General features: G+C 37.9%; 2 protein-coding genes across 8 annotated transcripts; one reads left to right on the forward strand and one right to left on the reverse strand.

The window, feature by feature from the left end:
- The first annotated feature begins 3,961 nt into the window (after positions 1-3,961).
- Positions 3,962-75,688, forward strand: ACBD5 (acyl-CoA binding domain containing 5). 7 transcript variants are annotated; one of them, XM_030321158.1, is made up of 14 exons: positions 3,962-4,012; positions 5,355-5,526; positions 10,410-10,530; positions 12,416-12,488; positions 21,308-21,422; positions 21,520-21,552; positions 25,506-25,640; positions 26,861-27,064; positions 28,126-28,232; positions 31,664-31,931; positions 36,501-36,700; positions 44,383-44,427; positions 44,747-44,856; positions 73,866-75,688. In XM_030321158.1, the coding sequence occupies exons 2-14, from the start codon at positions 5,451-5,453 to the stop codon at positions 73,903-73,905; spliced, it is 1,527 nt and encodes a 508-aa protein (XP_030177018.1). In that variant the 5' UTR covers positions 3,962-4,012; positions 5,355-5,450; the 3' UTR covers positions 73,906-75,688. The 7 variants fall into 7 exon arrangements, with proteins under 7 accessions (XP_030177018.1, XP_032449737.1, XP_032449736.1 ...); XM_030321157.1 differs by lacking the exon at positions 3,962-4,012 and adding an exon at positions 5,024-5,170 and having other exon boundaries at positions 5,365-5,526; XM_030321153.1 differs by lacking the exon at positions 3,962-4,012 and adding an exon at positions 5,077-5,170.
- On the reverse strand, positions 66,509-102,456 carry MASTL (microtubule associated serine/threonine kinase like). The gene is made up of 12 exons (XM_030321149.1): positions 102,228-102,456; positions 99,363-99,500; positions 91,057-91,196; positions 90,241-90,329; positions 84,459-84,565; positions 83,862-84,012; positions 80,923-81,095; positions 77,287-78,435; positions 75,827-75,968; positions 70,416-70,529; positions 70,234-70,335; positions 66,509-67,576 (listed from the first exon to the last, which is right to left on the reverse strand). Exons 1-12 carry the CDS (start codon positions 102,411-102,413, stop codon positions 67,419-67,421), a joined length of 2,649 nt encoding a protein of 882 aa, XP_030177009.1. The 5' UTR covers positions 102,414-102,456; the 3' UTR covers positions 66,509-67,418.
- Between the last annotated feature and the right edge of the window lie 431 nt (positions 102,457-102,887).

The raw sequence follows: 102,887 nt of genomic DNA on the forward strand, positions 1-102,887 counted from the left end.
CCTGGAGTTGTGTAATGCAGCAGTCCTATTTCTCTTCTAATAACTTTAAAGATGAACTTTACACATTAAATCCTTAATCTGTGTGGAATTTATTATGTGTATATAATAAGGATCTATCTCATTTCTTTGGTTTCTATATAGAGTTTTTCCATTGCTACTTATTAAATAGTTCATACTTTCTCCAATAATTTTTAATTCCTATCTGAGTTCTATCTGAGTTCTGTCCCACTATAAACTAAATGGCTTTTCTTCCATCAATATCACACACTTATTTATTGCTACTGCTTCTTAAGTATGCCACTTGGCAGGATCAATCTTCTGTGGTAGAGACTGTTGTTTGTTTGCCAAGTTTTCTTTTTCTCTAGAAACTTACCTATACTAAAAATTTTCAGCCATTTTTTTAGAAGTTTATTTATTCATGTTGAGAGAGAGAGAGAGGGACAGAGAGGGAGACAGAGAGAGAAAATTCCAAGTAGGCTCTGCACCGTCAGCACAGGGCCTGACGTGGGGCTTGCTCTCACAAACTGTGAGATCATAATCTGAGCCAAAATCAAGAGCGGGTTGCTTAACCAACTGAGCCACGCAGGTGCCCCTAAAAATTTTTCAGTCATGATTGAAGTTAAATTAGACCAATGAAATGTTGATGGAAAGCAATATTTGCCACTTCCAGACCTGGCTCTTAAAAATCTCCCTTGAGATTCTCCATGCCCTCTCCCTATAACCTCTTCTTCTGGCTGGATGTAGGAGATCCAGTGGAGGACTCTGAGGTCCTATGGGATGATGGAGCCACTAGACAGAGGATCCTGCACTCCTGGAAGACTAAATGGAGCAGAATCATCCTCCCCCTTGCTCTTCTGCCACTATTATTGGACTGTGATATGCATGATGGATAAACATTATTGTGTTAAGCCTCTGAAATACTGCAGTACTTGATGGTAGCAGTTAGCCCACCCTGCCTAATGGAACATTCCATTACATTCTTTTCAGAATCATCTTACCTGTTCTGGGCTTTTCTGTAGGACTTTTAGTTAGTTTATAAAGTTCTTCAGAGTCCTATGGAGATTGTAAAAGGAGTTATGTTGTACTTATGGACAATTTGGGAAGAATTTTCATCTTTATAATTTTGGATATAACTACCATATGTCTATTTATTCTGGCCTTTCATGTCCAGATAAATTTTATAATTTTTCTCCAAAAAGATGTTAAACATCTTTTGTTTTTAGAACTTTGGAATGTATTGCTATTGTGAATATTTTTTTCTATTACATTTTGTAATATAACTGTTGTTGTAAAGCATCATTATTGATTGATCTTATGTTCAACAACTTTACTGAATCCTTTCTTAGTTGTAATAGTAGTAGCTTCCCTTAGATTTTCTATGTGAATAACGTATCACCTGATCACCTGCAAATAATGTAATATTTACTTTTTCTTTCCTGATTCTTATACCTCATTTATTTTACCTAATCTTGTTGCATTAGTTAAGACTGTCTTATTCTCTAAAAGTTTGTAGTTTTTCTTTTCATGTTTAAGTCTTTAATCCATCTGGACTTGATTTTTTTATTTAAAAAATATTTTTATTTGTTAAACAAAAAAATTGTTTTTTTAAATGTACATCCAAGTTAGTTAGCACATAGTGCAATAATGATTTCAAGAGTAGAAACCAGTGGTTCATTCCAACAAGTGTCTTCCTTAATGCTCCTTGCCCATTTAGCCCTCCCCCCACTCACAACCCCTCCAGCAACCCTCTGTTTTCTTTTTTTTTTTTTTTAATTTTTTTTTTTCAACGTTTATTTATTTTTCGGACAGAGAGAGACAGAGCATGAACGGGGGAGGGGCAGAGAGAGAGGGAGACACAGAATCGGAAACAGGCTCCAGGCTCTGAGCCATCAGCCCAGAGCCCGACGCGGGGCTCGAACTCCCGGACCGCGAGATCGTGACCTGGCTGAAGTCGGACGCTTAACCGACTGCGCCACCCAGGCGCCCCCCCTCTGTTTGTTTTCTATATTTAAGAGTCTCTTACGTTTTGTCCCCCTCTCTGTTTTTATATTAACTTTGTTTCCCTTCCTGTATGATCATGTTTTTTATCTTAAATTCCACATATGAATAAAGTCATATATTTGTCTTTCTCTGACTAATTTCTCTTAGCATAATACCCTCTAGTTCCATTCACATTATTGCAAATGGTCTGGACTTGATTTTTGTCTTCCAATATTCTAATAGGAAACTATAGATTTTGAATATTTATCTTATTCACCTTCTCAACTCTTACAGATTATTAAAACATGTAGTTTTCCTAGTTTGAGTAAACTACAACTCTTACAATTTCAATAGTATTTTAGTTTACTCAATGTTATTTTTCTAGACAGACAATTCCATCTAAAAATAATAATTTCTTTCTTATATTTATGCCTTATTTTTTTTTCCTGTTCTTTTGCATTGGCTATGACTTTCAGACATATGACTGGAATCTCTGTCTGCTTGGGCTGTCATACTAAAATACCATACACTTTGTGGCTTAACCAATGGAAGTTTATTTCTCATACTTCTAGAGGCTGGGGAGTCCAAGATCAAGTTGCTGGCCAATGTGGTTTCTGGTGAGAGTTCTCCTCCTGGCTTACAGGTGGCCACCTTTTGCTATGTCCTCATATAGTGGAGGGAAAGAGCTATGGTGTTTCTTCCTCTTCTTGTAAGGGCACTAGCCCTAGTAGATTAGATTTCCACCCTTATGATCTCATTTAACCTTTATCACAGGCCCTGTCTCGAAATAAAGTCACATCGAGGTTAGGGCCTCAACATACAAATTTTGGGGACACAAACATTCAATTCATAATAGATGGCATTTCCAAATCACTCTCAAGGGTATTTTTTTCTCATTTTGTCTTTTTATATGTTAGATTTTTAAATGTTTACCTTTTTATATATTTTAGGTAGAATTATAGGTTGTTCACATAAATGGAAGGCAGCTTAGGAACTAATTCATCATATTCATCATTGTGTTTCAGTAGGAGTTACCAAATCTGAACCAGCACAGCTACATGAATGAGCTACTTGTAAATACCTTCATCTGAATAATCTCAATTTTCTTTCTCCTTAAGCTATTCTTGATTGGAAATCCACACTACCTGCAAATGGAAATTGGACATAAATCACGGACAGAAAATTCTTATTCATCCTTACTAAAGACCAACATGTTGTAAATTTGCTTACTACATAAATTTCATGAAGAGTTGTCAAAATGAAGTCCTAGATTAGAAATAAACACCCAAGTCTGTTTATAAGTATGCATGACTAAATAGATTGGATTTGAAAAGAATAAAAAAAAAAAAAAAAGAGTAGGGGAAGCAGATTATTAAGACATGTAGTTTTCCTAGTTTGAGTAAACTACAAAAATTGCTAGTCACTTACACTTTTGGTGTCCTGGAAAAAGTCCAAGATCTAAAGCAAGAGTTTTTTGGACTGACTCCTGGCTCTGCTTACTTACTAAATTGTGGGTTCTTGGGCAGATCCGTTACCGTAGACCTCCATTTCCTCATTCGTAAACACCCTATAGCGTTTGGAATATGTGACACTGCCTTGGCAAACACCAGGCACTCAGCAAAGCGGTAGTCTTTATTACCTAAACGACATTTGCTTTCACATCCTCGACCTCAAAGTCAGTAAGCAACCAGGAGCAAAAAAATTACACCCCCGTGCTCCAAGTCACACCGGTCACGTTACCACACCTCTGAAAAGACTACTGAGGGTCCCTCTCGCGGGAAGCGGATGTGGCATTTTGAAACAGCTGAGGGCGACGCAGTGCGAAGGCAGGATTTCCGCCGCATCGGCTCGAGCGTCTGCGGGACGGAGAAACCGAACCGGAACAGGGAAGAACGCCAGCCTCCGAAGGGTATCCGGAAGCGCCAAAGAGAAGGGGGGCGGGCGGGGACTACATTTCCCACAAGTCCACGGGGCAGGGCGAGGGGCGGGCGTCGGGGACAATACCGGACGGGCCTTGCCGGGCAATGCCAAGGTAAATGCCGGCAGTGCGGCTCAGAGGGAAGAGTAATTTACCGTCTGCGCTTAGATTACTGCTAGTAACCCGCCTAACTCAACCCGAGCTCAGAAAGGCCCTGGCGATTTGAGGACTTCCGGGCCGCAAGACTCCATCTCCCAAATCCGTATTAGTCCTCCCCACGCTGGGCCTGGGGGCTATTCTAGGTGCCTGAGGTTGCAAGGCGTTATGGTAGACAGTTGAAGGCCCACGGTACCCGTTTTAGGGTTGACAATCCGTACTGGTTCCTCAATGCCCCCTCCCCCGACCCCTGCCTCCTATTAAATCGGGCTGAAGTTGGGCTATGCCCGGCTCCCAGGGACAAGATGTTAGTGGTGGTGCTGGGGAAGGTGCCCTCCCTTCCCCGGCCCAGGCTAGTGGCGGGCAATCTTCCCTACTCCTTTGGTTAGATTACTTTCGGACGTTCTTAGCTCCAGGCGGCTAAAGCTGTCAAAGTATTGCGGATCAAGTATTGCTAAACACTTTCATCCAAAATCTCTAATTCTTTCATCTACCCTTGAGGGTACTGTAAAATTGCCAACGGAGAGGCTAAGTAACTTGCTCTAGGTCACAGAACTCGAATGGCAGAACATAATGTTCGCACAGAGCCTATCCGGATCTAAAGCCCTTTGCTTATGTCCCATCACCTTCTTCAAACCTTAACCTAAGAGGGCAGGAGGAGCTGTGGACGGTAGGGTTTTTTTTTTTGCCCAGCGGTACCGACGCTTTGGGCCCAGGCGAAGGATCCAATCCTGCGTTCCCTGTGTGCTCCCACAGTCCCGCTGCACTGGCACAGACGCGGCGGTCCGGCCTGTTCAAAATAGCAAGGACCCGGCACATCTCACTTCTCTTCCTTGCCTTCTTCTCTGGCCCTACTCAGGGGACCGACTGCAGCGCGCGTCGTCTCCTCGGACGCGGCGAGTGGGTGGAGTCGGCTGCGCGGCAGCGGCGGCGGCAGCTAGTGGGTCCTTTAGTGGCTCTGGGGCGGGGCTCTGGGGAGGGCGCGGACGGACCCACGGACCCTGTCGGGATGGGGAGTGTGGCTGCTCCGCCAGGGTCCTGTGGGTGGGAGAGAGGCTCCGCGACCGCTGGTGGCCGGAGTCCCTCCGTGTTGTGCTAGAGATGCTTTTCCTCTCGGTGAGTTGTTTTTCTGTCTCCGCGGGGCCGGCTCCTCGGTCTAGGTCACGCCCCGGGGAGGAGGAAAGAGCTGGGCCACCTCGGTCTGTGTGGCCTGGATAGGGCAGGGCAACGGGGAATTGACCAGCTGCGTGGGCCTCCTCCCTTTGGGCATGTTGATCCGCGGCTGCGCTCCATGTTCCAGTTTCATGCAGGCTCTTGGGAAAGCTGGTGCTGCTGCTGCCTGATTCCAGCCGACAGATCTTGGGACCGGGACCGGGGCCGGCGCTGGCGGCTGGAGATGGCGGACACGAGATCCGTGCACGAAACCAGGTTTGAGGCGGCGGTGAAGGTGATCCAGAGTTTGCCGAAAAATGGTAAGTGCGCTGGGCCCCCGCTGAACAAGCCTCCTGCAGAGGCCCGAGGCCCCAGTTTCTTAACCTCGCCTCCTTTAACCTTATTTCTGCTTGTAGTCTTGCTTATTTAACCTACTTCGTTTCTGCGTTTAAAAGGAGTGTAGTTGAAGAAGTAAAGAATGTGAATTAATTACCTCCTCAATTTTCAAGAAAAAGACAAATACGTTATCCAGATTTTGAGTAGTTTTTGTTGAAAACAAAGTCTGCCACTTAATGACTGCGGATTTGGGTATGTTTAAAAACACACACACAAACACAAAAACTGGGATGGGTAGTATGCCTGGTGTGCATACTCTTAAACTGTACTATTTAAACCTTCCAAAAACTTTTGATGTGAAGGGAGAGAAAGGAAAGAACAGTAAATCATTTGTAAAATGATTTATTTTAATAAATACATATATACTTAGTACTTTTTTGTGTGTGCTATTTTCTTTACACTAGTGTTCTCTTTCTTATACTTATATTGGGCCTTCCTTGCAGTTTAGGAGAAAAGTCATTCAGTTGTTCTTGTGTCATTTCTCAGGCTGTTTTCAAGATTTTTCTCTTTATCCTTGGTTTTCAGCAGTTTGTGATGTGGCCAAGTGTGGTTTTCTTCAAATACACCGTGTTTAGAATTTACAGAGCTTTTTGAATTTGTAATTCTATGGGTTTGGACCAATATTAGGAAGTTTAAAGCCGTTATTCAAGTATTTTTTTCTGTGCAGAAGTTTGGGGAGGGGGACTTTTATCTTTTACTTCATGTCCTTCTGCATTATATGAATTATTTTTCACAATAAACTTGTATTTTTGTAATGTTGCATTTAAGCGCTGTTACTGTGCCAGAATGTAAAATTCATTGAATACTTCATTGATATATTATTATAGTATTTAATATATTCTACTTAATTGATTTTAATTAATCATCTGTTGGCTTTGAAATGAATATTCAACACCACTTAATAAAAATTCATAAAGTGCAGATTTAAAGGGTTTTGAAAGCAAATAGACAGAAAATAGTATTCCTTCTGTAATCTCAGACATCGAATTGGAGTTCATAGGAGGGGGTTGAAAGATAAGAATGAGTGAACAACATCTAAAAAAATAATATAGGAACTTATTTAGCTGTTGATTTTCTAACTGCCTGATTAAGAGAGTTTATAGAAAGGCATCACTGTAAGAGTTTTACATAAGTTGTATCTTTATCCTTTTTCTAAACCACACATGTTTATAATTTTTTGAGAATTGTTAAAGGTAGAACTTGATGTCTCTTGTCTACTATCTTTGTTGATATATATTTTGTATTAAACCCATGTAAGTATAAACTATTCACATAACATTTAAGAAGCTATCACAAGGTTAAGGTACCCTGGCAAATGGCCTGTGTTGGATGATATTCAGTGTACTGTTATCCCCTGAAATTAAATTGATATTAATTGAAGCTGGAAGTCTTATTATAATGAATTATTAAATCTTTTAATAATTGTACTCTTTAATTGGTATAGTCTGCCCTGGACTATTTTGCAAAGGGTGAGATCTGTTTTTTTGTTCCTTGTTGCTTAATCTTTATTTAAGGTCTGAGGTTATAATGAATCCTATAGCATCTATGTTTGGTTTGCCCTTGACCTTTACAAATTTAAATTCTTAGATAACATTTTAAATACACATGTCAAATATGTTATGCGTGAGCAAGCACCTTGAGGACAGATTATACTTTATCTAGTGTCTTACAGAGTATATTCAATACGTTAACAGTTTTTGCTGTAATCTATTCTAATGTATATTTCACTCACCTTAACAAATAGACTTTTTTTTACTTTTTAAAGATTTTTATTTTATTTTTTTTAGGGAGAGAGCGTGTAAGTGGGGGAGAGGGGCAGAGGGAGAGCGAGAGTGAGAATCTTAAGGAAAGTATTAAGCAGGCTTCACACTCAGCACGGAGCCTGACTCGGGGTTCAATCCCAGGACCCTGGGATAATGACCTGAACAAAATCAAGAGGCAGATGCTCAACCAACTGAGTCACCCAGACACCCCAACAAATAAACTTTTAAATCTTATTTTGACTTGGGGCGCCTGGGTGGCTCAGTTGGTTGGGCAGCCAACTCTTAATTTCGGCTCATGTGATGATCTCACAGTTCGTGGGATTGAGTTGTGTGTCAGGCTTTGCACTAACAGTACTGGAGCCTGCTTTGGGTTCTCTCTCTCTCTCTCTCTCTCCAAATAAATAAATAAATGTTAAAAACAAATTTTTAACATTTTAACATTATTATTTATTTATTTTAACATTTTAACATTTATTTATTTAACATTATTATTTAATATTTTAACATTATTGTGACTTACTGAAGATATTTTGAGATGAGTCTCTTGGTGTTTTAGATTTGTGTTATTTAAGTAGGCAACCGTTTAAAAAATTTTTTTTCAAATAAAACTATTTCAAAGCTTAAAAAAATATGTAACCTTTTTAACTGTAATTTTCCCATTTTTTTAACCTCTGGTATTTAAAGGAGGACAATATTATTGAAATAATGTCTAATAGGTACTCCTAAAGGAGCATATATTATGTAGATAATAGTTACTGTGATTTTGGAATTAATTATTCATTCCTGGTAAACCCGAAACACCAGCTCTCAGCTTATCTGTGTTGTAATTTTCACAATGTTTATAAACTACTAATTTTTGATTGCTACACATTGTGTGTTTATTATGCAATCTAGAAAGTTTATAAAATATCTTTTTATAGTTTTAATTTTATTATAATAATTTTGATATAAATGTAATATATAAACACATTGAATGTAAAAACAATTTTTATATATATATATATTTTTTCAATTCATATCCAAATTAGTTAGCATATAGTGCAACAATGATTTCAGGAGTAGATTCCTTAGTGCCCCTTACCCATTTAGCCCATCCCCCCCTCCCACAACCCCTCCTGTAACCCTCAGTCTGTTCTCCATATTTATGACTCTCTTCTGTTTTGTCCCCCTCCCTGTTTTTTATATTATTTTTGTTTCCCTTCCCTTATGTTCATCTGTTTCATCTCTTAAAGTCCTCATATGAGTGAAGTCATATGACATTTGTCTTTCTCTAATTTCACATAGCATAATACCCTCCAGTTCCATCCACATAGTTGCAAATGGCAGGATTTCATTCTTTTTGACTGCTGAGTAATACTCCATTGTATATATATACCACATCTTTATCCATTCATCCATCAATGGACATTTGGGCTCTTTCCATACTTTGGCTATTGTCGATAGTGCTGCTACAAACATAGGGGTGCGTGTGCCCCTTCGAAACAGCACACCTGTATCCCTTGGATATATACCTAGTAGTGCAATTGCTGGGTCTTAGGGCAGTTCTATTTTTAGTTTTTTGAGAAACCTCCATACTGTTTTCCAGAGTGGCTGCACCAGCTTGCATTGCCACCAACAATGCAAAAGAGATCCTCTTTCTCTGCATCCTCACAACATCTGTTGTTGCCTAAGTTGTTAATGTTAGCCATTCTGACAGGGGTGAGGTGGTATCTCAGTGTGGTTTTGTATTTCCCTGATGATGAGTGATGTTGAGCATTTCTTCATGTGTCTGTTAGCCATATAGATGTCTTCTTTGGAGAAGTGCCTATTCATGTCTTTTGCCCTTTTCTTCACTGGATTATTTGTTTTCTGGGTGTTGAGTTTGATAAGTTCTTTATAGATTATGGATACTAACCCTTTATCTGGTATGTTGTTTGCAAATATCTTCTCCCATTCTGTCGGTTGCCTTTTAGTTTTGCTGATTGTTTCCTTCGCTGTGCAGAAGCTTTTTATTTTGATGAGGTCCCAAATGTAAAAATTTTTAAAACACAAATTAAAAAAAAGGAAAATGATCTGTATACTTACTATCCAGAGATATCGTCTTTAAAATTTTGATGTGTTTCCTTTTATTCTGCTTTTTATGTGTATGAATACTTACTTTGCAAAAATGGATTGTACTGGATATGCTATTTTTAAACTACTGTTATTTTCTCACTTTATAGTAGATTGTGAAACTTTTCTCAGTCGTTTATATTTTCATACCATATAATTTTTAAGGGCTGTAGTTATAAATGATCCTGTTGTGTATATGTATAACAATTTAGTCAATTATTTATTATAAAACATTTGCATTCCAATTTTTTTCTATTATTAAGTATTGTAGCTTAGAGCACTCATTCATACATTTTGAAACTTTTAACAAAAAAAGATCACAGATACGCTAGAGACATATATAAAGACTGATTTGATTATCAAGAAATTGATGTGGTCAAAATTACAGAGGTAAGAAGTGAGAAATCTATTTTATCTTGGATTCTTTTTCTACCACAGCAGACATTGGTTCACTTTAGCCAGACTTCCTATTCACTGAGAAGTTGAAATTTGACCAAAAGGCCTTGAATTTCTTAATGTTGAGGTTTTATTAAGCAGAGTGTACATTTTTTTTTTTCAACGTTTTTTATTTATTTTTGGGACAGAGAGAGACAGAGCATGAACGGGGGAGGGGCAGAGAGAGAGGGAGACACAGAATCGGAAACAGGCTCCAGGCTCCGAGCCATCAGCCCAGAGCCCGACGCGGGGCTCGAACTCATGGACCGCGAGATCGTGACCTGGCTGAAGTCGGACGCTTAACCGACTGCGCCACCCAGGCGCCCCAGAGTGTACATTTTTTAAGTCAGAGGAGTAAAGCAACGGACAGCCATAACGTTTGTTTCTATAAGACAGAAGTAAATGACTGTACTGTTAATGAAATATTTAAATATCACTATTAGTATAGCTAAGCTGATTTACAGCCTTAGTATCAATTGAATTCTCCAGGTGATTTATGTTTAATATGTCTCCAATAGGTTCATTTCAGCCAACAAATGAAATGATGCTCAAATTCTATAGCTTCTATAAGCAGGCAACTGAAGGACCCTGTAAACTGTCGAGGCCTGGATTCTGGGATCCTATTGGAAGATATAAATGGTAATTTTATATAGAGAGCTCTGAAAGAAATTTTATTTTAATGACATAATTATCATATGACTTATTTATGTGGTTATGTGTTACTCTGTGCATAAGGTGTTCTAACATACTGGATCCAATTTTTATCCTCCATGTGCTTTTAACACAATTTCATACAAATAGAAAAGTCTCAGGGAAGAGAGGAAAACAATAAAACCCAAAGGGGTAGGTGCATCAAAAATCATTTTCAGTTAGTCTTTCCTTTTATGGAATTTTTTTCATTTTCTTATACCAAGAGCAACTCCCAAACTCAGTTAAGCAAACAAACAAATAAACTCTCCTGCCTGTTTTACCTGCGGGGAAAAGTAATGACTTTTACTTGTCAAATGACACTGTTTGCTCTGAACCTTTAGATGATTCCTAAGTAACTAGGAACATAACTCAGGTACTACTGTGCTAACTTTTTATCTAAGCTGTCACTCCTTCCCACTGTACTTGAATAGAAATTTGATTTTTTTTTGAAATTTGATTTTTAATATACTTTAAAAAGTTATATCCATAGCTACCTCTGTAACATAGAAAGTACGTTATGAACAGAGTATGCTAATTGGTGAAGTATGTCTTAAGAGCCACACATTTTGATGGCTGAATTTCTTTACCCTGAATTGAAAGTCCTTAAACTCCTTTGAGGATTTGTTAGCACTATACTTTCCTCTAAGTTCTTTATGAATGGTCATAGATAATAGGTTAAATGTAATAGCAATATGGTATTTAATCTGTTTTAAGAAAATTGATTTATTTACTTTATAATTTTTCCTCAGAATTGACCATTGGTAGATATCAACTGCTTCTGGAAAAAATACATAAAAAGAAAGGTTTTCATTTTAGGCAAAAATTTCAAAGGTCTACAGTAAAACCATGGTTTGCGAGCATGATTTGTCCTAGAAACATGCTTATAATCCAGAGCATTCGTATATCAAAGCAAATTTCAAGAACCATTGGCTTAGTTGCAATCATGTGACTTCGGCATCACGTGCTACTCATATTGCAAGACGTCGCCCGTTTATCAAGTTAAAATTTATTAGAAATGTTTGCTCATCGGGGCACCTGGGTGGCTCGGTTGGGTGTCCGACTTCAGCTGAGGTCATGACCTCATGGTTCACGGGTTTGAGCCCCGCGTTGGACTCTGTGCTGACAGCTCGGAGCCTGGAGTGTGCTTTGTGGATTCTGTCTCCCTCTCTTTCTGCCCCTGCCCACCTCATGCTCTGTCCCTCTCTCTCTCAAAAATAAATAAAACATTAAAAAAAAAAAAAAAGGTTGCTCATCTTGCGGATGAGCAAGTTACTCGCACTCCAAGTTTTACTGTATTCTCATTGTCTGTGGGTTTAAAAATTGCCTGTGCTTCACATTTTTGTTTTTTTAGAAGTAGGAAACCATTTCTATTTTTTGAGTGTATACATTAGATTCTTATTTAAAGTAATGGAAATTTTAAACTCAAACTCCTGTTCTTTTAAAACATGGCTGTGATAGTTCATTTCATATAGTCTTCTAAAATGTTCCTTTCTGTCATTGCTGTTTATAATATAAAACTTTTGAAGAGTTCTTAGCAAATATTTATCAATAGTCTATAGTATCTGCTCTATAGTGATATAGTTTATATAGTTTATAATCTATAGATGGGCTATTACTACTTTTAAATACTATTTAATTTGACAGTTTATTTCCTCTGATATTGTTCTTTAAGGTGGTACATTTAAAGAGATCCTTTGGAAACATATTATCTTTGCGTAGGCTTTAAGTAGAGAGCCTGTTTTAAATTAATAACCATATAGCATTGACTACAAATTGTATTCTGAGCAATTGGAAGACAGGTATTTTTTTGTTATTTGAATATTTCCATTTCTAGGGATGCTTGGAGTTCACTGGGTGATATGACCAAAGAGGAAGCCATGATTGCGTATGTTGAAGAAATGAAAAAGGTAGGGGAAATAATTCCCAGTAGAAAATATTCAGAGCAGGTCTAATTTAATTTTGTTATCAGGCAAATTAGCTGCTTTAAGGAACAAGGAGATTATAATATGTTAGAATACAAAACCTAAGTTATTGAATTTATTAGGGTTTTATCTGTCTTATCAAAGTTCATCTTTTTTTTTTTTTTAATGTTTATTTTTGAGAGAGAAAGACACAAAGTGCAAGTGGGGGAGGGGCAGAGAGAGGGAGACACAGAATCAGGCCCCAGGCTCTGAGCTGTCAGCACAGAGCCCAACATGGGGCTCGAACCTACAGACAGTGAGATCATGATCTGGGCTGAAGTCAGACGCTTAACTGACTGAGCCACCAAGGCTCCCCTCATCAAAGTTCATCTTAAGGTAAGTGTTTTTTCCTTAAGATCACATGGTGATGTGATTTTTTTTTTTTCATCTTCCCTGCCTTTCTCCATAGTCAGCTTCTTCAGAAAGTATAGAAATAGGAGTCTTTTAAAATACTGAAGTCCCTTCCTTAAGAATGTGGGAAGTACCTGGGCTGTCTTGAAAGCATTTCTGCTTTGGAACTTTTTATTTAGAAGAAGTAGTTAACAGCCCTGCCCATCAGTGTTCTCATCAAGTTTTGACTCACAAATTGAGATATTCCCAACCCTGGACTTCTTAGTAGCAAGCATTTTTTTCTGTGAATGCAGAGGTCCTTCAGAACCAGAATAAGATAAGGATGCTTTTAATTTTTCTGGTAATTAGTAAGGAGGGCATCCCTTGCTAACTTTAAAGTCTGTTTCAAGGGATTGTTTTGAGAAGTAAATTTATGAGGAAATCATGGATTTTAAAGGTAATCGTAGTGTCTTTATAAAGGATCATTTTTATGTTGAAACTGGATCAGAAGTTGTGAGATTTAGGTCTGTTTGATAATTTTATTTTTTATTTTTTTATTTTATTTATTTTATTTTTTTTAACGTTTATTTATTTTTGAGACAGAGAGAGACAGAGCATGAACGGGGGAGGGTCACAGAGAGGGAGACACAGAATCCGAAACAGGCTCTAAGCTCTGAGCTGTCAGCACAGAGCCGGACGCGGGGCTCGAACTCATGGACCGTGAGATCACGACCTGAGCCGAAGTCGGAACCTTAACCGACTGAGCCACCCAGGCGCCCCTGTTTGATAATTTTAAATAAATTGTCTTTAAGCATAAAGAAAATATTTAAAAAGGAATAGTTCTTTTGCAAGATGATTCAACAGTGTTAGTTCCTGTTTGGTCAATTCAGACTCATTTGTTTCATTTTGTTTTAATCTCTTTCATACTACTCAAAGCTGTGCACTTTGTTTCATTTTCATAATTTTTATTCAGTGGACTTGGTTTATCTATAACAGAAGGCAGAGTTTAGTCCTTTTGGCTGTTAACCTTATCAGTAATACAACAACGAAGCCTTTCAAAAGCAGAAAGACAAAAAAAATCTAAAGCCTTTTTGGTTTGGTAACCATTCCTTTTCTTTATTTTAAATATTACAATTTTAAGGACACGCTTCTATAATGTAAAGTTGAATTGACACATTAGGTAAAATTTACCCATTTTTCCTGTCCAGTTTGATTAATTAATGATGTAGCCACAGTTTAAAGTGGGAGGGAGATGGATTTAAACTATACTGCTGCCTTTTAACTGTCTTAAGATACTTCCACTGTGCCCGTAGATTTCTGTGACTACTTCTCTAATTAAGATAATATACCAGCTATTTCCTTTCAGACTTTTAAAATTTCATTTTTCATACTGTGAATATAATAAAGTTTATAGTAAACCTTTAGAGGTAAATCTGAAAATGTTAGGATACCCATTGGTTGAAAATTCGATTAGTCTTTTAAAGTATTTCCAGAGTTTTGCTTTGTGGACATCATTAGATAGAATTGCATCTTCTAAATAATGATGTGGGAAGGCGGGTGCCTGGCTGGTGCAGTCAGTAGAGCATCCAACTCTTGATCTGAAGGTTGTGAGTTCTATCTTCATGTTGGGTATAGAGATGACTTGAAATATAATAATGGTGTGGGATAGTACATTATCCCAAAAATTTGATTACTGAATTTGGCACTTTTTTTAATTGCAATAATTTTCTTTTTTTTTTTTTTAAATTTTTTTTTTTTTTTCAACGTTTATTTATTTTGGGACAGAGAGAGACAGAGCATGAACGGGGGAGGGGCAGAGAGAGAGGGAGACACAGAATCGGAAACAGGCTCCAGGCTCCGAGCCATCAGCCCAGAGCCCGACGCGGGGCTCGAACTCACAGACCGCGAGATCGTGACCTGGCTGAAGTCGGACGCTTAACCGGCTGCGCCACCCAGGCGCCCCTAATTGCAATAATTTTCTAACTGAAGCAGTTGTTAGATTGTATTTATAAATACAGTTCACTGTATTATTGCTCTTCAGAGCTATTCTCCTGTGCTGAGCTGTCAGCACAGAGCCTGAGGCAGGGCTCAAACCTGCGAACCATGAGATCGTAACTTGAGCCAAAGTCCGACGCTCAACCGACTGAGCCACCAGGCACCCCAAGAGAGAATGAATCTTAAGCAGGCTCTACGCTCAGTGTGGAGCCCGACATGGGGCTTGATCCCACAACACTGGGATCATAATCTGAGCCAAAATCAGGAGTCAGACACTTAACCTATCAGGCCACACAGGCACCCCTAGAATTATTCTTTTAGTATAAATCTCATTCCATGCCTTTGCATTCAAATGTTAAGGAACCTCATTAATTTAATTTATATCTTATAATAGATAATATTTTATGGAAAATTTTTGTAATTTATAAACTGGCCAGTGAAATATCATTGAAAAAGTTGCTGGAATCAAAAATTCTTTTTTTTTCTTAATTTTGTAAATGTTCATTTATTTTTGAGAGAGACAGAGAGACAGAGCATGAGCAAGGTAGGGGCAGAGAGAGAGAGAGAGAGAGAGACAGAATCCAAAGCAGGCTCCAGGCTCTGAGCTGTCAGTGCAGAGCCCGACCTTGGTCTCAAACTCACGAACTGTGAGATCACGACCTGAACTGAAGTACGATGCTTAACCAACTGAGCCATCCAGGTGCCCCTTTTTTCTTTTCTTTTTTTTTTTTTTTAATGTTCGTTTATTTTTGAGAGAGAGCGTGAGCTGGGGTGCCCCTGGAATAAAAAATTCTTTTAAAATTATTTAACAGGGGGATCCCTGGGTAATTCAGTCAGTTAAGCATCCTACTCTTGATTTTGGCTCAGGTCATGATCTCAGAATCTTGAGATAGAGCCCTGTGTTGAGCTCTGTGCTGAGCCTGGAGCCTGCTTAAGAATCTCTCTTTCCCTCTCTCACTGCCCCCACCCCCCCCCCACTCGTGTTCTCTCTCTCTTAAAAAAATTTTTTTTTTTAATTAATAAAATGATTTAATAGAATTTTAGCTTTGAGAGAAAGGAATAACTAAAGTGGTTTGTGGGAAATAACCCATATTTCTTTAAAGAAAGTTCTTTTGATTCATAATCAAAAGGAAATATAAAATTCTGTTTTCTGTACAAATTTTACAGTTTGTTTTTTTTTGGGTTTTTTTTTGTTTTGTTTTTTTGTTTTTGCTTTTGAGATTATATTTTTAAGTAATCTCTACATCCAACATAGGGCTTGAACTTACAACCCCCAAATCAAGAGTCACATGCTCTACCTACTGAGCCAGCCAGCAGCTCCCAAATTTTGCAGTCTATCTTATGAGGATTACTGGAGAATTCAGCCAGAACTTGAATAATATGCATTATGTCTGTTGGACTTAAGGAGAGATCAGTGTACTCAACACTGGCTGCATGTTGGAGTCACTGGGGAATCTTGTTTAAAAAATATATATCTATATTCCCCAGTATGACCCAAGACTAATTATTTCAGGATTTCTAAGAGGATGGGATAATTGCTGTACTAGAGGGAGGATTATTATAACATAGTCTCATAAAGGATGGAACCTGAAAGTTACCATGGTGAGGGTCTGGTCCATAGGTCTATAAGTCCAAAATATTGGCTTATTCTTTTCAAGGCTTGACTGACGATAACCATCTTTTGGAGATTTAGAGAAAAACTAGAATGCTAATTTCTTTCTTTTTTTCTTTTTTGTTCTTTCTTTCTTTCTTTCTTTCTTTCTCCTTCTATAATGCTAATTTCTTTCTTTCTCTCTTTCTTTCTTTCCTTTCTTTTCCTTCCTTCCTTCCAGAATGCTAATTTCTTTCTTTCTCTTTCTTTCCTTCTTCTTTCCTTACTTCTAGAATGCTAATTTTTTTTCTTTCTTTCTTTTTTTCTTTCTTTCTTTTCTTTTCTTCCTTCTTCCTTCCAGAATGCTAATCTCTTTCTCTCTCTTTCTTTCTTCCTTCCTTCCTTCCTTTCTTTCTTTCTTTCTTTCTTTCTTTCTTTCTTTCTTGATGCTAATTTCTTTACTTAGAATGGGTGATACACTCTTCTAGTGCTCAGCATACTCAGGATTGAGATATAAGACACTCCTCAAAATTGCAGAGGCACTTAGGAAATTGGATTAGTGATTACTAAGATTATTGAACGGAGAGTAGAACACTGAGATTTGGATGGCTTTAAAAGATATGTTCATCTGACAAAAAAAAAAAACAAAAAAAAAAAAACTGAGGAATTTAATCTTTGCTTTACAATACAGTATCTGTACCTTAACAGAATATTTTCATCATATAGAAATGGTGTTTCTGGGGCATCTGGTTGGCTCAGTCAGTTGGTCTGACTCTTGATTTTGGCTCAGGTCATGATTCCAGGGCTGTGGGTTTGAGCCACAAGTCGGAGCCTCAGCATGGAGCCTGCTTGAAATTCTGTCTCTTCCCCTCTCTGGCCCTCCCCACCCCTCAAAAAAAAAAAGAAAGGAATAATGTTTCTTACCAAGGAAAGTGCTAGAGAAACCTAGAAAAATTATTGTATTTAGATGTTGCTTTTCTTTCTTTCTTTTTTTTTAATGTTTATTTGAGAGAGCGCGCTACGTGCATGTGTGCGTAAGTGGGGTAGGGGCAGAGGGGGGGGTGGCAGAGGATTCAGAGCTGGATGCTGCTTGTCTGCAGTCCATCCAGCTCACCAAATATTCTTCATTCGGATAGGTTACAATCCAACTGAACTTAATTCACTTACACTGTAAATAAAATCTTCTCTGAGGTTAAGGAGTAGTTACTTAGACTGAGATTTGCCTGTGTCTGCTTGTCTTTCTGTGTCTCTGTCTCTGCCAGGATTTCATGCGTTTATTTGTATGTCTGAGCCATTTCTTTTATTCCAGCACTGGGATGAGGGAGAGAATTTTGCAGATGACTAAGATCATTCCTCTTGAGTTTTGTATTTTTAAAGTTTCTTCTTCAGAGAGTAACCTCTTAAATTCTGGGTGTATCTTGCTATGGCCACTTGTGTCCTAACTGTATTTACTACTAAAATGCTAGCTAATTGAAAACTCTGCTTATGTTTGCTTATCACTGGCACATTCTGCATTTATTTAGTTCTGACATTTGAAGTCCTTAATTCACTCTGTTACCTATAGAGTATGAGAAACCAAAACACAGATTTGAGTAGCCCTACTTAAGGACAAATTTGAGAAAGAGACTTTTTTTTTTTAACTTTATTTTATTTTCTTGTGTGAGAGAGAGCACAAGTGAGGAGGAACAGAGAGAGAGGAAGAGAGAAAATCCCAAGCAGGCTCCCGTGTGTTAGCACGGAGCCTGACACAGGGCTCAATTTCACGACTCTGGGATCATGACCTGAGCTGAAATCAAGTCAGAAGTTTAACCAACTGAGCCGCCCAGAGACCCCTGAGAAAAAGACTTTTTAAAGTAATCTTAAATCAGGAGATAACTAAAAAAGATCTTGTTTGAAAGAATATCAGAGGAGGTATTATGTGGGGGGAGGTCAAGATGGAATGTGTGGTTGGCTTACCAGATTCTGTTGACTCTACGTACATACACTGTTCCAGTATAGAGTAGTGTAAAGGGTACTGACTTGTGTTAAAATTTTATCTCTACCATTTATTTTCTGTGACTTTGGTCATGTCAAAGTAAACATTACCAAAAAAAGTAAACATTACCTGGTGGTTTCAACTTCTGGGTTGAATCGAATTCTCATGATTATTGTTATAATGCATACATATTATAGATCATTTATCTATAATAAGCTATAAAAATGCCCTCCCGAATGACCCCAGCCTTACAGTAACAAGCATTTCCTTTTACAAAAAAAAAAAAATTTATGGTTAAAGCCATTTTTTTCACTCTTATCCATTGAAAGGAACAGCAATTAGATAATTTACTATGAGCGCTAAAATTACATTATAATCACTAAGCATAGTTCATTCTGTATAATCTCCCAACACACCCCCACCTTGTTTATTAAATTCCTTGTCTGTGCTAGACACTGGAAATACAGGAGTGACCAAAAACAAATAAAGGCCCTTTTTCATTGAGCTTACATTGTGTTGTGAAAGATACACGATAAACAAACAATAAAGCAGGGAAAGGGACTGACAAGTCTGAGGTGGTTATTAGTTTCAAAGATCAAGTGGCGACTTTAAAACTGTACATAAGCTGAAAAGTATGCAAAAATGACACAAGATTTTGGTTGCTTAATAAATTTGTTAATCTTAATAATAAAAGTAATAGAAGATAAAACAATAAAAGTAATATGTGTAAATGAAAAAAAAATCCAAACATCAAAGAAGTATGAAATGAAGTGAATCTTCCCCATTCCCTCCATTTTAACTCCTTAAGTGGTAATTACTTTTAATTCTGTTTTGTAGAATTCAGAAAACACATGTATGTATATACAGATATGTCTGTATTATATGTATATGTATCCTATTGTTAAAAAGAAAAAAAACAATCATGGCATCATATTAAATATACTGTTCACCAACTACCTTTTGGCCTATAAAAAAAAATTCAGATGTTTTTCCCAATCAGTACACACAAAGCTAACCTTATTCTTTTTAAGTATCTGCCAATATTTCATATATGGAAATATTTTCTTTTATCAATTACCAGTTGATGGCTATTTATTTGAATGCCTTTTCAGTTAATTTACCTTGTTCTTCAAATCTAATGATTCTAAATTGGCCTGTAGGTATGAAGGTATCTGAAAGTGATTACTAGTTCCTACTCTACATTTCTCCTCTTTCAGAGACACTACCTTAGTGAAGGGTACCGGGGTGGCTTAGTTCGTTAAGCTTGGGAGTTTGAGCACTGTATTGGGCTCCATGCTGAGCATGGAACATGCTTAAGATTCTCACTCTCACTCTTGCCCTGCCCCTACCCTGCTTGTGTGCGCAAGCTGGTGCACGCTCTTTCTTTCAAAAAATAAAAAAAAGAGGGGCACCTGGGTGGCTCAGTCAGTTAGGCGTCAGACTCCTGGTTTCGGCTCCAGTCATGATCTCATCGTTTCGTGTGTTCGAGCCCCACATCAGGCTTTCTGCTGGTGGTACAGAGCCTGCCTGGGATTTTGTGTCTCCCTCTGTCTCTGCCCTTCCCACACTCATACTGTCTATCTCAAAAATAAGCTTAAAAAAATTTTTTTTAATAAAAATAGAATAAAAAAACACTAGTGTTAAAGAACAGATACAATAATTTAAATTTAACCCTACAGTTTTCTTTTTTTTTATTTTTTTTTTTTAATTTTTTTTTTTTTCAACGTTTATTTATTTTTGCGACAGAGAGAGACAGAGCATGAACGGGGGAGGGGCAGAGAGAGAGGGAGACACAGAATCAGAAACAGGCTCCAGGCTCTGAGCCATCAGCCCAGAGCCCGACGCGGGGCTCGAACTCACGGACCACGAGATCGTGACCTGGCTGAAGTCGGACGCTTAACCGACTGCGCCACCCAGGCGCCCCTAACCCTACAGTTTTCTAAGTGCCCTTAGTTTAATGCACAATTTATAGATCATTGTGTAAAATTTTAAAAGAAGCTTATGTAAAATAGTCTTCAAAATGAAGAGACTTTTTTTTTTAACTTGTTTTATTTTTTATTTTTTTAAATTTACATCCAAATTAGTTAGCATATAGTGCAACAATGATTTCAGGAGTAGATTCCTTAATGCCCCTTACCCATTTAGCCCATCCCCCCTCCCACAACTCCTCCCGTAACCCTCAGTCTGTTCTCCATATTTATGACTCTCTTCTGTTTTGTCCCCCTCCCTGTTTTTATATTATTTTTGTTTCCCTTCCCTTATGTTCATCTGTTTTGTCTCTTAAAGTCCTCATATGAGTGAAGTCATAAGATTTTTGTCTTTCTCTGACTAATTTCACTTAGCATAATACCCTCCAGTTCCATCCACGTAGTTGCAAATGGCAAGATTTCATTCTTTTTGATTGCCGAGTAATACTCCATTGTATATCTATACCATGTCTTCTTTATCCATTCATCCCTCGATGGACATTTGGGCTCTTTCCATACTTTGGCTATTGTTGATCCTGCTGTTGAGGTGCGTGTGCCCCTTCGAAACAGCACACCTGTATCCCTTGGATAAATGCCTAGTAGTGCAATTGCTTGGTTGTAGGGTAGTTCTATTTTTAGTTTTTTGAGGAACTTCCATACTGTTTTCCAGAGTGGCTGCACCAGCTTGCATTCCCAAAAATGAAGATACTTAATTCTTTGATTTCTTGAACCTTTTCTAGGAGAATGTGCACATTAAGTATGTAGTTAATACAGGTACTTTGGGGAATCTATACATGAACTCTGAATCACAAAATTATCACTAAATAAATTGTAAGTATTATGTTATTTGGTAGTAGGTCAGACTAATAGATTGTGATTTCACAACATGTGTTTCTTTTGATTACAGATTCTTGAAACTATGCCGATGACTGAGAAAGTTGAAGAGTTGCTACATGTCATAGGCCCATTTTATGAAATTGTAGAAGACAAAAAGAGTAGCAAAAGTTCTGACTTAACCTCAGGTTGGACTGTTTTACCTTGTTTTTAGTTCAGCAGATGACACATTATGCATGCATTAATATTTATATGTCTAATTTTTGTTTTACTTTCACATGCCAGTCCGACTGGAGAAAATCTCTAAATACTTAGAAGGTAGGAATAATGAAATCCACATAAAAATTTTGTTTGAAATCTACACCCTAAAGAATTCTGCACATATTTATAAAACTTACAAGCTTGTCACGCAAGTTTTCGTTCCAAGCAAATATATTGCATAAAGTTCAAAAATATTATTAATGATTAATTTTAACTCTGCAGTTATTAAAACATGACAAATGATTCACTAAGTGTATACAAAATTGTAGCAGAATTCATGGTTGTATTTTGATAGATTATACTTTCTGATTTGGTTTTTGAGTTACATTAACAGTGACAATGGCTGAAATTATTTTCTAGCTAATTTTAATGTGGCTATGTTTATAGTATGGTTTATTACAGTATAGCAACCTGACACAAGATGTCAGTGAATTCACTTAGCTAGGTCTTTTTTTTTTTTTTTTTTTTTTTTGAGAATTCTAATTTCATGTTCTCAGGAAAGAATTGAAAGGCTTATCTTTTACATAGTAAGAAGAGTTGAATAATAGGTAAATTTGCTGTTATTAACTATAAACATTTGATCTTTAATTTTTTTTTTTAGAAAGCAGACTGAAATGAGCCTGTAAGAATTATTTCAAATGAAAATTACCTGTGTTTTATTTTCCTGACATCCCTATTTACAAGATACCTTTCACTAATTGATGGGAATTAGGTATTTCAGAACAGTTATCTTCCTGTCTGTCATAAGACCTGCAGTTTGTATCTGCAATTGTAATTGCTAGACTGCTTGCTGGGCATAACACTCATATAACACATCCTCTATATCTGATTTACTTAAAGGAGTCAAATTTTAACAAATAATCTTCCTTATAATTTGTACTATTTAGTGCAGAAAAAATATTAAATATTTTCTCTGTGTGAAGCATGTTGTTAGGATTCAGAGGAGAGTAAATCTGGACCTGTTTTAGTAGTATGAGGCTAGAGGCAAATGTTAAAACAACTAATTATAAAGACAAGGTAGAATGAATAATGATAATAAAGGCTCAGATCCATAATCCCTAAGCTGTAATTTAAAAATTCAAAAAACTTAATAAACCAAACATTCTTTTATAATTCCTTTGAGAGGAAAGACTGTCCTGACATGAACTAATTGAGGAACAGACCTCTGAAATGACGAGGGGCTGTTTTAAGTCTTTATTTTATTTAGTGTGACTATTCATGTGTTTTGTTGTAAAAACTTTATTATTATTTTTTTAGTGGGAGCTGCCTTAAAATTCTGTTGAAGTGTTACATAATATATAGTACATACAGTGTATGACCTTTGCAAAATTAGAAAACTGGATTTTAAATCATATCTGGACCTAAGAGTTGTAAGGGATGTGGACCCATACCATAATTTATTTAACCTGTACCATTCTAATGGACATTTAGATGTTTCCTCTTTTTTTATGTTGTTTTTTATTTTTATTGCATTATACTTATTAGTTTCCTCTTCTGATCTTCAAAAATGCTGCTGAAAGTAACCCTGTATAAATGTCATTAAATATATGTGTAAGTATATCTGTAAGAAATTATTTCTTACAGATACAATATTAGAAGTCTAACTGCAGAGATCAAAGTATATGGGTGTTTCATAGTTTGCAATCTTGAAAAAAAAAATTTTTTTAAACAAAGAATCATATTAAAAGTAGCCACTTAAGCCCAGTAGAACAGATGTATCTGTTTTGCTTGGGCTTTTTCATAATATACATACATAGTTTTGAAATCAGGAAATATGAACTGTCCGACTTTGTTCTTTTTCAAGATTGTTTTAACCATTATGGATCCTTGGCATTTCCATATGAATTTTAGAATCAGCTTGTTAATTTTTGCAAAAAGGACCATCTAAGATTCTTAAAGGAATTGCAATGAATTAGAAGAGTTTTGTCATCTCAGCAATATTGTCTTCGAATCCATTTATTTAGTTCTTTAATTTCTTTCACCAGTGTTTTGTCATTTGCAGTATACAATTCTTTGACTCTCTTTTGTGTACTGCGAAGCATTTTATTCTTTTCGCTGCTATTATAGATTATTTTCTAATTTCATTTTTGGATTGTTCATTGTTAGCTTGTAGAAACTCACTTGATTTTGTTTATTGATCTTATATCCTGCAATCTCGCCAAACCATTTGTTAGTTCTAATAGTTTTTGGGTGGATTCCTTAGGATTTCATGTATACAGAACATGTCATGTGCTTACTTCTTCCTTTTCAATCTGGATGCATTTTATTTACGTTTCTTGCCTAATTGCCATGGCAAGAACTTCTAGTACGATATTAAACAGAGATGGCAAAAGCAGACATCCTTGTCTTGTTCCTTATTTTATTTTTTATTTTTTTATTTTTTTCTTCATTCTTTCTTGTTCCTTATTTTAGGAGCAAAAAACATTCAATCGTTTAACATTAATTGTTATATTAGTTGTACATTTTTATAGATGCCCTTTATCAGATTGAGGAAATTCTCTTACATTTTTAATCTCGTCAACATTACTGTCATGTCAAATGCTTTGTCAGCATCTATTGTGATAATCATGTGACTATTGTCATGAACTGAATTTTGGATGTTGAGTAGGGCTAGTGAGTAATTCTCTGTGCTTTCTACACCTCTCATCACAGAAATGCCATTTAATGGGGGTTTGGGAGATTTCCTGTTGCTTAGTTTTGTTGAAGATGTCCATGAGTGGTGGGTGTTTTTGTTTCTTGTTTTTTGTTGTTGTTATTCTTTTTCTTGGTTGTCAGGGAGAGAGCAAGATTTATAAACTGTGATGCTGCCATGGTTCTCTAAGAGAGAGTAGAACATAATGGCAATGATAGAGTTGAGTTTTTACTCTTCTGTACCTGTTTAAAATGTATGGAGATTTTGACATTTAATATGTTGTTTGAGATGCAGGGAAGCATTCAAAATGCATTTGTGGGGGCGCCTGGGTGGCTCAGTCGGTTAGGCATCCGGCTTTGGCTCAGGTCATGATCTCGCGGTCCGTGGGTTCAAGCCCCCCCGTCGGGCTCTGTGCTGACAGCTCAGAGCCTGGAGCCTGTTTCAGATTCTGTGTGTCTCCCTCTCTCTGACTCTCCCCCGTTCATGCTCTGTCTCTCCCTGTCTCAAAAATAAATAAAAACGTTAAAAAAAATTAAAAAAACAAAACAAAATGCATTTGTGTAAGTGAAAATGAAGCACAAAAATTTATGGAGAGAGACCACTGTTTTTGACCAGTAGCCACGTAGGAGGCCTTTATTATCTTAAAGGGTGATGGAAATGTAATTCCCTCTCTCTCAAAATGAAGTACAGTAACCAAAGGCATTGGCATCATGTGGGAGCCTTATGGTAATGCAGAATCTTAGGCCACCCCAGACTTGCTGATTCAGAATCTGCATTTTAACTAGATCTAAGGTGATTCCTATGCATATTAACATTTGAAAAATTCTGATGAATTTCCTCTCAAGATATGACCGGCCAGTAGGGCAATGTGCCTTTTTAAATGATTGATCACATTAATGGATGCTTTAAAATAAAAATAAATATAAAGACATAATAATATAGATAGTGTACCTAAAGCCTTAAAGGTAAGAAAAGGATAAAAAATTTTTAAATGTAGTTCTGTTGATGATATTGATGATATTGTTGTGTTTATGTTTTCAGTATGCTAGGATATAGCAACTGTCTCTTTATTTACTGTGCGTAAAGAGGATCCTTCATCTCTAACTTTTCTATTTTGATTGATATTAACTTAAAAATAACTCACCCTCTGCCTTGTTTAGGAAGGTTTTAAGATAGCTTTATCACTTTTGTTGTAAACTGAAGGAGTTTCTTTATGTAATGTATGTATAATCAAGGAAAAGAATACTTGCAGATATATGTCAAAATTCTAACTTTTACTTCAAAATTATTAGTTATTATAAAGGGCAGTATTATTTGTAAATTACAGCATGATTGTGTGTTATAGCACTAGAGATTAAGTGATCATTTCATATTTTAGATCTTGGTAACGTTCTGACTTCTACTCCAAATGCCAAAACTGTTAATGGTAAAGCTGAAAGCAGTGATAGTGGAGCTGAGTCTGAGGAAGAAGAGGCCCAAGAAGAAGTAAAAGGAGCGGAACAAAGTGCTAATGGTAATCTTTGGATGACGAACGAATAATTTTACATTCAATTAGATAAAAGAAGGGACGCCTGACTGTCTCAGTCAATAGAGCACATGACTCTTGATCTCGGGGTTGAGTTTTAGCCCCACGTTGGATGTAAAGATTACTTAAGAATAAAATCTTTAAAAAATAGATGAAAGAATATGGAGAAGTTGGGACTGATTTGGTGTTGTATGAGAATAGTGTGTATGGTGGGATGTGGGCTGTTGACCTTATCACCATATTTTCTGTGGACCAAAAGTGCATAGATAGAATCGAACACTAACAAGAATGGACCACTCCTCTAAATGTAATGCCTGAAATGCTGCATTAGAAATGTATTCATTTTATAGAGTGCCGGGCTGGCTTAGTCAGTATATCATGCAGCTGTTGGTCTTGGGGTTGTGAGTTGGAGCCCCATGTTTGGCATAGTTTACTTAAAGAAACAAAAAGAAGAAATGTATTCATTTTAGGTATTGTTGCCAATATAAATATGCATATGTGGCTTACCAAGAAGAGGAGAAATGTTTAAACTCTCAATACCTTGTCAAGAATAGAATGGAGAATTGGATATAGGAAGTTTTGATGGAGAGAGAACATTGGAGTCATAGGCTACTGCATTGTGGGTGGGGGGCCCCACTGGTAGTAAGAGTACCAGTGATTCCTGGGAAGATTGGTTTAGAAAGGGGAGGCAGACAGACACTAAAACAAACCGTACGGCTTACTTTTGCCTTTACTTTCCAATAGGGTATGACAGATAATACCTTCTTCAAAGGATCTTTTCATTGACTATGTGGACCCATTTGTACTTCTGGGTCTCATAGGGCAATTTGCCTATGCTTGAGAGAGTGTAAAGACCTTGAGAGGTTATCTTTAAAGGGGATTCTAGGGATGCCTGGCTGGCTCAGTCAGTAGAGCATGTGACTTTTGACCTTGGGGTCATGAATTTGAGCCTTACATTGGATGTGGAGCCTACTTAAAAATAAAATAAGATAGGTTCTAGAAGATTTACAGGGAACTGAAGTAGTTTTGAATGAGCTTTCAGCATATAATAAATCCCTTTTCAAGGAGTATCCCATCTCTCTGATCCAAGTAGGAAACTATTCAAAGGGATTATGGTAGGTTGGGGAAATGATTACTGATATTAGAATATATATACAGAAGTTGACCTACTGTGAACTTTTATGAATCTCCCTACTTTCTTTTAAAAGATAAGAAAATGATGAAGAAATCTGCAGATCATAAGAATTTGGAAATCATTGTTACTAATGGCTATGATAAAGACACCTCCACTCAAGATATACAGAATGACATTCATGCCAGTGCTTCCTTGAGTGGGAAAAATGCTGAAGAAATAAAGGCTGTAGATGAAAATTTGGAGCAAACTGGAAAAACTGCTGTCTGCATTCACCAAGGTATTGTCCCAGGATAATTATCTGTCTAGCCTCTTTCCTATGAATGCAGTGTTCTTTTCATTGTTTTAGGATATTTAGGAGCAATTTAGAATTTAAAAACTTCTTATTCAATAATATCTTAGGGTTTATTAATATTATAAGGGTGTATAGCTTTGAAAGATAGTGAATTAGAGGCAGGGCTTTTATATTTTTATTGAGACATTTTTAATTGTGTTTTTGTATGGTTTTTTTTTAAAATTTTTTTTTTTTTTTTTCAACGTTTATTTATTTTTGGGACAGAGAGAGACAGAGCATGAACGGGGGAGGGGCAGAGAGAGAGGGAGACGCAGAATCGGAAGCAGGCTCCAGGCTCCGAGCCGTCAGCCCAGAGCCCGACGCGGGGCTCGAACTCACGGACCGCGAGATCGTGACCTGGCTGAAGTCGGACGCTTAACCGACTGCGCCACCCAGGCGCCCCTGTATGGTTTTTTTAAAATAAAATTTTGAGGGGCATCTGGGCAGCTCAGTCAAACATCTGACTCTTGGTTTCAGCTCAGGTCATGATCTTAACAGTTTGTAAGTGGGAGCCCCACGTTGAGCTCTGTATGGATAGCGTGGAGCCTGCTTGGGATTCTCTCTCTCTCTCTCTCTCTCTCTCTCTCTCCCCCCCCCCCCCCGCCTCTCATATCCTCCCAGCTTGCTCTCTCTCACTCTCTCAAAAAGTAAATAATAAAAACATAAAGAAAACAAGAAATATAATTACTTAATGTAACAACTGAACTTGCATAGTTGCATACCAATTTAGACCTCCTAGTTGGTAGTCAGTTTTCCCTTACAAGATTGTTTTATAAGGTTTGATCTGGACAGTGTCTTTGTATGATTACTTGATAAAATACAATCTTGTCAAATAAAAATTATCAACTATGTTGGAAGTTTTGGTACGTTAAAAGAAAAAAGTGTGGCTTGATAAATTTGTCTCCAGTGTGAAAATAATATAGAGCTGATAAATTTTGAGAGTGGAATAAATGCATTTTTCTTCAGTTAGAGAATAATAATCCACTTGGACATTTGTTCATTTTCAGAGATAAATGATGATCATGTTGAAGATATTTCAGGAATTCAGCATTTGACAAGTGATTCAGACAGTGAGGTCTACTGTGATTCCATGGAACAGTTTGGACAAGAAGAGGTAAAAATGACACTTTTTATTTATTTATTTTTTTTCAACGTTTATTTATTTTTTGGGGGGACAGAGAGAGACAGAGCATGAACGGGGGAGGGGCAGAGAGAGAGGGAGACACAGAATCGGAAACAGGCTCCAGGCTCTGAGCCATCAGCCCAGAGCCTGACGCAGGGCTCGAACTCATGGACCGCGAGATCGTGACCTGGTTGAATTCGGACGCTTAACCGACTGCGCCACCCAGGCGCCCCAAAATGACACTTTTTAAAAAAAAAAATTTTTTTTTAACGTTTATTTATTATTAAGAGACAGAGAGAGACAGAGCGTGAGCAGGGGAGGGGCAGAGAGAGAGGGAGACACAGTATCCGAAGCAGGCTCCAGGCTCCAAGCTGTCAGCACAGAGCCTGACACACGGCTCAAACTCACAAACTGCCAGATCATGACCTGAGCCGAAGTCAGACACTTAACCGACTGAGCCACCCAGGTGCCCTGACACTTTTTAATTGGCAGATTTTCAAAGTGATATGTCAGAATACAGTGCATAACTTCTGTTAATAGCAGATGTACGTACACTGTTCATGGCTTTGAAGATATACCTCTAAAATTTTTTTAAATATATAAACATTTGTATGTAGAATTATTTTTGTGAATTTAAAAAATGTATAAAATTCCTGAATGTTCAAAAATATTTCACTATTTTAACTTGTTACTATATTTATATTTGTAAATATCCTGAGGGAGGTGAGATGGGGAGGCAGAAGGTAAACTTTATGCTAGACCCTGTGTTTGAAACGTTGACATACAAGAAAATCGAATAATTTTCAAATCTATTCTACACACTGACTTCTTTTTTAAGTTTTGAAATATAATTGACATATGCTGTTATATTAGTTTTAGGCATACAACATGTTGATTCAGTGATTCTGTACATTACTCAGTCCTCATCATGATAAGTGTAGTCACCATACAATGCTATTGCAATATTATTGACTATATTATGGTGTGCTTTCCACCTTTTTCACTTACTTATTTTATGAATGGAAGTTTGTATCTCTTAATCCCCTTTATTTCACCTATCCTCCCCACCCACCCCGCCCCATCCACGTCTGCTTTGGCAGCCACCGGTTTGTTTTCTGTATTTAAGAGTTTGTTTAGATTTTGTTTGTTTGTTTTTTAGATTCCACATGTAAGTGAAATAATACGGTATTTGTCTTTCTCTGTCTGACTTATTTCACTTAGCCTAATATCCTCTATGTCCATCTATGTTGTCAAGAATGGCCAGATTTCATTCTTTTTCATGGCTGAGTTGATGTTCCATTGTATATGTATACCATATTTTCTTTTTCCATTCATCTATCAATAAACACCTTGGGCTGCTTCTGTTATCTTAGCTGTTATAAATAATGCTGTAGTAAACATAGACGTGCATGTACCTTTTCAAATTAGTGTGTTCATTTTCTTTGGGTACATACCCAATAGTGGAATTACTGGAGTGTATGGTATTTCTATTTTTAATTATGTGAAGAAGCTCTATACTGTTTTCCAGAGCGGCTGCATCAATTTACATTCCTACCAACAGTACACAAGGGTTCTCATTTCATATCCTTACCAGCACTTGTTATTTCTTGTCATTTGGATACTAGCCATTCTGACGGGCGTAAGGGTGTGGTGCTTTTTGCATACAGTAATGTTTTTATCTTGTATTTATATTACCTTGGTTTCTGTCCTTTCCATAGGGTTGATGGTGTGAAACCATTGCATCTCTTTGGTTTTACTGAATTTTGAACATGTTAGAAGACCTCATGCTTTCAAGGGCCTCATCTCACTTAACAAATTGTTTAAAAGAAAGTCACCTTTTTTATTTTACAGTTTTTGTTTTCAGTCCAGTTTAAATAAATTGTGTAGCTTATAGATCCCTTTCTAAAAGGTTGAAACTTTGAAAGATTCAATCATTAGCAGTTACTGCTTTGTAGAAGCTAAAAATAGAAATGGTTCTAGAATAACCATTTAGTGGAATAGATAATGGATTGTAGGTACTGTTCTGAAACTGAAAAGAGATTTGGAGATAGGAAATATGTTTTCTGTATACATGTATACATTCTTCCAACATCATTGCAAACCAGTAGACCATTACAGACCAGTGTACCTGGAATTTTGCTAGGTGGATTAGATTTCTAAGATTTTTTTTAATGATTACAAATGTTTTATTAAATATCCAATGAACTATGTACAACTTAGAAATATTTGCCATATATACTGTTTTTTTTTTTTTTTTTTAAGTTTATTCATTTTGAGAGAGACTGAGTGAGCGGGGCGGGGTTGGGGCAGAGAGAGAGAGAGAGAGAGAGAGAGAGAGAGAGAAGGAGAGAGAATCCCAAGCAGGCCCCACACTGTCAGCGCAGAGCCCGATGGGGGGCTTGAACTCACAAAATGTGCAAGATCATCACCTGAGCTGAAACCAAGAGTTGGCCGCTTAACTGACTGAGCCACCTAGGCTCCCCATATACCATTCTTATATATTATGCCCTTTGGCATAATAACTTGATTTCAATTTTTTCTTCTTCTTTGACTCCTTAATTTGGTGTTCTTCAGGAATATGACTACTCCCTTGGTTTCAGCCATTACTCATATACTGATGTTTCTTATCTCCAACCTATATCTCTCTTCTGAATTCTAACTGACCTATTAAACATCTTGCCTAGGAACCTCAATTTATACTTCTCTATAACTATACCATTGTCTCTGTTCCCTTGAGACCCCTTTGTCCTCTGTATTTCTTATCTTGGTGAGTATCACAAAACCATCTGGTCTTTTCCTTTCCCGTACTTCCCACATTCAGTCTTCAACTCCTATTGATTCTCTAATCTCAGAAGTTCTCAAAGCAGCCTCTGTCCCAGTACTACTTTATTGGTACAGGCTGTCGTCACTACTACACCTTTGACTTGGCTTATACTCATTCTGTACGTTTTAATTCATATCATTTCTTCCAGGAAGTCTCCACTGAGCCCCAATATGAGTTAGGCACCCCTCCTGTGAGTTCCTATAGCAAGCACCCTTTGTCCATCTTTTTCATACTACTTATCAAACTATGCTGTAATGATCTTACTTCTCTCCTTTACCAAGCTATTTCTTTCTTTATATTATCCTTAGAATTTAGCATAGTAACTAGAACAAGAGTAGTAGACATTTTTATAAGTCTCTTGGATGAATGACTGACTCATGAGAACAATTCATTGCCAGAACTACTCAATACTTTATTCATGGATGAATCATTCCTATCCCATTTCTTTCCTAAATATAGGATGCAGAAGGTGAATACATTTTTTAGAAAAATATTTTCTATCATAGCATGAAAAAAGTTTTATAAAAACAGTAATTCTTCTGTTGTCACAAAAACTTATGTTTATAGCTTTTAACTAAGTGTTGTTTTAAATTTGTAGTCTTTAGACAGCTTTACGTCAAACGGCAGACCATTTCGATATTACTTGAGTGGTGATCCCAATCAGCCCTTGGAAAGTCCTGGTTTTCCTGAAGATGTTCAAGGATCTCCGGGAAATGGCAACATTGGGGATATGCAGGTGGTAGCAGTTGAAGGAAAAGGTGAAGTAAAGCATGGAGGAGAAGATGGCCGAAGTAACAGTGGAGCACCACACCGTGAGAGACGGGGTGGAGAAAATGAGGAATTCTCTAATGTCAGAAGAGGGAGAGGTGTGTATTCTTTTTTGTTCTTGCTGACTGACTATCTTTAGAAACTAATTAGCAAAAAGGGAAAAGTTTAGGTAAGGAGAGACATTAGAACTCTCAATTTACCAAGGGAATGTTAAAAGTTATCCTTCTATAACGTCTGACCACTTTTCTTTACACCTAGTTCTCTTCTTAGACTCTACCCCCCACCCCCAAGGCATAGTAGTGTGATCTCTGAAGGTATAGGAGAAAACATTCCATTTCTATATCTTTTATGCAGTTTTTTGAAGTAGCCAAATTTATGTCCTTCTTGAACAGTCAGTTAATGGTTCCTCCAAATGCCCCTCTGCTTTTGTTTCCTACTGTAGGTAAAAATTTGAATTGTGTCTTTTGCACATTTCCCTACTTAAGTCAAAAGATATTGTTTAAAACTGACAAATCAAGTAATAGAGATAAAAGAACATTTAACAATACAAAGGCAAACATTAAGGAGTGACTGGGTGGCGTAGTTGCTTAAGGGTCTGATGTGTGATTTCAGCTCAGGTCAGGATCTCACAGTTTGAGGGGTCGAGACCCACATCGGGCTCAGCGCTGACAGTACAGAGCCTGCTTGGAATTCTCTCTTTCCCTCTCTCTCTCTGCCCCTCTCCCCCACTCTATCTCTCAAAATAAACAAATAAACATATTTTTAAAGTTAAAAAAAAAAAGGTAAACATTAAGAATGATAATGTGATCAGGTAACAGGATAGAGTTGAGGAGGGAAGCAAAGGGGGTGTGTGTGTGTGTGTGTGTGTGTGTGTGTGTATATTAATTTATGATGGTTTGTAGTTAAGAATGAATAGGGACTGTCAGAAAAGAGAATTAAGGGAAAGACAAATACCATATGATCTCACTTATATGTAGAATCTAAAAAAACAAAAACAAAAGACCAAGCTTATAGACACAGAAATAGATAGATTGATGATTGCCAGAGGCAGGTGTGAAGGGGATGTGAAACAGGTCACGGGGTCAAAAGGTAAAAACTTCCATTTATAAAATAAGTAAGTCATGGGGATGTAACATACAGCATGGTGTCCGTAGTTAATCAGACCTGTATTGCATATTTGAAAGTTGCTAAGATTGGGGCGCCTGGCTGGTGCAGTCATTTGAACATCCGACTCTTGATTTCGGCTTAGGTCATGATCCCAGGGTCATGGGATCGGACCCCATGGTGGGCTCCAGAGCTGAGCATGGAGCTTGCTTGGGATTCTTTCTCTCTCTTCCCCTCTGCCCCCTCCCTGGCTTGCAACCTGTCTTTCTAAAAGAAAATAAAAAAGAACATAAAAAAAGAAAGTTGCTAAGATAGAAAAGTCTTAGAAATTATCACAAGGAAAAAAAATCTGTAACTGTATGGTGACAGATGTGAACTGAACTTATTGCAGTGATCATTTTACAATATATACAAGTATTGAATCATTATATTGTACACTTAAAAAAAGGAAAATCCCTGCATAATTTCATGAGGTCATAAAAAGTTAAAGGATTAGCTGCATTTCTGATTGAAAAAAATCTACATAAAATAAAACAAATGAAGACGGGGAAGAAAAGAGAAGATTAATGGTCTTAAGAACATTATTCTTAAAAATTACCATTTTAACATATACCAAATTGTGAGTATTTAATGAAGAAGAGAAAGATCACAACATATTACTAGAGCCTTGGATTCAGATCCCTTTCTTTAGGCAATTTACCAAAATCGCATGTACGAAAGGCTTTCTATTGACAACCCTGACTTCACCCCGCCTACAAAACATTACAACTCCCAGCAATCACAGGGGTCCATACAAGTGGCAGCCCCTGAAGTGAAGCTTCGTGAGCCTTACCGTAAATCTGCCTCAGCATTAAACAAATCTTATTGAGCTTTTCTTTGTCAGGCCCTGTTCTGGATCCTGGGGAAGCCCCTCTTTTTGCGGAGCTCATGTTCCAGTAAAGGGGAGCTGACAGTAAATAAGTAAATAATTGAGATTCTTTGTGAATGATAAGTGCTCTGAAGAAAAAAAAATGAGTAATTAGATAATGACTGGAGATGGGGATTTACCATAACAGGGGAATGGTCTATTAATTCTGTCTTTGCGAAGGCTTGTTTGAAAGCTGACTATGACATAGGATATAGTAAAGTGAGCAGAGAAGAGAGTAATTCTCTAGTGTCATCAGTACCCACTGACAGGCCGTCACAGAATATATGAATCTCTTTTTTTTTTTGGAGAAACAATTTTTATTTTTTATTATTTTTTTTAATTTACATCCAAATTAGTTAGCATATAGTGCAACAATGATTTCAGGAATAGATTCCTTAGTGCCCCTTACCCATTTAGCCCATCCCCCCTCCCACAATCCCTCCCGTAACCCTCAGTCTGTTCTCCATATTTATGACTCTCTTCTGTTTCGTCCCCCTCCCTGTTTTTATATTATTTTTGTTTCCTGAATATCTCAATCTCTTAAGGATGAAGGAAAAAAAACTAAGCCACAGACCAGACTTTCCACCTTTTTTCCCCTTGTAAATTCTATACCAATAGCTGAAGTGGTTCTTTTCTTGAAGAACCACTTCAAAATTTACTTCCTTTCAATACAAGAGTAGAGATCTTCTTGAAAATGGCATCAGGGGTGCCTGGGTGGCTCAGTCAGTTGAGCATCTGACTCTTGATTTCAGCTCAGGTCATGATCTCGGGGTTCATGGGATCAAGCCCTTGCATCGGACTCTGCACTGGCAGGGTGGAGCCTGCATGGGGGTTCTCTCTCTGCCCCTCTTGTGCGTATGCTCTCTCTCTCACGATAAATAAATAAACGTTTTCAAAAAAGCAAAGAAAATAACATCAGGCACAACACCTCAGTGTACTCTTTGAAGTTTAACTTGACAAACAGCTCTCATTCCATTTCTTTTGCAAGAACAAACACTGCTTGTTGCAAGCGCAGCTTTGGGAATCCAGTTGCTGCTGTAGGGCTCCAGAATGCCAAAGGGCAATGAGGCAAACAGTTTCCTGATAATTATTATTTAAAACAAAATAAACAAAACTTACCTATTGTATTAGCAAACATATAGAAACTCATAAACTCCATTTAGGCACAGTAGTGCTTTTTATATGCTGCAATAGAAAACTGTTGCAGCCTTTCTGAAAAATACCTTGGTAACACTCATTAAGAACTTCTACTAACTTGTCATCCTTTGACCCAGTAACTCTCCTTTTTTGATTCTGTTTTTTCTAAAGAAATCAGCAGACATTTGGGCAAGAATTTATATACAAAGACATTCATTGCGGTGTTCTTTTTTTTTTTGGTTTGGGGTTGTTTGTTTTTTTTTTAACGTTTATTTATTTTCGAGAGAGAGAGAGAGAGAGAGTGCAAGCGAGGGAGGGGCAGAGAGAGAGGAGACACAGAATCCAAAGCAGGCTCCAGCCTCTGAGCTGTCAGCACAGAGCCCAACGTGGAGCTCAAACTCATGAACTGCGAGATCATGGCCTAAGCCGAAATCAGATGCTTAACTGACTGAGCCACCTAGATGCCCCTGGTTTGTTTGTTTTTTTAATGCTTATTTATTATTTTTAGAGAGAGGCAGTCTCTGCACTCCCAGCACAGAGCCCAGCATGGTGCTCGATCCCATGAACCATGAGACCATGACCTGAGCTGAGATCGAGAGTAAGATGCTCAACCAACTGAGCCCCCCAGATGCCCCATGTCAGTATTATTTGTAATTGCAAAAATTTGGAATTATCTTATTCAAAAGTAGAGAACGATTGAGTAAATTCATTCATGGCCATGCTGGGGAATTTATGTAGCCATTTCAGTGTTTTTGTAATAAAATGTAAAAATGCAGATAAACATTTATGATATTTTTAAAGAGAAGAACACAAAATTATGTGTTGGGGTAATGCCTATTCTATAAATACATGCATGGGAAAAATAATGAATGGATATATGACAAAATCTTGGTAGTGGTAAGTGCAATAGAATTTATAAAAAGAGAAATACATTTAAAAACCTTTTGGGTTTGGGGCACCTGGGTGGCTCTGTTGGTTAATCATCCAACTTTGGCTCATGTCATGCTCTTACCGTTCATGAGTTTGAGCCCCACATCCAGCTGTCTACTGTCAGCCAGGAGCCTGCTTTGGATTCTCTGTCTCCCTCTCTCTTTGCCCTTCCCCCGCTCATGTGCACACGTGTGCATGCTCTCTCTCTGTGTCTCTCTGAAAAATAAATAAACATTAAAAAAAAAGTGCTCTTTGAATTTCTTCAATCTTTTTACCTTATTAGTGAAGAATTTTTGAGAATGCATCTCAAATATGTGAATTATGTGTGAATTATATGCATTTTGTCATGTACTAGTGTAGTAAGTACATTGTAAAACATTAGCAAAGAGAATCTTTGATTATATCAGTATCAGTAGAAGCTTCTATAGCTACTTCTTTGCTCCTGGTATTTTGTGTACTTCCTGATTGCTTCCACTCTGCTTTGGAGATTTAGATCTCAAAGAAATAACACAGGAAAATGAATAAAACACACTCTTTCTACCTTTATAAGAATTATTTAAAACTAACTGATTTTACTCTCTTAAAATAGGGCATAGAATGCAACACTTGAGTGAAGGATCCAAGGGTCGGCAAGTGGGAAGTGGAGGTGATGGGGAACGCTGGGGCTCAGACAGAGGGTCAAGAGGCAGCCTCAATGAACAGATTGCTCTCGTCCTCATGCGCCTGCAGGAGGATATGCAAAACGTCCTTCAAAGACTTCATAAACTGGAAACGCTAACTGCTTCGCAGGTGAGCTTTTGAATTTGTCTTCTTCCACTGTTGATCCTGTATAACAGCATGTAAGTGTAATCTGTGTTGATCAGATTTATATAAATCAATGTAATGATTTTTTTTTTAATAAAAAGGATCTAGGGGCGCTTGTCTGGCTCAGTGGATAGAGCATGTGACTCTTTATCTCAGGTTGTGAGTTTGAGCCCTGCATTGGGTGGAGAGATTACTTAAAAAATAAATAAAATAATTTTTCAAAAATAATAAAAAATAAAAAGGATCTACTTTTGAAAATATTGGTTATTTAAGAAAAGACTGATCCAAAAGCTAACTACCACTTCATAGAAAATTTTTCGAGTGTAAAATTACCAGTACCTTGTTAGGGGTAGAAGTAGGGTGCTTGGTAATAGAAGAGGAAGACCTTTTAAGGGGCTCCTGGCTGCCTCAGTGAGTGGAGCATTGGACTCTTGATGTCAGGGTTGTGGGTTCAGGCCCCACATTGGGTGCAGAGATTACTTCAAAATAAAATCTTTAAAAAAAAAAAAAAAAGGCTCCTGGGTTGCTCAGTTGGTTAAGTGTCTAGACTCTTGATCTTGGCTCAGGTCATTATCTCACAGTTCATGAGATCGAGCCCCGCATCAGGCTCTGTACTGACAACGTGGAGCCTGCTTTGGATTCTCTCTCTCTCTGTCTCTCTCTCTCTCTTTCTCTTTCTCTCTTTCTCTTTCTCTCTGTGTTTCTGTCTTTCTCTCTCTCTCTCAAAATGAGTAAATAAACTTTAAAAAAAGAGCTTGGGGTGCCTGGGTGGCTCAGTCAATTGAGCATCCAACTTCAGCTCAGGTCATGATCTCGCGGTTCATGGGTTCGAGCCCCACATCAGGCTCTGTGCTGACAGCTCAGAGCCTGGAGCCTGCTTCAGATTCTGTGTCTCCCTCCCTCTCTCTGCCCCTCCCCCGCTTGTGCATGCATGCATGTGTGTGTGTGTGCGCGCGCACATGCGCACTCTCTCTCAAAAATAAATTAAAAAAAATTTTTTAAAAAGGGATGTTATGGGGCGCCTGGGTGGCGCAGTCGGTTAAGCGTCCGACTTCAGCCAGGTCACGATCTCGCGGTCCATGAGTTCGAGCCCCGCGTCGGGCTCTGGGCTGATGGCTCAGAGCCTGGAGCCTGTTTCCGATTCTGTGTCTCCCTCTCTCTCTGCCCCTCCCCCGTTCATGCTCTGTCTCTCTCTGTCCCAAAAATAAATAAACTTTGAAAAAAAAAAAAAATTTAAAAAGGGATGTTATATGGTGCAGTTCAAGGAAGTAATAAACCATAACTAGTGCTTTAGAGTTCATCATTAAGGAGTCACTCTTTTGTAATAAACATTGTCCTCTATCTCGACTTCTTTTTATTTTTTATTTTATGTATTTTAAAAAAAAATTTTTTTTTTAACGTTTATTTATTTTTGAGACAGAGAGAGACAGAGCATGAACGGGGGGAGGGTCAGAGAGAGAGGGAGACACAGAATCTGAAACAGGCTCCAGGCTCTGAGCAGTCAGCACAGAGCCCGACGCGGGGCTCGAACCCACAAGCTGTGAGATCATGACCTGAGCCGAAGTCGGACGCTTAACCGACTGAGTCACCCAGGCGCCCCTTGACTTCTTTTTAAAATGCTGTAGAGATAGTATATTAAGTTACCAATTCTTTAGTGTAAATTAGTTGTAGGATCAAAACTTTAAAGCCAGAGAGGAATGTAGAGTCATAGTTTGATGTTCGCAGTTATTTAACCCTGGAAGAGTAAGAATATTAAACCTTTGAAAACGCACTATAGCAAGTCATTGCAGAAACTAAAGCAGAACCCAGGCATCCTGTATCCTAGATCAGTGCTCTTTCTGTACTGAATAAAACTAGACAGTTAAGTATGGAGGAGGTACTAAAGGAAAGGAAAAAGGTTCGGAGGAAGGGCTAGTTCATCTTGGTTCACAGTTTGGGGCTGGGCTGTGATAATCCCTGGATTTGGCTGCGATAATCCCAGGACTTGGCTGCAGAGCCTTCAGATGGCTACTAGTGCTGTGCCCCATTTGTCCTCTGATTTGTTCCTCTTGGAGTAATGTTTATTGCAGAAAAAGGCAACTAAACAGGCTGTCTGACCCATTATATAGCACTGGGGGCACCTGGGTGGCTCAGGTTGGTTCAAGTCATGATCTCGTGGTTTGTGGGTTCGAGCCCCATGTTGGGCTCTGTGCTGACAGCTCAGAGCCTGGAGCCTGCTTCGGATTCTGCGTTTCCTCTCTCTGCCCCTCCCCGTCTCTTTCTCTCTCCCTCTCTCCGCCCCCCCAATAAACATTAAAAAAAAACACATATAGCATTGAAGCATCATGCTGTAAGAGATATTGTTAGTTAATTAAGATATTAAGTTAGTTAATCAAAGATGTGCTTCAGTTCCATGATAAACAAATTAAATATAGATTCATTTAAAGAAACTACTACTGTAGGCTTTTTAAACAACTCCTATGAATATTTTAGCTTTTTTATCCTTTGAGTAACTCAGATTATCACAAGGTTTCTCTATTGTACATGTTTCAATGATTGTCAAGTACATTTTATCATCACTTAGACTGTGACTCTGTTGATGTTCATGAGTCTCTGAACACCTTGTTGATTATTTGTATCTTTCATTAATAATAAAATCTACTTTCTGTATTAGCTTGAGAAAAAATATATTTAAGGCCCATGATCTTGTCAACTATCCCTAGATTAATACAAACTGTATTAAAGAATAGCTAACCATGATGGAAATCTCATTCGTTCATTTAGTATTATTGAATATTACTGTTCCAGTAGTCTGCCTTTTCTTATTCTGTGACTAATTATTTATTTATTTTCTATCCTTTAATTTCCAAAGCATGCTCACTCATATCTGACTGAACAATAGTACATAAATATCCTTTTACAATAGGCCAGGACATCTATTTTATCCCAATTACACAAAAGCAAATAAATGCAAAATAGTGTTACGTGACTTCCTTTCATGAAATTATAAGACCCTACATGCATATATATTTTTAAATCCCTTTATTCCCATTCCATCTTTTTGGCTGAACTTTATTCATATAATGTCTGCCCTTGTTATAGGACCCTCTCTTGTGGAAGGCATTAGTATCCAGTCACCCAAGCCAAAAGTTGCTCTCCATCCCCCACTTCTAGTCATCAAGTGCTAACAAGACATCTTCTTAAATCTTTCTGGAATGGGTCCCCTCTCCATTAGAATTCCCTTTTCCAAGTCCGCTTCTTCATAAGTGTGACGTGAAAGATTTTAGTTGCTCTGCCGCAGTTTTCTTTAGTCAGTGGTGACAGCTCCACGTCTATTCACTTTTGTAGTTCTTGTGTCACGGTCATAGTCTTATCAACAGTAGCACAAATGTGGTTTTTAATCTCTTCCTGCTCTACAGCAGTTGGTTTAAAGCATGCATACAAAGTTTGATATCCAGACTTTATTGCTGACAATTAATTCCTTTAAGAGTGTAACTGGATTTTTCATGCTTGCTGTATCAGGATGATTAGTCTTGATTTCATATTCCAGCCTGTATTGAAAGTAATCCAGATCAGGGGCGCCTGGGTGGCACAGTCGGTTAAGCGTCCGACTTCAGCCAGGTCACGATCTCGCGGTCCGTGAGTTCGAGCCCCGCGTCGGGCTCTGGGCTGATGGCTCAGAGCCTGGAGCCTGTTTCCGACTCTGTGTCTCCCTCTCTCTCTGCCCCTCCCCCATTCATGCTCTGTCTCTCTCTGTCCCAAAAATAAATAAACGTTAAAAAAAAAAAAAGAAAGTAATCCAGATCAGAGTCAGCTTTCACGAACATCAGTTCCAGCTTATTGACCTCCACCTCCATGTTGAATAGTTTATGCTGTGACTTTTTAAAGGAGTAATTTGTATACATTTAATGTCTTCATTGGTATTGAAATTCTGCTAAAAGTTCTTTTGATTTTTTTATCTTTTGAAGTTTTCTTTTTCACTCTTGTCTTACATAAAACAAACCAAAAAAAGATTCTGACATGTTAAGGACTTTTTCCTTAAAATTTGCATTATTCACAGCAGCTCTTCCTGCCCGTGGGTCCTGTCCCCATGCTTTATTTAATAAGATCACCTTTTTGCACCCCACACCCCCCCCTGAAATTTTTTTTTGCATAATTCATTTGGATGAAGAAAAGAAGTAAATTGATGGCAAAGTAGTAGTAGATTGTAGAACTAAAGGAAATTTAGTTCAGTACCTCTAGTTCAGCAGATGAAGGAGAGATACAGAGAAGACACCTTACTTAATTGGTGGCAAAGCCAGTTCTATAACTAAACTTTCCAGATTTCTCATGCAGTGCACTTTCCATCACAGCAAGTGTCTGAGATTCATTCACTCAATGAATATTTGGTGAATGGCCACATACCAGATACTTTTCTGGGTAGTGGACACATAAATGAAAAGGGAGACAGCACTGGGTAGCAGACCTTAGAACAAACTACCTGGTTTCAAATCCTGACTCTGCCACTTATTTTTTTTAGGCTTTTTTTTTTTTTTTTTACATTTCTTTATTTTTGAGAGAGAGAGACAGAGTGTGAGCGGGAAAAGGAGCAGAGACAGAGGGAGATGCAGAATCTGAAACAGGCTCCAGGCTCTAAGCTGTCCACACAAAGCCTGATGCAGGGCTCAAACTCATGAACAGTGAGATCATGACCTGAGCCAAAGTCGGACGCTTAACCGACTGAGCCACCCAGGCGCCCTCTGCCACTTATTGTTTGATCTTCAATTAGGTTACTTTACTTTTCTGTGTCTCAGTTTCTTTATCTATTAAATGAAAATACTAATAATACTTACATCATAGGATTGTTCAGAGGATAAATTAAAATGCATAGTACAGTGCCTGGAACATTCATGTGATATTTACATATTGTCACATGAGATGATGGTGGTGACAATAACAATGATAATAAGACTGCTTGGTTTCTTCCCTCAGGAAGTTCACAGCCTTAGAGAGGACCTAACTTAAATAATTCTCTGTCTTCATAGTTTCTTTGCAGTGGTTACAATTGTGTGGGATTTTTCCTTTCAAAAATATTTTCAAAAAAAATCAGTAATCCTTAGCTTAATCCAGGAATAGAATGGTAAATAGAATTTCTGACTATGTCAAAGCTACATAAAAGCCACTTGATACCAACAAAGATTCTTTGTTCAATTAAACTTCAGTCAGACTCTTGAACCTTCTCTTAGGCATCTCTTCACTTCTTTGTAAAATCCAGTTTCATCAAGAACCCTGCTCAGTCAGTTTAACCAGACAGGCTCTTCATCCTCTGCCTTCCTCCAGGTGCTTTCTGAACACCTGGGCCCATCTTCAGCAAGAATCCTGTTAGATCAGTTTAACTAGAATCTCCCTTACCCCTGATGTTCCCTCTTAGGAATTTTCCACCCACTGATCTCAGCCCTCCTCCTTACACTAAATTCTCCCTTGCCCATACTGTATTGGGAAATGAGCCCAGTCTGTCTCCCCCTGACTGTAGAAGTCCCTATACCCAGTGATAGCCCCCTTTCCCTTGAATAAAGTCTTCCTTACTGTGCTTTCACAAGTGTCACTGATTGTATTTTTCTTTAACAACAGGTATGGGTAAATATTAAAGCAAAAACTCGTACTGTTAATTATACAGCTAGCGTCAATGCTTCATAGATATGAGCAAGGGTCTTTGGGAATCTCCATTTGCCTTTCCAGACCCTTTATTATTTAGGAAAAAAATCCACTAATGATCAACATCAACTAAGGTAGAGTTCTGATTCTACCTTAGTATTTGTTAGTAGTTGCTGCTTTAATGAAGAATAGCTGTGTCATTGCATTGGGATTTGATCCCCTCGAGTTCCATTCAAGATCACACTAATGTGACCTTGGATAAGTCATCATATACCTGGAGCCCAGTTTTGTAACTCTACCCTTTATTCCATTTAGTCTAAAGAAACATTTTAAGGTAAATCTCTGGGTTAAATGTTGTTATGCCTACAAGGTACAATTACAACTAATATAAAAATCGTTACCTTGTCCAGATTCTTTCAGCACTTGGCAATTTGAGTATACTTCTTTAACACCTTAATGGTCTGTGAGGACTAATGTACCATCTAGAGGCAACTAAGAGTTTTACCAGTAGGGTATACTGGGGTCCTTGAGATCAAATTACCCACAACAAGTAAATTTAAAGCCTGTCTCCTCCCACCACTTCCTTCGGTTGTTTCAGCATACAGACCTCAGTGCTGTGCCTTGAACCTGCCTGAAGGCTCCCTCCCACCCTGGGTCTTTGTACTTGCTACTGCCTGTGTACAGAAGATTGTTCCCCCCTGTTAGCCACTTAGCATATAGCTTTCTTGTTTAGGTCTTTGCTCAAATGTCATGAAAGCCTTCCTTGTTCATTCTATGTAAAGTTTCAAGACGACTCCTCTAACATGTCTCATCTCCTCTCCCTATTTTATTTTTCTTTATTGTGTTTATCACTGCCTGATGCACTGTATATTTTACTGATTTATTCATTACTATTTGTATCTCTCCATTACAGTTTAAGCTCCACTGGGACAGCACTTTTTGTCATTTTGCTTCCTGTTTTATGTCTAATGCCCAGAGTAGTAACTGGTACATAATAGACGCTCAGTAAATATTTGTTAAATGAATGAATGAATGATCTCATTAATTTTCATACCATTTCTCTAATGTTATAATAAATGGACAAATGGCACTAATAAGTTTCCAACAACTATTATAAGGAAACTTGTTTTGTGATCCAAATTGGGATATAAGTTTCCTAAATTAATTTGAAATTTTTCGACTTAGTTTGGATATCTCATTGAAAACCCTACAATACTCCTCCCCCTGCCCAAAAAAAGTTAACTATGTGAGATGAGGAATGTGTTAATTCATTTGATTATTGTAATCATTTCACAGTGTATATACACATCAAATCATCACATAAATTTATATAATTTATCAATTATAACTCAATAAAGCTGGGGAAAAGTTAAAAAACAAACCTCAACACTAACAGTTTATTTCTCAAATCTGCCATACCTCTTGTGTTACAACTTATCATGACTTTGCAACACAGATCTTTGAATTTTATTTATAATTTTAATAATAAGGCTGCGGTTTTCGGATATGTGTGTAAAAGGTAATTTGTATGGAAATTAAAGAATTAATAAGAAAAGTTGATTTATAATTTTTTTTTTTTTTTTTTTGAGAGAGAGTGCATTAGTGGGGCAAGGGGAGGGAGAGGAAGAATTTTAAGCAGGCTCCATGCTCAGCATGGAGCCTAAAATTGGGCTGGATCTCAGGAGCCTGAGATCATGACATGAGCTAAAATTAGGAGTTGGACAATTTACCGACAGCCACCCCGGTGCCCCTGGTTCAGTAATTTAATAACAGTATAAAAGAAGTAACGGTGAAGACTAATTTGAGGTTTTATTTTGATAATTTTATATAATTTGATCTGTAAAATATAAAATGTCAAAGATATTTATTTGACTAGCAATCTAAGGGATCTTGTTATTTGACCAGTATGGGTTTCAGGATAATCACAGCATAGTTAACAGAAAAATACAATAAACTAATATTTTGCCTTAAAAAAAAAAGATAGGAAATAGAAGAATTACTGTTTTTATTTTCTCATTTTGTCAAAGCTAAATCACTTTCATTTGTATTTATAGGCAAAATCATCAACATTACAGACCAGTCATCAGCCTCCCTCACAGGTAAGAAATTCTTCTCTTAAATCTAAGTCCCAGGGTTTCCAATAACTTACAATAAATTTAGATTATGTGAGGCTCTTAAAGTATTCCAGATGAAATCTACCCTTTAGAGCTTTGAAATTAAAATATATTTGTTATTGTTTAAGTCTAAACTACTCCTAAAAGTCTACTTACTGAATTATGCTCTGAGATACTGAATATCTTCCTTCTTTAGCAGGACTGAGATTTGTTATTAAGTTGTATATTTTCTAAAATGTGAACTAGGTATTTTTTATGTTTATACATGTAGTAGACAGGTGACCAGCTTATTTTATTTTCTCAGAGACCATCTTGGTGGCCCTTCGAGATGTCTCCTGGTGCATTAACTTTTGCTATCGTATGGCCTTTTATTGCCCAGTGGTTGGTGCATTTGTATTATCAAAGAAGGAGAAGGTAATGCTATGGCTTTATAACTCAAAATAGTATGCAAAATCTTATCTATAGGAGACAGAGCTTTCAACAGCAGTTAAGAGGACAGTTCCATTTTATAGACACATTGTCATACTGAACATTCTGCACTGATCCTGAGACTGAAACTACCTTGGAAATGATGTCTAGCGGATTTCTAGGTACTTGTTAGACTAAAAAATTAGAATCTGATGTTTATTTTGGGCCCTTTCTAATGTTAAAGAACTCTAGACAAGGGGTAAATAAATAATGCCTGCATGCTGTCTATACCTTTGGGATAGACGTGGACATTCCAGAATATTTTAGCCAGGTGGTTGATGATCTCTAGAAATAGAGATTTTTCTAATTTGAGGGCCAAAATTCCAGTTTGGGATGCCAGGAGATACCTCAAAAAGGTATGAGAATAATAGATTGGGATCCTTGACAGGGCTCTGAGATTGTCTAGGTTAGGAACCTGAGGCTGAATCTCTTGGGTCAAAGGAAATCCTTAAGGCATTTTTTTCTCGATACTGTGTAAACTGAATTACATTCCATGGATGGGCATATAGACAATTGTTTACCTCACTGATGGCCTCACTTACTGTGTTTTTGTATTTCATCACCATTTCCCATTAAGTAACAACAGTTGGGGAGAAGAAATAGGGTATTTGATAATAACACTTTAAGTGCTCTCTTAAATCTGTGCAATAGAGACACATTTTTAAAAATCTACAAGTTTAAATAATTAAGGGTATGTTCTTCTAGCAAACAACCCAAGTTCCTAATTAACTACACTAACGAAAGCAGAAACCAGACATTTGCCTTTCGCTTCTCTAAAAGGGATAAGCAGCATACTAGTTACGTAAACAGTGCTCCAGTGATCATAGTTGATGGCAGAGAAACTAAAATGCATGGGGATTTGGATGGATCAGTCTTCCTGATTCCAGCTTATGTTAAGACAATTTTATTTATGTTCATAAAAGAACTAAATAAGTTCTGTGCCACATTAATGTTCTTCCAATACACCCACTCACTTGAAAAAAATTTCAGTAGGATTTCAGAAGCACAGATTGCTTTCACAGTATTATTTACCTCTTTCCTAAGGCATTTGTTACAGATGTCATTTCAGGTGTGTGTAAGATTTGTTAAGGGTTCAACAAACCTGAGTTTAAATTCTTTTTTTCTTTTTCTTTTTTTTCAATTTTTTTTTTAATGTTTGTTCATTGTAAGAGACAGAGAGACAGAGCATGACGGGGGGAGGGGCAGAGAGAGGGAGGGAGAAACAGAATCCGAAGCAGGCTCCAGGCTCTGAGCTGTCAGCACAGAGCCCCACATGGGGCTTGAACTCACCTCGAGATCATGACCTGAGCCGAAGTTGGACACTTAACCACCTGAGCCACCCGGGTGCCCCAGTTTCAATCCTTTCTAATTTTCACACATTTTACATTTCTCCTATGATGGTTGGGTTTAGTGCTACACAGTGCTTCAAATTTTAATTTCCCTGACAATTGGAGGAAAAAAGAACCAAAGCTTTTTTTCCACTATGTAGTAAGAATGCTAGATTCAAGCAGCAGGGCACAGTGGCACTAAAGATAGGTTTTGACATATTTTGCAATGCATTTCAAAGTTCCTTTTCATGTTTCCTTTATAAAAAGTTGAGGATTGGAGAGTAATTTGGCACAGCACAAAAACCCTAAAGCTTACTTTGGTTAATAATTTATTTTATGCTTAAGTTTGAAACAGCTTGTCGCTTATTAAAGACTGAAAGAGAAAACAACTACTTTGCTTCAGCAGTCACCAAAAATTGCAATTTTTCTAGAATTTAAAAAAAAATTTTTTTAACGTTTATTTTCAAGAGACAGAGGCAGAACACTAGCGGGGGAGGGGCAGAGAGAGAGACACACAGAATCTGAAACACGCTACAGGCTCCCAGCTCTAAGCTGTCAGCACAGAGCTGATGCAGGGTTCAAACCCATGAACCATGAGATCATGAAGGTGGTGGACTGAGCTGAAGGTGGACCCTTAACCGACTGAGCCACCCAGGCGGCCCTAGAATATTTTTTTAAGATTACTCCTTACTAGTAGATGTCTATACCATTTCCCTTAAGTATCCCTATCAGTTATTTGTAGAGGTCTCCAAATGGAGAAACTATTACTGATTTTTAATGTTCCACTTTGTTGAATTTTTATCAAGTTTTCAGTGTGTTAAGTGTTTAGTCCTTCCCAATTACCAATTACTTAGCACTGTGCAACTGCATTTTGATCAGATAGTGTTTTTAGGTATTGTTTGCTTATATACAGAACAGATTAGCAGGTTGGAGATAGAGCCATATTTGATATGGAAATAAGTTTCAGCTTTGAGGGGATTTAGACATCTTTTAATCTGGAAGTATGTAGCAATTTTTAATCTGATAGTTACGGGAATGAAAACTAGAGAGCGGTGTGTCTGGTTTGGAGCAGACAAGTTCTGTGTTAGAGATGAGGAGAAAGATCCAGAAATCCAGTTAGGGTGGAAAAAGCGTGGAATGCCCCATTCATAATAGGAACCATCCTGTGTCTTATCCCCTAATACAATGTCTGGCGTGTAGGAGGCTCACAGTAAATTGGAGGCGTACTGAATGCATGGCTGAATGGTCACAATTTGTAGGATGGCAAACTGAAGTACCATATGATGCAGAAAGCTTTCATTTTTTAAAGTTTATTTAATTTTAATTTTTTCTTTTTATTTAATAACTATGCATCTGGTAACAAACAAACAGATAGTTCCATGTATATATAAAATAAGTAGCTATGTGTGGTAAACTTTTTTTTTTTAAGTTTATTTATTTTGAGAGAGAGAGAAGTATCATGGTAGGGGCAGAGAGAAGGAGAGAGAATCCCAAACAGGCTCCTCAATGTCAGTTTGAAGCCCGATGTGAGGGAGGGGTGCTCGATCTCACGAACCATGAGATCATGACCTGAGCCGAAACCAAGTCCGACTTTTAACCAGCTGAGCCACTCAGGCACCTCTGTGGTAAGCTTTTTAAAAAGATGTTTTGTGGGGCGCCCGGGTGGCGCAGTCGGTTAAGCGTCCGACTTCAGCCAGGTCACGATCTCGCGGTCCGTGAGTTCGAGCCCCGCGTCAGGCTCTGGGCTGATGGCTCAGAGCCTGGAGCCTGTTTCCGATTCTGTGTCTCCCTCTCTCTCTGCCCCTCCCCCGTTCATGCTCTGTCTCTCTCTGTCCCAAAAATAAATAAAAACGTTGCAAAAAAAAATTAAAAAAAAAAAAAAAAAAAAGATGTTTTGTTTTGGGGCGCCTGGGTGGCGCAGTCGGTTAAGCGTCTGACTTCAGCCAGGTCACGATCTCGCGGTCCGTGAGTTCGAGCCCCGCGTCGGGCTCTGGGCTGATGGCTCAGAGCCTGGAGCCTGTTTCTGATTCTGTGTCTCCCTCTCTCTCTGCCCCTCCCCCGTTCATGCTCTGTCTCTCTCTGTCCCAAAAATAAATAAAAAACGTTGAAAAAAAAAAATTAAAAAAAAAAAAAAAAGATGTTTTGTTTTTAAACATTAAAAGTGGGTCCACTGCTTCATTTTTTTTTCCCCATTGTAGAAGAATAAAAATTCAAAAGTAAATTTCTCACATTATCACTCTGCAGTGGATCAGAAAAAAAAAAACAAAAAAAAATCATATTTTTTTCTGAATGTGATATGAACAGAAACAGTTGGAGACTTCTTGTTCAAAATTAGGCCCTGAGCAGCCTCCTGTGGGTCTGCCTTTTCCCACTCACCTCACCTGACCATTCTAGTAAAATTACCCATTAGTAAAATACTGACAGCAGACCTGTTCAGACCAAAAGACTACTCTTAAGCTATTACTTTGAAGGAAAGGACCTTTGTAACCACTTTTCTTTATCATTCTGCCCAGATTCATAAATACACAAACGTAGTTTTCTTGTGGGCACTGAACTTTCAGTACAGAGGTGGTAAAATGGACAGGTGTGGGAAAGCTCTCTGTAGGAACACTCTTCAAATGGAACCTGGGACAGATGGAACTGCCTGGAAAAGTCAGGCCCAGGCTTCTGAAAAGGGGAAAGAATCTCAGCAGTACAGCCAGAGCAGAAGTTCAGAGGGCAAGGTAAAGGGCAGAGCGTTTTCCTCATCCCTTATCTATTGTTTTCTGTAACTTTTCTCTTATCACACCTTGCCCTGCATTTTGCAAGTTAATTTAAAAAGAAAAAAGGACAGATCTCACAAAGAGCCTGAAACACATTCCAAATAGTTCTGAAGATAGTGCTGGGCATTTATGTCTGTTTCTGTTTCCTTATTACAGTAGGAGATTGGGGTTCAGAGAGCTGTGTGGTTTTTTTATAAACCTGGAGAGGATCTTGTGTAGAAATCTTCATCATGTGGGTTCTTAGTAAGTGTTGCTCACTGTTCCTGCACCTTCCAGCTAACATTTCTGCTAAAACCTCACTCAGACAGTTAATCTTAGAACCACCTACAATTCTGTTCTGGTCCCAGGGTCCTTTTTGTTTGTTTGTTTGTTTGTTTGTTTGTTTGTTTTCCATCATGCCTCAAGAGATCTCTTTGTGTTATGTGAAAATTGATCTGGTTATTTAAAATGTCATTCCTGCCAGGGAGGTGTACATAAAGAGGATTTCTACAGAGGATAAGGGATGATCTGATTACTTAAAATATCACTCCTGCCAAGGGGGTTGCATAAGAGCATTTCTGCGGAGGTGAGGAATGAATCTGTAATAAGAGGGTTTCAGGCATTTTGGCATCTTGAGTGCTGGGGAGGATGTAGAGATTTTATAGCTGTGGGACTTTTCCCAGACCTGAGATCATATGTGATTATTGTATCTTGCGCTAACAAGCCCATCCTTCCCTGATCACTCCTTCAGTCAGTTTTATCACTAAAACCATCACGTTACCTATCCGAGTTGTTAGTTTACATGTCTCCCCTGCCACAAGCAACTAACCTGATAGCTCTTTTGACAGCTGAGAGCCTGCCTCATTTATGTTTGAATCCCCAGTGCCTGGCACAGTGCCTGGAAAGTAACAGATATGGACTATCTGTTCATTAAACAAGTAATCTAGGTTGTATATCTATCAACCTTTGGTAGTTTTGTTAAGCGTTTTTGTTTCACAACTTTCCTGCTATAAAATAATTCCCAAATTTCGAAATTGCATTAAGCCAACTAGAAAAGGATGTGAATTCATTTCTTAAGGACTTTTGGTAATTTTATGGTTTGATGTTGAATGTGAATATTATTGTTGTGTTTTCATTCAGATAATTCTTTGGTATGGGTGTGTTTCATATTCAGGTTGCATTTATATTCATAGGAAATTGGTTTTTACTTTCTCTTTAAAGAAAACTGAACTGAAGAAAATGGTATTTTACTCCAGAAGATTACTGGGCCTGGATGACCTCAGAATGAAATGGAATGTGGAGCCCACAAGAGTATCTTAACTGTTTGTGATGATTACACTTCTTTTTGTCGTCCAGTAGTTTGGTTTGTGTACATATATACATATATATATTTTGCACTACACAAATGTAACATTTTAAGGACTAATATTGCTGATACTTGAATAACTAATCTCAACTAGGCTACAAGTAGCATACATAGACTTACCCTACCCTTAAACTTGAAGGACATTAAATTATTAATGATTGTTTGGTAACACGTTTACCTGATTATCTCCCATAGAGAACTATAAGCTGCTTTTCCAAGGTACAGTTGTGATAATGAGATCAGATTTATAACTGGATATTTTTAATTTTCTAAATTAAATATGAGAAAGAATGCAAACCAGGAGTGAACTTCAAATGAGTTAAACCAACTTTCTATCCTAGTCACTGAATTGCCATGCCAAGGAGCAGAAAACTGCTGGAAGAATCTTCTCTACGTCCACTTTGTGAGCTGCCCGTAATTTCTCTTGGGCATTCACAGCGCTGACTTGAGTGTTCAGGCGTCATTACTACAAAGTAGAGCCCTATGTACCAGGCTTACTTTTTACAGATGAACACAGAATAGACATAACCTGCTGATGGGAATGATGAATGGGCTTCAAGTAGGTCTGAAAGTATACTCTGAGCCTGTAGATCATTGATAAGATTTTATTCAACCGTATACATTTATTTCTTTGTAATCATTTTTCTTTAACTGAGGATATCTTGTTTCTGCTTCATAGGGTGCTTTGAAATATAAGATGAAAACTTATTTATACTGTTTTTACAAAGGTCAAAAAAGGAAACACATGAAAATCACTTTTCTGTAACTGGTAAACTACACAGACTGGACTCTTAACCTCCTAGTGCCTCCGTTTTTCCTTTGGGGTATAATCTTTGAGATACACCTATTTCACAGGGGTCATGGAAGGATTTGCAAGCTAGCGGGCCATATGCTTCCATATGAATAAGGCACATCCAACTAATGTAAACTTAAATGTCCTTCCCCCAGCTCCCATTTAGAACTAAAAAAAAAAGACTGCAATTTAGATCCTTGAAGGCTTTGTTTGGAATTATTCTTCTTGTATGTCTTCCAGAACTTCACTCATTTAGATGTCCCTTGTACTTTAAAGATTTCTTTCATTCGAAGGCGTAGTAGCAAATAATTTTTAAGCATTCTTGGTATGTGTGATGTTGGGTTAAGCATCATGTGTTCAGAGTGTTTTCAATAAGAAAGAAACCCATCCCTTGCATAGAGGATGGTTCTGTGTTTGCCTGAAGAAAAAAAGTGTAAGAATACAATTTGCTTTCCTCAAGAATCTTTTTTCCTTATTTTTTTCTTTCATGTAACTTGGTGTTTTTTATTTTTTAATCACATCTTGATTAAAATGTGTCTATCTAATATTTGCTTTTTAAAAACTGTCCTCTATTTATTTAGGGGGAAAATGAAGCAAGTAACTGAATTATATGTAAAAATAAGGTTCAGACCTGTGGATCAGGGATTATTTTCAAAAATTAGATATCAATTTGGTGTCAGAAAATGGTGGCTTTTCTCTTAGTAAATAAATAAATTAAATGCAAATTAAGAATGAAGCAATTGTGATTTATTACAGGCAATGGGAAGTAACTAACTCCTAGGGATAATCATTTGTATCCTATTCCAAAGTCTTATTTTATAGTTTGAAAAGCACTTTGCACACAGTTCTTATATATACAAGTAAAGATGTAATTATAGGATATATAGTGTTACTGCTTTGTTTAACAAGAAACTCATTTAAAATTTTAAATGGACAGCTGGTATTTTTTTAATGATCTTCTTTTCTGTTTCTTTATTGTAAAACTAAGTTAAAAATAAAAGGTTAATGAGAAATGATATGGTTTTTATTACTTATTGTTAATAGAAGTGCCTTGATTATATTTTAAGGATTAAACAAGCATAAATAGTGGAATTCATAGAAAGTAATCATGCCTTTTTCAGAATAAAGCCATGCCAAGATATATAAAAGCAAGAAACTGGGATAAAGTGTAACTCCTTTAGCCATTTGGTTGAGAATGTTACTGATCCAGTCAGAATCTTACTTTCCATTCTTAACACCAAATAGATAGCTTCCCTGAGCTACAGGTCAGGCTCTGTGCAGGCAGTGTAGAGCCTGCTTGGGATTCTTTCTCTCCTTCTCTCTATGCCCGTCCCCTGCTCTCTCTCTCTCTTTCAAAATAAATAAATAAACCTTAAAAAATTCTTAAAAACAAACGGCTGCCCGCAGCCACCCAGTGCACCCTTAATCAGCCATCTTAAATACACACAGATGGTCTTTGGTGGAATAGGATGACAAGATTTTGCATTGTGACTTGTACAGATAGTGATAAAAGTGATGTTAGCTATTTGTATCATTTAAGAGATCAGTGTTCTGCATGTCATAGAAAGTTCACTGCAGTGACTTGACCAAGTAAATTTTGGGGTCTTTTTTTCATTTTCAAGAAGTCCAGAGGTAGGGAGTCTAGGGCTGGTGAGTTGCTTCCAGAATGCAGTTAGGGACACAGGTTCCTTCTTTCTGTTCCACCCCCTCTGATATGTGGCTTTGGTCGTTATGCTTGCCAGATGGCTGCTGCACATCTAGGTCTAAATGTCTATTTTACAGGCAGACAATGATCTTACCTGATCAGGAAACACTAACTTTCTTGCAACTCTCACACAGGACACTCTCTCTCCGTATTATTGGCTATAGCTGGTTTCCCAGAGTTACATCTTTGTCTATAAAAATATTAAATAGGCAGCTTTTTCTGCACATGGGTCCTGTCTCTGTGCTTTAATAAAACCACCTTTTTGCACCCCCGAAAAATACATATATTATCTAAAGAATAAAATTATTCCAGTTGATATAGATATAATTTTACAAATTCAATTTTGCCCACATATAGTAGGAAAGACCATGTCTTTGGCGCTTAAATGCCTCCTTCTTAACTTCTTTCTTCTCTATTTGTTTTTCTTTTCTGCTTCTCAACCCTTGTCTTCTCACTGATCTTCTCTCCATTAATCCTTTTTGTAAAAGTTTTACTTATTTAATCTCTACACCCAATGTGGGGCTTGACCTCATGACCCCACGATCAAGAGTCACATGCTCCTCCAACTGAGCCAGCCCTTATTAATCCTCTTTTGAAATGGTACCACATCTTATAAACTAGAAAGTGATAAATGCTCTTTTCCTTTTAAAAAAACAATTAAAAGAGAACTTTTAAATACATCCGTAATACAGGCAGTAGCCATTGTTTTCTTATTCTACCTACCATCCTTTCCTCCTCATAACAGCACTGCTCTCCTCTGTCCCTGCCCCCTTTGGAGAGCTCCTCCTCTTCCACTTTCTCAAGTGATTCTGGGGAGGCTGCTGAATGGAACACCCAGCCGTGTAAGCCCTGCCCCCCCCCAAGCCACGGTAGTGGTCCTGTGGCTCTAACCTGGCCAGTGTATATACCATTCTGCTGACCACGGTGACAGTCTCAGGGATGGGCATATGACCATAAGTAGGGCAAGCGGTGTTATTCTCTGGATTTATTTCAGGAAACCAGGAGAGCATTTTGCTTTTTGCAGATCATTACATAGCTGGGGTCATGCAGTATGTAGTTTTTTCAGATTGGTTTCTTTCACTTAGCAAGATGCATTTGAGGTTCCTTCAGGTAATTTTGTAGCTTCATACCTAATTTCTTTTTATAATTTTTATTTTTATAGTTTTATAAATTTTATGTTTCTATAGAGCCTTATAAAACAGGTAGGGGGCCAGATTTGGCCCATAGGTTGTAGTTTGCTGACTTCTGATTTAAATAGCTTCTTTTTAGCAGTGGATCATATTTGATTGTATGGATGTACAATAGTTTGTTTATCTGGCCACCTATTAAATGACACCTTGGTTGCTTCTGAATTTTAGTAGTTATGAATACAACTGATACGAACATCTGTGTTCAGGTTTTATGTGGTCATAACTCATTTGGGTAACTACCAAGGAGCATGATTACTGAATCACATGGTAAAGGTATATTTTGTTAGAAACTGCCAAAATGTCTTCCGGAGTGGCTGCACCATTTTGTATTCCCACCAGTAATGAACGAGAGTTCTTGTTTCACATCTTTGCCAGCATTTGATGGATGTGTGTGGTGGTTTGTCATTGTGTTTGCATTCTCTTTCTCTTTGAATTATAGCCTGTAAGATGAGTCCTCTAGAGATTCTGGGCCATCTCTCCTGAGACGTGGAGGAGGCTGACATAATAAAGCCAACATGTAGCCCTAAGAACTTAGACCCAAGTCAGAAACAGTGAATTCAAGTTAACTCTGAAAACACTACCCTACCCCCACATTTATACAGTTTGTTTACATGGATTTATACATTTCCCTTTTTCCTTAAGGTAGTTTAAGTTAGGTTTCTGACACTTGCAGCCAGAGTCCTGAGTAGCATAGGTACCTCTTGATTCTCGGGACTGATGGGGAGTGCAGAGTCTGGAGCCAGACAGTCTAGGACAGAATTGTGAGCAGTTATGGGAAAGTCACTTAAAACTTGCGTTTCAGTTTCCTCATCTATAAAATTAGGATAATAATATCATAGGGTTAATAAATGTTAGTTTACATAGAACAGTGCTCAGGATACAGTAAGTACTTAGTAAATTGATAGCTATTGTGATGTCAGTATCACTTTATTTCACCAACAGTCCTTTTACAGAAGTAGGACAAGAAGACATAAAATCCAAATCCCTTTCAAAGCTTTTGAAAGTGCTATAAAAAAGATACACACTGGGGGCATCCGGGTGGCTTGGTCGGTTAAACATCTGTTGATTTCAGCTCAGATCATACATGATCTCACGGTTCATGAGTCAGCCCTGTGTCAGGCTCTGTGCCCACAGTGCAGAGCCGGCTTGGGATTCTCTCTCTCCCTACCTCTTTCTCTCAAAAAAAAACAAAACAAAACAAAAGAAAACAAAAAACACACACTGGAATTGTCAGGGCAAAGGTACAGATTTAAAAAAAAATTTTTTTTTTTTAACGAGCTAATATCTTCCACTTATCCTCTGGATATTATCCCTTTCCTCAAAGATTTTCCCATATTGTTCTTTTCCAGAAGCAACTATTTAACATCACTTTGGGTTGGTTTTTTGGTACTTACCTCCAAGGTGTTTTTTTTTGTTTTTTGTTTTTTTTTTATTAAAAGATTTTGAGGGTGGCTCAGTTGGTTAACTGTCTGACTTTGGCTCAGGTCATGATCTCATAGTTCATGGGTTAGAGCCCTGCGTCAGGCTTTGGGCTGACGGCTCAGAACCTGAAGCCTGCTTCAGATTCTGTGTCTCCCTCTCTCTCTGCCCCTGCCCTGTTTGTGCTCTCTCTCGCTCAAAAATAAATAAAAACATTTAAAAATAAATTAACATTAAAAATAATTAACATCAAAAAATTTTTAAAGGGGCACCTGGGTAGCTCAGTCGGTTAAGGGTCTTACTTTCGCTTAGGTCATGATCTCATGGTTTGTGAGTTCAAGCACTGCATCAGGTTCTGTGCTGACAGCTCAAAGCCTGGAGCCTGCTTCGGATTCTGTATCTCCCCTTGTCACTGCCCCTGCCCCACTCACGCACGTGTGCTTGTGCTCTCTCTCTCTCAAAAATAAGCATTAGGGGCGCCTGGGTGGCGCAGTCGGTTAAGCGTCCGACTTTAGCCAAGTCACGATCTCGCGGTCCGTGAGTTCGAGCCCCGCGTCAGGCTCTGGGCTGATGGCTCAGAGCCTGGAGCCTGTTTCCGATTCTGTGTCTCCCTCTCTCTCTGCTCCTCCCCCGTTCATGCTCTGTCTCTCTCTGTCCCAAAAATAAATAAACTTTGAAAAATAAGCATTAAAATTTCTTTTAATTAAAAAAACATTAAATTTTTTTTCTATTACCTCTTGATTTTACTTATTTATTTTTTCTTTTTCAATATAATTATTGTCAAGCTAGCTAACATACATTGTATAGACTGTGCTCTTGGTTTCAGGGGTAGATTCCCGTGATTCATCACTTACTACAACATCCAGTGCTCACCCCAACAAGTGCCCTCTTCAATGCCCATCACCCATTTTCCCCTCTCCCCCACCTCCCACATCAACCATCAGTTTGTTCTCTGTATTTAAGTCTCTAATGGGTTTGCCTCCCTCTCTCTTTGAAACTAGTTTCACCCTTTTGTTCCCCCATGATCTTGTTAAATTTCTCAAGTTCCACATATGAGTGAAAACATATGTTAGATGTCTTTTTCTGACTAACTTATTTCACTTAGCATAACACCCTCCTGTTCCATCCACATTGTTGCAAATGGCAGGATTTCATTCTTTTTCATTGCCCAGTAGTATTCCACTATATATATAAACCACATCTTCATCCATTCAGCAGTTGATGGACATTTGGACTCTTTCCTTGATTTGGCTATTGTTGATAGTGCTGCTATAAACATCAGGGTACATATTCCCCTATGAATCACTACTCCTGTATCCTATGGATGAATTCTTAGCAGTATAATTGCTGGGTCATAGCGTAATTCTATTTTTAATTTTTTAAGGAACCTCCACACTGTTTCCACAGTAGCTACACCAGTTTGTATTCCCACCAACAGTGCAAGAGGGTTCCTGTTTCTCCACATCCTCACCAACATCTGTCGTTTTCTGAGTTGTTTATTTTAGCCACTCTGACCAGTGTGAGGTGGTATCTCAATGTGGTTTTGATTTGTAGTTCCCTGATGATGAGCGATGTTGAGCATCTTTTCATGTGTCTGTTGGCCATTTGGATGTCTTCTTTGGAAAACTGTCTATTCATGTCTTCTTCCCATTTCTTCACTGGATTATTTGTTTTTTCGATGTTGAGTTCTTTATAGATTTTTTTTTAGATTTATACAGATTTATTTAGACTAAATTATGGACTTTGGAATTTAATCTGTTAAAATCTGATAGTTTAAAATTTTTTTTAAATATTTATTTTTATTTTTTATTTTATTTTTTTTTATCAGTCTGTTCAGCCTTTATTTATTTGTTCATTTGTTTGTTAGATTCCACATGTTCTTTTTTCTTTTTTTTTTATATATGAAATTTATTGACAAATTGGTTTCCATAAATATTTATTTTTAATTTTATTTTTTAATTTTTAAAATTTACATCCAAATTACCATATAGTGAAACAATGACTTCAGGAGTAGATTCCTTAATGCCCCTTACCCATTGAGTCCATCCCCCCTCCCACAACCCCTTCCGTAACCCTCAGTTTGTTCTCCATATTTATAAGTCTCTTCTGTTTTGTCCCCCTCCCTGTTTTTATATTATTTTTGTTTCCCTTCCCTTATGTTCATGTTTTGTCTCTTAAAGTCCTCATATGAGTGAAGTCATATGATTTTTGTCTTTCCCTGACTAACTTCACTTAGCATAATACCCTCCAGTTCCATCCACGTAGTTGCAAATGGCAAGATTTCATTGTTTTTGATTGCTGAGTAATACTCCATTGTATATGTATACCACTTCTTCTTTATCCATTCATCCATCAATGGACATTTGGGCTTTTTCCATACTTTGGCAATTGTTGATAGTACTGCTATAGACATGGGGGTGCATGTTTACCTTCAAAACAGCACACCTGTATCCCATGGATAAATGCCTAGTAGTGCAATTGCTGGGTCGTAGGGTAGTTCTATTTTTAGTTTTTTGAGGAACCTCCATACTGTTTTCCAGAGTGGCTGCACCAGCTTGCATTGCCACCAGCAGTGCAAAAGAGATCCTCTTTCTCCACATCCTCGTTAACATCTGTTGTTGTCTGAGATGGCAACGTTAGCCATTCTGACAGGTGTAAGGTGGTATCTCATTGTGGTTTCGATTTGTATTTCCCTGATGATGAGTGATGTGGAGCATTTTTTCATGTGTTGGTTGGCCATCCTGATGTCTTCTTTGGAGAAGTGTCTATTCATGTCTTTTGCCCATTTCTTCACTGGATTATTTGTTTTTTGGGTGTTGAGTTTGATAAGTTCTTTGTAGATTTTGGATACTAACCCTTTATCTGATATGTCATTTGCAAATATCTTCTCCCATTCTGTCAGTTCCCTTTTAGTTTTGCTGATTGTTTCCTTCTCTGTGCAGAAGCTTTTTATTTTGATGAAGTCCCAGTAGTTCATTTTTGCTTCTGTTTCCCTTGCCTTCGGAGACGTGTTGAGTAAGAAGTTGATGCAGGCAAGATCAAGGAGGTTTTTGCCTGCTTTCTCCTCGAGGATTTTGATAGCTTCCTGTCTAACATTTATGTCTTTCATCTATGTTCAGTTTATTTTTGTGTATGGTATAAGAAAGTGGTCCAGGTTCATTCTTCTGCATGTCGCTGTCCAGTTTTCCTGGCACAACTTGCTGAAGAGACTGTCTTTATTCCGCTGGATAGTCTTTCCTGCTTTGTCAAAGATTAGTTGGCCATATGTTTGTGGGTCCATTTCTGGGTTCTCTATGCTGTTCCATTGATCTGAGTGTCTGTTCTTGTGCTAGTACCATACCGTCTTGATGATTACAGCTTTGTAGTATAGCTTGAAGTCTGGGATTGTGATGCCTCCTGCTTTGGTTTTCTTTTTCAAGATTGCTTTGGCTATTCGAGGTCTTTACTGGTTCCATACGGATTTTAGGATTATTTGTTCTAGCTCTGTGAAGAATGCTGGTGTTACTTTGATAGGGATTGCATTGAATATGTAGATTGCATTGGGTAGTATCAACATTTTAACAATATTTGTTCATCCTATCCAGGAGCATGGAATCTTTTTACATCTTTTTTGTGTCTTCTTCAATTTCTTTCTTAAGCTTTCTATAGTTTGCAGTGTATAGATTTTTCACCTCTTTGGTTAGATTTATTCCTAGGTATTTTATGTTTTTTTGTGCAACTGTAAGTGGGATCAATTCCTTGATTTCTCTATCACTTCATTGTTGGTGTATAGGAGTGCAACCGATTTCTGTGCATTGATTTTATATCCTGCCACTTTGCTGCATTCATGAATCAATTCTAGCAGTTTTTTGGTGGAATCTTTTGGGTTTTCCATATAGAGTATCATGTCATCTGTGAAGAGTGAAAGTTTGACCTCCTCCTGGCCAATTTGGATGCCTTTTATTTCTTTGTGTTGTCTGATTGCAGAGGATAAGACTTCCAATACTATGTTGAATAACAGTGGTGAGAGTGGACATCCCTGTCTTGTTCCTGACCTTAGGGGAAAAGCTCTCCGTTTTCCCCCATTGAGGATGATATTAGCGTTGGGTCGTTCATATATGGCTTTTATGATCTCAAGGTATGCTCCTTCTATCCCTACTTTCTTGAGGGTTTTTATCAAGAAAGGATGCTGTATTTTGTCAAATGCTTTCTCTGCATCTATTGAGAAGATCATATGGTTCTTGTCCTTTCTTTTATTGATGTGATGAATCACATTAGTTGTTTTGCAGATATTGAACCAGCCCTGCATCCCAGGTATAAATCCCACTTGATCGTGGTGAATAATTTTTTTAATGTATTGTTGGATCCGGTTGGCTAATATCTTGTTGAGGATTTTTGCATCCATGTTCATCTGGGAAGTTGGTCTAGAGTTCTCCTTTTTAGTGGGGTCTCTGGTTTTGGAAACAAGGTAATGCTGGCTTCATAGAAAGAGTTTGGAAGTTTTCCTTCCATTTCTATTTTTTGGAACAGCTTCAAGAGAACAGGTGTTAACTCTTCTTTAAATGTCTGGTAGAATTCCCCTGGAAAGCCATCTGGTCCTGGACTCCTGGTTTTTGGCAAATTTTTGATTACTAATTCTATTTCCTTACTGGTTATGGGTCTGTTCAAATTTTCTATTTCTTCCTGTCTCAGTTTTCGTAGTGTATATGTTTCTAGGAATTTGTCCATTTCTTCCAGATTACCCATTTTATTGGCATATAATTGCTCATAATATTCTCCTCCTCTTTCATTCTTGATTTGATTCATTTGGGTCCTTTCCTTTTTCGTTTTGATCAAGCTGGCTAGTGGTTTATCAATTTTGTTAATTCTTTCAAAGTACCACCTTCTGGTTTCATTGATCTGTTCTACTGTATTTTTTGGTTTTGATAGCATTAATTTCTGCTCTAAAGTTTATTATTTCCTGTCTTCTGCTGGTTTTGGGTTTTATTTGCTGTTGTTTTTTCCAGCTTCTTAAGGCGAAAGGTTAAGTTGTGTATCTGTGATCTTTCTTCCTTCTTTAGGAGGGCCTGGATTGCTATATACTTAACTCTTATGACCACCTTTGCTGCATCCCAGAGGATTTGGGTTGTGGTGTTCTCATTTTCATTGGCTTCCATATACTTTTTAATTTCCTCTTTAACTTCTTGGTTGGCCCATTCATTCTTTAGTAGGATGTTCTTCAGTCTCCAAGTATTTGTTACCTTTCCAATTTGTTTCTTGTGGTTGATTTCGAGTTTCATAGCGTTGTGGTCTGAAAGTATACAAGGTATGATCTCGATCTTTTTGTACTTACTTAGGGCTTATTTGTGTCCCAGTATATGGTCTATTCTGGAGAATGTTCCATGTGCACTGGAGAAGAATGTATATTCTGCTGCTTTAGGATGAAATGTTCCAAACATATCTGTTAAGTCCATCTTGTCCGGTGTGTCATTCAAAGCCATTGTTTCCTTGTTGATTTTTTTGATTAGATGATCTGTCCATTGTTGTGAGTGGGGTGTTGAAGTCTCCTACTATTATGGTATTACTATCAGTGAGTTACTTTATGTTTGTGATTAATTGATTTATATATTTGGGTGCTACCACATTTATACATAAATGTTTACAATTGTTAGGTGTTCTTGGTGGATAGACCCCTTGATTATGATATAATGTCCTTCTGCATCTCTTGATACAGTCTTTATTTTAAAGTCTAGATTGTCTGATATAATTATGGCCACTCCAGCTTTCTTTTGTTGACCATTAGCATGATAGATGGTTCTCCATCCCCTTATTTTCAGTCTGAAGGTGTCTTTAGGTCTAAACTGGGTCTCTTGTAAACAGCATATAGATGGATCTTGTTTTCTTATCCATTCTGTTACCCTATGTCTTTTGATTGGGGCATTGAGTCCATTGACATTTAGAGTAAGTACTGAAAGATACGAATTTATTGCCATTATGATGCTTTTAGAGTTGGAGTTTCTGGGGTGTTCTCTGGTCCTTTCTAATCTTTGTTGCTTTTGGTATTTATTTATTTATATATATATTTTTTTCATCTTTTCTCCCCTCAGAAAGTCCCCCTTAAAATTTCTTGCAGGGCTGGATTAGTGGTCACAAACTCCTTTAATTTTTGTCTGGGAAACTTTTTCTCTTTCCTTCTATTTTGAATGACAACCTTGCTGGATAAAGAATTCTTGGCTGCATATTTTTCTGGTTCAGCACACTGAATATATCCAGCCACTCCTTTCTGTCCTGCCAAGTTTCTGTGGATAGGTCTGATGCAAACCTGATCTGTCTTCCCTTGTAGGTTAAGGACTTTTTTCCCCTTGCTGCTTTCATGATTCTCTCCTTGCCTGAGTATTTTGTGAATTTGACTATGATATGCCTTGTTGAAGGTCGGTTTTTGTTGAATCTAATGCGGGTCCTCTGTGCTTCCTGGATTTTGATGTCAGTGTCTTTACCCAGGTTAGGAAAGTTTTCCACTCTGATTTGCTCACATAACCCTTCTACCCTTATTTCTCTCTCTTCTGCTTCTGGGACCCCTATGATTCTGATGTTCCTTTTTAATGAGTCACTGATTTCTCTAATTCTTAAATCATGCTCTTTTGCCTGAATCTCCCTCTTTTCTTCTGCTTCATTATTCTCTAGAAGTTTGTCCTCTGTATTGCTGATTCTCTGTACTGCCTCGTCCATCCTTGCCGCTGCTGCATCCATCTGTGATTGTAGCTCAGTTATAGCATTTTTAATTTCATTCTGGCTATTTTTTACTTCTTTTATCTCTGCAGAATGGGATTCTAATCTATTTTTGACTCCAGCTAGTATTCTTATTATTGTGATTCTAAATTCTGGTTCAGACATCTTGCTTGTATCTGTGTTGGTTAAATCCCTGGCTGTCATTTCTTCATGCTCTTTCTTTTGGGGTGAATTCCTTCGTTTTGTCATTTTGAAGGGAGAAAAGGAATTAATGAGATAGAAAAATTAAAAAATTAAAATTAAGGAATATTAAAATTAAAAATTAAACACACACACACACAGACACATACATATCAAATAGATGATGCTAGATCCTAGGTGTGTTTTGGTCTGGGTGTTGAAATTTGTTTGACAGATTAGAGAAAAAAGGGGGGGGGAAGAAATTGAGAATTTGAAAAAATGAATACACTGAAATAGACTAAAATGAGATGATGGGGGTAAAATAGAATTTGAAAAAATAAACACAAAAGTAAAGAATATAGTAGAAAAAATTAAAGACAAATATTTTTTAAACAAATTAAAAATAAATATTAATTTTTCCTTTTCTGTATTTAAGAAAAAGAAAAGAAATGAAAAAGAGAAAAAATTAAAAAAAAGAAAAGATGAAATCGTTTGAAAATATGAAAAGGTGAATACACTAGTAGACTAAAATAAATTGATGGAAGTAAAATAGAATTTGAAAAAATTTACCTAAAAGCAAAAAATATAGTAATAAAAATTAAATGAAAATATTTTTAATAGAAATTGAGAGTACAAGTGAAGTTTTTCTCTTTCTGCATTCAAGAAAAAGAAAATAAATGAAAAAGAGAAAAAAAAAGAAAGAAAAAAAGGAAATTGAAAATTTGAAAAGGTGAATACACTAGACTAAAATAAAATGATGGAAGTAAAGTAGAATTCGAAAAAATTTACACAAAAGTAAAAGATATAGTAATAAAAATTAAAGGAAAATATTTTTAATAAAAATTGAAAATCAAAATGAATTTTGTCTCTGTATTTAGGAAAAAGAAAAGAATTGTAAAAGAGAAAAAAAAAGAAAGAAAATTGAATAGATGAACCTAACAGATTGAAGAAGGACTGAAATTGCTTCGTTTTCCCCTAGAAGTCAGTCTAGCGCTTTATAGTCCATAAATTAAGCTGGCAGTAAGACTTGTGTTGTTGAAGAGCAAAGTTGGCCCAGGTGGGCGGGGCTCAATGTAACAGCTCTGCTCTCCACTAGATGGCACTGCTAGCCTACTGGGGTGGATTGTTGTGGTGCTCGTAGGTGCTTATGTGCACGTGAGGGAGCAGTGAAAATGGTGCCACCCAGCCACCCAGTCTGTTCTCCCAGATCAACAATCGTGCACTCATCCTCTGTCTTCAGCTCTCGTCCACTTCATGCTTTTTCACTCTCCCTGACCAGGCCCCAGGCAGTACCTCTCTCCCGAGTTTTGTCTCATGCGGCTGTTTTCCCTGGCCCCTTACTTCCGAAGGACTGTGGCTTTGACCCGTTCAGCCCCTCTGCGGGAGGGTCTCACTGAGCAATGGCTGAATGAGCAATGGCCGAATATCAGCTACACCCAGGAATGCACTCTGGACCCTGCTGCTGCCAGTGACCCGAGACTGTGGCAAGGTGCCAGCCCACCCCAGAAAAAGTTCATGAGACAATGTAGCAGCAGTGTTTCAGGGATTATGGAAAATCACAACACACATCTGGCACCAGGCTTCACCCTTAACGACCTTGCCCCAGCACCAGCGAATGTGGCCGCTTTCCAGGATCTGTTGGGACCAGATGGCTTCAACAGTCTCTACCAAACGTCCTTCCAGCAGTGGAACCGCATTGCCCCATGTGGCCCAAGAACCTCCTGGACCCCACTCTGTTCCTGGGAATTCACCCTTCCCACCAGAGCACCGCCAGGTATTGAGCTGCAGAGTTGCAGCCTTTGCACTCCCCTTGTTTACATTCTTTTTAAAAAAATTTTTTTTAATGTTTATTTATTTCTGAGACAGAAACAGAGCATGAGTGGGGGATGGGCAGAGAGAGAAGGAGACACAGAATCAGAAGCAGGTTCCAGGCTCTGAGTTGTCAGCACAGAGCCCGACGCGGGGCTCAAACTCACAAACCGTGAGATCATGACCTGAGCCGAAGTCAGTCGCTCAACCGACTGAGCCACCCAGGCGCCCCCCCTTATTAACATTCTCAATGGAATTTAAACCCTCTCCTTTCTCCCTTTTTAGTCCCTGCAGCGGTTCCCTACCTTTCACGGCTTCTTGGTCCCCAAGTTCACCTCTCTGCGCCACCTACCTGTTGAATTCTGTGGTTCAGGTTGTGCAGATTGTTGTGTTAACCCTCCAGTTTTCTAGGTGGGTAGGATGGTTTAATGTTGGTCTGGCTGTATTTCATGGACACAAGACACACAGAAAACTTCCATGCTGTTCTGCCATCTTGGCTCCTTCCTGCTTTTGTTGATTTTGATGGGAGTTCTCTGCCTCCTAGATCTAGATGTATGTTTCCTTCTCCAGATTAGGGAATTTTTCAAATATTATTCTTTGAAATAAAATTTATGCCCCTTTTCTCTCTTCTGGGGTTCCTATAATACAAATATTATTATGTTTGATGGAGTCACTGAGTTCCCTAAGTGTATTCTCATTTTGTGTAATTCTCCTTTCTCTTTTTCATTCAGCTTCATTGCTTTGTTACTTTGTCTTCTAGGTCATTAATTCTTTCCTTTGCTTCTTCTAGCCTTCTGTTCATTGCATCGTGTGTTTTTAATCTCATTTATTGCACTCATCATCTCTGATTTCTTTTTAACTCTTATCTCTGTGGTAAGGACCTCACTGATGTCTTTTATTCTTTTCTCAAGCCCAGTGAGTGTCCTTATGATTGTTGCTTTAAATTCTATCAGGCATTTTACTTTTGGCTATTTCATTTAGATCTCTGGCTGTGGCCTTATCTTGTTCTTTCATTTGGGATATATTCCTATCTTCTCATTTTGTCTAAGTCTCTGCCTTGTGTGTGTGTGTGTGTGTGTGTGTCAGAAAAGCCACTTATGTCTCCTCATGCCAGTCATAGCCTTATAAACAAGTCCTATATTGCCCAGGGCTGGTACTTCAGGGAGTGCCTTTAATGTGTTGTATGTACTCTGCTGTTGTGTTCTGGCTGCTCTATCCTTCAGGGAAGTCGTCTGCAGAGGCTCTCCTTGCCTGCTGTGGACAGTGTTTGGTACCTGGCCTGAATGTGGCAAGTTTTAACTAGGTGTGCTTTGTTCTGCTTGTGAAATGAGTCCTGTCACTACCTCCACTGGAAAAGAGGCCCTGCAAAACTCTCTTGTTGGGACATATGGTGTGGGCAGGTGTTTGTTCTCATCTTCTTGGGGAGAGGCCTGCTGCACTGAGACTGAGGCAAATGTGACTGAAAAGGGCAGCTCCACTGGGACACAGGGGGATGGTTCTTGGTGTGAGCAAGTTAGTAGTTAGTATAGGCACAGCGCTACTTCCCATAGGTGGCTCTGTCTTTATGCTGATGGTTGGGGGAGGGAAATGGCACCAGCTGGTACCTTTATCCCCAGAGAGGTGTCCCTGTGAATGCTGTCAGGGATACACTCTGAGAAAAGCGAGTAATCTCCTGTGTCCCAGGCACTCTTCAGATCGCTGTTTCCCTGCTGTCTGTCCCTGGGTTTTTTGCCTGCCTTCTTTCTAGGAGCAGAGTAGTGCCCTCTGGGTTCTATCCTAGCCAACCCCACTGACCTTTAAAACTTCAGGATGTAAGCTCCCCTAGTTGCAAGAATTCATGAAATTCAGCCCCTCTTGTTTCCCAAGCCAATGGCTATTGGGAAACCTTCTCCTTGTGTGTTCCCCTGTGTGCTCCTCTCTCTTGCCCTCTGTGACCATAGCTCCCTGCCCTCTGCAGCAACCAGGATCCATTTTTCTCCTAAAGCATGTCACCGTACTTCCTACGTTCTTTTTTTTTTTTTTAATTTTTTTTTTTTTTATTTTTGGGACAGAGAGAGACAGAGCATGAACGGGGGAGGGGCAGAGAGAGAGGGAGACACAGAATCGGAAACAGGCTCCAGGCTCTGAGCCATCAGCCCAGAGCCCGACGCGGGGCTCGAACTCACGGACCGCGAGATCGTGACCTGGCTGATGTCGGACGCTTAACCGACTGCGCCACCCAGGCGCCCCCCTACGTTCTTTGATGTAGCCTCTTCTCTGCCTTTAGTTGTGGAGTTTGTTCTGTCAGTCTTCAGGTCTATTTCTGGGGTATTCAGGATGATCTGATAGTTATCTAGTTGGGAGGAGGTGGGTGCAGGGTCCTCTGCCACCATCTTTTTTGACTACTCATCCATTTATTTACCACTGGGTAACAAACTATTATAGTGAAGTTGAATCTTGGTGTGTATATATACTTAACAGAAGGATGTTGACAGTATACTTTAAGTGTTATATTTATTAAGCAAAAATAAATTATTATTTATTTTTAGGGATCAGGTTGTTTCACATAACGTTGTATGTTTTATTTATACAAATTCTTTTAAGTTGCAAACCATCACATTTTTCATTAAAATTGAACAAGCTGTTAAAATTGCTATAGCATATCACACCTAAGCCCTCCAGTACAATTTTAAGCAAATATGTATTGTTGAGAAAGTACCAGAAGCAGTCGAGGCAGCAAGACTGTATTCCTAGTAAGGTAAACAAAAACCTCTGCCCTTTTCATTCCTCATTCCCTAAAGGAGTTACACTACCAAGTGAAGGAGTTTCTCAGCTACGGGTTTGAGGCCACAATTGCAACCTTAAATGACTGCTCGTGAGATTGCAGTTTTTGCAGGCAATCATGTCCAGCTAAATTACATTACAATAAAATTGTTATTTTAACACCAAACTGAATGATGGACTGAAATCTACATGTGAAAGAAAAGCTAGGCTTGAGGCTTGCTCCTCTCTTAAAGGAGTAGTGTTATTCTAGTTTTATTGACACATTAGTTTTCATAAAGTGCAGACACAAAATAAATAAGGTGAAAAAGGTCTTGAAGCTCTATATACAACTATGAGATTAAGTAAGTTACTGGTTATGTTCTTGATAGCCTTTTAACTCTGTGGAAGCTGTAATATACATTAAAAGCTCATTGATCCAAGTAACATAATGATTCTTTTTCCCCTTAGATCAGTCTACTATGAAGGAATATATAATTATGCTAGCTTATTCTATAAAACAAGATTAGATTAAAGACAAAATTTATGTGCTATAGGCTAAATCCAGATACAGTCAGGTGCTGAGCATTATTCCTGGCTTCAAAATAGGATGTATCTGTTTCACCATCTGGTTGGGGTATGAAAGGCATAGTTTGATGCTGCAGATTTTCCCAGTCCACATCACTGAAGAGAGGATGACATTTTAGCTCTTAGGGAAAAGATAAAACAAAACATAGTATTATGACACCATTGCCTAAGTAAGTACTGTTTTACAGGAATCAAGAGAAGGTCTCACATGTATCTTGCCCTTGTTTTGCTTCTCACGTATGTGTTTAATTTCTGTGCAACTACATACTTCACAGTGGCACATACTGTGTTATTTTGTATAACACCTGACGTATGACAGGTGCTTGGCCTGTATTTGTCAAATAGGCGAATGAAAGATTTTCCTTAAAAGAAGCCTATCATTCTCATGCCTCCATCTTCTCACATAATCCCTGCCTTGATGAGATAAGAGCTTGGCCTACTTCCTGTTCTGGGATACAGTTTCCACACCACTGATCTTCAGGATTAATGCCCACTTCTCATTCCAAGACAATGCTGCCGGTTTCTATCTCTGCAGTCCGTAGCACCATCTTTTGTCCTATGTAACTTTGCTAAGAACCCCATCCTCCACTACCTTACTTTCTTCCATATGCTCCATCCTTATCCTTCATGGTAATTTTAACACATACATTGATGACACTTGTGAAACATTCTCTTCATGGTTCTTTGACTTTGATTTCATCGACTTGTATCTCCATTGTACGCTTCTTTAGCAGTATGGGCACATCTGGAATCTCTACTGCTTCACTTACAAGATCTCAACTTTGTTCCTCTTTTGAACTACATTTCCAGTACCTGTCTTCTTTGCTAATTCCTTTTACCTACTAAAATGAAATTATGGTCTTTTGATCACACTTGTGATATTTAGTTGCTAGACACAACCTTCCCTCTCCTCAACCCTTCACTTTGTAAGACAACAATAAAGATGTTGGCAAAAAATTAAGTGACCAGGCACCCAAGCGGCTCAGTCAGTTAAGTGTCCGACTTTAGCTCAGGTCATGATCTCACAGTTTGTGGGTTCAAGCCCTGCATCAGGTTCTGTGCCAACAGCTCAGAGCCTGGAGCCTGCTTTGGATTCTGTGTCTCCCTGTCTTCCTGCCCCTCCCCAGCTTGTGCTCTCTCTCTCAAAAATGAATGAACATTAAAAAATATAAAAAAAAAAAAATCAAGTGACAATTAAGGCATTACTTCAAAAAAAAAAAAAAACAGCAACCAATTTAAGGAAAATACTGTGAGAACACCACACAGACAAGAAATAATTATGTGTCTATATTGGGAATGATGAGTTGGGAAATCAGTATGTCTACAAGTTGGTTTTTCCCTAAACTAAAAGATTGGTAGGAAAACAATAAAATAGCAAAAATAATTCACATTTAGAGAATTTGTCTCTCAATTGTTCAAAATAAATGCCTGAGCATGGATTACTTTAGAGTTACTTAGCAGTAACTCTTAAACTGTATCTGGATGTGACAGGATGCTTTATGGCTCTCTCATCAACTGAACTCACTAAGGAATTCTAAGCCAGTTTAAGATGAACTCAACAAACAGTTGTTGAAACAACTGTTTCTAATCAAAGACTACTCCTGTCATCTGCTTCACTATGTAAATTGTTCATTAAACAAACGAACAAAAATCTGAGGTCATTGGTGCTGAGGATGCTGTTCTTCTGTCTCCACTTATTTTCACTTACTTTGTCCTTTGGGAAGCAAAATTACCCCAGTTGAGAACTGTTCTAAAGTAATTTTCAGAACTGAGGTTTCAAATGTCTGCACCCTCAGTTTACATAGGATTTTTCTCAAATCTCACTCTTCACAGAGGTCTTTCTGACCACTCTATCTAGAAAATCTCTTGTCAACACTTTGTATCTACTCACTTGCTTTATTTTTCTTTCCAGGACTCACTGCTAGATGGCATTATGTCATGGCTGTATCTGTTTACTTTTTGTCTTTCCACTAGAGAGTAAGTTCTACAAGCACATGAATTTTAGTCTGGTTCATCCCTGGGTGCAGCATTGCCTGGCACCTGAAAGTCACTCTATAGGATTTGTGAAATAAGTGAATAAACTGTTGATCTTATTTGAGGGAGCACCTAGAAGCTGTTGCAAATGACATATTACCAAAGCTCGTTTTTCTAAATACCTTACATCACATGGAAATGCATCTGAGGACATAACTGAAGACATAACAAACATATATACTTTGTTACAAAAAAGATTTTAAGGCAGGTGACATTAAATCTAATTTGAATCTCAATTGAAGCCAATGGGTTTTTGGTTTCAAAATTGGAATTTAATAACCCCTGCACTGGAAAAAACCATTGAATGGGTCACAAATGTATCAATTTTTCTTATTGGAGACAACCTGGCACCTAATACATTTGCCAGTCAATAATGATATCAGAAATGAAGCAGTATGAAATTACAGAAGAGAATTTTGATAAAAAAATATTTTCTGTATTTGTTGATGATTAACTTTATCAGGCTTTAAAAAAATCCTAAGACATTGACAAGATTGTTTTAAGATAATTGTTTGAGATTAATAAAATTCAGTGAGTGGACATCCTAACCTAATGCATTGAATTTTAATGTAGAACAAGGATCAATATATCAATGTATATCTAGCAGGCAAAAATAAACTGAAGACATTTTTTAAACCCAGTTAGCAGTCAGATTATTTGTAGTGTTGTACTAGAACTTGATATCATTACTACCATTCACCTGAAACAAATCAAGGCTAAGAGTTTATTAACATAAGACCTTACCTTTCATTCCAGCTCTCTTTGTATTATCAATAGTTAGAAGTATTTCTACTGCATTTTGAGCATTATCAGATAACTTTTCTTCACCTTCAGGCCATGGGATATCTACAAATACAAATAGCTTGTTGATCATTGTTCAAATAATACAGAGATAAATGCGTCTACCTTAACAGAAACAGAATCACCTCTTTTCAGAATATTCTGGAATACTTGTTGTGGTGTTTCATCATTGAAAGGAGGAATTCCTGTTAGAAATTCAAACAAGCAAACTCCAAGTGCCCACCAGTCTACTGCAGGACCTGGAATTTAGGAGGGATTAGTTGAACTTGCAAGCATTTAGTACAAATGTTTCATCAACTAAAACATCAATACATGGATATTTGGAAGAAATCAAGGCATTCATTTCCCTAAGGCTTTCTTCTAGCTTCATAAGGTGCAAAAACTCAAATTACTTTCATTTCAGTAACATGGCAATTACTTTACTTCTCTGTTTTCTAGGAAGTTTAGATTAGCAATTAACACAGCTCATTAAAGAAAAGTTAAATAAAGCTATCTTTTCTCACTAATAACTTCTGATATTCTGAATACTTAACATGTTCTAAATCTAAAGATTACTCTCAAAAATAGAGTACTTGTCAATTTCAAATTGGGGGACAATAACATTTAGATGATTCTGTACTCCACTTACTTCACATGGGGGTGAGATGAAGTAGCAACATTTATACTAATTGGAGGACAGCCTGGTTAACAAGGGAAAGCCTTCGTGTTTTAATGTAACCTTACTCCTTTGAAGAACGTAGAGGAACAAATTAGTTTAACAAAAAGTATTCACTTAAACTATGGCTTGCAGTGGTAATTAGGAAATAAGGTTTAATAAATAGGTAAAGCTGATTTCTAAATGAGATCTTTACTGGAAGCATCATTCATATACAAAGATTTTTTTTTTTAATTTTATTTTTTATTTTTTTAAATTTACATCCAAATTAGTTATCATATAGTGCAACAATGATTTCAGGAGTAGATTCTTTAGTGCCCCTTACCCATTTAGCTTATCCCCCCTCCACAACCCCTCCAGCAACCCTCAGTTTGTTCTCCATATTTACGAGTCTCTTCTGTTTTGTCCCCCTCCCTGTTTTTACATTATTTTATATACAAAGATGTTTAAATGATTATTATAAATATGACTTTATAATCTGGTTTATACTTTTGTTTAGTCCTCTCTATGAAAAAGTGTTTCCTAAGCAAAGGTTAATTTCAGTCAAGAAATGACTATCTTCAATATAAATTTAAAATAGGAATTCTAATCTAGTACTAAATTTGCTTGGAAATTGCTCTTTAAATCCATTTCTCAAAATTCATTATTATGGTTAAGCAACTGCCACCATCCCATTTTCAAACAAGTAGGAAAGCACTGGGGAATCTGCCATTAGGAAAATAATTACATGCATTTAGAGTGCCTTTTTATTGCAAGCCACATAATCCTGTCTTCCCTAAGGAAAAAGTGATGAGAACCATCTATAGGCTTCCATTTCTATAATAACACTATAAAAACATACAAACCACCTCAGTTAGTAGCTCTTTTAAGCACCGCTGAAAAAGAATTATTCCAACAGATAGACACTATAACCAAATGACAGAAAAGTAGGGGAGAAGTCAGGGGAAAAAACATATGTTTTCATTATTTTACTTAGGTTAGAAATTAGAACCCTTTTCCCAGCTCAGCCAAAATGTACTCATGTCAAAAACATACATGATTTCTCCATGGATATGTCACACATACCCATATATTTGAGTCAAAGTCTAATAAGATCACATATTATGATAGATATAGCAATTATAATATATACTGCTAGCCAGAGAAATAGAACAAACTTGTTTTACGCTATTGGTTTTCTAATTCGAAACCCACATCTGTAATTTGTACATTTGATATGGTTATACCTTTTTGTTTTCTAATAATAATGGAATTAAATAGTTAAGAAAATTCATGCCCTTTTGGAGGTGCTAATTTTCATATTTTTTATGAAGCCTATTTCCTGGGTGCAATAAGAAAGTCTGCATCTTCACACTCCGCTACTTTTACAAGTTACTTTAAAAATGCATCATGCCTATATTTGCTTTCACAGAGAAGAGCAGTCTCTCTGGATGTCTTACTGCTCAGAAGACAGAATGCAGTTTATTTTTATATTTACTAAATGAGGTGAAAGAAAAAAAAATTTTCTCTGCAATGTGATCTAGTTACACTTTGACTGTTCAGTTTAATTTGCTTTGCCATATTACTTTACAGAGAAGTTCACTCACCAGAAGTCTGAAATCCTGCACCAAAGAAAAGAGTAATTAGGTACACTGTATTAAAACTGAGTTCATTCTCACATCATTCATTGGACTAGATATAAGTATTGTGCCAGATACAAGGGACACAAAGATGAATAAGAAAGATAACTTTTCCCAAGAAGAAAACCTACTCTGGGGAGAGACGAAAATAGATAAATTTGACACGATGTTAAGAGACATGAAACAAAAATATGCACAAGAAGCTATGGGAAACTCAGCCAGGAGTTCCAAAGTCCTTGGTGGAAGGAGAAGACCATGGAGGACATCAGAGGAGTCTTAGCTGTCCTCAGCACGATGTTTAGAAACAGAGAGGTCAATATAAGAAACAGAATTGCTGTAGTGACTGCTCGTGGGGCCTGCGATTTGGGAAAGAGATATAGTCATTTTTTTTTTAATTATAAATTGCTTTGTATTATTTGCTATTTTAAAAACTGTGGACCAAATTACCTTTATAGGAAATGAAAATCTTAAAATCTATCACTAGATAGCTGAGGTAACTAGATCCTCCCACTAAAACAGTGGCAGGATCCTATAAAGCAAACCTTTCAATTTGAAGCTTACCTTCATACCAGATCCTAGATAGAGAAAATGCAGATTACAGGAAATGAGCTGGCAAACCTGTGACTTAGCAATACGGGCACTGTACAAAGTCAGTTAAATGCCCAGAGGAACTTAGTTGCTCTGGCCAGTAATGGGGAATACGGAAGGTCTCTCCTTTCAGCATCACAGAGATTGTTAACAGTGTTAGTTGAGTGCTAACCCAGGAATCCTTCTGGAGTGCTATGTAGAAGGAAAACACAGACTCAAGTGTTAAGAAATTTTCATAAGCTTTTGCAGTGGAGACAAATATAATAACATAGGTAAAATGACATAAGCTGACATTAAACAGTGTATAAAAAAGTGATATAAAAGTGAACAGCTACTTCCCCATAACTGACCAAGGATGCTTTGTGGAAGAGGTAACATTTGAACAGGTGATGAGATGAGACGAAATTTGATGGGAAGATGATGGGGTTCTGGCTTTTCTCAACTAAGGGAAAATACTTGCACAAGATAAGGAAAAGCTGAAGAAAGATGAGTCTAAGAAGCAGAATGAGAACATAAGGCTTATAATGAGATTCTTTTGAATCTGCTGGCACCTCGATCTTGAACTTCCCACACTCTGGAACTGTGTGTGAGGAATACATTTTTGTTGTTTATAGAAGGAAAAGAAACAGAGAGAGATTCTTTGAGAGATGAGGCTACTACAAGAGCTTAGAGCCTCCAATGCCATGATCAATAATCTGGATTTTATTTTGCAGGTGGGACGGAGCCACCATGGTTTTTGAAGGAGAGAAGTAGCCTGACCATTTTATGTCTTAAGAGGGAAAATCTGGTGGCAGTGATTATAGACAACAGAATGAAGTTGATGGTCCAGGAAGAGAGCTAGTAAATTAATGAAAAGGGAAAGAGGAGTTTCTTACAGAGGATAGTGACAGAGATGAAAAAGTGAGAAGAAATTCTGCAGGGACAGTATTGGCTGGACTTACCTGCCTGAATGTAGGGGCAAGGTCTGTGCTATCACGAAGGTGGTGGAATTGAGAGAGGGAACAGAGGAAGAGCAAGCTGGACAAGTCCCATTCTGACACACAGCTGGCCAGTGGAAAGCTGAGTAGGTACTTTGTCCATGTGTCTGCTGCCTAAAGAAAGTCGGGATTAGAGCTGGATATTTAGGAAGCATCAGCAAGGACATGAGCACTGAAGTCATGGGAGATAGGAGATTAACAGGAAGTAGGTGTAGGGAAAAAAGGGTAAGTAAAGGGCAGGATTGTGAAGAAGAATCTCCATGTTTGGAAGAGCTGAAGAGCAGAGGAGTAGCAACAAAGTAGTGAGAATGAGAAGAAGCCGGTATATCTGACAAGAACAACATCACTGAGGACTGTTAACAACAAAGTGTCAGTGACAGGCGCCTGACTGGATCAGTCCATAGAGTATGCAACTCTTGACCTCGAGGTTGTAAGTTCAAGCCCCACGTTGGGTGCACAGTTTATTTAAAAATAAAAATCTTAAAAAAAAGAAACAGTGTCAGTTAAATGGAAGGATAACAGTCAGACTGCCAGAGCAAAAAAATATCAGGCAAAGAAAAGAGGCAACCTTTGAGAAGGGAGATGGTGAGGGGAACAAGGATGGAAATTATTTTCATGCTAAGGAGAAAGGCAACACAGGAATAAAAATAGAAGGGGTGGAGGGGGTGTGGGGAAGATGAGACAGTTGATCACCAAAGGAACCCAAAGAAAAGGGAAGCAACTGATAATATCAAGGTGCTCACATTATGGACTGAACTATTTTGCTCCGAGAAAAGACATGTTGAAGTCTTAGTCCTGAGGTCCTTGGAACGTGCCATTTGGAAATATGGTACTGGCACTTATAATTAGGTAGGTTAAGATGAGCTCATACTGGAGTAGGGTGGGCCCCTAAGCCAATGTGACTAGTGTCCTTATAAAAACACAGCCACGTGACCATGGAGAAACAGGGAGAGCAGCATATGAAGAGGGATGGTTTCAGTGTGGCACCTGCAAGCCAAGGAACGCCAAAGACTGCAGGCAAACCACCGGAAGCTAGAAGGGGTGGGGTAGTTCCTTCACACCTCTTGGAGGGCGCATGGTCCTGCCCACACCTTGATTTCACACTTCCAGCTTCCAGAACTGTCAGACAGGAAGTTCCTGTCGTTTTGAACCATCGGTTTGTGGCACTTTGTTACAATGGTCCTAGGAAACCAATATAGTTGGTTCCAGAATGCAGGAAGGGAACGTTCTTCAGAGAGCAAAGGGGAAAAAGAGAGGCTAAGTAAAAATGCTATCCTGTCTTCCTAGGCTGCATCCAGAAGACGGCTCATTTCTGGCTTGACCTTTGTGGTAAGGGAGGAATAAGTGAAGGTAAGCTCTAATCAGGCTGCCGACTGAAGTTTAGGCCCGACTTTGTATTCCTGAGCCAAAACTGGAACAGACCTGAGAAGACATTTAGAGTGAAGATAATAGAGCAGGTGGACGGTAGGGTTTCTCTGGATCACTGAGACTGAAACGGAAGGCAAAGAACAAATGGCTGCATGTCTTCTTTTACCATAATAAATAAATGCCATATTTATGAGAAAAGAGCATCACATGAGTTCATTTTCTTTTAACTCTCGGCAATCCAAGTACCAAAGAAATTTAAAACAATTTTTCCTCAAAAGAAAACGTAAAGATAGAGAACACTTCAAAAACTCAAGATATGGAAGACTTACCATGGGCCCTGCCCAGTAACAGCTCAGGTGCAAGGTAGTCTGGGGTTCCAAGAATTCGTCCATCATCCACTGGGGCTGCCCCTCGCCTCACACTCTTTGGAGTTCGGTATGGAGTTCCTGATTTGATCTGATTTGGGGTATGCTAATTTAAAAAGAATTTAATAGACAATAAATATCTCCATTCCTTTTACAGAGAACAGAATTGCTAAAACAAAAGCAAAGCTAGGCTGTTGGGCATAAGAGATATACTCAAATTCTTGATCAGTTTTGAACAGTCCTGAAAGCTGGTGAAATGCAATAGTTTAGATAACACCAATTATTTCAGTAAGATCGGGATATGCAAGACAGAATGAAAAAATCCACAAGAAAAAAAATTTTTTAATATGTATTTATTTTTGAGAGAGACAGAGAGACAGTGTGAGCAGGGAAGGGGCACAGAGAGAGGGAGACACAGAATCCGAAACAGGCTCCAGGATCTGAGCTGTCAGCACAGAGCCCGATGCGGGGCTCGAACTTACAAGCCATGATGAGATCATGACCTGAGCTGAAGTCGGACGTCCAAATGACTGAGCCACCCAGGGGCCCCAAGAAAAATTTCTTGATAGCATGGATTAATACAAACTTAAGAACAGTCACTGAGGGACAGTGCAACAAATAGGTCATGATCTCACGGTTTCTGGCTTTGAGCCCCATGTCGGGTTCTGTGCTGACAGTTTGGAGGCTGACAGCCTACTTCTGGTTCTGTGAGTCGTCTTCTCTCTCTGCCCCTCCCCTGCTCACACACTCTCTCTCTGTCTCAAAAATAAATCAAAAATTAAAAAAGAAAAAAAGATATTGTTATCTCACAAGGACTCTGTGAGACCAGCGGGACAGGTTATCAGCATATTCTACAGACAGATAAACACGCTCTGAGGGAAAGGGATTGCTAAGTCACTAAGTTCTGAATAGGCAACCTGAGTCTTGTGACCCTAATTCAGGGTTTGCACTTTCTATTTTATGATCTCTCTCCAAAGGAAGAAAAAAAAATGAAACTTTGGGTTTAAGATAAAAGTTTAGAAAACACAAACAACATAAGATTGGTAATATATATTTTCAACTTGTTTCTATAAAGAAAAGAGATTGTCTATGAAGATCCTTAGAAGGCAGCAAGGTAGAGTGGACTCTATATTGTACCTCAGAGTTGCTGTCATCAGGTGAAAATATGTGACTGTAAATATGTAAACATGTGATTGGAAATATGTGAAAGTCTAGAGAGCAGATGGAGGAGCTGTATTTAAGAATAAAATTACTACCAGCTTTACCTTTATGCATCAAAACCTCCAACAATCAATCCATAGATTCCCAATAAGCAGAACAGAATTCTATGGTAAATCTCATACAATCCAGGTGAGAGGCAAGTATCTGGCTTTAATAGTTTGTTATAAAGTCTAAACACAAAGTGTTAAAAAGTTATAACATACCTGATATGGCATATAGGATGTTCCTTTTTGAGTAGGGGTTATAGCCATGGGATATGAATCACTATAAACACAGGAAATATCCATTGCGTCTAAAGAGGTAATGCTCATTTTGGATGGTTCTGAGTTACTGGATGCATTAATAGGACTGTTAAAACTTCGAAAAGCTACAGCATTTCTTTTAGATACGGTTAATGTTTTCAACACTTCCGAAGATGGAGCTAACATTTTTTGGCTCCTGCCTTGGACAGCAGGATTCTCATCACTTTTTGGCAAGGTACTTTCTTGCCAGCTGGGTGATACCATAAGTAGACCTTCAATGTTTGATTCTTCAAAAGAGGATTCTTTGATGCTTTTATCTGGATCTAAGGACTGCCTTTCTAAAGAACTTTCCATTATAGAAATTCCTGGAAAAGATGAATCGGAGTCCATACAAATACTTTTAGAAGCTCTCTCATCATCAGAACATAGAAAACTAGAATTTAAGTGCTCCTTCTTACTATTCTTGTCACAATCTTCATCTAGTTCACACATAAGGTTTTTTGCTATCATTGGGATAGGTGATTTTTCTGGTGTTTGTTGTTTATCAATGAAAGAGTTGACCACGTCCTCCTTATTAGCACAGTCATTTTGCTGACCTCTATGTACTGATAGCTTAAGGTCTTGGACTTCAGTTGTTAAGCCTGTCCTTTGATTTATACAACCATCACTCATTTCATTACTCCCCTTAAGCTCTATACAATTTTTTTTATTCTGTATAATATTCTGACAAGGACTAGAGTCAACTAACTCAAAATTTCTTTTAAAACCTCTCTTCCCAAGGTGCTCTTCAGTCATATCACCAGAATCCACAGCCCATGGATCTGACTGATGAAAAGCAGGCTGTGTTTTGTCAGTGGCCATGTTAATGTTATTTATATCCAGTTCTCTTGCTTCCCAAGAAACTTCCCCAGGGAAGCATTTTTTAGCAGAGTTTACACAAGAGTTTCCAGTCGCAGGGATGGTACCACTGTTATGAATGGGAGAAAGGGCTAACTCAAGATCCTTTTTATTGAAACCTTTGGTCTCGATGGCATTGGTAGATTTTGTACACAAAGGCTTTTCTATTATATTCCAACTCATCATTGTAGAGCCCAGTGCATCATCACTTTCCTGAGAGGGAGGAAAAGACACCGTTTTAGTTGTATAAAACTGAGATTCTTGAACCTTTCAAACCTGTTGACTTAGGTGGAATAAATGACCCCATAAACTATTATGCTACCTATTCCCACTTTCCAATGGAACCAAAAAACAATGATAAAAGAAAATTAAAAACAATATAAACAATTATAGCATGTATTTATATATATTTTGAGTAAAACACTAGTCTAAAATTCAAATTAACTACAGTGTGTATTATAATTTAATATGTATTTGTATATTATTTTGGTCTTCTGTAACACATATTTGATACAAATTATTTAAGTAGGACAAATTAATAGGCAACATTTTCAGGCAAAATTAAGGGAAAATTGAGGCAAAACTGAGGGTAAGATTACATTATGTATATATCTGCTTGGCAACAGCGGTATAGATGATTCTGTTTTGAATTATAAAATGCACAGGACTTAAGACATAGTTAATAGAAAATCATAGGCAAAGATTTTGTTAATGTAAACATATATCACTTTGTACAAGTATAATAAAACCAAGCTGACAAAGATGAAGCTAAACTAATAATTTCTAATTAAAACCCCAAAATAACAGGAATTAGAATTCACTGTCAACAAGATGAAATGATCTTGCATTAATAACAAAATACTTTTCGTAAAATCTGTTTGAATTCCAACTATCTGCAAGTGCTCTTGTATGATGATCAGAGCTTTGTACAAAATATTATAAACTGGTACATGGTATTCAGGAGTTTTACAAGATTACTCAATTACAGTGTATCTTTAGTAAAAAGTACTGCCTGCTTTTGGTATGTGAAAATCAAACTTCATTAACTTACTTAGTACTAATGAGTGCATGATCATGAACAAAAATAACAAAAATCCCTAAATTACAACTCCTAGATCTGCAAGATCATCCAAAGATTAGCACAGGATTTATCAGGATTCCCTTGTGGTCCATGGTCACTCTTCTGTTTATAACTTTTTTTTTTTTGAGAGATCGATCAAGGCGGGTAGGGGCAGAGTAAGAAGCAGAAAGGGAATTCCAAGCATGCTCCATGCCCAGTGCAGAGCCTGATGCAGGGATAGATCTCATGACTGGTGAGATCACAACCTAAGCCAAAATCAAGAGTAAGATGCTTAACCAACTGAGCCACTCAGATACCCCTCTCTGTTCATAACTTGAGAAAGACTGCTATAATCTAATCACTGCATTCCCCAAGTATGCAGAAGTGGGAGGAAGAAGGTAAACCTGTGTATAGTTTGAAATATTATACAATATACTTTTTTGAATAGGAAGAGGTGAATTAACAGTATTAGGAATGGAAATCTGTTTATCCTGTAGCATATGTTACCTATAGAGCAGCCTATAAGAGGAGATTGAGAAAAATAATTTGACCTTACTTCTAGAATACAAATATCCAATAATGAAGAAAACTATATTACTGAGAATAAGGGACAAATACAATCTAAATTATTTATTCAAATTGAAGGTTTATTCTTTATTATCATTATTCTAATCTAACATTATTTCATCTGTACTCTATGAAGGATACTTTATTATAATTTAAAACTTTAGGATCTCTCAGCTTTAATACTTATTGGCTTTAATGGCTTAAAAAAGGCAAGAACAGAAATATATACATGAAGTAAAATAATTTTAAGTGACTCCATTCACTTAGCAAGCAATTTCCTGAGAATAAAAACTTTTTTTTTTTTTTTTTTTTTTTGAGAGAGAGAGAGAGAGAGAGAGAGAGCACGAGCAGGGGAGAGGGGCAGAGGGAGAGAGAGAATTCTAAGCAGGTTCCACGCTCAGTATGGAGCTAGATATGGGGCTTGATCCCACGACCCTGGGATCATGATCTGAGCTGAAATCAAGAGTGAGATGCTCAGCAGACTGAGCCAACCAGGTGCCCCTAAAATAAATACTCTTTTTTTTTTTCAATATATGAAATTTATTGTCAAGTTGGTTTCCACACAACACCCAGTGCTCATCCCAAAAGGTGCCCTCCTCAATACCCAAATAAATACTCTTAAAGGCACACCTGCATTACCTTTGTAGTCTAAAAGTTATTTCTGATCCAGAAGTTACCATTCCACTAAATGAGAAACTGGCAGAAAACAGTGTAGAAGGAAGTAATATAAGTTTTAAAATACGACTTAAAAAAAAAAAGTGCAACAAGCTAGTCATGGTAGGGAATTAAAAAAGAAAAAGAAGCCCATCTAGATGCCTATGAGCCAAACATTTACTATCAATTGTCTACAAACTTGTTATATATTATTAATCATGAATAATTCCATACTTGAATGAGAAGTGAAATATTTAAAAATAATTTGACAGAATATACAGGAAAACGAAGACTACTTTGACTGCTGTTCATGTAACAGTTTCATTTCCTTACAGAATTTACATGAAAAAGTGTAAGGTGTCTCTATCATCAATGGGACGTACAAAACTGGCTTGGGTTCAGATAAATGGCACTCTCACCTGGCAATCCTTTTCCCATGTGGGACTGCTGTGGCACTCAGACTCCACACTGGACGCAAAGGTGTGAGACTGGCTGCTGGCACTTGACGTAGCCAGCCTTCTCCTGGATTGCAGGAGATTGGAAGTTAGGCACTTCACAGGCATCCCAGGATTGGCAGCAACTGTTTCAAGACCTATAAGGAAGAGAAAATATTGGATCTTATGTCACAGCTTTCTGAGTTCCTCACTGAACTTGAAACTTTACAGAAAATTAGGCAGAGTATTAAGTACGGCACACCAGAACTCTTTTTGTATAAACATTATCCAAACCACAAGGATGGCTCAGGTGTTTTTGGCACACAAGTACCAATCAATGTTTAGGGGGAAAAAAAACCCTCAATATTCACAAGTTAAAATCAGGACAAAAGAATTAAGTTGTAATTAGGAGGAAATCCATTTTGAATATCCATTATCCAATTTGAAACTCTTCTTGATAAAGGAGCATTACTGATGTTCTATATCCAGGTATGATTTAAGATTGGAATGTGACTAAATTTACTCAGTTCAATTTGTATTTAATTAAATGAGGTTTATGTGCGTACAAGTATGAATTACAAACATCCATAAGGGATTTTCTTTTAATACTACTGGGTACAACAAGTAACAGTGAACTAGCTGACAGCAAACCAGTACAAGAAAGCAGCATCCTCTACATGACACGTGCTCCTTATTTATATTATGATGCTAAATTTGTGGTTCCTTAATTTATAATGAGACATGATAAGCAATTATGCTTTTATTATATGTACATACACAGATTTTCTGTTTATATAAAAAGATATATATTATATATACATGTGTACACACACACACACACACACACACACACACACACACATATCTTTTCTCTTTCCCAAAGAGGGTGAACATGACAAGTAAATTCTTACAGTTTTTTTGATTTAACAAATCTTGGCACCTTAAAACTAGAAGTTGAATTTCAATGTCCATCTAAAACAACGGTATTTTTGGTACATAAACCCTCTCAATGAAACTCCTGAAACTCCTTGGACCCTGACCTTGATATTTGACTAAACTGCTCAGCTGCCTTTCCTCAGTAATGTGGGAATTTGTGTCTACCCCAATGCCAAGTGCATACTGTGTTTTGCTAATGAGTTCTTTCTGGATCACTGATATGATCAGACCATTCCTTTCTTTGGAACTCTTGATGACTCCCTGTTTCTACAGCTTAAATTCTAGGTCCCCTGTAATGATACTTGATCCTTCCCATCCATCTGCTAAGTTTCCTTTCCCATTGCACGTGCTTCTGCATTCTCACATAGCACATTTAGTCCCCATTATCTGAAGATGGAATACTTCCAAGTGTCCGTGCCTTTGCTCATGCCTCTATCTGAAATGCCCTTTTCCAATATACTTGGAGCTATTGCTATATCTTTATTGAAAACCCATTCCTGATTTTTCCGGTTAGCACTTAACACTTTCTGTGTTGCATCACAGTATCCTTCTTACGGATTTTATTTTATAGGATTGCTATTGTTATCCCTTTGTATCTATAATCAACCAAACTTACAAGTTCTTTTGAGGCAAGGAATTCTCTTACTCATCTTGATATCCACTCAGTGACCAGCATGGTGCCTTGCCCCGATCTAGTTCTGACTAGAGTAAGAAACGACTAAGGGAGAAGCAATTATTTTCACTTCAAAATAAGGCTATAGTAACATTGGCATATTCTGTATTTTAGTAGTTTTGCGCTTATCAAAGCTATAAATATATATTTTCAGCCATTTTGATTTCCACAGAAGTGATTTTGACAGAAGAAACAAGATTCCATGAATTTGGAAGAAAGGGTCAGTGGACAGAAAATTGTATTTGCAATCAGGACTTGGCTAACCCACTTACTAGTGTGTAAATTAAACATTTTCAGGGGCGCCTGGGTGGCGCAGTCGGTTAAGCGTCCGACTTCAGCCAGGTCACGATCTCGCGGTCCGTGAGTTCGAGCCCCGCGTCAGGCTCTGGGCTGATGGCTCAGAGCCTGGAGCCTGTTTCCGATTCTGTGTCTCCCTCTCTCTCTGCCCCTCCCCCGTTCATGCTCTGTCTCTCTCTGTCCCAAAAATAAATAAACGTTGAAAAAAAAAAATTTAAACATTTTCAAACATTAGCTTTCTCATTTGTAAGTGACATATCCTAGATATGTAAAGATTTGAGGACTAAATTCAAAATGAGGCAACATCCATGAAAACATGTATTCCCAAGATGAAGAACATAAGTGCCGAGAACTAAAACATCCAGTGTTGCTAAGTTATAGAAGGTAAAGTTAAGTGCAATAAAATGCCCCATTCTCTTCCTCTACTACCTTTGTTTTTTATTGTGTGCTAATGAAAAAATTTTATCTTTGCTTCAACTATTTTATTTCAAAATCTTTTGAAAATCATTTTATAAAGACACACAATATTACAGGTACTACATCTTGTTTATATAAGATTTCCAATGACCCAGTACAGTGAAATTTACCTGATAATCATTTTAATACTATGCTAATTGATGAATATCTCATTAGCTAGATAATTTATCCTGTTGACTTAAAGATCTGCAATAGGGGCGCCTGGCTGGCTCAGTCAGTAGAGCATGTGACTCTTGATCTCAGTGTTAAGTTCCAGCCCTATGTTGGGTGTAGAGATTACTTAAAATCTTCTTTAAAAAAAAAAAATATGTATATATATAAATATAAATATATATGTGTATATATATATATAAATATATATGTGTATATATATATGACAATCTGTGTCAGAAATGGCATTAACATGAGGAAATATAGGAATGCCCCAGCCTGTTCAAGAATTTGCATTTCAAACTCATATTGGAAATTAAAAAATTTAAAAACATGTTGTTCCTCAAAAGACACACTTAATGGAATAAACTACCTTTTCTTTTATACTCACATGAGTTTAGTAGTTTGCTACAATAAGGAGTAGTATCCTTGTTATCTACAGACATAGGACAAATTAGTCCTTGAGAAAGCTGTGATGTTTCAGATACATGGGTTGAAAGAATATTTGCAGAGTCTTTGTTGTTTTCTGCAACTGGTGTGTACTATTAAAGAGAGAAAAACAAAAACAAATGCTAAGATTTATCTCCACAAAAACACCACCTAAATACATAGACTGTTATACCACCTAAGTAGATAATGTGAAAGTAACTCAATATGCTTGATATTTAAATTTATTTTGATCAGGGGCACCTGGGTGGCTCAGTTGGTACAGCATCTGACTTCGGCTCAGGTCATGATCTCATAGCACATGAGTTCCAGCCCCACGTCTGTCTGTGTGCCAACAGCTCAGGGCCTGGAGCCTGCTTCGGATTCTGTGTCTCCCTCTCTGCCCCTCCCCCACTCATGCTCTGTCTTCCTCTCTCTCAGAAATCAATAATAAACATTAAAAAAATAAAAGAAATAAATTTATTTTGATAATTTATTAAAAAAAAAGATTTAAAACTTTAAATGGGCATGTTATGTGAGTTTTTTCTAATTAAGTACTTACAAATCCCAAAGAGCTGATGAGAGATAACACCTGTCCTGGGGTTCTTGAATAATCTTGTCTAGGTTTAGCCATTGATGGTGTTGTAAGGATATCCATCATATTGATATCTATGTATGGAAAAAAAAGTATATGAAATTCTTTAAAAACTTCAATGTCACTGACTTACTAGTCAATAATCATCTCTTCTGAACTTTGTTGCCCTTTCCACATTAACGTTATCTATAAAATTAGCTTAAGATGAACATATCCAGTGAAGCCACCATGCCATAAACATATACAACCAAGCAGACAGAGAAAGACTAATACTGTATGATCTCTCTTATATATGGAATCTTAAGAAAACAAAACAAAACCAAGCTCACAGATACAGAGAACAGATTGGTGGATGCCACAGGCAGGGGCAGGGGGTAGAAGAAATGGATGAAGGGGGTCAAATACAAAATTTTAAGAGATAAATATTTATTAAAAAAAAAAAAGTGGGGCACCTGGGTGGCTCAGTTGGTTAAGCAACTGACTTTTGATTTCAGCTCAGGTCATGATCTCACTATTTTTGAGATCGAGCCCTATGGTCAGGCTCCATGACACTGCAGAGCCTGCTTGGGATTCTCTCTCCTTCTCTCTGCCCCTCTCCCCGCTCACTTTCTTTCTCTCAAAAATATAACACTAAAAAAAAAAAAAGCAAGTGCTTGAAATCATTACAATTTGATAGAACAGTCTTGTGCTGAAATGAATAGAACACCCAAATTAGGAGTCACCGAGGTGCCTGGGTGGCTCAGTCAGTTAAACATCCTACTTTGGCTCAGGTCTTGATCTCACAGCTTAGGGTGAGTTCGAGCCCTGCATTGGGCTCTCTGCTGTCAGCACAGAGCCTGCTTCAGATCCTCTGTCCCCCTCACTCTCTGCCCCTCCCTTCATTCTCATTCTCTCTCTCAAAAACAAACATAAAAAAAAAAGGAGTACTCAGTCACTAAACAAGAGTATTATCTAACTGGCAACAGGCACTCTTCTGAGACTTTTTTCTTTTTTTTGAGAGAGAGAGAGAGAGAGAGAGAGAGAGAGAGAGAGAGAGAGAATCTCAAGCAGGCTCCATGCTTAGCACGGAGTCCGATGCGGGGGTTGATCCATGATGCTGGTATCATGACATGAGTTGAAATCAAGAGTCAGATGCCCAGCTGACTGAACCACCCAGGCACCCCTGTGATATCAGACTTTTAAAGGTAAACTGAAAGTTTGAACCTAACAAATTTTATTGATTCTACACACTGATGAAGCAAGAAGGACTAACAGGTAACAACAAACATCTTGAAGAATATTTTATAAATTAAATGTTAAAAATGTTATGGCAGTGATTTATTGGACATAACTCCAAAAGCACAGGCAAAAAGCAAAAATAGACAAATGGGGCTATATCAAACTTAAACACTTTCGCACATCAAAGGAAATAGTCAAAAGAATGAAAAGAACCTACAGAATGGGAGAAAACATCTTCAAACCAGTTATCTGATAAGGGGTTAATGTACAGAATATATAAAGAAGTATAACTCAACAACAATAAAAAAATTCAATACTTATCTAATTAAAAAGTGGATAAAGAACTTGGACAGACATTTCTCCAAAGAAGATATACAAATTGCCAACATGATTATGAAAAGAGGCTCAACATTAGTAATCAACGGAAAATGCAAATCAAAACTATAATGAAATATTACCTCACACCCATTAGGATGGTTAGTATCAAAAACAGAAAATAAGTAGTGTTGGCAAAGATGTGGAGAAATTGGAACCCTTGTACATTGCTGGTAGGTATGATAAATAGTGCAGCCACTATGAAAAACAAATGGAGTTGCCACAAAAAATTAAAAATAGAATTACTGTGTGACACAGGAATTCCACTACTAGGTAAGGTCACAAAAGAATTGAGAGCAGGGGATCTACAATATTTACATCCTCATGTCCACTGCATTATTCACAATAGCCAGGAGGTAGAAGCAACCTAAATGTCTACTGACACATGAATGGATTTAAAAAAATAGCGTATATATGTATAATGGAATGTTATTCAGTCTTTAAAAAGAAGGAAATTCTGCTACATGCTGCAACAAGTATGAACCTTGAGGACATTATGCTAAGTGATATGGCAGTCACCAAATGACAAATGCTCTGTGATTCTACTTATATGAGGCATCTAAAGTAATCAAACTCACAGATACAGAAAATAGAATTGTGGTTGCCAGGGCTGAGGGGACAGGAAAACGGGGTATAATGCTTCAGTTTTGTAAGATAAAAAATTTCTAGAGATCTGGCGCAGAGCAATGTGAATATGGTTAACACTACCCAACTGTACACTTCAAAATGGTTTTATATTATGTTTTTTACCACTATCAAAACAAAAAAACAAAAAAAACACAAAAAACCACCACCACCAACAACCAAATTCAGAATCTGTATACTTAACAGATGTTTGTTGTATTACTATTTATGCTAATACAAATGTAGGATTACTTGGGATCCATTTTATTTTACTTTATTTTATCTTTATAATTTTTATTTTTTATGTAAGCTCTACACTCAATGTGGGGATTGAACTCATGACACTGAGATCAAGAGTTCAATGCTTTACAAACTGAGCCAGCCAGGTGCCCTATGAGAGCCAAATTTTAAATAAATCATGAGATATGAAAAAAATAAAAAATATTAAATGGCTATAGTACTTAACACAACATTTTTATAATTTGTGACTTTTCTCAATATCTTATCTGAAACCCAGGGAACTAGATTTGCCTCACAATTAAAAAATGTTTAGATTTTAGGTAATGTGATAGGGGTGCCTGGGTGGCTCTATCAGTTGAGTCTCTGACTCTTGGTTTTAGCTCAGGTCATGATCCCAGGGTTGTGGGTTCAAGCCCCACATTGGGCTCTGTGCTGAGTGTGGAGCCTGCTTAAGATCCCCCTTAAGATTCTTGCTGTCTCTCTCTCTCAAAAAATAAGAAAAAAAGGGGCGCCTGGGTGGCGCAGTCGGTTAAGCGTCCGACTTCAGCCAGGTCACGATCTCGCGGTCCGTGAGTTCGAGCCCCGCGTCAGGCTCTGGGCTGATGGCTCAGAGCCTGGAGCCTGTTTCCGATTCTGTGTCTCCCTCTCTCTCTGCCCCTCCCCCGTTCATGCTCTGTCTCTCTCTGTCCCAAAAATAAATAAAAACGTGGAAAGAAAAAAAAAAAAATTAAAAAAAAAAAATAAGAAAAAAAAAAAAAGGAAGAAGAAAATGAAAAAAAAAAAAGAAAGGTAATGTGATAAATTACAGTGGTTTTTTTGCTTTTTTTAAATTGAAGTATGACACACAATGTTACATTAGTTTCAGGTGTACAACATAGTGATTCAACAACTCTACACATTATGATATACTCACCACAAGTGTAGCTATCATCTGTCACCACACAGTGCTATTACGATACCACTGACTATATTCCTTATGCTATACTTTCCATCCCTATGACTTATTCATTCCGTAACTGGAAACATGTACCTTCCATCTCTCTTTCACCCATTTTGCCCTTTTGCCCCTCCCCACCAAGAAACCATCAGTTTGTTCTCTGTATTAATGGGTCTGACTCCACTTTTTTTGGTTTGGTTTGTTTTTTAGATTCTGTGTATAAGTGAATCTACTGGTCTTTCTGTTTGACTTATCTCACTTAGCATAACACCCTCTAGTTTCATCCATGTTGTCACAAAAGGTAAGACCTCATTCTTTTTTATGGCTAAGTTAATACTCCATTGTGTGTGTGTCTGTGTGTGTGTGAGTGTGTGTGTGCACACGCCACATCTTCTTTATCCATTCATCTTTCGATGTACATGTGGGTTGCTTCCGTATCTTGGCTATTGTAAATATTGCTGAAATCAACATAAGGATGCACATTATCTTTTCAAATTAGTATTTTTGTTTCTTTGGGTAAATATCCAGTATACTGTATAGTTAGGAACATCCTTAGTGGCATTTCATCTAGCAGCCTGGTACTCAAATATTATTATTACTGTTATAAAGAGTATGAGTAGTTATGTGAAATTGAATTAATAAAAACTATACATAGCCCACATCAGTTCAGACCAAATTTTATTATCAGCTGAAAAACCTTTAGGTATTCAAAACTTTTTGAAATTTTACTCCTAGATAAAGAATTATAGATCTATATTTAATTTCAAATAATTATAATCTCATGCTTTATAATTTATGAACCCAATTTTCTGTTCATTTATTTCTATTTGCTACCAATTTAATAGATGATACAATATGCTACAAAGTCAATAAACTCTCAAGTATCCATACCTTTTTTAAGACTTTTTAATTAATTAATTAATTAATTAATTTTTTGATTTACATCCAAGTTAGTTAACATATAGTGCAACAATGATTTCAGGAGTAGATCCCTTAATGCCCCTTACCCATTTAGCCCATCTCCCCGCCCACAACCCCTTGCAGCAACTGTTTGTTATCTATATAAAAAGAGTCTCTTATGTTTTGTCCCCCTTCCTGTTTTTATATTATTTTTGCTTCCCTTCTCTTATGTTCATCTAACACTTTTTCTAGTTTCTCTCTTTTAGAAACAATGCTGCTACAAAGTTATGTTCATATTATTTTGTTCTCTAGAACCATTTCCTCAGAATAAATTCCAAGACGGGGCACCTGGGTAGCTGAGCATCCAACTCTTAATTCTGGCTCAGGTAATGATCTCAGAGTTGTGAGGTTGAGCCCTGCATTGGGCTCTGCACTGACTGCGTGGAGCCTGCTTGGGATTCTCTGTCTCCCTCTTTCTCTGCCCCTCTCCTGCACATGTGTACTCTCTCAAAATAAATAAACATTAAAAAAAAAAAAAGAATAAATTCTAAGACATAGTCACTAGGTCAGAAAGAATGAAAACTTGTTTCTTAAAACACATTGTTAGACATACGTTGGAAAGCACTGTGCTAATTACAATGTGTGACTGTGCTTTTACAGTCTCATTAATTCTGGATCTTCAGTTCACTCTCTCTCTCTCTCTCTCTTTTTTTTTTTTTTTTGCCTAGCTTAATAGTGTGAAATGATTCATTTGTTATTTTTTAAGTTAGCATTTCTTTCATTACTAGTAGTGAAATTAACATACTCCCATAAAAATGTGTGTGTTTGTGTGTGTGAATCTTGTGTGTAGTTTCTTTGCCCCTAGTTTATCAAGGTGGTCCTGTCCGTGTAAGTTCTGTAGGTATTACTTCATTCTAATCACTCAACTGATGTTTAATTGGTCAAACTAGTTTCAGTAGAGACAAAAAGTCAGAAGAACAGAAATGGTGAGTTCTTCTTTGAAGATCCAAAGATCTTTGAGGGCCCTTAAGGATTTAGGAATAATTATTACCATTTTTCATCTTTAATAGAAAGGAAATACCAATATACCTTTCTAGTCTTTTTTGAAACAAATAATCAAATTTTAGTCATTATAAGCTAACAAAACAGTGTAAGTTAATAACATGTAGTGCGTAAAATTTGTTGGATTTTTTTTTTTTAATTTTTTTTTCAACATTTATTTATTTTTGGGACAGAGAGAGACAGAGCATGAACGGGGGAGGGGCAGAGAGAGAGGGAGACACAGAATCGGAAACAGGCTCCAGGCTCTGAGCCATCAGCCCAGAGCCTGACGCGGGGCTCAAACTCACGGACCGCGAGATCGTGACCTGGCTGAAGTCGGACGCTTAGCCGACTGCGCCACCCAGGCGCCCATGTTGGATTTTTAAAAAGGTACTTACCTCCTATTTTTCTTACCTCTATTCAAAGTAACTTTGGAAAGGCCAAAATCTGTTAGCTTAATATGACCTTCATTAGAAATAAGCATATTGTCTGGTTTCAAATCCCTGCATACACAAAAGACAAATATCAGATAACTAAAAAAGAGCTAGTGTTGATGTTAGAATTAGCAGGGGAAAAAACCAGAAAGTTACAGAGAAGATTCAAACCCTATATATTTTCTCTAAAATAAGGCACTTATTTCTGGCTTTGAAAATGTGGGAAACAACTCTCAAAAGTAAATGATCTTTTGTATATTTGAACCTATGAGAAAGTTAACTGATGTAATGCTTTATTAGCTTTGGCATTATTCATTAGATTTTTCCATTAAAACAATTAAACTTCATTAGATAAAATAAACTTCAGGCCAAGTCAAAATCATATTTACCTCTCTCAAGGAGGGTAAGATTAAGCCTTAATAGAGGAGAGCCACTTAGAACATGACATTTTAGAACATGACCGTGCATAGAGCAAAACACTGTAAGTCAGCTGGAATTATAAAATATAGCACTTTTGTGTGACAATAAAGGAGTAGAAAAAAGATTCAATATTCTTCACAGCAAAATGGCATACTGATGCTCAAAGCAACATATTAAAAAAACAAAGGGAGGGGAGATGAAAGAAGAGTTGATGGAGGTTCTAAACATACACAATATGTTTACCTGGGTTATCTGCCAAACTTTAGATAACCCAGATACATAGGCAAATGATTATGCAAATATTTCAGACTCAAATATTTAATACATAATTTGATTACTTGTGCTTTTAAGTAATAGTTTGTACAACAGTCTCTACCTGTGGATGATTCCATGTCTGTGAAGATAGTCTAGAGCCAAGGCTACTTCAGAAATATATTTGACAGCCATCTCTTCATCAAAATAACCATATATATGTAAGAGAGACTTGACATCTCCACCAATAAGATATTCCATTACCTATCAAAAAGGAATACAAATATTATAAAATACAAACAAGATGATTAACTTTAAAAATGTTATTTGAGTGTTACAGTTATATATTCTTAGCATGGTTCTATAACAGACACATTTAAAAAAATTTTTTTTAACATTTTTATTCACTTTTAGAGAGACAGAGAAACACAGCATGAGCGGAAGGGGCAGAGACAGAGAGGGAAACACAGAATCTAAAGCAGGCTCTGGGCTCTGAGGTGTCAGCGCAGAGCCTGACGTGGGGCTTGAACTCACGCACCAAGAGACCATGACCTGAGCTGAAGTGGGCCGCTTAACCAACTGAGCCACCCAAGAGCCCCCAGACACATTTTCTTAAAATTTATTTTGAAAGAGAGGGGGGAGGGAGAGTGCAAGCAGGGGAAAAGCAGAGAGAGGGAGAAAGAACCCCAAGCAGGCTCTGCACTGACAGAGCCTCAGCCTCAGCCTCAGCCCCAGTGGGGCACTTGAACTCATGAACCATGAGATCAGGACCTGAGCTGAAATCAAGAGTCAGATGCTTAACTGACTGAGCCACTCAGGCACCCCAGCACAGACACATTTTCTTGATATCACTCAGTATACATTAATACCAAGTTTGCTCATGTTGCCATATAATTTTTTTAATTTAAATTAAAATGTTTAATCTAAATAAAAATTCAGACTTATACAAAAGGTATAAGGACAGTTCCATATACTCTTTATCTAGATTTACCTATTGTGAGCATTTTGCACATTTGCTTTCTTCCTCTCCTCATATATGAATATAAAATAAGCCTTTGTTAATAATTAACAAACATGTTATGTTACAAAATAAAATAATAGGATTATTAACATTATTGATACAAATATCTTTTTTTTTTTTTAATGTTTATTCATCTTAGAGAGACAGAGCATGAGCAGGGAAGGGGCAGAGAGAGGGAGACACAGAATCTGAAGCAGGCTCCAGGCTCTGAGCGGTCAGCACAGAGCCCAATGCGGGACTCGAACTCATTCATGAACTGTGAGATCATGACCTGAGCCTCAGATGCTCAACTGACTCAGCCACCCAGGCGCCCTGACACAAATATCTTAAATGCATGTATTTCTATTCAGACTAAAGACATTAATTTAAAAATATGGTGATGTGCCTGGGTGGCTCAGTTAAGTGTCTGACTCTTGATTTCAGCTCAGGTCATGATCTCATGGTTTGTGAATTCAAGCCCCACATCAGGCTCTGCACTGGCAGCATGGAGCCTGCTTGGGATTCTTCCTCCCTCTCTCTCTGCACCTCCACTGCTCACACTCTCTGTCTCTCAAAATAAATAAATAAAGATTAAAACTTTTTTAAAAACATGGCAACATTAACAACTGATATTTATAGCTTTAAAGCTTTTGCTAAATAATTGGAGAATACAGTTGAAGAGGTCACGATACAAAATTCTTCATCATGTATCTAACAAGGATATTCTTACATAACTACAGCATAATAAAATTCAAGGAGCTTAACACTACTATAATGTATTATCTAATCTATAGTCCATATTCAAATTTCTCTGAGTATCTAAATAAACATCCCAGATAGCACTTCCCCTCATCCCCTTGCCCATGCATGGGATTTAGTTATCATGTCTCTTTAGTCTCCTTTAATCTGGGACAGTCCTGGGGCGCCTGGGTGGCACAGTCGGTTAAGCGTCCGACTTCGGCTCAGGTCCTGATCTCGAGGTCCCTGAGTTCGAGCCCCACCCCGTCAGGCTCTGGGCTGATGGCTCAGAGCCTGGAGCCTGCTTCCGATTCTGTGTCTCCCTCTCTCTCTGCCCCTCCCCCGTTCATGCTCTGTCTCTCTCTGTCCCAAAAATAAATAAACGTTAAAAAAAAAAAATTAAATCTGGGACAGTCCTTTGCCTTTTTTGAGGGGGGGTAGTCTTTCCTGACATCTGATTATTTCCTCACGATTTAATTCAGGCTATGTATTTTTGGCAGGAATACTAAATAAGTCAACTAAATAAGATGTTGACTCTTTCCTAGAGACTCTCACCAGATGGGACACCTAATGTCAGCATGTTCCATTGCTGGTGATGTTGACTTTGATCACTTAGTTAAGGTGGTAACTTCAGATTTCTCCATTGAAGAAGCACTTTTTTATCCCTTGCTCATTAATAAGTAATGGGGGAAATACTTTGAGAGTATGTAAATAACCTGTTTCCCAACAAATTTTCAAGCACTGATTTTAGCATCATGGGACTATAGGTGATTCTTGTCTGAATCCACTATTGCTATGTGGTTGCAATACTATTCCTTCCACATGCACTAGTCATTACTCTTAAAAATTTGTATCGTTTTAAGGTATAAGATACTACCTACTAAGAACTTAATAAAACAAAGTCCTTTCTTTCCCTTTTAGGCCAGTAATTTCCCTGGTAGAGACTAGTCAATGTTTGTTGGTGATATCAACCATTAAAACATTTACTAAGCACAAAATCTGTGTTATACACTGTGCTAGCACTGGGAATATAAGCATGAATAAAATGTCTCTGCCAGTGAAAGTTTAAAGTAGTTTACAGTAGTAGAAAAATAAGTAAATAGATCCTGTATTTGAGTTCATGAGAGTGTTTATTTTCTTACATTCTCATCGATTGTTATTGATCCTTTTTATCTTTGTCAATCTAAAAAAAAAATGGACTTGTTTAAACATTCACTTTATTTACCGTTAGGGAGATATAGGACCTTTACACAATTTTTGGTCTTTTATGTATCTTCTGTGAATCACTTCTGTGCCCATTTTTCTATTGGGTATTTAATTATTTTTTATTGATGTGTAAAACCTGTTACACAGTAAGTAGTAAAATTAGCCCTTTGTGTGTCTTTTTTTTTTTAATCAATTCAAAATTTTATTTTTTTTGATTTTTATTTTTACCTTTGTGTGTCTTTTGAACAATATTTTCTCCAAACTTGTTATTCGACTATGTAAATGGTATTTTGTTTTTTTTTTTAATTTTTTTTTCAACGTTTATTTATTTTTGGGACAGAGAGAGACAGAGCATGAACGGGGGAGGGGCAGAGAGAGAGAGGGAGACACAGAATCGGAAACAGGCTCCGAGCCATCAGCCCAGAGCCTGACGCGGGGCTCGAACTCACGGAGTGCGAGATCGTGACCTGGCTGAAGTCGGACGCCCAACCGACTGCGCCACCCCGGCGCCCCTGTAAATGGTATTTTGTATAAAAATGTTTTACTTTGTACTTAGTAAGACCTACACCAACTTATGATTATAAAAGTTTTCTTCTAGTACTTTTATGGATTCACTTTTTTAAGTAGAAATCTATGATACGAAAGGGGAACAAGTGACTCTAGCACTATGTCATGTTTCATAACTGTTCAGAAAATTATTTCAAGTAACTTCAAAAAACAGAACTTTATTTTTTATCATTATTATTTTTTACAACTGCAGGAAATTATAATTTTTTTATGTTTATTTTTATTTTTGAGAGACAGAGCGCCAGCAGGGGTGGGGTAGAGAGAGAGGGAGACACGGAATCTGAAGCAGGCTCCAGGCTCTGAGCTGTCAGCACAGGGCCCGATGCAGGGCTTGAACTCACGACAGTGAGATCATGACCTGAGCTGAAGTTGGACGCTTAACCAACTGAGTCACCCAGGTGCCCCCAAAAACAGAATTAAAAAAAGTTTATTGGGGTGCCTGGGTGGCTCAGTCAGTTAGGCTTCTGACTTTGGCTCAGGTCATGAATCACAGTTTGTGAGTTTGAGCTCCGAGTCGGGCTCTGTGCTGATAGGTCGGAGCCCAGAGCCTGCCTCAGATTCTGTGTCTTCCTCTCTCTCTGCCCCTCCCCTGCTCGTGCTCTCTTTCAAAAAAAAAAAAAAAAAAAATTTTTTTTTTAAGTTTATTTATGTATTTGAGAGAGAGACAGAGACAGAGAGAGGGGGTGAGTAGAGGGGCAGAGAGAGTGAGGAAAGAATCATAAGCCGGCTCTGCAATGTCAGTGCAGAGCCCAATGTGGGGCTCCATCTCACCAACCATGAGATCATGACCTGAGTCAAAATCAAGAGTCGGATGGACACCTAACCAACTGAGCCACCCCCAGAATTATGATGGTATATCCCAAGGGGAAAAAGAACTGCAAAAAAATCCTAAATTGAATCCAGTTGTTTTAGTGTTAGTAAAACAATATTGGTATTGTTGTTTTGAAAATATCAGATATACATAATGTTGTAAGTTAAAGCACATGAATAATTATGTTAATGTTGTTAGGAACCTGCACAGTCAGGGTAAAAGAATACATATTTTTTTCAAAATATTTTTACATGTTATATATTTTTCAAAGATGTTGAGTAAAAATTCTATAATTTTCCATTGAATTGGAAATTGAAGCATGAACTCATGATATATTTTTCTCTTTCTACAAAAATGTTTTAAAATACATAAGTCATGGGGATGAAAGTACAGCACAGGAAATATACTCAATGACATTGCAATTAAATTTGGTGACCAATGGTAACTAGACTTATTGTGAGGATCATTTTGTAATGTATAAAAAGATGGACTCGCTATGATTTATACCTGAAACTAATAGGATATTGTTTTTAATCTTTTAATTTTTCCTGATGCTCTGTAAGGTCTTACCACATACTGTTTCATAAGCAGTGTCTGATTAAACAGTTAGTCCCCTATTGTCTTTGTGAATGGAATACATCAGTGTTTCCTTCTTTTTCTGTAAAGAGCCAGATAGTAAGTATTTTAGGTTTTGTGAGCCATGTGTGGTTCTATGTGGCAACTACCTCACTCTTCTGTTGTTGCAAAAGAGCAGCCATAGATAGTAAGTAAACAAAAGGATGTAGTTGTATTCCAATAAAATGTATTTATTCATCAAAATTCAAATTTCATATAATTTTCATATATCACAAAATATTATTCTTCCTTTGATTTTTTTCAACATTCTAAAAATGCAAAAACTATTCTCAGCTCACAGGCTGTATAGAAACAGTGGACCAGATTTGGCTCACCACAGACGTAAAAGATGTAAAGTCAATTACTCTTTTTTTTTCTCTTTTAAATTTAATGCTTATTTTTGTGAGACAGAGAGAGACAGAGACAGACAGTGTGAGTGGTGGAAGGACAGACAGAGAGGGAGACACAGTATCCAAAGCAGGCTCCAGGCTCTGAGCTGTCAGCACAGAGCCCAACGTGGGGCTCGAACTGACTGACTGAGAGATCATGACCTGAGCTGAAGTCGGAGGCCTAACTGACTGAGCCACCCATGTGCCCCAAAAGTCAATTATTCTTACAGTATTTTTCACCTTCTTACTGATACTCTATATATTTTTTGACTCAGTGAATTATCCTATAAATTAGACCCATATCTCTGGCTTTCTCAGAGCAAAGGTGTCTCCAGAGGGGCTGTCTTTAATACTGATTTAGGGTGAATTCCAATACAAATTTATATCTTTTCTCCAAAATCCAACTTCACAGCTTCTCACAGAGAAGGTCATTACAACAGGAACTGCAATTCATGCTAAGGTATTCATTGGAGTGTTTTTTAGAACAGTAAAAAAACCCAAAGCAACTCATCAATAGGATATTTGTTATAAAAATTATGTAATTCCTAAATAAATCTATGGAATTCTGTGTAGCCATTAAAAAGGATGAGGTCTGGTGCACCTAGGGGGCTCAGCTGGTTGAGCATCCAACTCTTAGTTTCAGCTAAGGTTATGATCTCACGGTCTGGTTGTGGGATTGAGCCCGCAGGTCCATGGAGCTGGCTTAAGATTCTCTATCACTTCTCGGCCTTTTGGCTAAGATCAAGTGAAGATTCTCTCTCTCTCTCTGTCCCTCCTCCACTTGCACGAGTGTACTTTCTTTCTCTCTCCCTCAAAAAAATAAATAAATAAAACCTACTTAAAAAAAAAAAAAAGGATGAGGTCACCAGTAAGTGGAAAAAAAATAAGTAGAACAGTACTTACAATATGATCACATTTCATGTACTTATTTAAACTGTACAAAAAACATTTATTTATTTATGTTTATTTATTTTTGAGAGAAACAGTACAAGTGGGGGAGGGGCAGAGACACACACACACACACACACACACACACACACACACACAATCTGAAGCAGGCTCCAGGCTCTAAGCTGTCAGCACAGAGCCCAACACGGGGCTCGAACCCATGAATCAGGAGATCATGACCTGAGCCAAAGTTGGACGCTTAACCGACTGAGCCACCCAGGCACCCCTAAAAATCTTTTACCCATCCTGAATTAGTCCCAATGCAGAAAAGGTGCTCACCACTGTCCTAGAAAAACTTTTTACTTTCCAAAATTTTCTGGCCTTCCCATTAAATCTGTGTAACCACATTAAAAAAAAAAAAATGAGAGAAAGGAAAAGTGTGAGCAGGCAGTAAGGGAAAGAATCCCAAGCAGGTTCTGCGCCCTCAGGGCAAAGGATATTTCCACCGTCTAGATTTTCTCTTACATTTATATATCTAACCATTAAGGATGGTTTACTGAGTGTGTAATACAAGGAACAAGACAAAAGCATGAGATCATGAACCATGAGATCACAACCTGAGGTGAAATCAAGAGTCAGATGCTTAACAGACTGAGCCACTGAGGCGTCCCTGTAACCACATTTAATGTCAGTCTAAATATACTCACAGATTTACTGAAAGACTAGAAATGGATTTAACCATCAGGTACCAAAAGAGTTTTAGATTTGACTATGTTTATAACCTTTCCTGAACATTCAGGTCTACAACTTGAAGTTGAATATCATGTTCTTCCACATGAGAGTTCTGTTCAGACTCAAACTTTTATAATTTTTTTTAAGTTTATTTATTTTGAGAGAGGAAATGTATGTGTACTCACACACGTGCAAGCAGGGGAGGGGCAGAGAGAGAGGGAGAGACAGAATCCCAACTAGGTTCCGTGCTGTCAGATCTCACGATCAGTGAGATCATGACCTGAGCCAAGATCTTAATCTTAACTGACTGAGCCACCCAGGCACCCTTCAAGTTTTTGACATAGAAAAAAGTTGAAGTGTGGCACAATTAAGTTCCACAGAGGGCTTCAGCATATCGAGGATAAAGGGTTTCCACTACTGAAGGCAATCAAATTATGAAAGAAATCAGCATTCCATTGGTAAACTATGAATCTGGCGTCTAAAATCTACATCCTAAGACCCATTCATTCATAGAAAACCATTTGTGCATACCAAACAGAAGCTATTGGAGTCACCAAACATTTAATCCATAGATCATCTCAGAAATCAAAAGAATCTCTAAAATATGTAGTCAAGATATCTTCACCAATTCCTGCCCCCTCAAATTCTTCCTTAGAAATGAAAAGCAAGCAATTGTCAAAGTCCACACACCCAATATCCACCATCTCCCCAAATCTTTCTTTATTACATACCAAACTTTGTATAGTATTCCCATTATATGTCCTTTACTTGCCAAATATTTTTAGCACCATGTGCCAGACACTGTTCTACATGCTTTATATTAACCTATTAAAATTTCACAATAACCTCTGAAGTAAGTACTATTATTATCTCCATTTTGCAGGTGAGGAAACTGAGGTGTGAAAGTTAATTTTATGTGTCATTTTGGCTAAGCCACGGTACTCAGAGATTTGGTGAAACATGAACCTAAATGTTGCTATGAAGGTGTATTAGATGATATAAACATCTAGGTAGACTTTGAGTTAAAGCTGATGACCCTCCATATTCTCGGTGGGACCAATCCAGTCAGTTGAAGACCTTAAAAGAAAAAAGACTGTCCTCCATGCCTCCCACCTCTACCCTACCCACCCCAAGAAAAAGGAATTATGCTTCTACACTGCTTTTTGGATCTGAGTTGTAACACCAACTCTTCAGGTCTACAGCCTGCTGGCCTACCCAGCAGATTTCAAACTTGAAAGCCCCAACAATCACAAAGAACAATTCCTTAAATCCCCACCCTCTACACACACCACATACACCCTATTCTTTTTCTCTGGTGAACCCTGGTTCAAACAACAGGTAAGGGTACTTGGTCAAAGTCATAAAGCTAGAAAGTGCAAAAGTTGGAATTCAAACGCAAGTGCTCTAAACTCAGAGACTGTATTCTTCTTGAGTCACTGAATTCAGTGATTGCTAAATGAAGAAAAAAATGGAAAATTACTCACCAAGTAGACATTATTTGCTGACTGTAGTGAATAGTACAAATGGACAATGAAAGGACTTTTGCTTAGTGCTAGTGCGTCCCTCTCGGCTTGCACCTGATGTGTCATATTTTTGTTGATCATATCTGCTTTTTTGACAACCTATGGTAGACAACATGATAACACATTCATTTTATTTTTTATTACAAAGTGTTCTCAAGTTTCAGAGTTGCCTTTTGTGAAAACAACCAGATGAAAGAAAAAGATGAAGAGAAAACACAGATGTCATTTGTACTCCACATTGCCATCAGGAAACTGTCACAAAAACAGCAAATATGGTGAAAACAAATCAAACATTTTTTCAAGAGAGCTGCTTATTTTGGCATCAAGTGGCAAAAGTATCACATCCTTTTTGAGAAGGAAAAAGAAGTAAACAAATGTTCTCTTAGTGCCCTGCATATTAGTAGAAAAAAAGTTCCATTCTACTGTTCTTTTAACAAAGTCAAAGGATAGTGATCTTCCTCCTAATAAGCCCCCATAATCAGGAACCTACGCACAGAGAATTAGCAGCTAGTAAATTTTTTTAACTTCTGATTCTTTGATGGGTGGGAATTAGAAAGAGGAAGAACATAGGAAGTTTGTTTGCCTAGGAAAAAAAAATCTTAAGAATGGTTAGAACTACTGAAAGTTAATAGTCTCAAATGTTGTCTTACAGAAAATAACAAATTACTCTTTTCAAGTTTCAAGGTAATTGGTGTGGAAGCAAAACTATGATATAATCTACATTAAAATTGGAGCACTAACCTGAATAGTCAGCAACACTGAGATCAATTCTCAGGATGATTAAAAGTCATATTTCTTCCAAAGATTCATTAGAATATTTAACAAAATTATTAATACACTATAAATTCCAGCCTTATAACCTTTCCATAAGAAAAGAAGGAAATTGGCAAAGCCAGTCCGTAACATGATTTCACCTATGACTCCACTAGATTGGAAGCTCTGTGAGGGCATGTTTGTTTTGTTCACCACTGTACCCTAGATCCTACACACAAAGGGGACACTCAACAAATATCGAAAAAATGAATTGATGTTTTCATTTTAATAAGTGATAATGACTGATGAGCAAGTACAGCAGAAGGAAAAGCAACATATGAAGCAAGGAAGAATTAAATTCAATGGGGTGTGTCTGAGAGGTCAGGGAAGGTTTGAAGAGGGGCTAAGATGAACCTTAATACATAAATAACACAGGTGGAGATGAGCAGAGAAAGGTGGAAGAAAAGCACTTAAGGAGGAACCAGCACAAACCTAAGTTCAGAAGCACAGCACTACACAGCATTCACGGACTAGTCAATTGTCTGGAGTGGCTAGAACATAGGATTTGTGGAAGTTACAGTTGATGTTTAGGGCCAGGACTTGGACCATGATTGCTTTTCTAAGGAGTTTGTTAGGTTGCATGTCACAGCCTAAGGAATGGATGAAAAAATAGCGATTCCAGTTAGGGGCCTATTCCTGGAAATGAAGGCCTGATGAATCTCAAAAACACTGTCAGGTAAAAAAAACAAAACAAAACAAAACAAAAAACACACAAAAAACAAAACAGATGCAAAAGACCATGCATTGTATGATTCCATTTACATGCAATGTGGAGAAAGGGCAAGCCTCCAGAGACAGAAAATAGATTGGTGGTTACCTGGGGCTAAGGGTGTTAAGGGGGAGGTACTGCAGATGGGCAGGAAGTCTTTTTGGGGTGATGGAAATGTTCTAAAATTGGATTGTGGTAATAGTTACCCAATTTTTAATTTACTAAAAAGTGACTTGTACTTTAAAAAGGAAGGGAGACAGGGAGGGAGGAAGAAAAGACAAAAGAAAAAGAAAAAGTGAAGTCCTGTGCTTGGGCAGACTTGGGAACGTAATAGAATGGAAGAGATAATAAGAAGGAATACCAGACGGGGTGCCTGGGTGGCTCAGTCGGTTGAGCTTCTGACTCTTGGTTTTATCTCAAGTCACGCTCTCACATTCCGTGAGTCCGAGCCCCTCATCAGGCTCACACTGGCAGTACGAAGCCTGCTTGGGATTCTCTCTCTGTCCCTCCCCCGCTCACTCTCTCTTGAAACGAATAAATAAACTTTAAACATTTTTAAAAAAGAGAAGGAATATGAGACAAAATTGACAGGACTAGTTGAGACATAGGTTATACAGATGGAGTAGAGGGAAATTAAAATGACTCACGTTTCTAGCCTGAATGACAGGGACGAAGGTGGTTTTATTAAGCGGAGAGAGGGAGTACAGAAAGTTCAGTGTTTAAGCAGTTAGGTGGAGAGGATTGTTCAAAGTCAGGAAAGTACAATTTCAAGGCACTTGGTAGATATTCACATAGCAACGTCCAACAGGAAGTTGAAACTGCATTAGCGGTAAAACTGCTGGTTTCTTTACCATGTTCATTCAGTGCTTAAATACGAGTAATCCGAAATTATGGGAGTGGGGAGTGAGGACCAAGAGTGGCCAGGAAAGCTTCAAATACATTGAAAGCTCTTGAATGCTTTTGGAATGATATGTACTGCTGCAAGGATAAAGGAGTGGTATGTTCTAACATGTTTCAGTTTAGTCTTTAAATAGTTGTTTCACATTTAATGTTTCAAACTTAATTCTGGTAAAGGTCAAGGCGGTAAAAAGGACTCAGAAGTCCTGATGTCTCCTAAGCATTGTTGGTGTGAAAAGGGCGTGGCAGAGGCGAGCCACTCGGCCTGCCTGCGCTCAGGTCATACCAAGTAAGAAGTCATAGGGCTGTGGAGGCCCCTACCGCCCTGGAGCCCGCCCAGTTCAGGGGGCAGGAAAGAGGGCCGAAGGTCCGAACTCTTTCCCTCTCTTTACTCCCCGCCTTCTTACCTTCACCGCATACAACTTGCCGCCTTTCTGCCCGAGATACACCTTCCCGAAGGCGCCACGGCTAATAGGTTTCACTATGGTGAATTCCTCTATGGAAGGAGGTCTTGGCACCGGGATCCTATTCACGCACTCCACTGTCACTGCGTCTTCTCCACTCTCCTTCTCGCTCCTCGCAGTGCGCTCCATAGCAGGCCAGCCCAGAAGGAAGCCTGTAGCATCAGCTAAGGCCCCTTCCCAAGCCACAACTCCCGCCAACTAGGTTCAAAGTAAGGCCCCGCCCACGCAATGCGTAGGCAGTGACGTCACCGCGTTGCCGTGCTCGCGCCGAGCCCAGCGCAGCCCCGCCCCTGTCACCTCTTGCTCGTGAGCGCGGAAGTACCCAATGGAGCTGAGGGCTGGGACGCTGGGAAATTCTCCAGCCAACCACACACTCTTCGAGGGCGGTGACCGCGGCCCAATTACCTCATTTAGTAATAACTGGGGAGGCACTGACTTTTGCTTACAAGAAATCTCGGGATTGACTAGGTTTCTCCTGACCTCCAAACGAGGTTGATGGGACCCGCCCTCACCCCGCTTTTGCTTGGTTTTGTTTGTTTTTTACCCCTCGCGACCTCGCACCCCTGGGCGAAATGTAAGCCAGTTTGGTTTGGCTCCCCGAAA

This window comes from Lynx canadensis, chromosome B4 (assembly GCF_007474595.2).
Source record: "Lynx canadensis isolate LIC74 chromosome B4, mLynCan4.pri.v2, whole genome shotgun sequence".
In the NCBI taxonomy this organism is placed as follows: Eukaryota; Metazoa; Chordata; class Mammalia; order Carnivora; family Felidae; genus Lynx; species Lynx canadensis.

Coding starts and splice junctions, on each gene's coding strand:
- ACBD5 (XM_030321153.1), top strand. Junction 10,531..12,415: donor CCTATTGGAAGATATAAATG/GTAATTTTATAT, acceptor TTCCATTTCTAG/GGATGCTTGGAGTTCACTGG. Junction 28,233..31,663: donor AACAGTTTGGACAAGAAGAG/GTAAAAATGACA, acceptor TTAAATTTGTAG/TCTTTAGACAGCTTTACGTC.
- MASTL (XM_030321149.1), bottom strand. CDS start 102,413: ATGGAGCGCACTGCGAGGAGCGAGAAGGAGAGTGGAGAAGACGCAGTG. Junction 99,501..102,227: donor GCAAGTTGTATGCGGTGAAG/GTAAGAAGGCGG, acceptor TGTCTACCATAG/GTTGTCAAAAAAGCAGATAT. Junction 90,330..91,056: donor AGACATGGAATCATCCACAG/GTAGAGACTGTT, acceptor TTGTGTATGCAG/GGATTTGAAACCAGACAATA.